The following is a 136,337-nucleotide window of genomic DNA, read 5'->3' as shown; positions in this document are numbered from 1 at the left end:
GGCACTAGAACTATACTTGCATTTTAAAATAATAAAGAACCTCAATCACTTGAGGCCTATTTTGCTTCTTTTTCTCGTGAGAGAGGGTGTCCTAAAAAGTTCAAGGGAGGCCGCAAGTCTCACCAGATACCCTCGTCCACACATGTGGATTTGGTTGTCGTTGATAGTGGCGACTTTGCCTCTGGTGTGATCATGCCACTAGTTCCTCATGCTACATTTGTTCGTGTGATCATGCGGGTCTAGAAGATGAGGCTAGTTGTTAAGTTTGTGGGTTTGACGTTTAACAGTGGGGACAATGCTACTATCCACGACCTGGAAAAGAAAATGAACAAGTGGCGCCTACCTGAGTGTCGGGGTCTCTCATGGTTTTTGATATTGGTTCTAGTATAGATATTTGGTTTTGTATGTTTTGTTTCCTTTTGGCTTTTTCTTCTGTTTGTAGGTGTAATTGATTTGTGAACATGATGTTTTGCCTGAAAAACAAGAAACTCTATTTACGTGTCGCTGTCTGGGTGAATAACTTTCACCACATCCAATGGAACGTTGAACTTCAAGCCTCCGGTGAAATTTATTGATTCCCACATGTTCTTTAAAGTAAAGCTTTTGGTTTTCTTTTAACACAAAATGAAAAGTAAAGAAATATATAGATGTAGATGCAGAGATAATTGGATTTATAGTGTCCTGGCATTTGTCAACTTGTTAAATTGTTACATTGGAACTGATGATTAGTTTTAATTTTAACTCCTTTTCCATCTATATGATAGAAATTATTATAACAGATATCCAGAATCAGAACTTTTTGCTGGTTGGAGAATTATAACTTTAGTACTTTACAACATCCGAATGTTGGTCGTACATTTATGATTTATCATAGATGAATCTTCATTTTCCTGCATTGCAAGAAGTTTTTTAGAGGTAAGTTGTAAAAGAATGAACATTAGGTTTCATGTGGAGCGTCGTTCTGCCAGTAGTTCATATAACACTCAGTTGTCATGTGAAAACATATGAGAACTTCATGATCTTTTTAGATAGAACACGAAGGAAACTCGGGGGGGAGACTTAGGAGACTATATGAAGACTTTGGAGGTGGATTCATCATCAACGGAACTGTCACATGTTTGGTTTTTCATATTTTTTCTTCTCTTTGGTGATTGTAAAGCTATCCATGAAAATGAATAGCTAATTTATCTCTTTGTGGGGATATAGATGTAGTTGTTTTGATACTTATGTATTGAATATGATTCTCTTAAATGCAAAAGCATGTTTCTTGTTTATGATTTAGTGATCTCTTGCTCTTCAAATATATCTTAGATTAATCTCATAAGATATTTTGCTTGACTCGACTTGTGAGGGAAACTACAACGTTTTGAGTCTGATCTAGAGTTAATCGCCTAATAATCCTAATTTCTAGACATATAGTTAGGTTTTTTAGTCACTTAAACATCTAAACTTTATGATAACACTATTTCTTAATCATGTGAGACATCAATGTTTAGGATTAGAGAGTTATTGTTATCCACTCATGCGAGACATTGATGATGCAGGGTTGAACTGATCTAAATTAATCATATGCTTGAAGATTTTTATGTGTTTGAATCACTAGAGTGCACAAGGCCATTCAATGAAGTCTAATCCTAGTAAATTCTCATACTTGTTGTTTCTCCATCAATTTAGCTGTTTTCATTTATTTTCATGTTCTTAAACAAAAAAACAATTAATCTCTTGTGAATTCATCATTTGAGTTTGTTATCTATTGAGCGACATAAATATTACACCTTTCAGAGGATGACAAAATATGTATCCACTTACTACGATTGAATCTTAAGGATTTAGTTCCAAAGCAGTACAAACCAGGAAAAAACTTTTATCATGTCTTTAAAATCTTTTTCAAAACGAGATTAGTTATGTATAATGTATTGAAACATTTCCCTTTGTTAGTAGAAACAATAAAGATACATAGTAAATAATAGAGTAAATAAAAGAGAAAAAACATAGAGATTTATACTTATTGCATTTAAACAAATGGTCTACATCTAGTCTTGGTATCCACCAAGAATTTCCACATAACAACTAAGTATCAATGACTTCTCCTTCATAAGTATTCTCAAGGACTTCTCATTATCAAGTGTTCTCAATGAATTATCATTACCAAGTATTCTCAAGGACTTCTCCTTATCAAGTTTTCTCAAGGAATCTCCTTAAACATATTTTCAAGGAATCCTCCTTATTTCTTTCTTTGAAGGAAGGGTTTTTCTTCTAATTTAATTCACATATGAGGAGAGATGTATAAAAATTTAGCTCAATTTTCTCTCTTGTACTTGAATAAGATTTGAATTCTTTTGAATGTACTGGGAGGCTTTTACAAAGATAGGATAATACTTGAAGATGAAGGAAGTAAGTTATTTGACTTTGAAGCTCATGACACTTAAATTTCGTTGAAGATGAAGGAAGTAAGTTATTTATTCTTCTGATCTTCAAGAGTTCCTTTTATATGAGCTCTTAAGAGATTGCTTACTTTGACATAGCTTCTTCAACGGTTGTTTTCTTTACTGATGCCAACGTCTCCTTGTTTGTTCAACAATTCTTTTTTCACTCATGCCGATATTTTGTTGTGCATTAATGCATTTGATAGCTCACGACAAGGGACCTTCCAATAAGGTGATGTGAGCAGTAGCCTATAAAATTGTAACAGTTCTTCTTTGGTAAAAAGTGTTGTGTTGACAAGAATTCTGACGCGATGAATTGCTTTCCTTATTGTTACATTGTATTGGAACGTTGTAGAGCGTGTGCCTGGAGGAAAGATGATTTTTTATTGTCAACATACTAAAGAAGTCTTCACTTTGCCTCTGAATGTTCTGCTTATATGGTGTACCTTGCTTTCAGTAGACTCTATGTTTTCAATGGATTATACCTTTAGCATACGAGACAGTTTGTGTACCACGTTTTCGTTGTAACATGATTTTGACTTTCACATATGATGCATGTTTTGACTTTATGTATATAGGATGACTTTGTGAATGTTGGGTAGTTTTCTTGTTTGGGTTTCTTTTTATCTAGGGTTGGGTGGTTTTCTTGCTTGGTTTTCTCTTTGCAGATTGCGCTCTCTTGCTTATTATGAATAAATTACTTTTCGTTATGTGGAAAAAAGGTTACTTTTGACATGAAGGCTTCGTTGTGACTTGTCAGAAGGTGGAGGAGATGGTTGGGTTTCCGAAGGGACCCAATCAGTCATGGGAGCTAAGACAAGATTGAAGTTTTCAACTTCATTAAAGTCACCAAAGTTGTAAAAGTTTACTTCCATTTGAGCAGGAAATTTAATAGTGACCCAGCATTGTCGATGTGTATTTTTCACTAGCCACTTACATTTCATCCTTTTCAGAAATTTTATTCCATTTGTGAATATTAGAATTCAATCCCAAAAAGAACGTAAGATAATTGCATTATATTTTTCACTCAAGACATAATCATCAATAAGGAAAGAATAAAAACACCATAATCAGTAAACCCTAACTTGATGGAGGAGATTTAAAAAAAAAACTTGATGGAGGATGAAATTCTGGTTCTCGCACAGGACAGATGTCGAACGCGATGCTGGGACAACCGGTTCGACAACTGACTAACAGTAACAACTGATGTGCAGCACAATATTAAATCAACAAAAACAATAAAGAACACAGAGAATTGTTAACCCAGTTCGGTGCAACATCACCTACATATGGAGGGCTTCGCCCAAAGAAAGGAAATCCACTATATCAAGATTTAGGAACTACAGACACTCATGAACACCTCTGTTCATAGTTCTTTTCCTAATCTATCCAGTGTTTTTCTACTTAGTATATCGACCTAAGTATGAGAGCCCCTCTCACTTTCTCTCAATCACTGCCACAGTGATTGGTAACAACAATCAACAGATGTTTGAAGAGATTACAAGTCAACTAAAACAAACCAACTCTATGCCATATGAAGATCAATGGAGGCAGTAGAGTGGTGTACAAAATAACAGAACAAGGACTCACAAAATACAATCCTAAAACCCAATCCTTGGGTGCCCAAGGCACACTTTGCAACTAGGGTTAAGCCTCCTTAAATATTCGTTCTTCTGGTCTTGATCTTCAATGGGCTTGCACGAAAATAGAGTCCATAAAACAGATCTGGAACAAATCTTTTAAACCAGTAACAAATCTTATCAAATAAGATTTGAACAAAAGATAACATCTTTCACAATTTAAACCAAATCAAATCTTCTTCAACAGATTTGTTTCCACTATATTATATTCCAGATAAAAAATAGAAGCTTCTTCAATAACCCTAACTTGATTATCACGAAATCAATCCAAAGCTTCTAGAAAAACCAGTCAAACACACAGCAGATCCGCAGGGACAAATGTCACAGCACGATGTTACAACATCTGCTTCGACATCAGGTTGTTTTTGAAAAAGTGCAGACAACCAAAAGTAACAACAGAGGAGATTGATGGAAGGTGAAATTGGAAAAAAAGGAACACATTTGCAATGGTGAGTCAATATTAAATTTCCTGCTCAAATGGAAGTAAATTTTGACGAAAATGGTTGGTTATCTGGTTTACCCTAAGCATCATTTGTTGAAATAAAGTCGATTGTCTACACTTACTATTATCTATCTTAGTCAGACAACACACTTGTAAGACAATCTATCTCCTAAGAAGAAGCTACAAGTGATTGGTCTAAAGTTATCGTCTAGTCCTAAATGACCAAAAGAAAGAAGGAAAGAAGAATGAGTGAAGCAGATAGACTGTATAAGACCGAGGAAGAATGACTGAAGCAGAAAGATCATATGAAGAAAAGAAGAATGATGAAAGCAAATTGTCTGGAAGAAACAACGTCTATCATGGAAAGAAAAGCTGAAATGTCTGAAGATCGAATATTACACTCAAGTTAGAAAGTTTCTCAGAATAGCTTCTTAAAGAAGTCTTGAAAGACAAGATCACATGTTCTGACAAAGTACAGTGCACAAAGTGAAAGTACGATGATGTCACTATCAAATTGCTATTTTTTCACACAAACAGATAGAAGCTCAAACCTATGTTACCTGCTAGCTGACAGACCACATCCTTTCAGCAAAAGGTCTTCATCAAACAGTTTTATGCATTTATTGCATCTGACACAAGTACATAAAGTACCGTTTGATCCAACAAATAGAAGCTCTGTGAAGAACACACTCCAACAACTATCTTTCATCTCACAGAAGATTCAGAGGTATAAAGGGAAGATCTGAAGATATTGAAGCTAAGCTTTCGGCTCACAATTCAGAAAAGATCATCATCATCGTCTGCTTCAACATGAAGAGAAGATTTTTCTAAGAGTCAAATTTTTCATTTAAATCTCTCATGTGATAGAACATAAAGTATAGTCTTATAGTCAAACTTCATCCCCAAATACTTTATGATTCATGGATTGAAATCTTTCTACCATCACTCTTAGAAGAAGAGAAATTTGTAGAAGTAAACGACCTTGTGAATGGTTGTTTAAGGAGAAGTCATAAGAATACTTGTAAATGCCTGAAGAGGCAGTGGAAAAAGAATACTTGATAATGCATGAAGAGGCAGTGACAAAAGAATACTTGGTTTGCCTGGAGAGGCATTGGTGAAAGAATACTCAACAGTGTCTGAAGAGGCATGGACAATAATACTTGCAAGGAGAAGTCATTGATACTGGTATAGTGAAATCTTAGTATAACCAAGGACTGAATGTAGCCCTATTGTTCTGGGGGTGAACTAGGATACAAACGATGGTGTTTGTTCCTCCTCTACTATGACTTATCCGCTGCGCCAAACGACAACAACTCAAGTTACAATGTTTCAATCGTTTGGAAATCCAAGTTTTTGGGTGACACAATTCAAACCTCCCCTTTCTTGTGCTACTTCTGATCATCTCACCCTTAGCCATAAAATCAATATCAAGTACACGACTTTAATTTTAGCTAATTAAATAATGATTTTAACACATTTAATTGTTTCATTTGTAACCCAAAATTTTAATAATCTCCTACTAGTCTCATTGATTTGAGATGATACATCACATATATCTTATAAAATTTTACTCTTACATCATCAGAAAGGGATGTGCAAGCAAATAGTATAATTATATTATACCAGTTTCTTAGAAGAGATTAAAAATTATGCGCATAAGTCATGCATGTGTTATAAATTAAAATATAAATATATATATATATGTAAAGCACACTTGAACTTTTACATTGATTAGTTTACCTTTACATTAAATACATTAAATAATTAAATACAAAACTAAAAAAAGCAACATTTACTTTATTATTTATTATATTAATAAATAATTGTTAAACTTTTCAATTTCCCATATTTTAAAATAATTTTGAATATTGATTAAATTTTAATTATTAATTATAACTTGAGGAAATTTTTTTAATAATAATAATTTAAATTGACTACCTTTACATTAATAAAAATATATAGTAAAAATAACTTTTATATTTATAACTAATTGAAAAAAATCAAATTCTTATATTTTAAAATTAAAATAATTATTATTATTTTAATTTTAATTACTAATCATAAGTTGATGAATAGCACAAAGTAATATCTTTTAAATAAAATAAACATGTTAGATATTGAAATTAATTAATGGTTGAATGCTTTTTGTAAATATATATTTCGGAATTTACTTTTAAATATGAAATGATTTTGTATGTTGTTTAAATTAACTATAATGTAGTTGTGTGTTATTTTTTATATTGGATTGGGATTGGCGGAGACTGCTGAGCAGTCCCGCCCACCTCAATGAGGATTCTATCTTGGAACTGTCGGGGGCTTGGGAACCGACCGACAGTTCGAGTTCTGCAAGAACTCATTCATTCCAAAGGTCCTGAGGTGGTGTTTTTGTCAGAAACTAAACTTTATTCTTCAGAAATGTTGAGTCACAGAGGGATGGGTGATCTCTCAAACATTTTTCCTGTTCATTGTGCCGGTCAGGGGAAATCCCGATCTGGCGGACTTTGCCTTCTCTGGAATAGAGATGTCACAGTCGAGGTTGAGAACTCTTCTCTTAATCATATTTTGTTTACTATTACTCACCCTGATCATGGTTTACCAATGCAGGTTCTTGCGGTATATGGCTTCCCTGATGATCGGAATAAACACCGTACTTGGGGATTGATCAGACGTTTTCGGCCAGGAGATGACAACCCTTGGCTGTGTATTGGCGACTTTAATGATATTTTGTCCCCAGCTTATAAGCTTGGTGGTGATTTGCCCGATATGGGCCGCATGCAGGTGGCAACACGTGCATGCAGTGACTGTGCTTTACATGTTGTTGATTTTACAGGTAGAAGATTTACATGGACTAATAATCGACCAAAGCCTGGTACTGTAGAGGAACGGTTGGATTATGCATTAGTTAATGATGCGTGGGAATCACTTTGGCCTTCTAATAAGGTGTGCCATGTCCATAGACATTGCTCCGATCATAGCCCGATCCTTCTTATGTGCGATGATCGCAGAAAGAGGAAACAATCTAAGAGGGAGTATATGTTCAGGTTTGAGGAATTATGGCTCCAGAAAAATGAAGAGTGCAAAGAGGTGATTGCAGAAACTTGGGGTCGATCTCTCACAAAAGTTCCTGACAGGTTATCTGATGTGAGTGGCTTGCTGGGGAGATGGGGGAAGGAACAATTTGGTGACCTACCCAGGAAAATTTCATATGGCCAAGCTCTCTTACAAGAATTGCAACGGAAAGATCAAACCAAGGAGGTGCTTATGGCGATTAATGTGGCGGAAAGAGATCTAGATTCCTTGTTGGAACAAGAGGAGGTATGGTGGAAGCAGCGGTCCAGAGCCTCTTGGCTCAAACATGGTGACAGAAACACTAGGTTTTTCCACCAGAAGGCAAATCAGAGGAGGAAATAGAATCTCATTGAGGTTCTAAAGGATGATAATGGGAGGGAGGTGGAGGATGATGTAGATATTGCTCGGGTTCTTGGTGATTATTTTGGAGGTTTGTTCACATCTTCAAATCCTGAGGAGATTGAGGAGACAACAAACCTGGTGGCAGGAAGAGTTTCAGAATCCCATTTGACAGTGTTGGGGGAGCCGTTTAGTAGGGAGGAGGTGGAAGATGCTCTCTTCCAGATGCATCCTACTAAAGCTTCGGGTTTGGATGGTTTTCCGGCTTTGTTTTATCAGAAATATTGGGATATCATAGGTGATATTGAGTTAGTATGAGCGAACTCGACTTTGACCAATCCAACATGTTGATGAGCCGAGTTGGTTGGGTTGGCTCGTGAGTCACAGACCAAATTGACAACTCTATAAAGCACCAAATGGGGTCAGGGAGAACCCTCTTGCTCTAAACATCTAAAACTTCCCTGTCTCGTGGAACTTGGCATTAAGCAACTACAACAGGGGTTTCTAGATGAGGATGCAGGTCCCAAGTTTGATGGAAGCGAGCCCCCTGTAAATGACAGTGTTACGTCGAGTAATATAGTGAGACCACTTGCGATAGCAGAAGTCTCGAGCTCAATGGAGAGAAGGTCCCTATGACCAACAACGTGGTTGAGCAATGTGGCGTTGAACAATGTCCCCATCATTGAAGCACGCAAATGATGACGCAAATATCGAGCTTGATGGTGAGCAAGCACTTATGATAGCTGACATGGAAAATCGCTTCAGGGATTACAATTGCTTCGGGGATTACAAACGAGGACGCATGCCTCCGATGGAAAGCAAGCCCATCAAATAATAGTCTTACATTGAGCAATAGCGGTCGAGGTCATGGACGAGGACACAAATCACAAGCTCGATGAGGACAACGGCTAGATAATGAAAGCCCCTCTTGAGTGTTCCTTCCTTCAATCAATTTTTTTCTGTAGAATCCTCAGGCATGGGTAGGGGTGTCAAAGTGGGCAACCCGCCCCGCACCGCCCCGCCCCGCGCTAAGCCCGCATAAAAGCGGGGTGGGGCGGGCTAGCCCGCATGAGACGCGGGTTAGAAAAGTTCACCCCGCCCCGCGTAATGGCGGGTATGCGGGCTCGCAGGCTAGCCCGCACAAAGGAGAAAATTAGTTTTTTTATAAATAAAATGGTTATTTTTTCCTAAAAAAAACAAAATTCGACCCAAATCACCCAATAATAAATAAAAACAAAAGCTTGCACTGTGATCTCTTTTTAGCACACAACACAATAACAAAACTTGCGTACATGAGCTGTAACAAAGCATGCTATCAAGAGGTGCAAGCACTTTGAGATTGGCGGTGACAAGAAGGGAAAAGGAACCTCTCTGTTCTAGGTGTTCAACTACTACCATTTTGCAGTTTTCCGATTTGTTTTTCGCCCATTTTGCTTTCCATTTGGCTGGCTTTTTAGTCTTGCAGAAATACTGTGTTTGAGAAATGTTTTAAATATCAATGGATGATTTCTCCTTTTTGTCATAGTTGTTTTAATTTAAAAAAAAAACAAAACTTGCTATTATATTTGAATAGTCAAGCATGGTAAATTATATCTGTATAGCAAGTTGCAGCAAAACTTGCAAGCAACATAGGACAATAGCATTAACGGTCCCTTATGTGGTTTTACATGAGTCTCAAAGTGCATAAAGGAAATACAAATGCATGAACATACTTCAGCTCTGTTAAAATGATTGGGTAAATAATTGTAAAAATTTGCTACTCACCTTGTGCCATATCCATATCCCACGATCCTCAACTGTATTCAAAGATAAATGCCCTTTTGCACCATAATTAACTATGAAGTTTAAAAAAAAAGGGAAACCGCGGGTTGGCCCGCCCCTCTGCGGGTTGACCCGCAATATTTGCGGGGTGGGGCGGGGCGGGTTGCATGGTTCGCGGGCTCATTTTATGTGGCCCGCCCCGCCCCTTTTTTGCGGGCTTGCGGGTTGAGCCCGCGGGCCAAGCCCGCTTTGACACTCCTAGGCATGGGTAAAGAAAATAGCGTAAGATTTTTGAGATATGAATGTTAGGATGACTTATTGCATTTGAGGACAAGGAAGAGTAGCAGGAATTCATCTTGGTTGTTTCACTTTCACCATCAACATAGTTGACAAGTATGGTCATTCAATGGCTTGTGCTGGGTTGGGAGGTGGCGCAGGTGGAAGGTGACAGTGGTAGGTTGTGGCCGGAAGTTGTGGCATGGGTGGTGAAAAGTGGAGGAGGGGTGACGAGATACATTCTCATTGCTTCAAGTAGAGAGACTTTTATGGAATTCTCAAGGAATATAAATATCTCAGAAGTTAAAAAATAACCTAAAGCACTGCACTCTATTAAGACTACCCTTACTTTCAAGAAATTAAAAATGTAAGAGCATAGAAACATGTACCTTAAATTGGACAGATAACTTCTAAGAGCATCTCCAATGCTAGTTCTTATTTCTTAGTTCTTAGCACTATTCATGTGAGTCTGTATTGTCACATGTGTTTAAGCAACTCTCAAGCAATTTTGCTCCAACCATGAGTTCTTAGTTCTTAGTTCTTACCACTATTTATTTGGTCCCACCAACCACATTATTTATACTTTTTATTTTCATAAAGTAATATAACAAAACTCATAAAGTAATAAAGTAATTTGGATGAGAGAGAAATAATTAATATTTTAAACTAAGAACTCAAAAAGCAAAACTTCTTATATAAGAAGTGAGTTCTTATTTTTTAAGAACTAAGGAGTTCATGTCAGCGCATCCAATAGTAAAGTTCTTAGTTCTTAACTCTAAAATAAGAACTAAGAACCTTGCATTGGAGATGCTCTAATTGCCGCTAGATAATTAAAATAACAATTATAACATTAATTAAATATTCCATAATTAAGTAAAAAATTGTGCCCAGAGGACAATTGAAGGTACATAGAAGTAAAAACCAAAAACAACACTCCCATCGATTTCTAGGGAGAGCTGTAGACAGAGGTTCTCATGTGCCCTGCATCGACTCCTATGAGCTATGACATCCGAAAGAAACCAACTATTATGCTAATTTTTTCTTCCTATCATTCACATAATTCTTATATCACCACCATCTTTCTCACTTCTCTCTTCTATTCCTATCATCTTGAGGTGAAATTAAGGTATGAATGTTTTTTTTCCGAAAGAAACATAGTAATCAGGACATAAACCAACATATAGGATAAGATCCTAACAAAAGAGATAACAGCAATTTTGGTTTAGTCATGGTTTAGCTCAAATTTCAGCAAAAGAGATGACATAAACTGACATTCTCAGGACTTCCCCACCTGAACACAGGAGCAACAGGTTTACCCTTTTATGGTTTAGGCCTAATTTCGATTCCTTGAACAACAAGGCCACCCTTCCAGTCACCACCCTTGACCTCACAAACAGCCATCTCCACCTCCCTGTCCTCTCCTCCTTCACAAAAGAACTCTCCCAATTCCATCTCCAACCACCCATCTGCCCTCTCCTTTGGATACTCACGTTCATCAACAATCACTTGTGGTGGTGGCGGCGGGGGCGGTTCCATGGCGACTCTGGTGAATCTGTTGAAAATCCCGGCAGGGGCACGGCCAGCAACAATCTGGTATCTCAGCCTTCGTTCCCTTTCAGCATCGAAGTACACATCGCGCCTCTGCGCATTACCTCCAGCAAATCCAACAGACACTTCAACTGACTGGAACTCAAACCCATAGGCTCCACCACTCGGCTTAAACACAAGGTACGCCCCGTACATAGTCTCTGGTGACAGCATCTTAGTGTTGATCCAGCCCCGGATTTCCAACCAACACACGCTCACAAGTTCAGCCACCTCAGAGAACCTGCATTTCAATTCAATTTTCAGTTACCATGATACCATCCAAAATCAATTTTAGAAAAACACTTATGTTAGAATTGATTCTGAGAAAACTAAAACCAATCCAAACATGCTACAAATACGACCAAATAACCAATTATCTCAAAAACTTTAGCAGACACATGAATGATTATATTTCTAACCCACCATACGAGGGTAGACAATGCACATACTCATCTACATCCGCTGATTTTAACTATTTTAAATAACGAGAATCAATTATCCCAAAAAGTTTTTAGGTCTAAAGCTTAAGACGCACATGAATGATTATATTTCTAACACGATCGATCGATAAACAATAATCAATTAAAAGTAGTTGCATTGTTGTTGGCATGAATTACCTAGCCTCTGGAAGAGAAATCCACCTCCAATACCTAGGAGTATCTCCCCATACAATGGACAGAGCCCTAGCTGATAGCATGTAGCATTTCTTCCCATTCACCAGCTGAAAACTCTGCAAAATTCAACACCAATTTCAACGATCAGAACAGAACATCCATCAGATTTCTCATACAGAATCAGAAATTCAATAAAATTCAAATCAACAAAAACTACCAAAATTAAATTACCTTCTTCCCGTCGCCGATGATGAGGGGATTGTGCGAGAGCGAGAGGTAGAGGTCCTTCTTCGATTTGAAAGAGGAGCTGGAATCGGCGGCGGCGGTGGAGGAAGAATGAGAAATGATGGAGTTGAAATCATCGGGCAAAAACCGATCCCAAACGGCGTCGGAATCAGCGGCGGATCTGAAAGCGGAGGAAACCAGAGCCAATCTGCCGACATCGAGAGGAGAAGTGAGGGAGAGAATGTTAGCGATGCAACCTTCAGGAAGGTTCTCAAACACCACCATGGTGCCGAGTTTGAGAAAACGGTGGGGGTGAGTGTGTATTTATAGTGTGGGATGTGAAATGAAATTGAAAGCTTAGGGGTTAAGTTTGGATGGATAGCTTAGTATAGAGTATCAGATTTTCTGTGATGCAATTTGGTGTTGGTGGTATAAAATAAAAGTTGTATGTAGAAAAAGATGGTTTTTAAAGGATCTTTATCTTTTTAGAATCCTACATGTGTCCACGTCGTGTCAATCAACCTTTCCATCTTATTTATCATTATCATCCATCTTTCATCAGTTTCATGTTCCACCTCTTCAACTTAATTAGAATAAAAAAAAAATGGTGTTAATTGTGTATAGATAACTATGAAACTAATCTTTCAATTTGTTTCAAAAGATAACTCAAGTGGTCAGAGTTAGAAAACAGTTTGGATTGAGAGGTCCAAGAATTAATTCATGGAAAGAACAATTTATCTTTTCGATGTATAAAAAAATCTCTCAATTTATTTGATTAAAAATAATCTCTAACTCCACTGGCAATATATTATGCGGTAAGAGGATTAGGAATCCAACTTGATTAGAATATGAGTTTATATTGAGTATAGCCCAACTGTTGTTGGAGGTGACTAGGGTGTGGGGGTGCGAGTGTCATAGCTCCCGCAGTATGGTTTAAGAGTATTATTGTAATCAGGATGATTAGTATTTACTCCAGCGAGGGACTAAAGTCATATTTATGACAAAGGTTAGGGACCAAAAACTGGATTAAGCCTAATTTTTTTACAAGATCGAGGAAGACCTATTAGCTCTTTCATGTTAGTCCCCACCATAATAGCATATTAAGTATTATATTGTCCCCATCTATATATATATTAAAACAGTAACATTCTAAGCATGCCATTATCAAAAATCTCAGCTCATGAATATTTTGCAATATTTTATTCCCTTCCCTTTGCACCAACCCTCGACACGTGTCCCATTTGGATTATTATATTCAGATTTATTCCTCCATCTTTCATTCTCCCTCTTCACCCACTATCTCCATCATATTTTCTCTCCCCACTATCTTAGTCTCATCATATAATTATACTGAGGATTTAATGGTGGTCAAATTTCTATGTGCAATTTACATTAATTTCCATTCCTTTTCTCTCTCTTTTTCCTCCCTTTTCTCATATTATTAAACCGTTTATGTATTTGGTCCCTTCTTCATTATTATATGAAAATTTTCAAATTATTTAGCCTCCATTGATTGGATTTCTCCATTCTATTTTTATTTATCACGCCTCATTAAGGAATTAATTCTATCTATTTTCTATGTGCATTTAACTTTAATTTCATTCCTTTTCTCTCTCTTTTTTTATTCCCTTTCTCACATTATTTTTTCACGTTTATATATATGAACCATACTTCCTTATTATCAGAAAAAATTTCAAATTCTTAAGCCTCCATTGATTGGCTTAACATCCCCTTCTCCATTCTCTATTTTATTTTTCACGCCCCATTAATGGATATTGAGACTTTGTGTTTTGTTTTTCTCTATTTGTGCCCAATTATCACCCCTCATTAAATCCGTTCTCTATCGTCCTTCCACCTTCTCCCTTCAGAAACCCTTGCTGAATACTCTTCTTCCCTACCACCCAAATGCACCAATCATAAAAGAGCATGCACACGTTCCACGAGTATTTTACAATAGTAGCCAATGAAATGATTCCATCCCCACTAATACTTCTATTGTATGTTTGAAAACGCCAACCTTCCATTAATAAATCTGCAATACCCAGAATCCCAATTACTAATGTCTACTTATTTTTATTTCAAATTCAAAATTAAGACACTCTTTCTCATAGTTATAGACGAATGAACATGATTAAATCCCACCTCCCATACTCTCTTATCAGTGTTTCTCTCACTGGGCTCCCTCACTTCTTCAGGTCGTCTCTGTTATTGCAAAAGTGAATAGTGCAGAAAGTTAACAGATAGGAAAATAGCAGATAGGGGAAAATTGATATCTTTTTTATTCATAACAGTACCTATCTATTTATAGTGTATAGGCTAACACTTCACATCAATTAACTTGAGTCTCACAACTAACTCAAGTCACAGGTTAGGTGACCATACTACAACTAACCACACACAACTCTAGTTTGAATTAACCACAACACTTCCCCTTAATTCAAACTATCAAAACTTACAACACCTAACTCTCCCCTCAGTTTTACAAACTGATCTGGTTTCACAGCTTTAGTTAGAATATCTGCAATCTGCTCTTCAGTGCTGCAGTGTGCCAAATGCAGTTTCCCCTTTCCCACTTGTTCTCTAATATAGTGAAACCGTGTCTCAATATGCTTACTTCTGCCATGAGACACTGGATTTTTTGCAAGATTGATGGCTGACTTGTTGTCTATCATCAGCTTGATTGGTCTTTGAATGTTCACACCCAGTTCATTCAATAAGGAATCGATCCAAACAGCTTGACAGACAGCATAGCAACCAGCTATATACACTGCTTCACAGGATGAAAGAGCTACTACTGGTTGTTTCTTAGAAATCCAAGAGATTGGAGCTCCTTGAAACTGAAACACATAACCAGTTGTGCTCCTTCTATCCAACTTATCTCCACACCAATCAGAGTCAGAGAAACCTTTTAGCTCATCCTTATTTCTTCCTGTATCAGCTGGAAACCAAATACCAAAGTTCACAGTTCACAGTTCCCTTAACATACCTCAACACTCTCTTTGCAGCCAGCAAGTGAGACCTCTTCGGTTCATTCATGAATTTACTAAGCATACCAACAGCAAAACTCAGATCAGGCCTACTATTACACAAGTACCTTAATGAGCCAATCAATTGCTTGTACTCAGTAGGATCAACACCCTTTTCACTGACTAAACCTTCAAGCTTCAGATTAGTTTCTGCTGGTGTTCTTGCCTCATTGCACTGCATCATATTAAACTTGAGCATAACCTCTTTTGCATACTTAGTTTGATGCAAAATTATGCCCTGTGTAGTGTACAAAAACTCCATTCCCAAGAAATAAGCTAGTTTTCCCAGATCTGTCATTTCAAACTCTGATTCTAAGAGATGCTTCAGCTTATCAATTTCTGACTTAGAGCTTCCAGTAATCAATAAGTCATCAACATACAGGCAGATCAACAAATCAACATTATCACCTGTCTTCCTCACATACACACCATGTTCTACAGAACATTTCTTGAAGCCATGCACCTGAAAGAAAGAATCAATCCTCCTATTCCAAGCCCTTGGAGCTTGCTTAAGGCCATACAATGCCTTATGCAACCTATACACCTTTCGTTCCTTGTGCTTTACTTCAAACCCTGGTGGCTGTGTGACATACACCTCCTCCTCAAGAGGACCGTTTAGAAATGCTGACTTAACATCAAGATGGGACAAAAACCAGTTCCTTCCACAGGCTAGAGCCACCACAAGTCTAATAGTTTCATGTCTGGCCACAGGAGCAAATACTTCAGAATAGTCCAAGCCAGGTTTTTGAAGAAAACCCCTGGCCACAAGTCTTGCTTTATGCTTGACAATTGACCCTTTTGGGCTCAACTTGACCTTGAAGATCCACTTTACATCAATTGGCTTCTTATTGAGAGGCAAGTCAGTTAGCTCCCAAGTATTATTCCTTTCGATTGCTCTTAGCTCTTCAAGCATTGCATCCTTCCAAACTTTCTGTTTTAGTGCATCTTGGAAGTTTAATGGTTCTGCATCTGCAAGCATAGCAAAATGGACAAGATCACCTTCTTCATTGACACCACTATCCGAGACCAGTTCAAAATCTTGTAGTCTTCTTGGTATCTGCCTTTGCCTCTGTGGTCTAGAAGCTTGCTGAGATTGCATTGGATTGTCTATGTATGTTTCTGTCACAACCTCACCACCAGAAACCACAGAGTCATTATCATTGATCCCTCCATTCAGTTCTTGTCCCTCATTCTGGTTTGGCTCCACCTCAAGTTGTCCCTCATTCTGGTTTGACTCCACCTCAAATTGTTCATCAATGACTGGGAAAACAGTACCGCTCACTGCCCCTTTTTCCCAGTTCCACTCCTCAAGTTCTTTTATAAGGACATCTCTGCTGATGACCACTTTATCAAGGACAGGATCATAGAGCCTATAGGCCCCTGTTGGATGGTAACCAATCAAAATCATGGGCTTGCTTTTATCCTGCAACTTTGTCCTTGTTGCATCTGGTATGTGTTTGAAACATAGGGACCCAAATACCTTTAAATGACTTACACTAGGCTTGGATCCTGACCACACTTCCTCGGGAACTTTTCCTTTAAGGCTTTTGGTTGGACACCTATTTAGGACATAAGTGGCAGTAGCAATAGCTTCCCCCCAGAACTTGTGTGGAAGGTGCTTTTGCTTTAGCATGCTTCTTGTCATCTCCACCAAGCTTCTATTTCTACGTTCTGCCATGCCATTGTGTTGGGGGTGTATGGTGGAGTGATCTCATGGATTATACCATAAGTCTCACAGAAATCCCGGAACTGATGAGAAGTATACTCACCCCCCCCCCCCATATGTCCTCAAAATCTTAAGTGCTTGTCCACTTTGTGTTTCAGCCATAGCTTTGAATTTTCTGAACTCAGTCAATGCTTCACCTTTTGTTTTGATTAAAGAAGTCCACAATTTCCTACTAAACTCATCCACGAAAGATATGAAATATCTACTCCCTCCTATGGAATTTACTTCAAATGGACCACATATATCAGAAGAAACAACATGAAGAATGTGCTTTGCCCTCATAGGTAAATTGCTGACAAAAGAGACCCGAGTTTGTTTCCCTACTAAGCATACTGAACATGTGCTATCTGGAGCTACTATTTTAGGAACACCTAGCACTAGATCTTTAGACTTTAAATCAGACAAGCTTCGAAAATTTAGGTGACAATACCCTTGATGCCAAAGCCATGCTTCCTGGTCTGGTGTAGTGGCAGCAAAGCATTGTGCTGCAGACTCACTGATACTAGCCTTGAATGTTCTATTCTTAGCCAAAGTGGAAGTCAAGACCAAATTATCATGTTTGTCATACAACTTCAGCAAACGATCTTTCACAGTTACTGAAAAACCCTTTTCTACCAGTTGCCCAACACTTAAGAGGTTACAATCCATTCCTGGCACAAAGAATACTTCCTCAATCACTGCTACCTTCTTCTCATTTCTGTGTATAGCAACCTTGCCCATACCTTCTGCCATGAGGTTTCTACTATCAGCCAACCTGATTTTGTTCTTTTTTGAGGAATCAAACTCAGTTAGCCAGGTTTTATGTCCAGTCATATGATTTGAACAAGCTGTGTCCAAATACCAAACATCTGAGACTAGACTTCCTTCACATGTAGTGACCATTAGCATAATTGGGTCTGAATCAGAATCGTCTTGTGCCACCATATTGGCCTCTTCCTCAGCCTTCTTGTGAACTTTCTGATGCCCATAACCTCCTTTGCCTCGACCACATTCATAGGCAAAATGTCCATACTTTTCACAATTAAAACACTGGATTTTGCTCTTGTCAAAGCCTTTATTTTTACCTTGATTCTTACCAAACCCTCCTTCTTTCTTGTTTGAGGATTCAGGTTTATCATCAGGCTTGAATCTCTCCTTTTGTGAAGCTTCTTTCTGGGATTTCCACTTCCCTTTCTTCCACTTCTTTTTCTTTTCTTCAAAATCATTCTTCTTGGACTAGGCCATTAGTGCTTGATGTGATTCATTCTCAGCATCCCTATCTTTTACCCTCAATTCTCTGGCCTCAAGTGTCCCTTGGAGATCTTCAAGCTTCAATTTGCTCAGATCCTTGGTTTCCTCTATAGCCACAACAATCATATCGAATTTTGGGGTCAGAGTACGCAGTACCTTCTCAACTATAGCTTGCTCTGAAAGTGTTTCTCCATTATTCTTCATCTGATTTGTAAGAGTCACCAATCTGGAGAAGTATTCTGCAATTGACTCATTGTTCTTCATCTGGAGCAATTCATACTGTCTCCTCAAAGATTGAAGACGTACTTTCTTGACCTTCTCATCACCACCATACAGCTTCACCAACACATCCCATGCTTGCTTCGAGGTGGTTGCATCTGAGATTTTCTCAAACACCACGGCATTCACACACTGATGTATGAAGAACAACGCTTTCTGATCCCTCTTCTTTGTTTCCTTATGAGTTTCACGCTGAGCATTGGTTGGATTTTCACCCAGTGGTTCATAGCCACCATCCACCACCTCGTTGCACTCTTGAAAATTGAAGATGACCCTCATCTTCGCACACCAGTGATCCCAATTCTTGCCATCAAAAATCGGTAAATTTGGTGGAATATTTCCATTGTTCCCCATCTCTTCTGATCTCTGGTGTCCCTTGGTAAAATCCCCTATTTCACACACAAGAAACCTAGAATTTCACCCACTAGACACCCAATCTGTACCCGGGTAGAGAAACCCCTTTCTCTCGCAGAGAAAAGCTCAAGCTTGTTCCTCTCTCACCAAGAACTCGATCACACAAAGAAGAAAGAAGGAGAAGAAAATCTCAATGACGAAGGAAAGGAAAGAAGAACTCAACTCACAGTGTCGATTCTCTCACACACTATGTTGATTTTCTTGGCTGTTTTCTCACCCTTCTCTGGAACGCAACAATAGCTCTAGATACCTGTTCTGTACTAGGGCAAGCTTACGTAAGAGAAAGACAAAAAGTAAACCCTAGCAGAGCACTAAAATAGAAAAACTACCATAAAAGGAATATTCTCATTAATGCTGAAAAGTTGGTTTCGTACAAGTGGATGACCTCCCCTTTTATAGAGGGGGTGGTCATGATATGGACCTTTCCTATATTTGGGCCTGACAATCAGGGCCCAAATCCCTGTACATATAAGACAAATCCAAAGGAATCTTCCAGCTGGCTTGTGGGTTCATCATCTAAGGGGGGGCAATGAAGCTCGTTGTGTCGCACTTCCCGCCATGGCTGTCTTCAATGGTTTATTGTTCATTTTGGGCAGGACATAATCTTCTTTATGTCCCGCCCAATCCACATGCCCCCAAGACATGAGACTCGAGTAATGAGTCGAAATGTCTTCATCATGTTACCTAGTAGCTCGCCTCTATTGTTTATTCGTTCATCGCCATTTTACTTTCGTTGTTACATCGCCATTTTCACGCTTCGCCACCTTTGTTGCCGTTTCAAGGATATGTCGCCATTAATCATAACCGTCAATCACGTCTTTTCAACTGACGCACGTATCCTTGTTTTCCGGGATTTCGTCATCATTTGTTATAAATGCAATTTTCAGTTGTGCGTCTCGAGGAGTAATGTATTTTCGCTTCCTACCTTTTCGAATTTCAAATCCCACAAACCCACGATCTTCCCCCACTCATTCTCTCTCCTCCTTTCTCTCTATAAAAACCCCTTTTCACTTTTCATTTTTCACTTTCTTAAAACTTTTCGTTCTGAAAACCTTTTCACCGCAGCTTTCATTCTCTTCTTTGAACTCCGGTGAACCTTTTCTTCCTCCGGCCGTCGTCATTGCGCGGTGCTCCCCTATCGCCGACGTTCTCCTTTCTCAAACCCACAGTTCTTCCCCTGGTTAGTTTTTCTCTTTCTTGAGATTCTTCGTTTACTTTTTTTTTCTCTGACTCTGTTCATCTTCTTTCTTCTTTTGACTCTGTTCATCTTCTTTTTACTTTTAGTTTGTTCATCTTCTTTCTTCTATTTATGAAACTGCATCGCATGTCTTTACCAAACGCTAGCCTTTCTTCCCTAGAACTTTCTTCACCCTCTACGGAGGAGGAAGTTGTCGCCCCCTCTATAATTGAAATTCACTCCTCGCCTTCTACCCATGATGATTCCGGTCCCGCCGGTTCTGTAGACTCAATTCTCTCCTCTAATGGAGATTTGTCTTCACCTGAATGGCGCTCTGACGTGCATTTAGTTGAAGATAAATGTCTGTTGCGTTCTATCTGGAGCAGCGTTGGGAGCATTAATTCGCTTCGAATATCTGCTCAAGGTTTCACGAAGATAAATCCCGCCACCTCGAATAATGAAGATCATCTGTTGAATGTCCTCCCATGTGGCGAAGATGACTGTGTTCTGTTGCGCAAAGAACCAGTCGATGAATCGCCCGATTTCTTCTTTGTTTATGGCTATTTCTTCTTAGACTTGAACATCAAACTTCCTTTCTCGCCGTTTATATGTCACGTTCTTTCTTTTCTGAATGTGGCGCCTTGCCAACTCCAGCCCAACGCCTGGGGTTTTCTCCGCTGCTTTGAAATTCTTTGTGAACACTTGAGTTTCACTCCAACCTATCCTTTGTTCTTCCTTTTCTATAAATCAGTCACCACTAAACCTACTTCTGTGAAATGGGTTCCACTTTTAGCCCGTAAGAACATGAGTCGGTTCACCGCCCTTAAAAGCCATTACAAAGTATGGTAGAAAAAATACTTTAAAGTTATGGAGTCGCCCGAAATAAAGAACTTGTTCCGAGATTCCGACAATAACCCTCTCTTCCCTTTTTACTGGACAAAGAATCCTCGCCGAAAGATATCCGTTTCATACGACGCCTTGGATGAATCTGAACAAGGCGTCGCCGATTACCTCCGCACACTACCAGTAATTTCTGGTCACGACTTGATTGAGGCGTCGAAATCCGGCACTTTAAATCAATTTTTTAGTAAGTTTATAATCTTTGCACGTAACTTGTTTTTCTTTTTGTTCATGTATCTCGTCTAATTGGTGTTTTCCATACAGCTACGATGGGAAAAAGCAAGGTTGACGCGAACCCACTCAAGATGAAGGAATACCTCGCCCAGTCTGCTGCGGCGGCGAAGAAGAGGGCCGCCGAAACTGAGCAAAAGAAGAAGAATGAAGGTACTTCGGGCTCTGACAACGTCAGGGACCCTAAACGTCAAAAAACTTCAGGTGCTGCTGGTGGTAAGCCTCTCCACCAATCGACTCTCGATCCAAAAAGTCATCCGGCTGAGAAAAAGAAGGGACATGACAATGTCCCGCCCCCTCAACAAGATTCAAGCGCGCTAATCAATCGTCCGCCAACTCCATTTGGCCAGGCTGGCCCTAGTTCAGCCATTGGTGGCGAGGCTCCTCCCCCTTTGCTAAGTTTGAATGATCCTCACTTCAACGGGCTGGATTTTATGACCCGTACCTTTGACAACCGGATCCACAAGGATGTTTCGGGTCAAGGTCCCCCCAACATTGCTTCTTTGGCGATCCATCACGCCCTTTCTGCCGCCAGCACTGTGGCGGGAATGGCTCAGTGTATAAAGGAGATGATCTCAGCCAAGAACCGTTTTGAGAAGAAGGCAGCTGATTAAAAGACAGCCTATGAGCGGGCTAAAACTGATGCTGAGACTGCCAACAAAAAGCTGAAATCTGCTGAGGAGAAGTGTGCTAAGTTAACTGAAGACTTGGCTGCTTCGGACCTGCTTCTTCGAAAGACCAAGTCTCTTAAAGAAGCCATAAATGACAAGCACACTGCCATTCAAGCCAAATATCAAAAGTTGGAAAAGAAATATGATCGCCTGAATGCTTCCATCATAGGGCGTGCTTCTCTCCAATATGCTCAAGGCTTTCTGGCGGCCAAAGAGCAGATCAGTGTAGTTGAGCCGGGCTTTGATCTTTCCCGCATTGGGTGGCTGAAGGAGATCAAGGATGGTCAAGTAGTTGGTGATGATGACATTAGCCTCGACCTCCTTCCCCAATTCGATGATGAGAGTGAGCCTGAAGAAGATGGCGAGGATGGGAATGAGCAGCACAGGAATGAGGACCAAGAGAAGGAAGATCCTCAAGCCGGGACAAGCCAGGGCAACAACGCCAACAACGAGAACCTAGCTTGAATTTGTTTTTATTTTATGAAGTTGAAATTTTTCTTTGGGCATTGCCCTGTCTTTTATTTTCATTCCAAATCATGTATGGGCGTCGCCCCCTTTTCCCTACTTTAAATGGATATCATTTTAAGTTCATTCGTTGTTTTAGTTGTTTCCAACTTTTGTTGTTACTTTGGTTTACATACCTTAGCCGATTTTTCGACGAGGCTTGGTTTCTAGTGGCCACTAGAATTGCCAAGGCTTTTAACTTTTGAAGGTGATACTCTCTTATTCCGAAAGGTTTACTCGCGGTATTGCATACCTTGATACGATTTGCATTGCATGAACTCGTAATATAAATTAAAAAATATATGCGATTCTGTTGAAATGATCTTTTCATTAATTTTCTTTCGTATGAGAACAATTGTCCCTTCATTACAAATGTCGCCTCATTAAAAACCTTTCCAAAGAAAGGGAAAAAGAGTGCGACTTCATTTACATTTGTTGTTTCCATTAACTAAAATACTGCTTTAGATGAGAGGCGTTCCATGTTCGTGGAACCTTTTGACCATTTAGTTGTTCCAACTTATAAGCTCCTCCTCCAACATCGCCAATAATCCTGTAAGGCCCGCCCCAGTTGGGTGAAAGTTTGTTGTGTTTATCGGGTATTGTATTTTTTCGGAGCACTAAGTCTCCTACCCTCATTTTTCTTGGCACTACTTTCGTTGAGAACTTTCTTACCACCTTCACTTTTCCCGCCTCATTTCTTATGTGAGCCTCTCGTTGTTCCTCGGGCAGCATGATTAGATTTGCTATTAAGTTTTCTCCGTTGTCATTCTCATTAAACCGAGCCACTCGCCAACTTTGGTTTTCAATTTCCACTGGGAGCATGGCGTCAGTTCCATAAGTTAGACGATACGGGGTTTCCTTTGTGCTTGACTGTTCCGTGGTGTTGTATGCCCAAAGGACGCCTGGTAGTTCCTCCGCCCAAAGCCCTTTTGCTTCATCCAGTTTCTTTTTTAAACCTTTCAGGATAACCTTGTTAGCCGACTCAGCCTGCCCATTGGTTTGTGGATGTTCTACAGAGGCAAATCGCATCTCGATTCCCATTTCTGCACAAAATTCCTGGGTAACACTACTTGTGAATTGGGTTCCATTATCCATTACTAACGCCATGGGGACCCCAAATCTACAAACAATCCTTCGCCACAGGAAGTTCCTGACCTTGGCGGCTGTGATAGTCGCCACCACCTCGGCTTCTATCCACTTAGTGAAGTAATCAACCGCCACGATGATGTACTTCATTTGTGCCTTCGCTACAGGGAATGGTCCTAAGATATCAGTCCCCCACATGGCGAACGGCCAAGGCGCCATCATGGTTGTTAATTCTTCTGGTGGATCCTTGTGCAAATCAGAAAAGACTTGACATTTTTCACATTTCTTAACATACTCCAAACAATCCTTCTTCATGGTTGGCCAATAGAATCCTGCTCTTATCACTTTTATTGCCAAGGATCGCCGCCGATATGACTAGAACACACACCTTCGTGGACTTCCGCCATTATTCCGAGGGCGTCCTTGGTATCGACACATTTGAGCATGGGAGACATGATTCCCCGCCGATATAACTCACCATCCACCAGTGTGTAGAAACTGGCTTCCCTGCGTTTTGTTCTCGTGTTCAAATCATCCTCCTTTGGTGGATTCTGTAGAAACCCCTTTCTCTCGCAGAGAAAAGCTCAAGCTTGTTCCTCTCTCACCAAGAACTCGATCACACAAAGAAGAAAGAAGGAGAAGAAAATCTCAATGACGAAGGAAAGGAAAGAAGAACTCAACTCACAGTGTCGATTCTCTCACACACTATGTTGATTTTCTTGGTTGTTTTCTCACCCTTCTCTGGAACGCAACAATAGCTCTAGATACCAATTTGTTATTGCAAAAGTGAATAGTGCAGAAAGTTAACAGATAGGAAAATAGGAGATAGGGGAAAATTGATCTCTTTTTTATTCATAACAGTACCTATCTATTTATAGTGAATAGGCTAACACTTCACATCAATTAACTTGAGTCTCACAACTAACTCAAGCCACAGGTTAGGTGACCATACTACAACTAAACACACACAACTCTAGTTTGAATTAACCACAACAGTCTCCTTCACCGTCAAAGACGCAGCCACCGTTAATCTGCGCCGTCGTCGTCTTTGACCGAAGCAACCCTTTCTTACTCTCATTACGCAAACATATCTTCTTCCTACGCTGATCTAAACCTGAAACCTTCATTGGATCGAACTCTAAATCTCGCGCGACGTCTTCGGTTTTGGTTCGTGGAGCTCTGTTTCGTGCTTCCACCCTTTTCATGTTCGGTTCTGCAGTGAAATTGAGCTGCTGATTCCGGGCTACAAGTAGTGTCCTCCTTCCCAACTTCAGCGACGTCAAGCTCAGGCTTCAAAAGAGATGGATCCATAAGAGAGATGATACGCCCAAAGCAGTAATCATCTTCCTTTTTCCTAGCAAATTTATTGCATTTTTTGCTTTGTAATAATCATGTTTGGTTTTCATTTTGTGGGCATGCAGAAAAATGAACAAGACCTGTGCATCGACCCATCACAGAGGTAAGGATGGTGACCCTTTTACTTATTTGAAAAAATTGGATCCTTTTTAATCTACTACTATTTCAGGAGATTTTCTTGCAATAGTAATATTAAATCTATTTTCATTCATGGTCTTCATGGAGACATTGTTGGGCCTTTACTCACTGGAATTGCTGCATGAAGTAAGATTCTATATTTTGAGAAATTAATTGATCAATTTTTAAGTAATACACCTGACATGTTATGATGTAGCACATTTCCAGTTGAAGTATTGTCCTTAGGATTCAAGTTCTCTGAATTTATTGTCTCTAAAGTGAGTATTGAAGTTGAAGTATTTTCCTTAGGATTCATTCAGTTTCGTAATAGCTGTTTTAAAAAGATTCTTATGGAAGTCCTTTGATTTCCTTTTTATTCTCCTTATATTAAGTCTTTCTAATCTCCTTAGATTGTTTCTTGATTTGATACTCAAAGAAAAGTGCATGTTTAACAACATCATAAAATGATTATACCAATTCTGGGATTTATGCCATACTACTTCTAGCTTCATGTTCCTGTTTTCTTTGCACTAAACTCAGCACCAACTAGCTAATTAAAAAATGATTACAGATCGGTAAACTGGTATTTTACTCGAGATAAATGGATTATGGATTAATGCTATGCATGTTATTAAGGTATAAATTGTTGTCTTAAATCGATACCAGTTGGCATAAGCACTTTACCAGAAGCTGTTTGCTCTGACAGATATTGATTTTTTAAATCTCAAGGGTTATAGCTTCAATTCTTTTCCTGATTATATTCTTAAAAGGATTGGGGGACTAATAGACATGTGTTGGTTGAGATTTTTTGTGATGTGAAACAATTTTCCCAAAATATTCAAGCATATGGACAGTTATTAGTAATCTCAGTTAATTTTGCTCTACTTTAGCAGATTTAATTTGATCCTTCTTCATTATTGGATCGCTTCCACCGGTGTGCCTTCACACTTCTTCTTGGTTCAATTTCAGGTATGATTAGTCATTCAAATGATTATGTTCTACTGCACCATGAATGAACTTCACTTTTCTTTCTCACATAGGAAGCTATGGATGGTTATTCTGTGTGATGCTGATATTCCAGTTATCATTGTCTCTTATTGAAGGAAACTGTTCGAAATCTTGGGTTATGGGCATGTATTGTCTTTGTGTTTTCTGTTTTTGATTATGTTGCATATCAATGTAGTTTTAATATATTGCTCTTGATATGTGTTAACAGGTTGAAGGGTCATCTTTTTAATGTGTTCAAGGAATTTACTCGAATTTATTATAGTGCAAGCAGGCTGATTGTTCTTTAATGTTCACTGCTTTGTTTAGTGACCAGGTCTGTGATTGCAATTATCCTTCCCTTAGATATTTAGATGATTTGTCTAAATTGCACTGCAATTTCTATGAGTGTATTTTTGTTTGTTTTAGAGTTTCTTTGGTTGTTGCTAATCTTTATTTTAAATTTTTGTGCCTACTATCTAAATATGGTTTTTTGGGTTGACATATTTTAAGTATTGGTTAGTATCCTAATTTTTTTTCAGATTCATTTTGTACCCTGCTGTCATGTTTATAAGCTGTGTTGCACATTATAAATTTTAAAGCGAAATTTTTTTGATGCAACTCCTAACTATAGTTAGCTTTGTCTTATGCTAATTCTCTTGCATTTGGTTGTTCAAAGAAGATAACTATCACAAAAAATATATTTGGTTGTTCTATGAGTCCTCATTCATAAGTACAACTGTAGTGTGCCTTGACTAGCAATGTGGTTCTAATTATTTTTTCTTCTCTTGCTTTTCTTAATTATTTGGTTTTTTTATTACTGCTACATTTGCTTATGATCCTCTTATGTGTATCAGTTATTGCATGGTGGAGCTGATTGTGGTGTGGAGAGTGACAATATTGATTGGACCACGAAAGATGAACTTCATATTGAAATCTTTCTGTTTTCATCTTTATGTTAAATAATTTCTAATGGAGAAACTATTACTGGGCGTGGAGAGGCAAGCTTTTAGGTATTTTTCTTTATTTTGGTGGTTATCTTAATTAGTATTTCTCTACCAGGTACTTACACACCTTCTAATCAGTTTTGTTGGGGCTGATGCAGGTAGTATAGAGAGATAGGAAATTGCAGGGCATGCCAATATGATATTGAGCAATACCGCAACAAGAAAAACTGGAATTACAATGGTGTTTTTGTAGATCGAAAACCAACACTGTGGGGTGTTTATGAAACCACAATTGCTGAGCAGATGTATTAAATTATAAACTCAATTTTGAATATCAGTTGTTTTAAGTTATGTTCAAATCCATAGAGTTCGTTTGAATGCTTTATCAAGTTAATCATTGTTTTGCTAAAAGTTTGAATTCTTTTTGGATTAATTTGATTCTGTTTGGCGGTATCAAGTTTGTTGTGAAAATTCCAGTGGGACTTGGAGGAGGATTAGATAAGCATTTGTCATGGAAATAGATTTATGTTAATTAATAGAAAAATATAATTTAATATACTTTGGGAATTGAAAAATATAAAATTATAAAAATATGATTATAAAAATATGTCGTATGGGAATTGAAAACATTAATAAATATGTGTTTTATATGAGATCTGCAAAAAAACTCTCACTGAATTTATATAACTACACTAATTTGGTTGATTTAAAAATAAAAGTCATTGATTCATTTACATTTCAGTAGTTTGGAAATTTTATAATTGTAAAGTTTAGATTTTTATAATTTTCAATTTCCTCCCCCTTCATTTTCTCTCTCCCACTATCTTTGTCATTAAATCCGCACCGGTTTGTTTTTTTGATATTCTCTCTCTAGAAATTTTGAATTTGATATTCAAAATATTTTTATTTGCCATGTTGCAGACCATTAATGCTTCAACCATGCATAACATTCATTGGGAACCTGCACCACTTTCAAGTTTCAATAATTCCAACAATCTTTTATCGGATTCTCATTGTGAGTTGAAACTCCTAAATGAAACCTTCCACATGACCCTCCCTTCTCCTCATCTATTTCCCCTGAACCCTCTCTTGCTCTTTGACTCTCTTCACCGTTTCGCTGTCTCACTGTGTTCTTTCCCAAAATTCGCCCCCCTACAACTTTACTAAATTTATTTTATTAGTAAAACAATTTTAAAAAAATTATAAAGAGTGAAAACATGTTGTGCGGGTATTAAATTTTTTAAAATAATTATATGTAACTCAGGATGCAAAATTGTGTAATAAAAATACAAAGCACAAGAATGAACATTTTACAATAGATTACATTAAATAATTTTGTGAATAAATATATACAATTATAACTAATGTTAAGTAAAATGACGTCATATAAGAATAAAAGATCTTATTAATATCTAAATTAATATGATTAGATTATAATAGTTATTAAAAAACATAAATATATTCACATTTTTAATGTTTGAACTACACGGTAAAAAGTTCACACAGGAGAAATATTTTACATGAATACAAATTCATGTCAAAATTATTTTAAAAATAAATTCCGATATAATTTAGTACTTTTTTATGATTTTATAATTTTATATAAAAATGATAATAAAGTGATGAAAATATGTCGTGGTGAGATTATAAGATTTTTTTAAAACCGAGATTAGAAGACATTAATGCATATACGATCTATAAGATTTTTCTTTGGGAACCGTGGTTCACTGTGGGTGATTAGCTTTTTGATGTTACTAATCACCATTGTCTGTTTTGTCTCCTTTTCAGCTTTGAATTTTCAAAGCTATAATTAATATATTCTCTTTCTTTCTAAAAAATTATTTATATTTAAGTTACAAGGTTAATGGCCCCCCTAAACATTTTGAAAGAAAATACTTCACATCAAAGTTAATATACAAATAAATTTTAATAAGTTTTCATTGAGTTACAATATAATTTCATGTTAAATTTGTACAACATAATAATTTAGTCTACTTTCATTTTTAATGTAAATTCATTTTTAATATAAATTGCAAGGGTAAAATTGTCCTACTAGATGAAAATTTTAACAAGAAAATACTATCATGTTAAACCTAATAGAAAAAAAAATTCATATAATCAAATTATATTGTTCATAATTTTTAAAATAATTTTAGGATTAAATATATAGATAAATGTTGTGTGAAATTTTACGGGTTGTGTGATAATCGTTGTGGTTTTGTATTGTTGAATGCTCAATCTTTTTTAGTCTCATAATTCTAGCAGCTAAAAAAATTGGCAGATATTAATTTTGGTATATCAATTTAGTTTTGAATTGTTGTATGGGTAGATGTTAAAATAATAAGAGCAAAATCCACTGTGCACTGGTAATAATATTTTACTTGAAAACACTTTCATGTTAAAGCTAATATAAAAATTGATTTTCAAATAATCTAAGTGCACCATTGATAATTTTAAAATAAATTTAGGAGAAATTATAAATCTATGTATTTTGGTTTCACTTTGTAAGTCCTGATCCTAATAGATTGAGATATATGTATTTACATCTTCAAGGAAAAATTATTAATACCTCACATGTGAAGAATTGAAGATTTTGGCTAACTAATTGTTTTTTTCAATATCTTTATATTGGTTAAATCGATGTATCAGTATAAAACACTATAAGTATTCGAATTTACGTTTTTGTGAATATCTACATCTTTATTATGATTTTTCTTTCATTTTTAGTATCTTAAATTGTTTATAATCAAAATATTTATTGATGTGTCAAATATAATAGTAAACTTCGCCGTGCAGCGCACGGGGAAAAACACTAGTCAATTAACAAATGTCACATAACCTACACCCAATATACGCATGAAAATAGAAGATAAAAATGAAAGATATGATTTGTAAAAAAGTAATAAAAAAAAGGCTTAATTGCACTTTTGGTCTCCCACTTTATTCAATCGTGTGATTTTGGTCCTTAACAAAAATAATTAGCACTTTGCGTCCCCCACGTTAACTTCTGTTTGCACTTTTAGTTTTCCGTCCACTTCCATCCAAAAACTAACAGAATATTCCTTAAAAAATTAAGGCTTAATTACAACTTTGGTCCCCGACGTTTACCAATGCCACGATTTTGGTCCCTCACCTAATTTAATTACATGGATGGTCCCCGACGTTGTAGGTTGCGTGCAACGTTAGTCCTACCGTTTATTTCTTAATGGAGGAGGCTTACGTGGACGTCTAGTTGGAGAGAAAAAGGAGATCTGAGGAGAGAGGGGAGCACGTGAGTATCACGTGAACTCACGTGAACCTTATATGAACCCATTATACCCAAATCTGAAACCCTAGGGATCTAAATCACGTTACCTTCTTCGTTCCAGGGAGGTCAGGGGTTTGAGTATAATGGGTTCAGATAAGGGTCACGTGATACTCACGTGCTTCCCTCTCTCCTCATACCTCATTTCTCTCTCCAATTGGACGTCCACGTAAGCCTCCTTCATTAAGAAATAAACAGTAGGACTAACGTTGCACACGGCCTACAACGTCGGGGACCATCCATGTAATTAAATTAGGTGGGGGACCAAAATCGTGGCATTGGTAAACGTCGGGGACCAAAGTTGCAATTAAGCCAAAAATTAATTTAAAAACTTTTCCTAATCTTCATCTTCTTTCTTCATCCAAAGAAAACAAACCCAGATTCTCCACACCTTTCTCCAGAAAATAAAAGCCAAACCTTTATCCTTTCAATTTTCCATACATTATCATCTTCTCATTCTCATTCTCTTTACTCTCGATGCCACCACCCTTTCCTCTCTCCACGTTGGTGCCAAGATTCTGCTTGTCTGATCATGGAGAATGGAAGATCTGGGGTTATGGGTTTTTTGCTTCTCCAATCCTTCTCCGATCTGGATTCATGGAGAAGGGACAATCTGGATCGTAGATCCAACCATACCCTTCGAAACCCTTCAATCTGGATCGCAGAGCCAACCAAAGCCTCCTCCTTCAATCTGGATCGCAGAGCCAACCAAAGCCTCCTCCACCGCATCTTTTTCAAGCTCGACAAGCTCCTGATGTGAAATGGATGGAGATGAGAAAGAGATGGAAGAGAAATGTTTCATTTTTAAGGTTAATATAAGGGTGATGACGGATTAACAGAGAGAAGAGAGATTTATGGTTGAAGATATGGGTTTGCCGGATTTATGGTTGTGTTGTGGGTTATTGGGGTTTGAAGATATGGGTTTGCTGGAATTGTAAGTGTGTTATGTTCTTATGATTTGAAGATGATGGGGTTGTGTTGGAATGAACCTTAATTTGGGGCTGAAGGTCAATGAATTTCGGAATGAGTTTTAGAAAGAACACATGGTTTGTTGGATTTGAATCATAATCATGGCTGCTCATCTTGCAATACAGATGACTACATATTAGAATGATAGTAAGTAGGATCTTGTGCATAGGTAGGGGTGGGAGAATTCGTGGTGGGATTTGGATGATGATAAGGTTGTTGGTCATTCAAGGCTTCTGATTGGAAATTAGAGATAAAAGATTTATTTTTTGAATTTTTCTGGATTTTGGGTTTGAAGATGATAGAGGAAGAAGATGAAGATCATATTTTTATTAGATTTTTACTTTTAATTAATTTTTTAAAGATTAAAAGTTAGTTTTTAAACAGAAGTTGGACGGAAAACCAAAAGTGCAACCGAAAGTTAACGTGGGGGACGTAAAGTGTTAATTATTTTTGTTAAGGACCAAAATCACACAATTGAATAAAGTGGGGGACCAAAAGTGGAATTAAGCCTAAAAAAAAAGAAGAACATTGCCCCCACAAACACAAAGTTTCTAGATTCTTCCATGCCTTAAATATATATACCCTCATACATTTCGAATGTCTGTTCAGGGAGACAAAATCCATGCTGCTGCAAGGAAAATGATGGTCATGTAAATTTGAACGAGTCATCACTGAAGAATAATATATCTGATGCATTTACAAAGAGAGCAACGGATTGGCACAAGAATAAGAACACAACACATGGAAACTTACTGAAATTTGCAACAAGTATCCAAGACATGTTGAGTGATTCAATAAATTTGATTGCTAATTATGTTTCTTAGGTCTAACTTCTATTCCTTCAAGAATGAGACCGCTCTTATAACCTTGTATTTCTGTAACACTCATATGGAACTCTTCACCTTCTAGGTCTGAAGTGAAGAACTCTCCCATCTCAATCTCCAACCAACCATCGCTTCTCACACTCGATCATTCCAATCCCTCCACTCTGGAGTCAGTGGCAGAGGTAGGGGGACTGGCTCATGTTATAGTCACCCCCTGATTTTAAATTTTGTTTACTTATATATACTATGTAAAAATTTACCTGGCACCACCCAAAAATTATATAACTATTATATGTAATGAAAAGTATTTTAACTTCACAAGTCTCTTCTTTCCGTGCATTTAATTCGTAGGCTTTTTAAATGTCATCTTTCATCTTTTAATTTATTTTGGTGATACACACTTCCACCATATTCTAGATAAATTTTAAATAATTTAGTTTAGATATTCCTTTGGCATTTAGATTGAACAATAATATGCTCACACCCCGTTTTCTCTTTCATTCCTATTTTTTTTTCTCGATGCAACGACGCTCATATACGGGTTAATATTTATTTTACTCATTCTTGTATATTTCTTATTCTTATAAAGATGTTTGTTATATATCAAATTTGCTGCACAACTGTGAAAATTTAAATTTTCTTAGAAGTCAAATGCCATTTAATCTTGGTCCCCGAAATTAAAATCCTGCCTCCGCCACTGTCTGGAGTGCTGCCGCCTAGCGTCCAAGTATGGATCCCACGAACAAACATCTTTGGTAATGCTTTGGCCACTACCTACATTCTTTACTGATAACTCCACAGGATAATCACGAAATTCATCGAAATAATGTTTAATCTTGAACACAAGAAAAGCTCCATACTGAGTATTTAGAGACAAGAAAAGGGTGTTTATCGTCCCAATAATTTCAAGCCACCACACATACCAAAGCTTGGCAACTTCAGAAAACCTGCTCATCAAAATTTAAAATTTTTGCAAAAGTTGCAAAGATATATAAGAATATATATATATACTTGCACAAGTAATCATTCCAAGAAGCAATGAATCACTTTGGACATGACTACTTGTTCACGTGTATAAATAATCAAGTGTGGTCTACCTACTTCTTAAAAAACTAAAATAAAGCAAAACAAATCCAAACTTAAGAGTTAAGACTTAGTTAACCTGGGTTCTTCGGTACCAATAACGCTCATCGTCACCCAAATCAATGAGCTCTTGCACCAAGCATGTAACCCTTCTTTCCACTCAAATATGTATAAGGTGGTGTTTTAAATCTACGATGATGTGTGGAATGGGGGCCATAACCTGAATATCTTCAATGGAGGGGATGGTTATAATCTTTACAACCTTCCAACTTATTGACTAATCTAGTAATTGGGGGTGGGGTATTGTCCTGTTGTGTGCTGTGATTTAGCTTTAGAAACAGAGCTACTTTTGCTCTGCCCTTAATCTTATCAGCTTTGTGTTTCTGCTTATTAAAAAAATACATTTTTACGGTGGTCGATGATGATAGGGTGTTCAGAGAGAGCTAGATAAATACTTTCTTTAAAGGAGTATTGGCAAGAGAAGGAGATTGGGAAACGATGGAATTGTATTCGCAAGGAAGAAAGTGTTCCCAAACGACATCAGAATCAGCGGCAGAACATAAGATTTTTGAAACGATTGTGACTCTGGCGGCATCCCATCATAGTGGTACGAGACAATATGACAGCAAAGCATTCTTCTGGCAAAAACTCCATTCTTTTTTTTCCTCCACTCTCAACTCTGATGGATTTCTTCCCCTGCAATCAAAGCTATAACTAAATCCGCAATTATGAATATATAGGGCGTAATCAATGCCCACTGCCTTGAAATCAATTCATTAATCAATTAAGTCTTGACACTCCGTGCAATGTTCCATTCTCTTTAACCTGAATTGATCGAGATATAATCGATTAACAGAGTAGTCATGAAAAAAATATCTACCAAATATACTTCATTCACTTTTTCAATATATTATCTAACTTTCCCTTATTTAAATTAAATATTTTCCAATAAAAGATATACCTCAGTTCATACACTTCAATTATAGGATCACGATTTCAGCCACAAAACATCAAAGAAATACTTGCCCCACGTAGAATCATAGGATTTCAATAGTCCCCAACTCATTTTTTTTTTTCAAGCGGTGTTCCAACTCCCACATCGTATAAGTGTATAATAGTGTCTATTCTCATTACTGGACCATTTATTTACATGTGTGCCGTTAATGTAAAGTTGTTTCAATTGTTTCCAAAATAAAAAAAATAAAAACAACTTTTTTCTGTTTTAAAAATTTAAAAATAGGAAACTGTTTTTAAATCAATTATGAGAAAACAGTTCTATCAAAAAAGTTTTTTGTTTTTAAATTTTATAAAACAGAAAACTTTTTTTAAAAACAGACCCTATGATTCAATTCCAAAATAGGCGGTGTTGTATTCTAAACGATAATTTTTTTTTGGATATGATAAATTTGGAAAGACGAAAGAAAGATGGAAGGTTGTGGAGTTTTTGGTTTTGAAGAACTTGGATTTTCTAGAAAAAAAAAATTTGAAGAAGATGAAGAATATGATGAAAATGATGTAAGGATGTATGAAGAAGATGAAGAAGTGGATTGTTTTTTCTGAAAAATCCAGAAAACATTAGTTTTTGGATGAAAAATTGTGGAGGGACCAAAAGTGTTAACGGAGGTCAACATCAGGGATGTATGATGAGATTTTTTAAGTTTAAGGACTCCGATGACACATATAGCTTTCATGGGTGAGACATTAAAAATATATAGTAAAAATAACTTTTATATTTATAACTAATTGAAAAAAAATCAAATTCTTATATTTTAAAATTAATTACTAATCATAAGTTGATGAATAGCACAAAGTAATATCTTTTAAATAAAATAAACATGTTAGATATACGATTGAGTTTGTCTTACTCTTGCTCTGATGATGAGGCTCTCCAAAGCATAGCAGCTAATATCAGCTCTCGTAGGCTTAGTTAGTGGTTTTTAGAGGTTTCTTGGTGGATTGCCCGTGGCTCCTTTTGATTGTGCTGTTTTCCCTGGTTTAGGTATTTTTTTGGGCTTTTCTTGGTGTTTCTCTTTGGGGGTTGAGTTTAGTGAAAGGTGATTAGCTTTTTGATCTACTAATCATCAGTTTCCCCTGTTTTTCTTGAGCTTTGGCCTCAGTTCTTTTGATATATTATATTTCTCCTTTTGCTTTCAAAAAAAATATTGAAATTAATTAATGGTTGAATGCTTTTTGTAAATATATATTTCGAAATTTACTTTTAAATATGAAATGATTTTGTATGTTGTTTAAATTAACTATAATGTAGTTGCGTGTTATTTTAAAAATAATTTTAAATTTATTTGTTATTTGTCTTAATAATGATAATAATAAATTATTGATGAATATTTTATGTTATTAACTTTATTAACTATTAATTGTCAACTTTTCAGTTTCTTATAAAAAAAAATCTATATATATTAGTAAAGCTCACTTGAGCTAAGTATTAAGTACAAATACACATATGTATTAAACTATAAAAGCTCACATACCTTTATATTAAATACATTAAAAAAATAAAAAAATTAATAAACTAAAAACTGAAAAAATTGTATTATAAAAACCTATTCAACTACTTATATTAAATAACAACATTCATAGACTTAAAATTGACTTTAGCAAAATAATATTTATTAATAAATAATTTAGATAAAATACTTTTAAAATAAAAAAATTTCTATCAATATATATCTATCTATATTGTACTTGGGGCTCTTATTTCCCAAAGTAATTATTTATATATATATATATATATATATTTGATTTTTGCAAAAAACAAAAATCTATCTATATCTATATATATTAGTAAAGCTCACTTGAGCTAAGTATTAAGTACAAATACACATATGTATTAAACCATAAAAGCTCACATACCTTTATATTAAATACATTAAAAAATAAAAAATTTAATAAACTAAAAACTGAAAACAATTGTATTATAAAAACCTATTCAACTACTTATATTAAATAACAACATTCATAGACTTAAAATTAACTTGAGCTTTGCATATGACAAATTTAAAAAATCAAAATAAAAAACAAAATAATGTTTATTAATAAATAATTTAGATAAAATACTTTTAAAATAAAAAATTTCTATCAATATATATCTATCTATATTGTACTTGGGCCTCTTATTTCCCAAAGTAATTATTTTTTGAAAATGCCAAAGTAATTACTTTTATATATATATATATATATATATTTGGTTTTTCTAAAAAAAAAATCTATCTATCTATCTATATATATTAGTAAAGCTCACTTGAGCTAAGTATTTTTTTTTTTGAAAGCAAAATGGATATTATTTATAGAAAGACCTGAACCAGAAATGACTCAAGGTAGAACAATACAAGTGTAAGATCTGTCTAAAAACAAATTGGCCCAAAAAACAACCAGAGAAATAAAGAAACCCACCACCAACCCACAAAATGACTATGAGCATCACCCAAGACAAGGCCTCATTAAAACCTTGTTAGGAAAAACCCAGTGGGATAAAAACCTACCAAGGAAAAATAGTACCACTATTTTGGGTGAGTCATTCTGCAACTGAACAAAAAACAGTACATTTGCTGCCCATAAAAATGAGACGTATCAAACACAGCCACAGTCCTCCTCTGGTCGAAACCCTCTATCTGAGAGCAAAACAACAAACTGAAAAATACCAGCACCAACGTACAAATACACATGAGAACCTACATACATTAGTAAAAAAACTGGTGTTTTAATGAGATAACTTAGTGAGTGAATGAACGGGTAGTGGAAACTTGTGCACTAATGATTTCAGTTTTAAACTTAATAAATATCAAATGTATAAGCAAAAGAGTAACATCGATGCCAAAAGTGTAACAGACCACAAAGTTATATCTGCAAATGGTTTTAGCACAGTACCTTAAATTAAAATCCAATTTAATGTTAATTTTAAACTAATATCAATTAAGTCCAAGAAAAAAAAAACTATTAACAATAAAGCATACTTCCGCCAAAATTAATCTTGATATGCAATGGTCTTAGTTTGCTGTCCAATTTTCTGCAGGAATATATGTCTATTTTTCTTAAACTCACAAACTCTTAGAATTTTTTAACATAGTAACTCCGAAGAAAAACTAACTTTAAATTAAAAATAGAGGCATGATGGCAATACCAGTGTTAAAAAATGAATAAAATTGTTAATGTCGGGAGGCTATTCAACTATCTACATTAAATAAATAAAAAATGAAATGTATTATATTGAACCATGCATCTATTATATCTCTATATAAACAAACCAGTGAAATCACTCACAAACTCAAATTATTCATATTTCTTAGACTTCAGCTGCTGGTGAGAAAAAAATGACAATTGTCTCTAACTACTTCAACAAGTATGTCGTTTTTAATTATTTTAGTTAATTTCAAAATTGCTTTTTTAAATTACTCATTCTTATTTCTTTATTGCAGGAGAAAGATCATCAACAACAATAAGAAACACACATTACTTAGTGATATATCCCCGTTGCAGATGATTGGAAAATAAAATTGTGAGTTTCACATATATGATAATTTACTAAACAATTCTTCTCATTCAATTGAAATCATACAAATATATCATCATTTCTATACTTATATGACACAAATCAGTAACAAAGTGTGAGCCACATAAATTTATATACTGAACTAGAAAGATAATTGTAAAACGTAGTACTCACTATATTCTTGATAAGAAATAGGAATATTTCACTCCTCAATATTGTCATATTATGAAAAAAAATAGCAACTTAATCATTCAAAGGGAACAAATGACGTCCATTCTGCAGTTAGATAAAATCTATTTTTATGTTCGTGAAAGTGATTTTAAAAGAACTTCTATGCCACCAGCAATGGTAAACAACCACATCAATCTTGATAAAAAAAAAATTAGCACAACTGATAACATCACTGCAATGAATAAATCAATATTAGAAAAAAAATAGTAGACTACCACGTTAATTTCAATACTAATCTAATTAAGTTATTAAATTTATTTTATATAAAAAAAAAACTACTCTCATTTCAATCTCAATAGAAATCTACCTATTTTTTCTTCCGATGAAGCAAAAAAAAAAACTACCTGTTTGATCCTTTTTTTCCCTTATTAGAGAAAGAAAGTGTGAGAATATCATAACTCAATTATATTTAATAGCTTTCTTACCTTTCTGCAAATTTAAATATTACAATTAAAAAATACAAATTAAAAACGAATCCGTGCAACGCACGAGTTTAAATTCTAGTTTATTAAGTAGTTTTTAACAATAGTTAGAATATTAACTATCAATCATAAATTGAGGTAAAAATTAATAAATATATTTATATGTAGAAAATATTAATAATTTAAATTAAATAATAGTCTAGATCAAAATTTATTAAAGAACACTCTAGAAAAATATTTTAAAAATTAAATAAATGTCTCTATAAAACATTTACTATTAAATATATCGCATGCGTGTATTATTTGAAGAAAATACTTTCAAATGTGTTTTTTGACCTATTATATAGTAGTAAAAATATTTTATCAAGTTTCCTTATGTTATTAATAATGTTTTCCTTTTCAAATTTTTTTAGGGTTAATGGTCAAATTAATCCTTGAGTTTGTAAGCGAGTTTGATTTTAGTTACTATGAGGATAAATGTAGTTTAGTGGCAGTCAAAAACTGTCAGTGATTGTAAAAATGACTGCCACTAAACGTAATTTTTTTCAGATTGACTAAAATTAAACTCGCTTACAAACTCAAAGACTAATTTGATCATTAACCCAAAACTTATTAACTTACAGTAATATCATTTATTTACATAAAGAGAACTCTAATACAAGCAATTTAATGCATAGAAAAACTCTTATACTCTCTATTTAGATGTCTAAACACAATAATTTTTTGACTTAAATGCACTTTTGGACCATCATGTTTTAACTTTTTGCGATTGTCAACCCTTATCTTTTTTTTCTACGAATAGGAACCCTATTCTTTCAAAACGCTGCACCGTTTACCCTTCCGTCCAAATCCGTCAAAAACTTGACAGAACACGCTGATATGGCCTTCCACATGGATAAAAGGGGGATTTTAAAAAATGGCTTAAATGCACTTTTGGACCCTCAAGTTTACATTTTTTGCGATTGTTGACCCTGATCTTATTTTTAGTTTGAATGGAGACCCTAATCTTTCAAAACGTTGCACCGTTTACCCTTCCGTCGGAAGGCCAGGTAAGTGGGTTCCGTCAAGTTTTTGACGGATTTGGACGGAAGGGTAAGCGGTGCAACATTTTGAAAGATTAGGGTCTCCATTCGTAGAAAATTAAGATCAGGGTCAACAATCGTAAAAAATATAAACTTGGGGGTCCAAAAGTGCATTTAAGCCTAATTTTTTCTATTATATTTATATTGAAGAAATATTTTAATATTTATTTTTAGATAATTACTCTATAGTAAATTTCATATAATATTAAAAAATATTATAAATAACCACTCGTGCAACGCACGGGTATAATATCTAGTACATAGCGTAATAAGAACGTATGTAATGAAATTAAAATAAAAATACATTTTAAATTAATTTTGATTCTTAAAAAATTAATTTGCAATCGAGGTGTTTTTGGGTTTTTATGCTTGAATAACTTTTTACCGACTTGGTTTATTGTATTAGTTATTGTACTCATGTTGAGAGAAGAATAACATTTTCTACCAATATATGCGGCTGAGCATTAATTATAACATGGTTATTGTAAAAGATGAAAAACAAATTCAAAAATTATTTTTTAACCACAATTCTCTATTAAGATAATCATATTTATCCCGGTGGTATGTCCAAACGTTCATTCTTAAGAAAATTATGCTTTTGTTAATTCTGATATTGTATTTGTATTATTGTATTATATTGACTAAAACTCCACTTGTTGGTAGGTTCGAAGGATCAGTCTCATGGCAGCCAGCCGTGGGATATCTTGGAAAACAAAAAATTGTAAGAATTGATAAAGATGGTATTAAAAAACTATTCACATAAGTTGTTATAAATGTGCCAACTACGTATATGGTCAAAAAACGCGTTCCATGAAAAAAATAATACATCTTTATTCAAAACAAAAAGGATCGAAAAACATAATTTTCTCGTGGTCTCCTACTCTCCTAGCATGTTGATGCTGACTCCATGTGTGAGATTTCATAATTAAATTAAGCAGCACAGCGTATTATATAAACGAACAAGGTCGTAGCATCCACAACCACTAAGAACTAGACACATTGTTGCATTAATCTTGATCAGAAAGACATTTATTTCCCATTTCCTTGGTTGTTCGTTATGGCCTCATCATCTGATCTGGTGTTTAGAGTGCGGCGGTGTGAGCCGGAGCTGATTGGTCCAGCTGAAACGACCCCTCGTGAAGTGAAACTACTTTCTGACATAGATGACCAAGATGGCTTACGGTGCCAAATTCCTGTGGTGCAGATCTATCGTTGCAATCCATCAATGGCGGGGAAGGACCCTGTTGAGGCCATTAGGAAAGCATTGGCCAAAACACTTGTGTTTTACTATCCTTTTGCAGGTAGGCTCAGAGAAGGGCCTGGTAGGAAACTCATGGTGGATTGCACTGCTGAGGGTGTTTTATTTATTGAAGCCGATGCAGATGTCACTCTTGATCAATTTGGTGATCCTCTTCAACCTCCATTCCCATGCATGGAGGAGCTCATTCAAGATGTTCCTGGTTCTGAAGGAATCCTTAACACACCCTTGTTGCTTATACAGGTAGTCTTTTAGTTTTTTTAATTTTTTAATTAAAAAACGACTCTATTGAGTATATATGGAAATAAAGAAACATAATTAAGTATCATTTTTGCATAATAGAATGTTGGAATATTGATAGGTAACGCGACTCAATTGCGGTGGTTTCATTTGCGCTATCCGATTAAATCACACCATGAGTGATGCGGTTGGTTTGGTCCAATTTATGAGTGCTATAGGAGAAATTGCTCGGGGAATGAGTGAACCTACAATCCTACCGGTGTGGCGTAGAGATATTCTAAGTGCAAGGGACCCACCAAAAGTGACATGCACTCATCCTGAATACGAACAAGTACATAACATCAAGGAAATTATCTCCATCCCCATAGATGACATGGTCAATCGGAATTTCTTCTTTGGTTCTACTGAGCTAGCTTCAATTCGTAGTTTTCTTCCTTCCCACCAACTTCCGTGCACAAATTTTGAAATTCTCACAGCATTTTTCTGGCGTTGTCATACAATAGCTTTGCAACCAAACAGTGATGAGGAGGTTCGCATGCTCTGCCTTGTTAATGCACGTGGCAAGCTTGACTCTCCATTACCAACTGGTTACTATGGTAATGCTTTTGCACTTTCGCCTGCAATCACCACTGCTAGGAAGCTATGTGAAAATTCATTGGGATATGCATTAGAGCTAGTGAGGAAAGCAAAAGCTAATGTCACTAAGGAGTATATGCATTCATTAGCTGATTTAATGGTCATTAAAGGACGACCACTCTTCACTTTGCAAATATCGTTTATGGTGTCAGATTTAAAGCTTGCTGGGTTCAAACGGGTTGACTTTGGGTGGGGGGAGGCTGTTTATGGAGGGGTAGCCAAGGCAGGAGTTGGGCCCATACCTACGCTAGGTTACACTCCCTTTAAAAATGCTAAAGGAGAGGAAGGTTTAATGACATCTATTTATTTACCATCTAAAGCCATGGAGAAGCTCATAAAAGAGTTGAATAATGTGCTTAAGAACCATATCCAAACTACTCAGGGTGGTCCAAACTCCGGTTTTATCGTTTCTTCATTATAGTGCCATAAAATTTTGAATTTGCTTTAATACCGAATGCAAAAATATATTTGTTGTGAGTGTAACATGTTTTTTTTTTCTATTGTTCATGTGTTTAGGAACAAACTCGATATGCAAATGTGGTTGCCAAACAAGTTGTGTAATAGAAAGCTTGATAAAAAAAATTATAAAAAGAAAGAGTAAATTACTACACTTCTCTTTCATGAGAAAAGTTTAGTTACACTTCTCCCATTTATTTCTAAACTTTGTGGCAGTTTTTTATCGGGGATTTTATCAACACTTGTGGAAATTCTAGCCATCAGAAACATCAAAATACAATTAAACTTAGAACTCTAATTTGACATTTAACATACTATTATAGCAACCACTAAATCCTGCACATACACCAATCAAACACATAACAAATAGATTATGGAGATGTATGATAGGCAAAAATAGACCACTTACACATAAGAAACTCTACTTAGTTTCTTTCACATGCACAAAATCACATTTGGTGTTGACTCTCAAACGGAGAGTGTATATATATATATATATATATATATATATATATATATATGTGTGTGTGTGAGAAAGCTTATATCTTAAGTAATTGTTAATGTCATTCCCCTCTCATCTAATTTCACCTTCCTTTTTCACACGCACTTGAAAGTTCGTAGTTCACGCACTTAAGAGGGGGAGGTGAAATTAGATGAGAGGGGGTGTTAATAACAACTACCCTTATCTTATGTGAGAATAATGAGAATGATTTTCTGCCTTTTCCTAATCCTAACGTGCCCTGATGCCTGCAAGCCAAAGTTCCCTGGAAACTTCCATTGGTGAATGGATGATAAAAGCTGATATGGTAGCAAGACCATATCTACCACCAAGGATGGGAGGAAAGGAAATTGAACAATTATCGCCAGTGGTATAGGAGGAGTCGCTTCCAATTTAATCATGAACCTACAATCTTATCCTCAAATACATATAATAAAGTGCCTTTGTAGGCATTGCTTATTCATTTCCTTAATTTTGCTAAGTACGACAAACACAAACGGTCTGGCTTAGGGCCACACGTTCAGATCAAAGACAAACACATTCAGCTTCGATGATGGTTGGTTTCAATCTTCACGGATGCGCAAGAATAAAATAGCACACGACCAGGCATGGGCTTTGCGTAGCAATTGAATTAGCTCTGGCACTCTCAGTACAATTGCACCAACATAGCCTGAACGATGAGATGAGACGATTACAGAGGCAACCTGATGAATGAGGGGTGGCGATGAATCTCAAAGAACAGGGGATGTGATGGAGCGATTACGAATGTTGATGAGAAGGCAAGGGTTGGATTTCGCAAAAAAAAAATATTCACTCTTTTCTCAATAATATCTATACGACATGGTTAAATTATACCTTATGTCACTGCACACCTTATCATTCAAGGAATTATATGATACAACAAAATCAAATGAATTTCATAACTCATATATTTCTTTTTTCTAATGTGGAGGGCCTAAAAGCCCTCATATCATTTTTCAACACTTAGTTAATTACACTGTTCAGCATTGCACTTATCAACAAAAAGAATGTCAATATTCTACCAACTATATAGGTAGAAGATGAAGAAATCTTGTGTGCACCCACTGTATGTACGATTCCAGTCTTTTCATCCTTCACTTTAATGCTGGAAGAGCCTATAGAAACCAAAACACAGTGCAAAAGAAAGTTATTCTAGCATACATCAATACCAACAAATTTAAGCCTAAAAATCAATAGGAATTAACCATAAGAGTTATGTGGATTAGATAAATACAACAGATGAATATTCATTTGGCTCCGATCTCTTAAATTAATTAACCTCCCTTACTTCTCTAATAAAAAAATTGTCATTAAAACACATAAATATGAAAAACATTTCGACAAGTAGGTCTGGGGAAATGATGAAATTGAGTAAATTAAAGAGTACTCTAAGGAAATGATCTGAGGTGATATGTACTCGAAGCAAACTTGGACTCTACATTCCACATATTATGATATAATTGGAATTATATTAAACCACACAACAAACATATAACTTCATTCACATCCCAAATTTTTGATATCTATGTCTCCTCTCATGCTACAATAGTGAGGGATAACCTCACAATTTCACCCACACCTAGAGAGAGTTAGGAAAAGAAGAGATAGATTTGAGAGATATGATGGGTGATGTGATAGGAAAAGAAGAGATAGATGAAAGAAAAAATTGGTGGAAATGGGATGAAAGAGAAAGTGATGTAAATGAATCAAAACTCTGGAACAAATTAGGAGACAAAAAAAATTATGAAAGGTTATTGGTACTCACAATTGTAGTCCGTCCATCCAATGGTCATATTTTCAAGGTCATATACGACTAGTTTGTTTGAGAGCACGAAATCTGCAATTGAAAATAATTTGAAGGAAATAAATGGATTGACATTCAAGGATTCAACACAAATAGCATAATAGTTTAACCATAAGACTAACATGTATCAGTGTTACAATTGTAGGCATTCAGTTAAGAAGAAAGTAAAGAGAAAATAACAACAGTAATAATACTAAATATATTATTGATAGGATGTGAAACAATACCCAAACTTAATACTCCTATTGATACTAAAAATTAGGTCAGGTGCCAGTACAGCAAGTAAGCAACTACAAGACTGAACCCGCTAAGAATAAGACTAATAATATTTGGTTGTGTCTAGCACAGGTATCCTCCCCATGAGGCAATCCCGCTTGAACTGGGACATCCACACATCCTGGTGCGATTTTTTCCATGTATAATAAGACTTGAACCCAAGACCTTGCTTAAGGGGAATCAAGAATATAATGTACCAGTTAAATTAGCTACCTGTTGGTAGAATAATAATCTAATAACCCTAATATCTTAACGATCGGAAGCAAACTCAACTGGTGAGTTACACATATTGTACCTCCTATACGAAGTCGCAGGATTAATTTATAAGTGATTTTTCAATTCTAAATGTACCTCCAAGAAGGGTCATGTCCTTTCCATTCTTAGTTTCTGAAGCACTTTTCTGCCAGCCAATACACCAGTAACTATCCTGGAGGACAATTGAGGAAAAAAATAATATCAAGGAAGTAACAAATTTATTTAACCAAGGTATTCTAAACTGAATTCTAGAGATACATCACATATCAATCAAATTGTCCAGAAGGACCATCATTATAGTCGACAGTGAAGAAATGATAGATAATCAGACCCTTCAATTTGTAATCACATAATTTCCCTACACTACAGAGATTACATATGTCATTTAATAAGCATGCCTGATAAAAACAGATAGAAGAGAACCCAAGTATATTTCAGAGAGGGGGTAATCAGTTCAGACATCAGGTTAAACTTAAGGTTCCCTAAAAGAAAACATATTTGTCATTTGAGTACATGAGTATCTTAGCATCCACAAAGCTTCTCAGTTCAGAAGCTGAATAAGAATAAGAAAGTTCCTACCCCCTTATAATTGAACAGGTAGTCGTGAGGATAAACTGTCAGAGAAAGAGAATCCTCAAAATGAAGCTTCACAATTGGAAATCCGCTATCAACACTGCAAGATTACAAAGGTCAACAAATTAAGGGCTGCATACAATTAAAGTGCACTTGCTCCCTTGCACTGATGAAATTCAACTTTCAAAACATAATAATTGCCAACACATCATTTAATCAATTCATAAAATTAATTCTAAATGTAGCAACAACTTATGCATTTCTAGTCTATTATCATAGATGAGATTATTTGTTGATAACCATCCAACCCACTCCATAGCTTCTGTTACGAATAGAGGAAGAAGGACAAAATAATACAAAAGCCCAAAAAAAATAATGGAAAGGACGGAGAAAAGGGATTGGCATGCTATTTTTCTGTTGAACAAAGTCCTGATAGAACCCAGTACATTCACTTCTTCAAGAAGCTAATCAGTCATTAAAGTGCACAAAATAATTTTGTTAAAGTCTCGGTTATGTTAAGTGAATAGATGTTATATGAGAATATATAACTAAATTCAATATGTTGTCATCATACCTAGCAGGATGAACAACCAAGAATATAAATCTCTAGTATCTCCGAAAAATTATATGATATACTGAGTCAATTTAAAAAAAATGATAAATAAAACAAATAAGACATCACATCTCAGTATCTTACTATTAGTAAACAGAACTAATTCAATATCACAGAGAAATGCAAATTTTCAATAAAAGAATGACAGAAAGATAAGCGTCGTACTTTCCAGTATACTGAAAACAGCTATATTGTTCCTCAACAAGATATACTTTCAGTCGAGGTTGCTTGGCCAAAACCTATCATAATGAACAATCATAAGTACTCAAGCTGGAAATATTGATTGATTTAATTTCTATCGATACACTTACCTTGGACATTAGTTGGTCATAAACTATTCTAGGAAGATAAGCCAAGGTTGTCCCACTATCTATTACTGTCCCCTTCCCATTTTCAGAATCAAATGTATCTGACGGAAGCTGTAGAATATCTCCATCAACCTCAATATTCTTCAAAATCACATTGTAGTGTGCCCTATAATAGTCAACACACTACAGTTATGGCATAATTTCAATCCCAAGAGCTGAACTGGATATCAAAAACATAATGAGAATCTGAATTAAAATTTCATGGAAAGTTTTTACAGCTTAAACCATTGGCCTCAGATGAATATACCTTCTTAGAGAAAGAAGGCCTTGAAAGCAACAAAAACAGATAGACAAAAAAGTAAAGGGAACCTTCATTTTGTGGCCAATGGAACTTATTTTCCCTATTAGTGGACCGCAGAAAACAAAGTGAGTTATCATATACACATAATTACAAGCTAAAGAAATAGAGATTGAGTTTCATGTATGCCAAACTCTTTTTACAGTTCTAAAACTAAAATAAGCCTCTGACAAGATCCAATGAGGGGCGAAAAAAGAAAAGAAGAAACTTGAAAAGAATAATTATTTTATCACCTTCACACCTATGCTAATGATATTGATGTAAAGCAATAGATTTGATGGTAATATACAAATGAAAATACAGTGAAGATGATTGGTGTCAACACTCCTCTCATATCAAGCATTTACATCTTTGTCTTTAAATTTTTTTTATTGCTTAATTTTCTGAATCGTTCAAATAGTAAACAAATATATAAGATTTTGAAAAATGACACACTAATCCAAATGGCGGGATAAGGTAAGAAGATCCAATACTCCAGGGAATTTCTTTTTCTTCAACTAATATTAAGTACATCTACCTGCATTAATTGCATATAAAAACAGCCAAATAAACATAATGTGACCATGAAATGAATTTATATAGATATTTTATCATGTGATAATTTCAGTATTGCATGACTGCAGAATTTTCCCTTCGATTTATATAATAACCAATATCAAGGATTGCAACAAAAGACTAAGTTACTGTACATACATATTTGGTACCAATGGAGTTGTTTTGACTTTTGGTTCCACCACTTCCCCTATGGAAAATATTCCACCACCAACATTAGTGTCAAGGCAGTGTGAAAATATTTTTTTCACCTTTCCAGATGCAGCAAGCTGTGAAAGCACAGAAGAATTTGCTTGCCCAAATCCAATTATTCCATCAAGGGCTTCTTCAGAAGATGAAGCTAATGTCCCAGATTGTGCAGCGCCACACCTGTGAGCAAGAGAATGCCCAGAGAGAGATATAAAACAGGGAAAACAAAGTAAATATTTTTACTTAGCTCTCTATCAACCTAGGAAGCTAAATATTTCTAAGAAAAAATAACACACTGAAACTCCTCAGTTGAATGGAAAGTATTCATGTAGCAGATTAACTCTAAAGAGAATGAAAATTTTGTCCACAACCAAGATAGTTCTATCATGAGAAGCAAGAATAAGAACCTCTAACTGAAGTCAACAACAATGGCAGAATACATGATTGGCCAAGTCAACAACATACAATGTGAATTGTGAAGCATTAGCAATTAGTCTCACCCAAAAATGATGCTGCTATTTTGAGTCGCGGTATGGAGATTGCCATTGACACGGTTAAAAGTAAGATAATCCTGAACATAGTATCCAGTCGTCGCACTTCCATCTCCATAAGATATGCTGTACGGGCAGGGATTTTCAGCCTTGCAACCCAGAATCCGACCTTCATACGTCGAAGAGCAAAAATTATGCTCACAGGAAACAAACTCCGAAGTTTTGGATCGCTTTGGGTCATAGAGAGTCAAGCCAATCTGTTGCAATAAAAACGACAACACGAAATCAAATAAGGAGCAAGTCAACCTAACTTTGACTACACAACATGATCATTCATGGTTTTAAATAGCGGCCGCCGCAATTTCAAAGATTCTCCGCGCCTTCACAACAGCATCGCGACAACAATTATCTATAATTGCTTGCAACTACGCGCGCAACCCGACAACAGCCGCAATTATCTATAATTGCCTGCAACTACACACGCAACGCGACAACAGCCGCAATTTAAAACCACGAATGAATGCGGAAAAGTACAGAAACAAACATACTCCGATATCGCTTTTCCTGGGGCATCTAGTGCATTCAACACAATTCACCCATAGAATGTCACTCCCTGTATCAACTTGCACATAGTAGTCCTTTGAAGGTGAACCAAGTCCAATTTTTGTGAAATACAGCCTGAACCAAATCAAAATCAATAACATCTATAAGCTTAAGCATATCAATTATCAAATCAAAACCTGAATAACACAACAATAAACTAATTCATAATTCATAAATCACAATTCATCACTCATAGCTCAAAATTGATGAAAATTGAACTGAAATTAGGAAAACGAACCCGGTTACAGTTGGAAGACCATTGCCGCCAAGGTTGAAATCGACGGCGGAGAGAATTCGACCACGGCGGCTAGAGTCGTGAGCTTTGATTCCGGTTAAGCTAGCTTGCCGGCGCTGCACCGGGAACACCAAATTCGCATTCGCAACAACGCAGAAGATTTCAACTGCTAGTAGCAGAATCAACAGAATTCTCAGATCCATGATCAATCACGATGAAGAAGATGATGAAGATTCAGAAGGAGAAATTGAGAGAAATGGATCCACTGCACCGTTTTCAAACTCGATTCAACTGCAGTTTCCTATTTATATTTGAGTTTTGCTTTTTGGATAATTATTTAATTTAATTTGAAAGCGGTGGTGGATGATGCAACAACGGAAACAAACAACCGAGTAACTAACATACAGTGAGTGTGAGAAGGAAGCTATTTCAATGGCAAACGACACGGCTTGACTTCGTTTTACACGTCTCTACTATTTTTTCTTTCATTGTTTTTTTAAATTGAGTTCTTTGTTGTTTTTCGTTTTAAGTGAATGAAAGAATGAAAAAACAAAGCTCTTTACATGATAATGTGTAATAAAGCAAGAAAGAAAGAAATCTTGTTCTTCATTCTTCAGACTTTGGCTTCAATACGCAAGGTGAAATGATTCCTGGTCGTTGAAGCTTCTTTCAGTTGAGAAGTTCCTTCTTCTCCTAGTTGAGACTCTGATAAATGACAAAAGCGCCCGCCGGCGAAAGCTGAAGCGCAGGTTCGTAGACCTTTGTGAATCCTAAAGTCGAAAGCTGAGGGATTTACGATCAACGTTGTCTCAAAGAGCATGAGGTGGTTGACGAAATCTCTAAATTGGGGCACGAGGGTGTTACTTCAACTCTCAGTAAAGATGCCACTTGGGATGAGAGATACTGACTTGGATATTTAATGGGATATTCGGTATCACTGTCAACTTGTGTGAAAAAAAGTGTGTGTTGTGTTGGTCATTAGTCCTTGAACGGATCTGTTCGTAAATCTCGGAAAAGTAGCATGTTGTAGTGTACTGGCTCATTTTTCTCTTTTTGTACATGATTTGTAAAGATCTCTTGTGTCGTTATTCAGAGGATACTCTAACAGTAAATTGTCGTATAGTGGAACGATCTTTTTCATGTCGTTTTATGAATTTTGAATGTTTCTATTGATGAACCATAATGGTTCTTAATGATTGACAGATCAACACTCACTTTGAATAATCATCATCTTTGGTTTAAGATCTTCAGTTAAGGAAACCTTCAGCATCAGAACGCGTTCAACATGCATCGTTCATCAGCAACTTAGGTTCCTTGAGAACTTGTTTTCCACGTCGACACTTCTTCTTAACATCCTGGCTTCTTATGAAGTGTTAATATCTTCCAAGCATATCATCATTAAGAATTGGTCTTCTAATCTTGAAGCAACATTAGCACAGACATCCTTCTTTCAAAACCTCAGTATTCCAACATAAGGTGTTCTTCTGTAATCAACATCTAATTTTAAACTTTATTTCCTCTTCCGCAAAGTGCTTCTTTAAGCTTGAAGGATTTTTTCTGAAGATTTGTGATATGACTTTAGTTCTTTAGCAAGTGGCCTACATCTTTAGGAACACATTCTCTTCTTCTTTTGAATATGTGAAGATACATCTACTACACCATGGTCTTCTTTTCTTGATGTAGTTCCTACAAAATAGTTAAAAGCACCACTTTATAGATTGTTATCATCGAAACAATTGATGGAGGATTTTCCGGATGCAACAAGAGTTTCTGAATGTCGTCGGTGAATCCAATTTTCCTAGCATGGCCTCATTTGATGTTTGATGATGATTTTGTTTGTGAACTCGAGTTGATTGAGAAAATCTATGGATTTTCAATATTAGTATGAATATTGTTGGAACTCTTATGTGTAAGCACATTTCTGCTGATTTTAACATGTTCATATCGGGGTTTCCGGGGTTGGGGTTTATAGGTTACTGGGTTTATGGGGTAATGTTTGGGTGTCAATATTTTCTTTCTTTGAGATTCATGATAAGAATAAGAAGATGATAAAGTGGGCTCTGTTTATTAAAGAAACATAAATGATGAACATGATGAAGTGAAGATTGGTTGGGTAATAAAGTTTTTTTATGAAGATTAAGAACACTCAAGATTAAGGTTTTTTTTTTTAATTTTAATTTAATCAAAATTACTAATTTTATTTAAGTTTTAATTATTAAAAATACATGTGTAATTTAAATATTAATTAAAAACTACACTTGAGCGTGCCACATCAATTTTGTTGGATATATGGCAGAGTAGGCGGAGCTCTGCCACAAGCGAAGACTAAAACTGAGGTATTTCACCCTCAAGATCCCTCATTTTTGCTGGATGTATGGAAGGAAGAGAAATTCTCGTAGAATCATCTAGAAATTGGGAAAGTGAAAAGCAAGAAGGGAAAAAAAGGAAAGGGGTTTTCACCCTCGAGACCCCCTTATAAGACTCTGAGATTCTTTCCTAACTCTCTCACTAACTTAAGCGTTAGTGTTTTCTCCAGGCACACCCTGTTGTGATCATGCTCCGCCACGTTAACAAAGCCAAACCATGCCACACGCCACTACTAGAGACTAGAAGAACTCGAATCTCACTCACGGAATGACTAAAGATCCATGGAAAGTAATTAAAATTTCTTGTTTTTCTATAACGAAAAAATATTTTAGGTTTAACACATGCAAATAATTATATTTATTTTTCTAAACAATTTGTTATGAATAAAATAATAAATCCATATATTTTAGCCAATATTATCAACATCCTACACATATGAAAACAAAAATTCTTAAATCAAAATATTGATAAATTTGTTATATCTTAATCTATTGTAGCCAATATTAACAACATCCTACACATATGAAAACAAAAATTCTTAAATCAAAATGATATATATATATATATATATATTAGCTGATAAATTTGTTATATCTTAATATATCATATATTGATATGATTCTTTTGTCTCTAACTGAATAATCGTAGAAGTACACACAAAGTACGCACCACCTTCTAATCTAAATTATCATTTTTCCATTGGTTGTATTAGAAATTGAGATGCATATACTCAACCACAAAAGCTAGCTCAAGAGTTGAGGTTTGCACTACCCTTATAAAGGCTATCTATGCTTTATCTCTAGCCAATGTGAGACTTCTAACACACCCCTTTACGTCCAGGACTGAACAACCTGGAACGTGAGATCTAACAACAACGGGTGGCCCAATAATGGGAGGTCTCCACAACAAACAATAAATGGATCTAGGATATGCTCTAATACCATATTAAAAATTCGGATGCTTATACTCAACCACAAAAGCTAGCTCAAGAGTTGAGGTTTGCACTACTCTTATAAAGACTATCTATGCTCTATCTCTAGTCAATGTGAGACTTCTAACAGGTTATGTTGTCTGGTACTATCTTTGAATATGAGAAGACAGTTCCTTTCCACAGATAAGCCGATAATAATTGTTTTTATACACTTGGAAAATCGAAGAGCAATTATATAATATATTTTAAAGATTTTTCTTGCTTATAAAAAAAAATCTTTTCACATTGTAAAAGTAAATTACTTGTAAAAATGGAATCCAAAAATATTTTTTATTATCATTTCATCATATTATTAGTTTTTTTAACTGTTTTCCCTCTCTCTAGAATTTAAAGAGGTGGATGTGACAACAACGGAAACAAACAACCAAGTAACCAACTAGAAAATGAAAAGACTAAACACAGTGTGAGAGGGAAGCTATTTCAATAGCAAACGACACGGCTTGGCTTCGTTTTGCAAATTAGCACGTCTCTACTATTTATTACTAACGCTTTTCTTTTCTAAATTGAGGTTTTTGTTGTTTTTTGTTTAGAAACTTTTCTAAGTGAATGGAAAAACGAGCTCTATACATGATGATGTGCAATAAAACAAGAAAGGAAACTTGTTCTTCATTCTTAAGACTCTGGCTTCAATTCCCAAGGTGAAATTCCTTGTCCTTGAAGGTTCTTCATGTTGAGAAGCTCCATCTTACTAAGATAAAAGCATCTCCAATGGAAGGTTCTTAGTTCTTATTTTTAAGTTAAGAATTTAGAACTGAGTTCTTAACCATTGGAGGTGCTGACATAGAGTTCTTAGTTCTTAAAAATAAGAACTTAGTTCTTAGAGCATCTCCAATGTTAGTTCTTATTTATTAGTTCTTAGCACTATTCATGTGAGCCCGTATTGTCACATGTGTTTAAGCAACTCTCAAGCAATTTTGCTCAAACCATGAGTTCTTAGTTCTTATTTCTTATCTCTATTCATTTGGTCTCACCAACCACATTATTTATATTTTTTATTTTCATAAAGTAATTAAACAAAACTCATAAAGTGATAAAGTAATTTGGATGAGAGATAAATAATTAATATTTTAAGCTAATAACTCAAAAAACAAAACTTCTTATATAAGAACTGAGTTCTTATTTTTAAGAACTAAGGAGTCTATGTCAGCACCTCAAATGGTAAAGTTCTTAGTTCTTAGTTCTTAACTCCAAAATAAGAACTAAGAACCTTGCATTGGAGATGCTCTTATATATGAGTTTTACTTTTTAAGTTTTTAGCATAAAAAATTATTTTTTCTCTCTCATCCAAATTACTTTATTACTTTATGAGTTTTGTTTTATTACTTTATGAAAATAAAAAGTATAAATAATGTGGTTGGTGAGACCAAATGAATAGTAATAAGAACTAAGAACTCATGGTTGGAGCAAAATTGCTTGAGAGTTGTTTAAGCACATATGGCAATACAGGCTCACATGAATAGTGCTAAGAACTAAGAATTAAGAACTAGCATTGGAGATGCTTTAAGAGACACTGACTTGAACATTTAATGCAATATTGGGTATTGCTCATTGTAGACTTGAATGAAACAAGTGTGTGTAGCACATCGGTCCTTGAACGGATCTGTTAGTAAATCTTGGAAAAGTAGCACACAATAGTGTATTGTCGCATTTTTCGCTCTTTGTACGTGATCCGTAAAGATCTCTTATGTCGTTATCGAAAGGATAAGTTAGCAGTAAATTGTCTTTTAGTGCAACGATTTTCTTCATATCTTTTTACGAATTCGCGCTGAATGCTTATAATGACGAACCCTACATGATCCATACAAATCTCGTGTCATTATCCAAAGGATACGTTAGCAGTAAGTTGTCTTCTAGTGGAACGATCTTTTTCATATCTTTTTATGGATTCATAATGTTTCTATTGATGAACCCATAATGATTGTTAATGATTGACAAATCAGCATTCACTTAGGATATCAACATCTTTTGAATAAGATCTTGAGCGGGGGAAACCTTCAACACCAGAATGCGTTTAGCATGCATCGTTCATCAACAACTAAGGTTCTTTGAGAACTTATTTTCCTCATCGAAACTTCTTAAAATATTGACTTCATATGCATAATATCTTCATAATATATCATCATTAAGAATCAGTCTTCTAATCTTGAAGCAACATCCGAACGGACATCTTTCTTTCTGAGTGTTACAACATAAGGTGTTCCCGTGTAATCAACATCTGATTTTAATTTTGATTGTCTCTTCCACAAAGTACTTATTTAAGCTTGAAGGGTTTTGTTCTGAAGACTTGTGATATGACTTTGGTTCTTTAGAAAGTGGCTAGCGTTCTCTATAAACACATGCTCTTCTTCTTTTGAAGATTTGTAGATACATCTACTTCATGATGATATTCTTTTCTTGATGTAAATCCTACAAAATAATTAAAAGCATATTGCATCATGTACAATACAAAAACTCTAATACTTTATAGATTGTTATCATCGAAACATCAGATAGAGGATTTTCAGGACGTAACAAGAGTCTTTGAATGTCGTTGGTGAATCTATTTTTCCTTTCATAGCCTCATTTGATGTTTGATGATGATTTTGTTTGTGAACATGAGTTGCTTGATAAAACCTATAAATTTTCAATATTATTTTCTAACCTAAATTATCATTTCTCATCAGTTTTGCTTCTGACGCCCTGACCGAATACAAGAAGACGATTTCTTTCCACAAAGGAGACGAGAACAATTTTTTGTATACACTTGGAAAATCAAAGAACATTTTTCTAATATATATTTTTAAATATTTTATAAAATAATTTTTTTGACCTCGTAAAAATAAAAGTACTTGATTTCCGATATTATTATGTTTTTTTTGAACTGTTTTCCCTTTTTATGTGTTTTTTTTGGCCCAACTTTCATGCCCTCTCTCTAGAACCTGCGTTTGTATAACAAATCATCGTCGTCTCGCCATTGTAGCTCTCAGCAGAAAATAGCGTCGTCGTCGTCGGAAACGATGGCTTCTGAGAATGGCCATGGAAGCCAGCCGCAAATTTCTGGTGGGTGCCACCACCTCCGTTTTCATTTATCTTCATCCCCTTCTCAATTTTTGCTTATTTGATTGAGTTCTGTTCCTTACGCAGGTGATAATGTTACTGAATTGGGGTGGTACGTTCTTGGTCAGGATCAACAGCAGCTTGGTCCTTATGCCTTCTCTGAGTTGCGTGGTGAGTTAATTTTTTCTGAATGAATGTTTCAATGTCTCATATGGATAAAATGGAGCAAGGTTGGTTAGGGCTTGTATATTTTAATTTTGATTTTTTTTTTTCCTTTTTGCTGGACTAAAATTTGTATAAAGTGGCCGACTTGGGTTGGCACAACTGACGGCAGGTTCCGGGTTTAACTCTAACCTACCATAGGTCGAGGCCCCAGTAAAATCCTAGTTGGTGGGCCACCCTCCTTTTAGAGATCCCCTGACACTCCTACCTCGGAGTGGGCGTCTACTGAGCGGTGAAATAGGACCATTTAAAAAAAACATGAGTGTTGCATGTTCCATGATGTCATTTTTAGGAATGTTAATTTATGTATCTATTCCATCTCTTTTGGATTGTATTAAGGTTTTAGCTTGGTCTTGGTTTAGGGGTAGACTTAAAAGGATTTAGTATTTCGTTTGTTGATTGGTATCGACAGCCTTTAATTTGTTTAACAGGTTGGTCTTGTATATGAGTAAGGGCACCCTCGCACTTTTTTTATTAATTTCTTTGGCTCTAGTTAGTACGAAACGAAACACATGACTTAATAATGTTAGGTGCTGAGCGAAACTTGAAACATTATAACCATACATGTTGGGTTTCGTTTGAAAAATCAGTGTCATATATAGTTTCATTTTTCTGGTTTTAAACTTTTCGTAATTATAAGTATTTTTCTTAGCATATTTACTTGGCAATTGGTGTGAGCAGAGCATTTTTCAAATGGATACATATTCGAAAATACACTTGTGTGGTCTGAAGGAAGAAGTGAGTGGCAGCCCTTGTCCTCAATTTCGAGCTTATGGGCTGAAATTAACCAAGGGGGGCCTGATTCTTCAACTGCAGGTATAGCTTCTCTTCTCTTCGCTTTTTCTCACTGTTTTCCTGTGTGTATTTCATTGTTACTGCTATTAGTATTATTACTTGTGGAGCTTAGAGAGTGACCTGTCATGTAGTGTCTGCCCATGAGGTTGATGAGTTTGAAAGATGGCAAAGGGAGATTCAGGAGGCAGAGGCGCAGGTGGAAGGTTCAGAGTTTGGCTCCATTTCCGGCAATGTTGGCGATAGTGTAGCAGGAGAAGATTTTGAGAGACCTTCAACACCGCCTGAGGGTGAAGAAGAATTTACCGATGATGATGGGACTAAATATAAATGGGACAGGAATTTCAGGGTTTGGGTTCCCCAGGTTGGTGCATGATATGTATTTTCAGTATTATTATTATTATTATTATTATCTGTTTTCAATCTCTTACTTCCTGCAATTGTTAATGTTTTTTGTTAGATTATGATTACACAAAAATTAGCTAAAAGTTTTACCCAATTTTTGATACCTAATCCTTAGTTTTTTAGCTGTTTCTTGGAGCTTATGTGGTTCATAGGGGTGATTCTGCAATTTTCAAACTGTTCATTTGTACTCGTTTCCAGTTTTGTGCATATAATTATGGCATACTAACAACATTGATATATGTATGAGATGACTTGACAACACTGACATTGCTTTGGAAATAATTGGGTCTCTTCGTTTTACATTCTGGACAGGCCAAATAATTATAGGTGCAAGTATCATCATTTCTTTGAATTATTTTAAAGCTTTATTGTGGTAGATTGTGACTGCTGTTCATTATTCAAGAGGCTGTTTGATATGAATTTTTCATGGCTTCTGTTGGGTACTTGGGTACTAGATCCTGAAGGCAAGTTTGAGAATTCTTCTACTTTATTGGAAACTAATACTTCCTCTCTCAAAACTTCTTGTGAACAATCTCCTATACAAGCACGAATAAGTTTTTCTCAAGTTTAAATCATTTTGTTTGGTTTTTAATATATGAACAGGTTTGAAGTTTTATGAAGTGTTAAATCTAAGTATAATCTAAAGCGCTTATGTTATGGATACTCTCTAGTGATTTATTTTCTTTTATACTTGGATTGAATCATATCTCTTGTTTTGTTTCTGCTGGATGTATTTGGTCTTCTATGAATAACATGGTCTTTTACTCTTTATATTTTCCTTTCATATTATATAATGTCTTGTCTTCTCAATCTTGAGGGCTTTCATGCGTCATTGTGTTTTCTGTGTATCCTTGGAGTAATAATCTCTATTCATCTCAATGATGCTGATGTATTTCTTTTTTGGCCATTCAAGTAAAGGTTTTGATTCGTAAATTTATTTTTGATTAAGTTGTTTTTCTTTTTTTTGGGGGGGTAGGACTGATGAAGTTTTTATGTGATAGGAGCATACGTCTGGCAGCACTGAGCCTTATGGGGTTGAAGAGATGACTTTCTTAAAAGAAGATGAAGTTTTTCCATTAGCTAATTCTGATGCCCCAGAAAAGTCTGAAGATATTTCAAAAGTGAGTGTTTCTGAGAGTTCCTTAAAGGAAGAAGCAAATGAAGCAAATAATCCCAATACGGTAGCAGATGGAAAGAGGAAGCTTTCTGATAAAGATGCTGACAAGAAGGTGCCCTCTCTCTTTCCCTCTTTTTTAATATCAATGGTTTCACTCTTCTCCATTTTTTCAGAAATGAGTAACTTTTGGGAGATAAATGGCACCCCTATTGACCCTGGTCTGTTTCAGGAACCTAATAAACCTCCTGACAGTTGGTTTGAATTGAAGATCAATACACACGTTTATGTTACTGGATTACCTGAGGATGTTACCGTCGATGAAGTAAGCATTATAGCTTTTATCTCAATTTTCCTGTAAGTAGTTATTCTTGCAAGAACTAACAATTTAACATGGGTACTTTTGTAGATTGTGGAGATATTTTCCAAGTACGGAATTATAAAGGAGGTATATTTTCTATCCTATCTTATATGCTCAGTTGTAAAATCAGATATAATTCAACTATAATTCATAGGTTTAAATTAGTTTTCATGATCAGAAGTTTCTTACGAACATATTATTTTTGTGAGAGAACATTGTTGACAGTGTATAAATTCATGGTACAATGACTGCAATGCTGCAAGTATGAATTAACATTTCTAGACATTGAAGAGCAAAATAAAAGCATATCATGTTTTTCCTCTTTAATGCTTTCATGTTGTAAGCCTTTTATTTTTTATATGAATTTGGAGAGCCTTACTCTCCTTTTGCCGGGTACATGCGCTCTCCATTCCCTAACCAAAAGTTAATGATAGAAGGCTTAGCAACTCTTTTGAAATAGTTCTCACTAATAGTGCCAGTCATAAGAGGTCATTCTTTCAAAGAAGTTCATTGTGGACTGACAATATTTAAATACTCAAGATAATGGATGACTAGCTATTTGAGGTTTTCGTGGCCTATACCGGCTCCATATGAATGCATGATTTATTATGTTTATAATAGGACCCAGAAACCAAAAAGCCTCGTGTGAAGCTCTATGTTGATAAAGAGACAGGAAAGAAAAAGGGAGATGCTCTCATTACATATCTTAAGGTACTATTAACCCTTATTGTTTTACCTGTGCATATAGTGTTGGAGGTGACAGGGTTTCCATTTTGTTTGTGTATATTAGGAACCATCAGTCGCTCTGGCAATCCAACTTTTGGATGGTACACCTCTTCGCCCTGATGGCAAGATTCCTATGTCTGTCACCCCGGCTAAATTTGAGCAGAAAGGTAGCCGTTATTTTAAATACATTATGTAGCAGCTTCTGATAATTGTTCTTAGTTGTGGTAAACCCATTTATCATGCCTGCTGTTGCTTAATGAAGCTTGCTTTAAATGTGCAGGAGACAAGTTTGTATCAAAGCAAGTAGACAATAAAAAGAAAAAGAAATTGAAAAAGGTGGAAGACAAAATGCTTGGATGGGGTAAGTTTGGTCTCCCAATTTTTTCTAGTGGATGTTTCTGAAATTCGACTGATTCCCAGTTCAATCTTTATTTAAGCCTATTTTCCCAAAATTGAAGTGCCGTCATGGTCTACCTTATTTTTACAATAATTTAGTAGATGGTTTAAAAGATTGTATTTGTGTTGAGCCAATTTGGATAATCTTTTCCACAAGCACTTATATTAAGAAAAAAAAGATAAAATGATCTTGCTATAATTATATTTCTTTTAAATGATTGCTTCATACACAGGTTAAAATCAGCTTCTGCACCTCAACTTTTAAAAGCTACATCTTCTAGTTTCTCCATAAACACCTATGGACTTATAAGGACTTTTTCATGAATTGAAAATCAAATGCTTAGTTGAGAAGCTCCCATAAATTAGAAGCTAATCCTAACCTGATCGTTTTATGGTTTGCTTCTAATGGTGGTGAAGCTAGAAAGCATGCTATGCTCTTTTTGGTTGATTAAGGTTTCAGATTCATTTTTCAGGAGAAGTTAAGATTTTTTTTTGGTTGATTGAGGTTTCAGATTTCATTTTCATAGCTGGTTTACTCATTTACCATGCAGTAATTTATTCTCTCGTTGTATGGCTCAGGTGGTCGTGATGATGCAAAATTGTCAATACCGGCAACTGTTATCCTTCGTTATATGTTCTCTCCAGCTGAAATGAGGGTTGGTGTTACTTGATTTTGCCTGCATTCTAGATACAACTATTACACTGACATTGCTATGCGAGTGTCCTTAACTGCACTTCATCTTGAACATGGTCATATAGCTTATAGACATGAACTGCTCTTGAGCACTTCATCCTGAACATGGTCATAACTTCATCTTGAACATGGTCTCCAATAAACAGATTTAGGATAGACTTTGATACCATCTTATGAACCAACTATCCTTAAAGCTTAAGCTGTTGGGTGAAGATACATGAATGGTTTTGTACAATAGGTACTCATAGACTCATAGTTAGTTAATTAGTAGTTCAGTTAGTGACTTAGAGTCAGAAAGCACATGCTATAAATAAGATAGAGAGGATTAGCATCTTTGGGATCACTGTAGCTGGGAGTTAGGGTGAGACCAAATTCAATGCATTTTTTAATAAGTAGGAGAAATATATTGACTGTTTTAAAAATAGACCAATTATAGGAAGTGTGTGAGAGAGTGTGTTTAAAAGAGTGTGCTGTGAGCACTCCTCCTTTAAGTAAAATACACACTTCAATTCTTCTTCATTGCTGGTAATAATCAAATAATCAAATTTCCTGCTATTAGAATTTTGGAGACCTAACTCTACCCCAAATAGAGGTGAGGATTGTCTTCCCATATATAAGGGCTATCTTGTGTGTTAACCATATCTATATTCAATGGGAGACTTCTCAACACACCCCCTCCACACCCAGGTCTGGACATTTGGAGCGTGAAGCTTGCAGGGTTGAACATCTGCGGGTGGCCCATTTATGAGTGGTCTCCAATAAACGATCTAGGATAGACTCTGATACCATATTATAATTTGTGAGGCCTAACTCTACCCTAAAATTAGCTTAGACGGATTGCTTTCCCATATATAAGAGCTATTTTGGTCATATCTCTATTCAATGTGGGACTTCTCAATACCTGTTTTTCTCATATTAAAGTTAAATATCAATGTGCTCTGTCAGAATTCCAATTTGGTGCTGCTATTTCTCATATTAGACATTTGCTGATATTACCTATGCAGGCTGATGAAAATTTGCGCTTAGAACTAGAAGAAGATGTTAAAGAGGAATGTACAAAGCTTGGTCCTATAGACTCAGTCAAGGTAATTGATATTGTTGTTGTTGTTGTTATACCTCCATATTTGCTGAAGACTTCTGGTTCCTGTAGAATACTGTGACGCAAAAAGTTTTTGATGGCTCCCTTGAAAAAACTACACAGTACACACACACACAGACGGCCGTGCCTCTACTTTTTTGGCAATTCTTCAATACCTCTATAGTAGCTTCACTTTTACAGTTAGTTTGACAGATTTTTTCTTTTCTGTTTTTCTGGGGAAAAAAATGGAAAAAAACCAATTCACTAAACCTTTTCCTGTTCCCTGCTGGTTTTTCTACAGGTATGTGAGAATCATCCTCAGGGTGTTGTTTTGGTAAGATTCAAGGATAGGAAGGATGCTCAGACATGCATAGATACGATGAATGGAAGATGGTAACTTAATCCTCCTCATTTTATCAATTTTCTACCTGTGCAATTTTTATGTGATTTTCATGCCGTAACAAGTGGTGTCTAGGATTGTCAATTCTTTATCACCTGGAATCTAGAATACTACTAATGAACCTAGAAAACTATATTAACACTTCCCCTCCAATTGAAGCTAACAAAACATAGCTTGTTGCAAATAAAAAACATAAAGAACACGAAGACCTAACACAACTCTACCCATCTCAACCAAAGAACAGCAAGTAGTGATAAAACCTTTTGGAAATATCCTTGGCAGATTAGCCCACAGAGGTCTTCCACCTTTCTTTAGTGGCCTCATCAACCTTTCTCCTGCTTCTCTTTGGCACACATTTGAACTACCAGACATAGCTGTAGAAATCTTTGACCTTTTTTCTTAGTGGTTCTTGTCCCCTTGACTTGCTACCAGCTGGTATACCAACCCTAGGTCTCAGTCTCACCATCCAATAACAGTCCAACTCAAAACCCTTAATGTCTGAACTCTGAACTGTTATTTCAGTCGCTATGGTGTTAGAATGAATTTAGGGATTAAGAATTTGCTGAAATTATAAAACTAAAGCTTCTTTTCTTTTCTGAATTGCTTTTACTTTTCTTTTTCCCTCATAATCTCATTTATATCTTCTTTTACCTTTCCCTTATGGATATCAACTCTGGTCACACTTCCCTCACTTCTTTATCAGGTTTGGTGGTAGACAGATACATGCCAGTGAAGATGACGGTTTAGTTAACCATGCCTTGGTCCGGGATTTGGATGAAGATGCCAAGCGGCTGGAGCAGTTTGGTGCTGAACTTGAAGGTGAGTGAGTTACTGAGAATAATAAGTTCATCAGACCTGGGAATGTTTCAAGATGGCTGAAGCTTTTGGATTACATGGCTCTTTTCATGGTTTTGCAATGATATTTTTGTTTTCTCATATCATTGCCTGAGAAAAAGAAAAGTAGAGGAGGAAGAACTTACTCACATCTTATCTGGAAGAGAGTAGTATATTCAATGTAGATTATGTGACTCATGAAAGTGAAGTTAACATTTGAATTGTAGCAAGTTATTAACCGGTAGGGTAATACACCTTCGTAGATAGTAATTATTCCATTTTATCTGTTGTGGGAGATTATGCATAGAGTAACCAGAAGAGTTGTTGCATCGCCCATATGGTGTCATGCGTAATCAAGATTAGCAGCTTGCCATGCATGAGGCATTGAGACAGTTGGTGATGGTCACCCTGTGGTCTGAGAATTGTATTCATTTGATGATTGCTGTCGATATTTACAATTTATATTTTACTCTAAAAAAGACACATGCATCTTTCTGCCAAATTGCCATCTAGGATAAACAATGCCTATGAAAGTATAAACAGAGGGTCAGCCTAATTTAACAAAAGGTTATTTTCTAGAAATATATTAGATAATTTCAAAAAAAATAGAAATATATTAGATGGTATATATATGCTCCATAATATATTTTATGGATTGTTTTTTCAACTAGGATAAAATGGACAACCTATGATGTAATTCGGTAACATTTTATACACTTCATAACTACTGTTGATAAATCAATCCATACCATGACATACACAATTTTCAGGATTAAATCAAATGTTAAAATATGGATGGAGGACTAATTTATGGATATGATTATAATATTTTAAAAATATATATATTGGGGGCTGAATTCATACAATTAAAAGTATGAAAAATAGATTCGCCAATATTAAATATTATGCAACTAAAACCAAATATAAATTGGTATGCCATAGAAGGGATACAAACTTTCTCTAAACAAGCAAATGGACAATTAATATTATATTATTATTATGCTTTATTGTCAGACCTCAATATTAATATAAGATCACAAATTTGAATACTACCAAAATAGTTCTTTTTGGGCCGAATATATGGACATATTATCGTCTTTCCCACTAAAAAATATAAATCAAGAGGGGATAACAGTGAGTTGAGACTTGAGAGCATGGTGGAGTAGTGGAAATCTATGGCGGGAGGTACCTGCAAAAATCTACTTAAGGTCCGTTCAAATCAATTTTTGCTGGTTCAATGCACCGGTTTTGATCTGGTTCGATCGGTTTTCTCCAGTTCAGAGACTTGCCGATTTTTTTCCTTCAAATTGATTGGTACCAGTCGTACTAGCTAGTCCAGTCTGATTTTAACAAAAATGATAAATGTTGCTATAAAATGATTTAATATTTTTTTTTTGAACTCTATAAAATGATTTAATCAAAATTTGGTGTATGTGATATCACATAATTCAATGATTTAATTTGGTTACTTGACCAGTGGTACTTGCTAGTCTAGTCTCATCCCCTAATAAAATGAAAGGAGGTATTTCACCTTCTCACTCCCCTCCTCTTAACCAAACATGAGAAGAATCAAAACCCATCATCTTCCTTCCCTTCCCCTCCCTGCTCCTCATTAATTTCTCCCCTCTCATCCCTTCTATCGAACAAAACACACTAAGATAATTTTGTTCGAGCAGAGAAGGACAATAATGGGTGACAAAATTCTTCATATTAAGCTGTGTTGCACGGGTACGATACTCGGTACGGGTACGGTATTGGATACGCGGTACGTGATTTTTGAAAAAACAGGGGTACGGGTACTTTAGATATATGTATATTTTTTTATACATAATATTTAAATATAAATAAATTATGCAAAAAAAAAAGATAAATATAACTAATTAAGCTTGCAGAACCAGCAAATAGAAACAAGAATTGCAGGCTTGCAGAACCAGCAAAAACAGGCAGCACAAAAAACACAGTCCAGCACATGGAAACAATGCCAACATGCTAGCATTCAATCAAGCTTTAAAAACTTGCACAAAAACAGAGGCTAGAACCCAATTATGAGTACTCAATCACAAGAAGAAATGATCAGGGCATCAGCCAAATTCAACAAAGCAAGAAGAAATGAAAGGGAAAAATGGAGGAGCGGCGAAGGCCGGCGTTTACCTCGCGTCGCTGCGGTGGCCGGCGGTGAGTTGGCGGAGGAGAGCACAGCTTAGGGTTTCCTTCTTCTTGCTTTGTTTCTCAGAAGCTGCGGTTTCCTTCTGCTGGGTTTCACGACTGTCACCGTTGAGCCAGGAAAAAAAAGCCAAAACGACGTCGTTTAACCAATTTTTTTTGTTTTGGAACGGGTACGTACCGTACGCGTACCCACAGCGTATGCGTACCGGGTACGTACCCGGTACGGGTACGCGGCCAAAACAGCCGTACCCATGCATCAAAGATATTAAGTATTTGGGTTCGGTTTCTCCAACGTTAGTAAGTGGGTAAAGTAAATCATCACACCATTGATTGAGTCGTTTAAATTGACTTTTCAAATTCATCAATCACTATTAATGTTGTGATGACTTATTTTACCCTATAAAGTGAGTCAGGTCACTTTAGAAAATCCAAATCTTACATATTTAACCCTCTGCATTCATATATATGACTAGGGATGGCACCCGCGCGGGGCGGGGGCGAGGAGAGCCTTCCCGCTCCCCGTCCCCGTCCCCACATCTTTCTTCTTTCCCCGTCCCCGTCCTCATTTCCCATGACGGGGTGAATTTTCACCTCATCCTCGTTCCCTATCTCCCCACAGATCCCCACGGGGATACCCAATATCTCATTAAAATTTTAAATTTAATATATAAAATACATAAGTTAATTTAATAAATTTAAAAAATACAATTGATATTGCAACTGCATCAAATTCCATACAAATATGTAACAAAGTTAAAATAATATTAAATGAAATTCATCACATAATATGTGAAGTTTACTAAATAAATAATTTAAGACGTAAAGTACTAAATTAAACTCATTTAAAATGGGAAGTATAAAAACTCAAAATATTCTCTCAAGCATTTAACTCATCCAAAATGTGAAGTCTTCATCGTAGGTAATTCAATATTTGGAAGTACGTTATTGTATTTTTTACTTATATATACAGGGCGGGGACCCCATAGGGCAGGGAGAGTGTTCCCCATCCCCGTCCCCAAATTCTTATCGTAGACATTTTCATCCCCGTCCCCATCCCCACGGGGAAAAATTCCCCAAGTTCAGGGCCCCAAGTGGGGCAGTCCCCACAGGGATCTCCATCTTCGGATGGAAATTGTCATCCCTATATATGACTACAATCTACTTTGATAAGGTAAAACTGAGTAATGATATGCACACACCTCATTTTCTAAACATTTCATTTTCACATATTTTTATTTCTATTTCTTTCCTCTTATAATCTATCACATCTCATATTTTCTCTCTCTTACTTTTTCTTTTCTCCCTATTTATACCCTTATTCCACCTCTCTTAGAGGTGTGAAAGAAACATTATTGGGCAAAACTTGTACAAGTAAAAAATTCAATTACAAATTTTCTAAATGTCTTATTAAATTTTTAATGTAATAAATTTCCTAAATTCCGTAACTAAATGTCATATTGTGATTGGACAACACTAAAAAGTGCATCTATTAAACTAAAATTTACGTTTCGTCATATTTTGATTTATTTATTTATTATGGATGTTTCCATCCATTCAAGATACTGTAACTCTTTCTCTCAATAAATTCTCAATAAATGTTTTTCCAAAATTTAAACTTGTGTTATTACTCTTCCAATTTCGTCCTATCTAAAATTATTTTATTGGTATCCGATCACGAATTTAATCACAGTTAAAGCTCATCATCCCTCCCCTAGAGTGTATTGGATGGTGATTGAACTCGATAGCTCTTCCTACACATTCGGCCTGGAAATAACCCTGAGGCGGAAACGTTGAAATCACACCCATCCATCCGCCACAAGAACGGTAGATCCCGACTCCCTTTTTCCAATCACATCAATCAAATCCCTATTCCCTTCCTTCTTCTTCTTCTTCTTCTTCTCCCTTTTCCCTTCCCCACCACCCACCATTTCCCCCCTCTTCTCTTCTCTTCAATCCACGGTATATATATATACGCATTCTTCTCTTCTCATTTTGTCGTTTTCGCTCTCAAATTTCCATGTTTTCTTTTCATTGTTACATGTTTTGTTTTACACCCAAATTTGATTCATTCATTGATTGATTCATTCATGTTTCTGTTGAAATTTCACTTTACATTATTTGTCTCTACTGGGTTTTGCTTTCTATTTACTTCAGTTTTTGTTGTTTGTTGTCTAGCTTGTCGTGTGCACGTGTTATGTGATAGTTCCATGTTCTTGTCCATTGTTTTTGTCTTTATCTGTCACTGCTTGCTTTGGTGAATAAATAGAGTGTAGCCATTTCAGTCTTAACCCGCGCCATAAGCGCGACGAGGATCACAGTGTTTGGTTTTCATGATCAGGTGTATTATCTAATATCTAGTTTTGGCTGAAACTCTTGTCGGTTTACATGTCATGCCATTGATACTAGTGCATTTTATTTTGAATGAATATAAGAATGCTGTTATGAATGATTACCTGAATCTGTTATTTTCTTTTCATTGTTTTTGCTTTGAGTAGTGCAGTGTCACACAAGTATAAGTTTACATAGAAATCTGGCAAGTTACCTATTATGGGTGATGTTTTGGAGACCGATTTTAGAAAGATAAATGCTGATTAAAAATGTATACCCTCATTTAGTAAAGTTGATTTCTCCATCTGAGTTTATAGGCAGTTTTCCGCAATTCTCCATTTACTAATCTGTTACCAAGAAGCACCTGAGTGAATCCGATTTGGATTGTTCTGGCGTCTTTATGGTGAGGTTCCAAAGAAAGAAAGGTCCGTCCTATATGGGTTTTATCCTTGCAGATAGTAAGTTAACTCATCCTGTTACTAAATTAGGAGGGGTCTCCGCTCCGGGACGGAGTTCCTCTGGTTAGCTTCTAGGTTACCTTAATTGAACCCAATCCTGTCCTTCTCATTCGAACTGTTCTATTAAGGAATTACCATTTACCACTTTTTCCGTGGTTTCAATTCAAAATCAGTGGTTGAGGTCCTCTAGCCTTCTACTTCTAGACCGAGGAACAGGCTGGTGAGAGGGAGAATTCTATTATATTTTTTATTCCCATCCCGACGTGAAAGTCTAAAAGACTAATCCAATCCCTTTTGCATTTGGATGTATATATGGTCTATGGAAATTGTAATAATGAAAATCAGTCTATTGATTTTAACATCATGAGATGAGGACTTGTTAAGAAATGGTTATCATCATTGCTTTTTCTGAAAGTGGTGCATTTCTTTCATCAAGTGCTCAAAGATTCTAGAGAAGTTGTTGTCTGTAGTTGGTGATTTGTCTCAACATGTTATGTGTGGATCAATTTGTTTTGAAAAATATTTTAAATGATGCAAAATAAAATATTTTTGAACATCAGAGGACATTATTTGTTTTGACTGCAAAAGATAGTGGTTCCATTCATAATGTGGAATGTGGTTATTCGTGCTATCTATGTTACTTTTTGGTGTGTATGGCTTGATTAAATGCTTTCAAGAGTTTGTCTATGTCCTTAGATTTGGCGTGGGGCAATATCTATTTTGAAGCTTCTATTGTTTGGTCCAATGTTTCTTTAGTTTTAGGGTAGCCTCCCTAACTGATATATGAAGGGGCTTACTTGCTGTACTGATGACTGTTTTTCTTTTCTTTGTTGTGTCTTTGAAAAATTAGAGCTGTGGAGACAAGCCTTGAAAGCACATAGCTTTGATTTATGTAGAAGTTAAACAGGGTATATGACATGTTAGTTTCATGAGAGGCACATAAGTTTTAGCTTAGAGGTGAAAATTCAAAAACATCATATTACAAGTCTCATGGTTTACGTATCTTGAGTCCATCATACAACATGACGGGGAGATAGAGGGTGATTTCAACTGTAGGATTCAAGTAAGTTGAATGAAATGGAAGACTGCTTTTGGTGTAATTTGTGATAGAGAAGTACAACTCAAGATTAAAGGAAAATTTTACCACACAGTTATACTGTAACATAAACAGAATCTGAATCATAAAATCCTACTAGTTTATGATTTTTAGTGACCAGATCATTTCAAATCACATCTGAAATCGAAATATGGCAACTTGTTAGGAACTATGATCCAGCAGCTGGCCCAAGTGAGTCATTAGTCCATGTGGGGTCGAAGCCCAAAGAGTGGAAGGTATACTCTAGAAGGGGCAAAAGGGACAAAGGGAGTAGTAACTAACTAACAGCACAGCTGGTGAGCTGGTGAGAGAGAGGGGAGGTAGGATTGTAATCCATTCCATAATATAAGGAAGGTAGTGAGAGGTAGAGAGGGGATTCTGGAATCATTGAGCGTGTAGTAATGGGTAGGAAGCAATAGCTTCCTATAGGAGCTTGGCTCTGGTCAGTCTAGGAAAGGCTTTTCCTTCTCTGTAACGATTTCCAATTCATCAATAAACAATCCTGATTACTGTTTCATTGCTTTCAGTTCTATTTTCTGTTTTGGGTTTCCATCAAATTGGTCCGACCTGCCGGATTGATTCGCCGGAACCAGTGAATGCCACCCAGAAAATCCAAACACACGACAAACTCGATGGAAGCAAAGCTTGATGCTCTTGAAGGCGAGCTCGCTGAGATGCGAACGTCGCTGGTAGCTGTTACGACGGCGATGAAGGATCTTCCTGCATCGTTGATTGCGATGATGGAACGATCGTTAGGAAAAATGTCACACAGGGAAGATGCAAGTGCAAACCGAGACAAGGGAGAAAGCTCAAGCGCTGAGGTTCCTGAGCAACCTGAAGCGAACGGAGGAGGACCACGAACGCAACCTCTACACGGCGATGCGTTGGCGGAGTTTCGCCAGTCAGTAAAGAAGGTAGAGTTGCCGATCTTCGACGGGAGAGACCCGGCGGGCTGGATCTCACGCGCGGAGGTGTATTTCCGTGTGCAAGAGACTTCACCGGAGGTCAAGGTGAGCCTCGCTCAGCTCAGCATGGATGGACCCACCATCCATTTTTACAACTCTTTGCTCGAATCAGAAGCTCCCCTGACGTGGGAGAAGTTGCGTCAAGCTCTTCTGGAGCGTTATGGCGGTCACGGCGACGGTGACGTGTACGTGCAATTGACTGAGTTGCGTCAGAAAGGTACGGTGGAGGAGTACATTACCGAGTTCGAATATTTGACGGCCCAAATCCCAAAATTACCTGAGAAGCAATACCAGGGATACTTCTTGCATGGTCTGAAAGAAGAGATACGGGGAAAGGTGAGGAGCTTGGTGGCGATGGGCGGAGTGAACCGCTCAAGATTGCTCTTGATCGCTCGTGCGGTGGAGAAGGAAGTAAGGGGTGAAGCCGGGTCGGGTTATAACCGTAGTTCGAGGATTGGTGGAGCGGGTTTTCGGACTGGCCCAACGAGGCCGGGTCGCCCGGGAAGCACCGATTGGGTCTGGGTCAAAGGCACTAAGGATAATGGGCCCGCGACTACTACTAAACCAGTTTTTGGTGGCCCAAAAGGAGACCCCAAGGCAACAACAGAAGCTAGGAGGGCCGGTCCACGTGACAGGGGTTTCTCCCATCTCACTTATCATGAACTATTGGAGCGGAAACAAAAGGGTCAGTGCTTCAAATGTGGAGGCCCTTTCCACCCAATGCACAAGTGCCTCGATCGTCAACTCCGAGTGCTGCTCGTCGAAGACGGCGACGACGACGCCGGTGATGGGAACATTCTCGCCGTAGAGATGAACGAGATGGAAGACGAGGTCGATGGTGAGCTAAGCATAATGAGTTTGTGCAATCTCGTCGACCATGGTGAGCCGCCACAAACCATGAGGCTACAAGGAAAAGTGCGAGGGGTGCTCGTGCTCGTGTTAGTCGACAGCGGAGCCACTCATAATTTCGTTGACCACAAGGTTGTGCAACGAATGAGCTGGGAAGTGGAAGACACTCCACGGATGTCCATCAAGTTGGGAGATGGTTTCCAGACTCACACCAGAGGTAAGTGTAAGGAGCTTGACCTGGAGATTGGGGATTACAAGTTCTCGTGCACACCCCATTTGTTTGATCTGGGAGGCCCTGATATTGTGCTGGGAATTGAATGGCTCAAGACGTTGGGAGATACAATTGCTAATTGGGGAAAGCATACTATGAGTTTCTGGCACGGCACACAGTGGGTCAGGCTACAGGGTCTTAGTGCTGGCGGAAGTTCCATGGGGGCGTTGCAGAGCATCCTGAGAAGGTCTGACCTTGACAGCAAGCTAGCGTTTGGACTCTTGGAGCACCGGCATGAGGTTCCCAAAGGTCAGCATCTAGAGGCAGCGCAACAGGAAAGCTTGCAGAAGTTGTTGCAAGAGTATGACAGTGTGTTTGAAGCTCAGGAGGGGCTACCCCCGAGTCGAGGCAAAGAGCATTGTATCAACATAAAGGAAGGGCAGGGACCAGTCAACGTCAGGCCATATCGTTATCCCCATACCCATAAAAATGAAATTGAAAGGCAGGTTCAGGAGATGTTGTCAGCCGGCATCATACGACATAGCTCAAGCGCTTACTCCAGTCCAGTGCTCTTGGTCAAGAAGAAGGACCAGTCATGGCGTATGTGCGTGGATTACCGCGCACTCAATAAGGTAACAGTCCCTGACAAGTTTCCCATTCCCGTAATTGAAGAGCTGCTCGATGAGTTGAATGGTGCTAAATTTTTCTCAAAGCTTGATCTCAAGTCGGGGTATCATCAGGTTCGCGTAAGGGCAGAGGATGTGCATAAAACGGCATTTCGTACCCATGAAGGGCACTACGAATTCCTCGTAATGCCGTTCGGTCTCATGAACGCACCATCGACGTTTCAGAGTTTGATGAACGCAGTTTTTCGTCCCATGCTCCGGAAGGGAGTGCTTGTATTTTTTGATGATATTCTAGTGTATAGCAGCGACTGGGAAACGCACCTATTGCATCTTGAGAAGGTCTTACAACTCCTCCAACAGCAACACTTGACAGCAAACAAGAAGAAATGTCAATTTGCGCAAGACTCAGTTGAATACTTGGGGCACCTGATTTCAGCACAGGGAGTGGCGGTTGATCCTAGCAAGGTAGCGAGTGTCAAGAGTTGGCCCGTGCCCAAGAATGTAAAAGGGGTGAGAGGTTTTCTTGGATTAACCGGTTACTACAGGAAATTTATTCGGGATTATGGGAAAATAGCAAGGCCACTCACAGACTTGACAAAGAAAGATGCTTTTCAGTGGGGAGCTGCAGCACAAAATGCATTTGAAACTCTAAAAGGGAAGCTCACAACGGCCCCTGTTTTGGCACTTCCAGATTTTGAGAAGGAATTCCTAATTGAGTGTGATGCGTCGGGGTGTGGCCTCGGGGCGATTTTGATGCAAGACAAGAAACCCATAGCATACTATAGCAAGGCCTTAGGACCACGGAACCTCGCTAAGTCCGCCTATGAGAAAGAGCTTATGGCAGTAGCTTTGGCGATACAGCACTGGCGTCCTTACTTATTGGGACGGAAATTTCTTGTGTCTACTGATCAGAAGAGTCTTAAAGAATTGCTCCATCAAAAGATTATTACTGGGGAACAACAGAATTGGGCCGCGAAGCTATTGGGGTATGACTTTGATATCGTTTATAAACCTGGGAAGTTAAATAAGGGAGCAGATGCGCTATCGCGCGTTGGGGAATATGGTGAGATCAGGACCGTGTGCACGTACCCGCGCTGGGAAGATCACCAGTTGATAGCAACAGAGATTCAGCAGGATGCAAAACTTAAGCATGTGATCATGGAGTTACAAAATGACCCATCAACTCATCCGGAATTCAGTCTACAGCAGGGAATTCTGTTGTACAAAGGGAGGCTGGTTTTGTCACACACTTCCTCTCTAATTCCACAGATGTTAAAGGAATTTCATACCACCCCACATGGCGGGCACTCCGGATTTCTCCGCACCTATCGGCGGCTCGCGGCCAACATCTATTGGGTAGGCATGAAGAACACGGTGCAAGAGTTTGTTCGTAGCTGTGATACATGCCAAAGACAAAAGTACATGGCCTCATCGCCCGCAGGCTTGCTGCAGCCTCTACCCATCCCAAATCAGGTGTGGGAAGATCTCTCGATTGATTTCATAACTGGCCTACCTAAATCCAGGGGATACGAGGCAGTGCTAGTGGTCGTGGATCGCCTATCCAAGTTCTGTCACTTCATTCCGCTGAAGCACCCCTATACTGCGAAGAGCATCGCTGAATTGTTTGCCAAGGAAGTCATACGTTTGCATGGAGTTCCCTCATCCATTGTGAGCGACCGGGACCCAGTATTTATGAGTCATTTCTGGAAAGAGCTTTTCCGGTTGCAGGGCACACAGTTGAATATGAGTTCCGCGTACCACCCCGAATCGGATGGACAAACGGAAGTCGTAAATCGCTGTTTGGAAACGTATTTGTGTTGTTTTTCGGCTGATCAACCTAAAACGTGGGCAACTTGGATCCATTGGGCTGAGTATTGGTTCAATACATCTTACCACTCAGCCACACATATGACCCCGTTCGAGGTTGTTTATGGACGCAAACCCCCAGCAATCACATGCTGGGGACTCGGGGAGACCAGGGTTGACGCAGTGCAACGTGAATTGGTTGATCGAGATGAGGTTCTGCGCCAGTTGAAGGCACAACTCTTGCGAGCCCAGGGTCGAATGAAGTCACAAGCTGACACTAAGCGGGTTGAAAAATCATTTACTGTCGGGGAATGGGTCTTTGTGAAGCTTCGCGCACATCGTCAACAATCTGTAGTAACCCGGGTTCATGCAAAGCTGGCAGCCCGATACTATGGGCCTTATCCTATCGTGGCTCGTGTGGGTGCGGTGGCTTACAGGTTACGTTTACCAGAAGGATCGCGAGTTCATCCTGTGTTTCATGTGTCATTGCTCAAGAAGGCGATTGGGGACTACTCTGCAGAAGCAGATTTGCCAGATCAATTGGAGGGAGAGTGTGATGACAAGGACACACCCGACACTGTTTTAGCCACTCGCATGGTGAAGTTGCAGGGTGACACCATTCAGCAGCTACTAATTAAATGGCAAGGCAAAACTGCTGAGGAGGCTACCTGGGAGGATGCCCTCACCATCATGAGTTTATACCCAAACTTCAACCTTGGGGACAAGGTTGTGAGTTCAGACGGCGGCATTGTTAGGAACTATGATCCAGCAGCTGGCCCAAGTGAGTCATTAGTCCATGTGGGGTCGAAGCCCAAAGAGTGGAAGGTATACTCTAGAAGGGGCAAAAGGGACAAAGGGAGTAGTAACTAACTAACAGCACAGCTGGTGAGCTGGTGAGAGAGAGGGGAGGTAGGATTGTAATCCATTCCATAATATAAGGAAGGTAGTGAGAGGTAGAGAGGGGATTCTGGAATCATTGAGCGTGTAGTAATGGGTAGGAAGCAATAGCTTCCTATAGGAGCTTGGCTCTGGTCAGTCTAGGAAAGGCTTTTCCTTCTCTGTAACGATTTCCAATTCATCAATAAACAATCCTGATTACTGTTTCATTGCTTTCAGTTCTATTTTCTGTTTTGGGTTTCCATCACAACTCGAGGTTTTTCGTGCTGCAACCTCGTTCCTCTCCTTGTCATCGTCCCTTTCATGCTGCAATTCTGCTTTGTTCGACTTTGACCTGCTCTCTGTTGCTAGTGTTTCACAATTTCTGCTTCGTTTGACACATTAATTTTGACCTGCCCTCTACTGCTGATGTTTCACAATGTGCTTTACTGGTTGTAGGGTGTTTTAGGTTATAGGGTTTTCAATTTGACATGCTCCCCCCCCCCCCAAATAAAAAGAAAAATTGGCTATTTTTTTTAAAAGGTGATTACATTCTTTATGATCCATAAATCTAAACTTTCAGTGGGCATGTGCCATGACCATGTTTTAGGCTTAAATAGGTTGTGTGAGGTGATTGCTATATATAATAAAATCATTCATATGTGAATGACTTTTCACTCAGGATTGTAAACTTGTGTGCTAATTAGTTCATGCCAAATTAGATAGTGTTGGCTACATGGATCCATCGATACCATAAAAATCAGCTTCATTAAATCCTGAGTGTTTCTTCCTCTGGTCTTAGATATTGGTCTACTTGACACTTATTTGACACCTTTTAAGTTTTACCCTTTTTTGTGATGTAAGAAAATCACCATATTATCTCTTGGTAAGAATAATCTTAAGACATTTTTACTTATTACCAGGATTGAGATTGTAAAGACTGAGTGGAAGGGTAAGCTGGAGTTGCTGGAGCTGAGGGGAAAACGAGAAAAGGAAGTTGAGGTATTTATACATGTTGACTTTACCTCCTGCAGAACTTTCTATCTAGACATCTATAAACATACCTGTCCCAAATGATTTACCAGTAACTTACCACCCACAGTTTAGAGAACTCACCTCATTAATTATAAAACTCACATTGTCAACAATTATTTTTCAGGGGTCAAATAAGCTCCCCCTCTAAAAAACTGGTAGGTAGAATTATGCTTGGAAAGTCTGATCGTTTTCTCTTATCAATCTAACCATAGTGGGCTGTGGAGTGCCTGTTTGTGCGCCAAAATTATCTATCAAGTTATAAACCTGAATTGGACCATCTTTTCCTGTATAAATCATCTCCTGAACAGTGAACTGATTTAATACTTGATTTTTTTTATGCTAGGAGGAAAAGATTTAGCACTCTATGCTTGGTTTTCAGTATGCTAGGAAGCAAACATAGTATAAATAAAACTCTTTATCATGGTTTATCAAGGCTAAAAGAAAACTGATCGAAATCAATATTTCTGGCGAAGTTTAATGGCTTTGAAGTTTAATGACTTTAGTTGGAATGCGCACAAGGAACCCGTGGCCGCCAAGTCAGACTACAATACAACAAGGAGAATAAGGATAACAGTAAAGGAAACCATGTACCTCTCCTCTGGGACATTGCTTTTTTAGTGATTTATTGGTGTAAAAATGAAATTTGAAAATTTGTATGCTTCTTTCTGACGAACTTCTTTCATCATAGAAACTAAAAGAGCTCGAAATTTCCCGGTTCTGTTGACTTGTCTTAAATTGTGATACAGTTCAATCAGCATCATGTGTGAGTTACAATTTGGTGCTTAGGGATGAGAGTTCTGATATTGTGAACTTACCCATCCCCCCCCCCCCCCCACCCCCCCATACACTTGTTGGTTGTGTTGGTAGATCTTTAGATTATTGGCGAGAGTTGTAACAATTTATGGAGATGAATTTCATGTATTCTTGGCCAAGGTTATCATTTTGTTTTGATTCTAACTTGTACTGGCATTTCTTTTTTCTCAAGAAACGATTGGTAAAAAGAATACCAAATATTTTACTATCAGGAATACTCTCTAGCTTTGAATGAAACACAGTTATCAGAACCTTCACAAATGCTTCTTCTACTCCTCTTTCCTTTCTAGTTATAATACTTCATTTGACTGTGATGTTTATTGAAACTGACGCATTCAGGTACCCCAGAAAGTTTTCGGGTCCATTTGAGTTGAGGGGCTGGATAATGATGGTGGATGCTATTCTGTGTGCTAGAAACAGTCAATGGTTGCTTCATTAGGTAGATATATACTATGTCATGAATCTTAACATTTTTGTGGAAGTACAAATTGTGTCGCTGATGCAACCATTCTGTCTTTCAGGTTTCTTTGTTTGATCCTTGTTCTCATCTTAGGTAACATTCTAGTATTGGGAAGGGGCCAGAGACCATGATGATTATTTATTGTTGATTTGTTTCTACACACTGGCAATCCTTGGGATTTGTAGATGGCTCATTATAATGAAGATGAGAAGACTGAGGATTACCTTTTCAAGATTGTTTTGATCGGTGATTCAGCTGTTGGGAAATCAAATTTACTTGCGAGATTTGCCAGGGATGAGTTTTATCCTAATTCAAAGTCAACTATAGGAGTAGAGTTCCAAACTCAGAAGATCGATATAAATGGAAAGGAAATTAAAGCGCAGATATGGGACACAGCTGGGCAAGAGAGGTTCAGAGCTGTTACATCTGCATATTATAGGGGCGCTGTTGGAGCACTTGTAGTATATGATATTAGCAGGCGCCAAACGTTTGATAGCATTGGTCGATGGCTGAACGAACTTCACAGTAAGAATTACAATTATGTTTGAATCCTTAAGTAAACCCCAAATTTTATCCCTAACCTTGACACGCTTTTTCAACGTAGTCCTAATGCAAAATTCCCATGAAAAGTAGTCCCGGAACTATCTCCTGCCATTCATGATAGTCTTTAAACAACCTCTTCATCCTTTACATTAGTTCCCGAACTATCTCTGCCTGGAGTGATGTGGAGAATGGGGAGATAATTGAGGGACTACTTTTTGTGATAATTTTGCATGAGGACTAAGTTGAAGAATGGTATGAAGGTCAGGAGCGAGATGTTTTACACTTGAATCCTTCTTTGCCATCTTGAAGTTTTCGCATGCTTCTTTCTTCACGAGGTTACTGATTTTGGAATTTGTTAATGTATGAATTCTTTGCCATCTTGAAGTTTTTTATTTGCTCTTTTTTTTCCAAGCGGGTTCTTTGTGAGGTTGCTATTTAGGAAATTTTCAACCACTTTGGTATTGATACAATATAATTTTGCATTTGTGTTGTGGAAATTTAATGTCCTTTTGGTAATTTTGTTGCGTCTTCTAAAGTGATTCTGTTTTGTAAATTCTAAACTGCAAGCATGCGGTGTTAGTTTCTACTTTCTAGTTACTTCACTGAGAGTCAATAGTTTTTGTTTCTCTTTTCTTCTTTTGAACTTCTGAATTTTTATGCCAGTCTTCTGGGTAGTCTTTATGTATAATATGTACACACATGCATATGTATATAAGAAAATGTGTAGGTGAGTGGTTTTAGTCATACACGTATTGACAGGACACCTTTTTTTTTTCTTGCTTCAAGAACTTGTGCTCACAAGCTTTGGTTTTGATTATGATGAAACGAGGATTAAATGGACTGGTGTTTATGTAACAGCTCACTCTGACATGAACGTTGTCACCATACTTGTTGGGAACAAGTCAGATCTTAAGGATGCAAGGGAGGTGACTACTGCTGAAGGCAAGGCCTTAGCTGAAGCACAGGGTTTGTTCTTCATGGAGACATCAGCTCTTGATTCATCAAATGTAGCAGCAGCTTTTCAAACAGTTGTAAAGGAGATCTACAACATTCTAAGTCGGAAGGTTATGATGTCTCAAGAGCTCAGCAAACATGAAGTTCCGCGGATTGAAAATGGGAAGAGTGTGGTTATACAAGGAGAAAATCTAGAAGCAGATGGGCAGTCAAAAAAGGGTTGTTGTTCCTCTTAGGTTTGATACTATATATGTCAGCTCCAAAAGTAGTCAGTGTTTATTATAATTATTCAACCAGGCTTGAAAAATGCCACTCAAATATTCAAGATTTTATCTTTTATGTTCACTGAGATTTTGGAGTGGAAAGTCACAATGCATTGAAGAAGGAACAATCACAGAAATCAAAGAAAAAGAAAAGAGTAGCACAATAGAAAAAAAAAATGGAAAAAGTAGAATATTTATTCAAAGAGAAGAGATACCAAAATGTCCAATAAAAAAATTATATACTGTTTTTTTTTATTTGTAACGAGCTTAAGTGGACGAATAAAGATTACGATCCCACACCCACAACTCCTATATAATCAGCCAAAATTATGGGGAATTTTTTTTTCCAGGAAGGTTTTGAAAATGACGAAGGCTAGAGTGAACCTTTTATATTTTGGTCTACCGGTCCACTCAGCGTTATTTGGACAATCACGTTCTCTTCCACCACTCTCCCCTACCTCTAACTCTTCCTCCCGCTCCCTGCTCATCTCATCCCAACTACTACCCTTTCTCCTCCTTGAACCGCGTCCTCCTTGACAACCCCCTCACATGAGTTGTTGTAACAACTGTTTGCTTGTCCATGAGCCCTCCATTGCATTGTCGTCACAAGCTGCTATGGTCCACCATTTCGACAATCCCTCACCAGCGTTGTTGTTTTGCTTTTCACACATTTATTGTTTTGCTATCCTTCCATTTTCCTTGTGCCTGTAACAGAAAAATCTAAGGTTCAGTCAGTTGGGTTTAGAAAAATCCAAGCTTTTGTTTGTTAGGTTAATTAAAATCCAAGTTTTATCTTGGGAGCTACAATTCAAGCATGCAACAAAGCAGATTTGAAGTCATCTTCATTGTAGTGCTCCATTTGTGAAGGAAAGACTGAAGTTTTCTCTTATTTCTTGAGGAAGGAAACATCCTCCTCCTCCTTTGTCAACCCTTTTCTTTTCCATTTTTTCATGGATTTATAACATGGATTTCATGGAACATGACGATCCTGGCCATGCGGGAGCCTTTCCAGATCGTCCTTAAACTTCTCTAGCAGCATCGCTTTAGGCAGAACACGACACGACGGTGCTGCATTGATGTTGTATTCTCCATCGGGTTGCTTGGTGGCTCGTCAGAGGTTGAGACCGTAGGAGATGCTAGAACCAGGTTCATCAATGTCATTGGAGCTATCACCAATGGTTTTTCATTCTCCGTCGAGGACGAAGTCCTACTAGTGTTTTGGAAGAGAGTGAGATGTCTACATTTTTACCCTTTTTATCACTAAATGAATCATAACCACTCATCTAAAGAATATTCTTAGATTCTAAGATCCAATTACGTTTAATCATGGTCCACTCATGAACCAAGTCTAAAACGTCCACCCTAGTCTCCAGCCTGAAAATAGGTCCTTTTGAAAAAAAAAAGATCAATTTGGAATTCACCCTGAGGTGTTGTGGTGTTTGGTTCTAAGGAATGTCTTTTGTATTAGCACATTGTCGCTTGCTCCCGTAGTTTCCCTAGTAAGTGGTATTAAAGCTAGTGGTTGGTGTGACCATGGTGATGCCTTGTGTTGAAAGTTTTCTAGCAATGTGACGGAGGGGGGGCTTGTTGGTAATGCAACCGTGAGTTGTTTTTTTAAAGTAGTTAAGAAGGGGCAAAGTAAAAATAATATAAGAGTTACCAACATACCCAATATTGTAAGGTTTTGAGTAAAGATATGATGTCTAATTTTCTTGGTGGCCTTTGACGCTAGCCATGTAACTTGGTGCTTTCTAGGGATGGCATCCGCCCGGGGCGGGGGCGGGCAGGGAGTGCCTCCCCACTCCACGTCCCCGCATCTCTTCCTTGTCCCATCCTCACTTCCCATCCCCACGACGGGGTGAATTTTCGCCCCATCCCCAATCCATACCTCCCCGCGGGTTCCACGTCCCAAAGAGTACCATTAACACATCATTAAAAATCGAATAAAAACTAAATTAAGTATAAAATAACATAAATTTTTACTTGTATCACAAATAAGAATGGAACATGTCAAATTCCGTGAAAATATATAATATAGTTCAAATAACATTGATTAAAATTTATCACACTATGTGAAGTCTACAAAATAAGAAATTTGAAATAGCATAATAGTGGTAAGAAATTTAGGGTTTTTACTTTTATACTTGATAAAAAAAAATTGGTGTTATTATACTTATTATTTAATCTGATTGTATTATTTTTTTTTATATAATTGACTATGTTTATGGTTATTTATACATTTCTATTAGCTACTTGACTTTATTATTAAGGGTACTATTAAATTTTTACGTATGTATACGAGGCGGAGATTCCGCAGGGCGGGGAGGGTGATCCACGCCCCTATCTCAGATTTGTCTCAAGGGGATTTTTGTCCTCATCCCCACGGGGAAAAATTCCCCAAGATCGGCTCCCCAAATGGGGCAATCCCCACAAGGATCCCCATATGCAGGTCAAAATTGCTGGTGCTCTCCTTGTCTCCCAACACCTCCATGGTGCTGAAGTATCAAGAATGAGCTGAAAGTGCAAAAGTAATGCAAAGGGGAATATGGAATGTCGAAATCTGGAGTTTTACGGGGAGATGTGGACTTTAAGTTAAAAAATTGAAGTTAAACTATCTGTTAAAATTATATAAAAAAAATAGTGGTACTATCCCGTGTTAGATTTTAGCCATAGATGCCATAGTTTTAACATTAGACATTTTCATTAAGCTATTTCTCCGGTGGTTATTAGAATAACTACACTGTAACATAACTAATTTTAATTTTAACGGCAAATACTTGAACTTATGATACATATAAGAAAAAGTAAAAAATTCAGTAATCAAACCCATCTTTTAGTATGTTTTTGTATTTAACAAAGGCCACATACAACAGAAGTCGATAAACAAAATGGACTTTTCCATTACACAATTCCAGACAAAAAATACAAAGTTGTAACTAGAAAAGTATCAAATATTTATTGTAATGAACAAACAAAACAATGTTGCAGTAGCAACATGTCATTAGGTTTTCCCCTTCAGTTGCAGGTTGTGTTGTAAGGCACATAGTCATTTACACAATAAATTGGGGTCATTTCTGAATAAATCAAATAATCTAGAAAAAGCTGTCTCTACATTTTTTTTGCCATGTATTTGCTTTCTCTGTACAGTTCAATCAGCTTGATGATTACAAGTTGGACCCCAAGCTCCCTATGGGGGAAAAAATTAACAAACATGATCAAGATGCTTATTACAGCATGTATAAACAAGACCTTGTGCGTGTTCCAAAACCATCTACCAATCATTTGCTCTTCCACCAAAACAATAAAATAAAATAGTTACATGCACTCACATAAACTGCTGCTTTAAGGGCTTTTCAATTTCTGTAGCTGGTCAACCACATCTAAGGAACTGCTGAAACGTTGGAAATCGGATCGGTGTAGTGCACTTCCTTGGATATGCCTGGAGCCGTTTGATTGAGGGTCTATCATTTGGTTTTTCTTCGATGAATAACAGTGGTGAACACGGACACGGTGGTCTCTTGCCTGCACAGTGTAATTGCCATGCACCTTAACAACCAATATAGCTTCCTTGTCTCTGGAGTCTTCACACCAAGAGTTTTGTACAACCCCATCAACAAACTCTTCAAGAGTCTGAAATTCCTCATCATGTACTGATACCTCAACAATTTCATCTGGTCTTATAATACCAGTTGCAGGACTTACCTGAATCATAAAATGTGCAGGTAATTATCATGCGGTGCATTGCAAAGGAGATATGCTTGTCTAAAAATAAATATTAATGTTGATACACACACAAAAAAAATAAGTTCTAGGACTAACATTTATATACTTAATCCAAATATCAGAGCCAATTTTTCATAGGGGAGATTTTGATTAATTTTCACAAGGATTTAAATCGCAGACTACATCACATGATGCAATTGAACATCTCAGCTAGTGTGGCTGCTGAAAGAGCATATAACTATATATAGGGTTTTTTTGTACTTTAATATATAGGTCTTTTGCCTTGATCTACTCTCAATATGTGAATACAAATGCCATATTTTTATTACTTCTCAACATTAGAACAGATTAAATTTTGAATAATTTAGTTAGCATTTAAAGTTTTTCAAGTATCTAAGTATAATTGAAAGGGAACAAATTATACCGCTGTAGAACTTTAGTAGTCTTACACCATTCATTAACTTTTTATCATATAGCTGTCTTAGGATCCAATTGTAAGGTATGGGACTAGAGTCTAACATGAGAAGTATAAGACTCTGGTCATCTGGTGTGGGATGGGACAAGAGTCCAGCACATCCCGCCTATTCTTAGGCATGTAAGTGACCCGTTTTGCCACCTCTATCAGATTGTATTCTTAAATTCACTGCTGGATTGCAAGTTGCTATCATGTAGACCATATCTATGAATTTTTATATCAATCTAAAATAATTTAACACATCATTGAGGTACAGTAAGATTAATGTCAAACAGACATTTTAAAATATATAAAAATAGGAATCATTTGATTATGCACTTACTGTTAATTAACTTTGATGAGATTAGACACAAACAACCAATGTCAAGACTAGTTATAATTCAACGATTGAATAAATAAAACTCATTCTATCTCATGTTTCTAACGGCGTAAGACTATTAAAAGTCTTCCACCGTTGTAACTTAATCTCCCCAATGTGTGTGTGTGTGTGTGTGTGTGTGTGTGTGTGTGTAGACAAACTTGCTGTTTCCCTAAAACTTTAAACTTTCTTTAAAAAGTGGAATATGTTCATAGAAAGAAAGAATATAATAAAAAAATCCTTCTGAACCCATAAACAATTAAAGATTTTATAGAAAAAATATTTTTGTCAACAGACTGTGAAATAGAGCATTTAATGCTCTTAATTAGCAGTTATATTTTTGTTTGTATATAATTATGTTGTTTCCTGTTTGTACTTAGTTTATTTTAGGTAGTTTCTTATTTTCATTCATTCTCCCTAATTCTCTCTTTAGTCAAGGATTTCCTTCTTTGACTTTGATCAATCACATTATGTAATTCCCTCTATAAGAAGAGGAATCCCTGTACAGTTTTTCATATCAATAATATTACCAAATATTTCAACTTGGCATCAGAGCAAAGATCTCTGCGCATCTGATTTGCATCCATGGCTGACAGTTCCTCAGCCAGCGATGATCAGAATACGGAGGAGATTGTGGTTCCCAAAGTCTCGCAGCCTCCAAGGCAGGAGCAGCGAGTCCTGTTCGGCGAATCTCATTCTGTGCCTCCAAGGCAGGAGCAGCGAGTCCTGTTCGGTGAATCTCATTCTGTCCAAATCACCACTTTTCGACTCAATGGGTCGAACTATTTCCGGTGGTCCCAATCTGTCCAGTTGTATATTCGTGGCAGAGGAAAACTTGGGTATCTCACTGGTGAGAAACCCATGCCAGATATTGCTGATCCACAATATGCTGTTTGGGACGCTGAAAACTCCATGGTGATGACATGGCTGGTAAACTCCATGGAGGAGGACATTAGCAGCAATTACATGTGTTATTCCACAGCCAAAGAGCTATGGGATAGTGTCACGGAAATGTATTCAGATCTTGAGAACAAATCTCAGATCTATGAACTCACCTTGAAAGTCAGAGAAATTCGGCAGGGAGGTAATAACGTGACAAAATACTTCCACTCTTTGAAGCGAGTTTGGCATGATCTAGATCTCTTCAACACTTACAAGTGGAACTCTGCAGAGGATGCCAAACACCATCGACAAACCGTGGAAGAAGGTAGAATATTTCAGTTTCTTGCTGGTCTGAATGAAGAGCTAGATGAAGTTCGTGGCAGAATCATTGGGAGAGCAACCTTACCTTCATTGGGTGAGGTCTTTGCTGAAGTTAGAAGAGAGGAAACTCGCAGAAGTGTGATGATGGGAAAGTCCAAAACGGATGCACCTCCTTCTGAGACCAATGCTCTTGCTGTAGAAACTGTTGCCCTTAAGACTTCTACTAACCAGAAGAACTTCTCAAACCGCTGGTGTGATCACTGCAACAGACCCGGTCATACTCGGGAAAGTTGCTGGAAAATTATTGGGAGGCCAGCACATCTAAAGGGTGGCAAGTCAGGTCCTAAAAATCAAAAATCTTTCCCTACAGCTCATGAGGCAGAAAAGACTTCCTTGAAAAAGGAACAAGTTGAGGAACTCATAAGGTTGTTAAATTCTAATTTTTTATCTGGTACTCCTAGTGGTTCTGTGGCACAAACAGGTAATTTTTCTACCCCTAGCTCCCTTAATTGCACCTCAAATATTCATGCACCATGGATCATTGATTCAGGTGCTTCAGATCATATGACTAGCCTTTCTCCTTTATTTAAAACCTATTCTCCTTGTTCTGGAAATGGAAAAATTAGAATTGCAGATGGTTCTTTTTCCGCAATTGCAGGGAAGGGGAAGATTACCTTATCCAATAACATTGACTTAGGAAAAGTTTTACATGTGCCCAAACTATCTTGCAACCTTCTTTCTATTAGCAAAATCTGCAAAGATTCCAATTGCAGTGTGACATTCTTTGACACTCATTGTGTTTTTCAGGACCGGATTTCGGGGAAGATGATTGGCAGTGCTAAGATGAAGGATGGACTTTACTACTTTGAGGATACTTTCAGAAATAAAGCAGCTCAGGGTCTTTGTGGTATGAGTTGCACCTCTGTTAGGGACCAAATAATGCTCTGGCATAACAGACTAGGGCACCCGAATTTTCAATATCTTAGGCATTTGTTTCCAGATTTATTCAAAAATGTTAATTGTTCTTCTCTTGAATGTGAAAGTTGTGTTCTTGCAAAAAATCAAAGAGCTCCTTATTATTCTCAACCTTATCATGCATCTAGACCTTTTTACTTAATCCATAGTGATGTTTGGGGGCCTTCAAAAATTACAACTCAATTTGGAAAAAGGTGGTTTGTAACCTTCATAGATGATCACACCCGGTTGTGTTGGGTCTACCTTATGCATGAAAAATCTGAAGTTCCTAATATATTTAAAAGTTTTTCACAAATGGTAGAAACTCAATTTGATACAAAGATCTCCATTTTGAGGAGTGATAATGGAACTGAGTACTTCAACCAAAATCTCAATGAGTTTCTGAAAAATAAAGGCATTCAGCATCAATCGACATGTCCAAATACTCCTCAACAAAATGGCACCGCTGAAAGAAAAAATAAACATCTCCTTGAAGTAGCTCGTGCCATTATGTTTGAGAGTAATGTTCCAAAGTATTTGTGGGGAGATGCTGTCCTAACAGCAGCCTATCTTATAAATAGAATGCCCACTCGTGTATTGAATTATCGCACACCTTTGGAAAATTTCAAAACCATTTTTCCAGCATGTCGATTACATACTGATATGCCTTTAAAGGTGTTTGGTTGTACAGTTTTTATGCATAAACCTTCCACATCTCGGTCCAAACTAGACCCAAGGGCAGAAAAATGCATTTTTGTTGGTTATTCTCCAAACCAAAAAGGATATAGAGTCTTTAATCCTATCACAAAGAAGCTTTGTGTTAGCATGGATGTTACCTTTCTTGAACATCAACCTTTTTTTCAAAAAAATTCCCTTCAGGGGGAGAATAATAATGTGAGTGAAGACAATTTTTTGCATGAACCGCTGCCCATTCCTATTGTAGACACAGGGAATACAAATTTTATTGATGAATGCAACAAGGAAGAACATGTGGAAACAAGTTCTGAAATTTCTAAAGAAAATCTTATGCCAGACTTAGGTGGAGCCCAAACAGAGAAAGAAATACCACAGTCAAAAAAGGAGTTCCATGTTTATACTCGGAAGTATCCTAAAAGGACCAAAGACCAATCCATCATCTCTGCACCAAGCCAACCAGAAATCCCGGAAGAAGGCCAAGTAAGAATACCACAAGAAATTCGAGGTAACACTGACATTTTCACTTCTACTATTGAATTACCCATAGCTATTAGAAAAGGAACCAGAACCTGCACCCAAAAATCAGAAAAATCTAGCACAAACCATCCCATTTCCCAATATGTTTCCTACCAAAATCTTTCACCGAATCACAAAGCTTTTACCTCTAAAATAACAGATCTGTTTGTGCCTAGAAACATTGAGGAAGCACTAGATGATCCCAATTGGAATTTAGCAGTCTTAGAAGAGTTGAGTGCACTGAAAAAGAATGAAACTTGGGAAATAACAGACCTACCACGTGACAAAAAACAGGTGGGTTGTAAGTGGGTATTTACCATTAAGTGCAAGGCCGATGGAAGTGTAGAGAGGTACAAGGCGAGATTGGTGGCAAAAGGGTTCACTCAAACTTATGGAGTAGACTATCAAGAGACGTTTGCTCCAGTTGCTAAACTTAACTCTGTTCGGATTCTTATATCCCTTGCTGCAAGTTACAACTGGCCTTTACATCAATTGGATGTAAAGAATGCTTTCCTGAATGGGGAGTTAGAGGAAGAAGTGTTTATGAGTCTTCCCCCCGGATTTGAAGAAGAACTTGGAAGAAATAAGGTGTGTAGACTAAAGAAGTCATTATATGGGCTGAAGCAATCTCCAAGAGCATGGTTTGAGAGGTTTGGAACAGTGGTAAAAGGGCTTGGATATATCCAAAGCCAAGCTGATCACACATTGTTCTATAAACATTCAGCAGATAATAAGGTTGCTATCTTGATTGTATATGTTGATGATATTATTCTGACAGGTGATGATAGCTTGGAACTCAAAAATCTGAGGGAGAAACTTGCTAAAGTTTTTGAAATCAAGGAACTTGGCCCATTGAAATACTTCCTTGGAATTGAGTTTGCAAGATCAAAGGAAGGTATCTTTATGAACCAGCGAAAGTATATTCTGGATCTTTTAAAAGAAACAAGATTACTTGGATGCAAAGCTGTAGAAACACCCATGGAGCCCAACTTAAAGCTGCAACCAGCTGAAACAGAAAATATGGTGGACAAAGGAAGGTATCAGCGACTAGTGGGAAGGCTAATATACTTATCTCACACCCGTCCAGACATTGCCTTTGCTGTAAGCATGGTAAGCCAGTTTATGCATGCACCAGGTCATGAACACTTGGAGGCAGTTTTTAGAATCTTAAGATACTTGAAGGGATCACCTGGGAAGGGGCTTCTTTATAAAAACCGTGGGCACCTTCAGGTAGAAGCCTACACTGATGCAGACTGGGCAGGGAGTGTGACAGACCGAAGATCAACATCAGGCTATTGCACCTTTGTTGGAGGAAACTTGGTTAGTTGGAGAAGTAAAAAACAAACCGTTGTAGCAAGGAGTAGTGCAGAAGCTGAATTTAGAGCAGTTGCTCATGGAATTTGTGAGGCATTATGGGTGGAAAAGCTTCTACAGGAATTAAAGGTTTTCAATTCTCCTCCAATAAAGCTTTATTGTGACAACAAGTCTGCAATATCTATTGCACACAACCCGGTCCTACATGATAGGACCAAGCATGTCGAAGTTGATAAACACTTCATCAGAGAGAAGATAGAAAGTGGGCAGATTTGTATTACATATGTTCCCACTGCAGAGCAATCGGCAGACATCCTAACCAAAGGATTACCCAAGAAATCCTTTGACAACATAACTAGCAAGCTGTCTATGGAGGATATCTTTAGGCCAGCTTGAGGGGGAGTGTCAACAGACTGTGAAATAGAGCATTTAATGCTCTTAATTAGCAGTTATATTTTTGTTTGTATATAATTATGTTGTTTCCTGTTTGTACTTAGTTTATTTTAGGTAGTTTCTTATTTTCATTCATTCTCCCTAATTCTCTCTTTAGTCAAGGATTTCCTTCTTTGACTTTGATCAATCACATTATGTAATTCCCTCTATAAGAAGAGGAATCCCTGTACAGTTTTTCATATCAATAATATTACCAAATATTTCAACTATTTTAAATAAAGAATATCACCTCAAGCCACCTTGGCAAGCCAAAGGAACCTCTCAACTGATGGTTAGTAGCCTTCTGATGCTCCATAACAGTACACTGACCTTCACAAAGTATTTCAAACAAAGCATTGTCTTCTGCAGATTTATTTGTAATACGCAAAATCAATGTGTCCTGGTTTTGAAGAATTATGTTGTTCGTACTAATGATAGTTTCAGGAATCTTGTATAATTCTTTCAGAAGACATTTAATTTTCTCATTTGACTCAAGAATCTCCCCAAACTCCTGTCTCCGGATTGATTCATCCACTCGAGCAATATCTGTAGAAAAGATGCAGCGCACAGGTTTGTGGTCACTATCTGTTACATCCATGCAGGCTTCGTACCTATTGAAAGTGAGATGACATTAGTCAAAACAAAAATTGAAAGAAAAATGCTTCCACTCAAACTTTTATTTTTTTGAGAGTAACGCTACACAACCAAAGAAAGGCTCAAATATAATTTTGACCCTTGTACATGACACTCATTTTCATGTGTACACTCATTTTCAATGTCATCCTTGATGTCTATTTCTGTTATAACACTGTTAGATTGAATTGAAGTTTTTATGAAGCACAGGGTCCAAGTAAAGAAATGCTCAACACGTACATGAAACAAAAATATAATATTTCTTGTCCCAATTACATGATACTCACCTTCAATTTGGTCCCTATATGTTTACTGGACTATAATTCCGACAGACAATATTATAACAGCAACAGCCATTGGTGATCAAATACATATAAGGACTAAATTTTCAACTTCTTTATAAAAGGACTAAACAAAAAAAAGTGTCACGATGATGTCAACTCATTCAGCAAAATTTAAGCTATCTAGTATTTTCCTATTTTAGAAATCTGTAATTCAATTGTGACATGTTTCACATGTCTCATAATAAAGAAGTTCCCTTCTCAATAGGGGTCAGAGTCAGAGACAGCAAAGTCAGTTTAGCACAACATACCGAGTAAAATGAGACTAATCTAGGACAAGTGATAGGTAACTGGGGTTAGCTTGTTAGTAGTTAAGTGGGGTCAGTAGTTTGTTAGTTAGTTACAGGGTTAAGAGGCATGTTTTCTATAAATAAGCGTGATTAGAGAACATTAGGTTATCTTGTTATTCAGTTTAGGAATTGGGTTAGAGAGAGAAGTGGTTCTCTCTTTAGGCTTGGAAAGGGTGTTTGGTATCCCTTTCTATTGTATCTCTCCCTAGTTTCCAATTGGGAATTAGGGTTTCTATCAATAAAAATCAGGTTTCTATCATTGGTATCAGAGCCTTCCACCATGTCTCTGAGCTGCAAACGAGCGGCGCGGGTGGTGACGCCGGCATTGCAGTGTTCGCCCGGGACTAGTCGTGGGGCTAGTGCACAGCCAGCCCGCGTGGGCGCCGGGGCTGCGGAGCGTGGTGGGATGTTAGGACCCCATTGCAAGGTATGGGACTTGAGTCCCACATTGGAAGTATGGGATTCTAATGTGGGGTTTATAAGGCCTTGGGCTCTCCAACTACAACAGCTAGCTTTTGTGGTGTGGTTCTCCCAAGGTTCTTATCAATGGTATGGTGCCTGAACCACGATTTCCCTGTGCTGTGTTTGATGGAGCAGGATCGCAAAGAATTGAGGGCGAGAATGGAGTCGCTTGAAGCCAGGGCAATGACGAATGAGTTACGTCTTGCGGTGGTTACGAAGAAAATTGGGGTGCGACTTGTTGCAAATCCTGATCTTGAGAAAGAAATCTCAAGATTGGAGAACAAATTGCGAGAACTTGAAGAGAGGAGAAAACAGAGGGAACAAGAAAGGAGAGAAGCAGAGGCTGCACAGAGAGAATCGGAGGCTGCAATTGAAGCGGAGCGAACAGCGGCAGCGGCGGCGTTGCTGAGAGGAACGAAGACGATGGCGGAAGAAGAGAGATACGCTGAGGTGGGTGAGCAACCATCAGAAGCAGAGGAAGATTTGACTTCTGAGGAGACGCTGGGACCCAATGTTGAAGCGGTGGAGGAAGATCGAGTAGCGGCGGAGGCACTGCGAAAGGAATCGAAGTTCGCTTCAGATGTGGAGAAAAACCTAACTTTTGCGATGAAGGGCTTCAATCTTGCAGCAGAGGTAAGAATGCCGCAATTGGAGATGAAGAGTGGCCTGCATGTCCAAAATGGTGAGGTGTTGGGCACGATGTTTCGAGTTGCTGCGGAGGCCACGTTGACGGAAACCACCATGCAGCCACCATGGAAGCGACCACGCGCATTTCTTTGTGGGCCGGAGAAGACAGAGCGTTCGCCGGTGAAACCAAACACGCTTGTTTGCATGCCGGAGATGGTAAATCGTCCACCGGCGAAACCGCCTAATATTGGGGCTTTGTGGGCGTCGACGTCGGCGGAGTTGATCGTCACAAGTCGTGCACCAACGGCGAAGATAGATGACAGATTGAAGATGAATCTTCTCCAATGTCGCAAGGAAGATCTGCCTCCATCATTGGATCCGTCAGAGCACAGTACTCCTGCAAAGTTCGCGATTTCGCAAACGGCAAGAGAGGTGTCGACGAGAGCAATTCCACAAGCGAAGGAGATGAAGGCAGCAAGCATGCAGGTACAGTTTCTGCCACTAAATTCATCGAAATCAACTATTTGTGTGGTGAACAAAGGGAGAGTGGAAGATAAGAGACATGCTAAACTGATCACTGTAACCATGCGTGAGTGGTACTGTTTCTGGAATGATCTCAAAACAGAGACGAGGCCAGCAAGGATTGGGTTTGAGTTGAACATTTTTTCTAAGAGAATGGGACAATCCCTAAACACTAAAAGGGGGAATTGGGCCTTACAACAGAATAGTGGAGTCAAACTAATAGATTGGGCCAACCTTGGTCACACCAGAAGCCTTTTGTTGATTTGGAATGCATTAGATCCTTATATTCAGGTTGGAGGGAGACTTTTACTTTCACCAAGTCCTCAAGAGGTTGTGGCAGACATTGGGTATCATGGTGATTGGGGACATTTTAGCTTGGAGGGGTTTGCACTTTCAGATTTTTCTTGCTTGCTATTCCAATGGGTGCAGGACAGCACCATGAACTGTGCCAATTATTTGATGAACCGGCTCAACACTTCAGGCAGGGTGTATTCTTTGCAGTTCGTGCAATGGGATTATTAGGATATATGTAGTCACATGCTGACATGGCATTGCTGACATGTCAATCTGTAACAGAATTAGTTATTAGGTGTAACAGAATCAGTTACTGTGTAACTGATTCTCTCTCTCTCTCTCTCTTAGTAACAGCTTGCTACGCAAGCTTCTCTGATTCTATAAATAGCTAAATGCTATTCATTGTAACTCAACTTTTCAGAAATACAATTCAGTTTACAATTCAGTTAGAATTTCAACATGGTATCAAGAGCAGGGAACGATCCTTGATCTTTTTTCTCTGGTTTCTCTTCTTCTTCACCATGGCTGGTGAAGCTCCAGAAGCTCCTGTGCCAGTGGCTCAACCATCGTTGAGTGCTTCTTCTCTGGTTCACAAGCTCACCTTGAAGCTTGATGATACGAACTTCCTCTCATGGAAGCAACACGTAGAAGGAATTGTGAGAACTCATCGCTTGCAGAGTTTTCTCACAGCACCGCAGATTCCTCTTCGTTTTCTCACTGATGAGGATCGTGAGAATGTGGTTGAAAATCCTGCGTATCAAGCCTGGGAACAACAGGATTCAGCGTTGTTCACTTGGCTTCTATCGTCTCTTTCACCTACTGTTCTTCCTACTGTTGTGAATTGTACTCAGTCATGGCAGGTTTGGGAAGCAGTGCTTGATTTCTTCCACGCACACTCGCTTGCTCAGTCCACACAACTCAGATCTGAGTTGCGATCCATCACCAAAGGATCGAAGAGTTCTTCCGATTATCTGAAGCGTATCAAATCCATTGTGAACGCTTTGATCTCGATTGGAGATCCGGTTACGTATCGTGAGCATCTTGAAGCGATTTTCGATGGCCTTCCTGAGGAGTATAGTCATCTCATGACTATTGTGAGTAGTCGCGAGTTTCCGTGCTCGATCTCGCAAGCTGAAGCTATGGTCATCGCACACGAAGCACGTTTGGAGCGTATGCGTTCGCGTCAGACTCCTGCGACTTCTCCGTCTGCTTTCCTTGCTCAGGCAGTTGCGCCTCCGTCAGCGCCACCGCAAGCGCCACCGTCTGCGCCACTTCCTGCGCCATCACCAGCGCCGCCTCCTCCGCCTTCATCAGTCGCATCTGAGGTTCATTACGCCTCTCGCACTGATTCAGAGGATCGTGCATATGAAGATCGCGATGATGATCGTTCTCGCTCCGGTGACAATCGCGATCGCGGAGGCTACAACAACCGTGGACGCGGTGGACGTGGTGGTTACAACAACCGTGGACGCGGTGGTGATCGATCTTCAGTTCAGTGTCAGATCTGCCATAAGTATGGTCATGATGCTAGCATCTGCTATCATCGAGGCAACTCTGCTTCCCCTGCACAGAATGCTCAGCCAAACGTGTCTTCCAACACACCTATGCCTTCTCCTTATGGTTTTGGCTCATCTTATGGCATGATGCCTCAGTTTGGATACTCACCTTTTCGTGGATTTCAACCTTTTGGTGCACCTGCACAGTTTGGCATGCCTTTTGCTGGTGGATCTGGTTTTCCCCTTGCATCTGGTGCAATGTTTGCCCCTGGCTATGGATATGCTTCTCCAGCATCATCCACCTTTGGTTTTGGCTTCCATCCTCGAGCTCCACCACCACAGCCTCGTGCACCACAAGCTATGCTAACTTCTGCACCTTCCACTCTAGGAAATTGGTTTCCAGATTCAGGTGCAACTCATCATGTTACTCATGATGCTTCTGCAGTTTCCGATTGTGTGTCAGTGACTGGGAATGATCAAGTGTACATGGGAAATGGTCAAGGTTTGCCTATCACATCCATTGGTTCAGCTTCCTTTTCTTCTCCCTTTCACACACACACTACTCTTCAACTTAAAAACCTATTGTTAGTTCCTAATATTACTAAAAACCTGGTTAGTGTTAGCAAATTTGCAAAGGATAATGGTGTTTTCTTTGAGTTTCACCCTTTTCATTGCACTGTTAAATCTCAGGATACTTTTAGGACTCTTCTCCGAGGCTCTCTTGGTCCAGATGGCTTATATTCCTTTGATGGCATGCACTCTTCAACATTCAACAAGGGTTCTCCTCCAGTTTCTGCCCCATCTGCCTTCTCAGTGTCCAAGCCTGCATCTTCTGCAGTTACTTCTTCTGTTTCAGTTTCAAATAATGTACCTAGTCCCACAGCTTATGACTTGTGGCATTCTAGATTAGGGCATCCTCATCATGAGGCTCTGCAATTAGCACTATCCACTTGTAAGATACCAGTTCCTCATAAATCAAAATATAACATTTGTCAATCTTGTTGTGTTGCAAAGTCTCATAGATTGCCTTCATCTTCCTCTACTACTATATATACTGCACCTTTAGAATTAATTTTTGCTGATTTATGGGGTCCTGCCTCCATTGAGTCTTCTACTGGCTATCTTTACTTTCTCACTTGTGTTGATGCTTATTCAAGGTTTACATGGATTTATCCAATTAAGAGGAAGTCTGATACCAGTTCTGTTTTTCTTCAATTTCAAGCTATGGCTGAATTGAAGTTTAGTTTAAAAATCAAATCTGTTCAAACAGATGGTGGCACTGAATTCAAACCTTTAGTCCCATATTTTCAGAAACTAGGCATTAATCATAGGCTTACTTGTCCTCATACACACCATCAAAATGGTAGTGTTGAGAGGAAGCATCGCCATATTGTAGAAACTGGATTGTCTCTTCTAGCTTGTGCTAACATGCCTACTTCCTACTGGGACCATGCTTTTCTTACTGCTACCTTCTTAATCAATAGACTACCTACTCCTGTTTTGGATAACATCAGTCCTTACCATAAGCTTTTCAACACTCCTGCTGATTATTCTATCCTTAGAGTGTTTGGAAGTGCATGCTATCCTCATCTTAGGCCTTACAATTCCTCTAAATTGTCCTTTAGGTCTAAGGAGTGTGTGTTTCTTGGCTATTCCTCCTCTCATCAAGGTTATAAGTGCCTAGCAGCTGATGGTAGAATTTACATCTCTAAAGATGTTAAATTTAATGAGTTCAAGTTTCCATACACCACTTTATTTTCTCCTCCTTGTCCTGATTCCAATAATGCACATATTTCCTCTATTATTCCTGTTGTTACTTCTGTGCCTCATGTGCAGCAACCAGTTCTTAGTCACCAATCTTCCCAGTCTACTGGCAGCACATCTCAAGTATCTCCTGCACCACTTCAGTCTCCACAGCAGAGTCCAGCTTCTGCAGTCAACAGTTCTGCCACTCCAGCAGCTCCAGTTCCTGGTTCTGGTTCAGCAACCACTGCATCTGCACCTTCCAATTCAGTCCCTGCCACTGAGTCTTCTCAGCCTCCACCAGTGGTTAATGTGCATCCCATGCAAACCAGGGCAAAGTCTGGCATTGTTATGCCAAGGCTTTTTCCCACTTTGCTTCTAGCACAGGCAGAACCTACAACCACTAAGCATGCTCTTAAAGACCCTAAGTGGTTGGCAGCTATGAAGTCTGAATATGAAGCTCTCATGACCAACAATACTTGGACTTTGGTGCCTCTTCCCAAGGGAAGACATCCTATAGGGTGCAAGTGGGTGTTTAGAATAAAGGAAAATGCTGATGGCTCAGTTAATAGGTATAAAGCCAGACTTGTGGCTAAGGGATACCATCAAGTGAAAGGTTTTGACTATGCAGAAACTTTTTCTCCTGTAGTTAAACCTATTACAATTCGTTTGATTCTTACCTTGGCTGTGTCTAAACAGTGGCATATTCACCAGCTTGATGTGAATAATGCCTTTCTTCATGGTGCCCTCCAAGAAGAAGTATATATGCAGCAGCCTGCTGGTTTTCAAAGTTCAGACAAGACCCTAGTTTGCAAGCTGAACAAAGCTTTATATGGGCTCAAACAGGCTCCAAGAGCTTGGTTTGATAGGTTGAAGACAGCTCTAATCAAATTTGGGTTCAGGGCAAGCTGTTGTGATCCTTCCCTCTTTACTTTCCATCATAAGTCAAGTATCATCTATATTTTGGTCTATGTAGATGACATCATTATCACAGGGAATTTTCTGCCCTTTATTCAAGAGATTGTTCAAAAGCTTAATTCTGAATTTGCTTTAAAACAATTGGGTCAGTTAGACTATTTTCTTGGTGTTCAAGTCCATCACTTGCAAGATAGGTCTCTCCTACTTACTCAGACCAAATACATTGGTGATCTTCTTGAAAGAGCAGACATGGCTGAAGCTAAAGGCATCTCTACACCTATGGTCAGTGGTGCCAAACTAAGCAAGCATGGAGCAGATTATTTTGCAGATCCTACACTCTATAGGTCCATAGTTGGGGCCTTGCAATATGCCACTCTTACCAGACCTGAAATAAGCTTTTCAGTCAACAAAGTGTGTCAATTTCTCAGTCAGCCCTTGGAGGAACATTGGAAGGCAGTTAAGAGGATATTGAGGTATCTAAAGGGTACAATTCATCATGGCTTGCATATCAAGCCTTGTTCTCTGCATTCTCCAGTAGCTCTAGTGGCATACTGTGATGCTGATTGGGGATCTGATGTTGATGACAGGAGATCCACCTCAGGGTCATGTGTTTTCTTTGGTCCTAATCTTGTCTCTTGGACCTCTAAGAAGCAAACTTTGGTAGCCAGGTCTAGTACTGAAGCAGAATATAGGAGTCTTGCTAATACCTCAGCTGAGTTGCTATGGATTCAATCATTGTTACAAGAGCTGCATGTTCCCTTCACAGTTCCCAGAATTTTCTGCGATAATATGGGAGCTGTTGCATTAACTCATAATCCAGTATTGCATACCCGCACCAAACATATGGAACTTGACATTTTCTTTGTTAGAGAGAAGGTGCTGAATAAGTCTTTGTTTGTTCATCATGTTCCTTCCATTGATCAGCTTGCTGACCTCTTCACCAAAGCACTTTCTCCTACTCGTTTTGAAGACCTTAGAAGCAAACTTAATGTGACTGAGAAACTAGTTTCTCACCCACCTTCAGTTTGAGGGGGTGTATTAGGATATATGTAGTCACATGCTGACATGGCATTGCTGACATGTCAATCTGTAACAGAATTAGTTATTAGGTGTAACAGAATCAGTTACACAGTAACTGATTCTCTCTCTCTCTCTCTCTCTCTCTCTTAGTAACAGCTTGCTACGCAAGCTTCTCTGATTCTATAAATAGCTAAATGCTATTCATTGTAACTCAACTTTTCAGAAATACAATTCAGTTTACAATTCAGTTAGAATTTCAACAGGGATCCAGGAGTAAGCTCGGATTGTCACTTTTGTATCATTGGCATGGCTGTTGGAAGGGAAGTTAATATCCACAGCTTGATCTTGGGCATAGCTGTATTTTGGAGTGTTCACTGTTGTAGCTTGTATTCAGGCCTTCACCTTGAGGACAAGGTGAATTTTCAGGGGGGGAGTATTGATAGGTAACTGGGGTTAGCATGTTAGTAGTTAAGTGGGGTCAGTAGTTTGTTAGTTAGTTATAGGGTTAAGAGGCATGTTTTCTATAAATAAGCGTGATTAGAGAACATTAGGTTATCTTGTTATTCAGTTTAGGAATTGGGTTAGAGAGAGAAGTGGTTCTCTCTTTAGGCTTGGAAAGGGTGTTTGGTATCCCTTTCTATTGTATCTCTCCCTAGTTTCCAATTGGGAATAAGGGTTTCTATCAATAAAAATCAGGTTTCTATCAACAAGATATAGTTATATACAAAGTCCTTCAGTCAGGGAGTTTCAATATATACCCAAATGGCAATAAATACATAAACAAGAGCACTCACTGCAATACTGAAGAGACTACAGGACACTGTAAACTGCATTCGGCCACCGAAGAAGAGCGATTATCACGATACAAAATTCTGTCGCACCAGGCAGGTATACGTTTCTTTTCACCAGAATCATACCCTTAAGAAAACATTTCATACAAATTTGAAGTCATATCCCCAAAAAAATTGAACCAGTGCTGATAACAGAAAATTCAAATATGAAAGAGCAGTGATAACTTGAATGAATCTCCTTTCAGAGACGATTTGGATGTGTGGGCCAGTGTGTGTTGGAGGTGGGGAGGGGTAACCAACCTGCCAAACCAGCTTGGTGCCGTTCAAACTTGTATGTGGGAGGAAATGTTATAATTGCTTCACGCATTCCTTGGAAGGCATTCCCAGCTTCCATTTCTGCTCGAAGTTGATCCTTTTCTCTTAGCCAATCAAAGCATCTTTGGGAAACAAAATCTCTTGCTTCATCATATGAAATGTCATCAAGGCGATAATTAAAATCACCGAGAAATATAATCATGTCTGCCTCAGATAACTCGGGCATCCCTTCTGCGGACTGAAAACCAATCTCAAGAATCAACGCTTCATCCAACTGTCGGAGTGCATAATGCATAAAAAGAATAAAGTGGGTAGCATGTACATACATTTGTACCACGGAATATCGGAATAGAAGATAAAGTGCCAGCTGCAATAGAAAGGACCAATGGCAAGCCAGATCTATAAACAGGTCAAGATATTTACATGGATAAGGCAAGTGAGAAAAACAGGAATTGGAACAGGTAAAGTACCAGCTGTAGCATTTAAGAGGTTTGTTGGCCGGCCAAAAGACATTGTCCGGTATACATGATCAAAATCTGCATTGCGACGATTAACTGCATCTAAATGTGCAGCAAAGTGACAATTAACAAAGCACATTATCCGATCATACACTCTAATCCTCAGACCAACAGCACCCTGGTGAGAGAATCATTTCCTGTGTCAATAGTCAGAATAACAAAAAACGACAGGAAAAGATGATACCTTTAAAAGATATTGTTTTCTGGGAAAAGCACATTAGTAAGCACACTTAACATACAGAACAGAGCACCAGTGTTGTCAATAGCACTGCCATCGCATGACACTTTTGGAAGTCTCAGCCATAAAACCACCTATGGTGTGGCATTCAAGGTGGTACTACTTTAACTGTGGCATCCACGGAATGGGCATGAGCCATACCAAAGTGGTTTATAGAAAAGTGCATTATTTTCCTAAGACGGAATAGAACTTGGAATTCTTTTGAACATTTTAAGAACAGAAGACTTCACTACGAGTTTCAGAATAAACATTATGGTACCAGACCTGACCCATACTGAACTTTTCTCTTCAATGTTTTGATTTTTTGCTGTACTCACAGAAAATTGCTGTGTTATCTGTTTTCTTAGTTCCTCTTATTTCTGTCATCTCTTTTTCTCTTCTATTTGGTTATATTCAGTTTGTATAGTTCAGTTCATTTCTTCCTCTTTAAAACAAATGGATTGCACACTTCAATATGGCAGCAGACATGCCATGTACCATGGTGTTTTCTGCATTTGCTGCCATCAGCCACCATATGCAATTCAAAACAATGTATTGCTGAATGGGAATTTCAATATTTGGAGCATATTATGTAATAACTGGAAAATATCTGTGAGAAGACTTAGAGTTTATGACTCAGTTTTGTGCTGCATGAAATCCAAGCCAATGCTTGCAACTAAAATCATACTGGTTATATTTAAGTACACAGAATTGAAGACAACCGATAAGATTTCAATAATTATCTGACATGTTACTTGCAGAGGACAAGCAAAACATGCCATGGCCTTGCATTATCAAAGTAGTAGAATGGAGACCTCTGACTCAGCTTGCTTTTCCTAAAGGTTGGAATTGCAGCACACCCTAAGTTTTAGTAGAGAATCTAACAATTGCCTGATATCTAAGCATACAAAATAGACGGTTCTATGAAACCAAGGCTGACTACGATGAGATTAATGACCTACCCTAGGATTTCAAAAATCTTAAAAGAAAACCTGTCAGATCCGATCTTAATATATCCTTTATTAACAAAAACCAAGACATCACAACGCAAACAACTTAGTAAAACTAACATATAAAGCAAAACAGCAGACCAGATAGTGCAGGCCTACCTTGTTGCCAATAGCACGTCCAAAGCCACATGGAACTGCTGCCACGTCAACATCCCCAACATGGAATCTTATGTTGGTTTTAGCCCTGAAGTAGAAAAATCTAACTACTATTAGTGAAGAGACCAGCAAGGAAGAATTCAGATAACAATGAAATGAGCTCAAATTGGGTGAGGACATTAGTTGAAATTTCATTTCAGGATATAATTAGGAATTCAACTTTTGGTGATCCACGTCCATATATTTCAAGTCAATATAGAACTTATAACAAGTAGGAAGTAAAGCTGACAATAATCTGACATGATGTACAAAAGCAACTTAAAAGACCAATATAAATTCAAATTTCTAAAATTTAACAGGCATCATATTGCCTTATATAACAAACAACATGCATTATTTATGACATATTAAAGGCTTCACCAGCTCACGTGTTTTCCTACTCATAGATACTCACCACACAGCAATAACCATGCCTGCAAGTTGCCTAGATCCAATACGTTCAAATGTTGAACCTTCATCCAATGTTTTGTCTATCATATCCAGCCACCACTGTCCAACAGAACTTCCTTCCAATCCAACCTACATGCTTGTGAGAGATGGGGTTAGGAGAGGGTTATGAACACAAAAAGTTAAGCAAAACTATTAGTTATAGTGTTGTATCTAGTGAAGGCGAGATGAGAGGTATTAACCTTGACCACACAACTTTTAATGGATGGTCAAGACTCAAGATTAATTCCTCTCACCTGAGACACTCCTTCTCTGTGTGTGTGTGTGTGACTGTGTGTGTGTGTGTGACAATGACTGCCATGACAGGGTGCAAACAATGACACATGAACAATCATACCATCCATAATATTTCCATTGAGCAAATATCACCACAGAATCTGTCAGATTTTCATTAATCTAGATGTTAATAGCAAGAATGACTCGACACTAAACATTCATAATTGTTTTGGTGTAGACCTTTATCATTTATAGATAAATCCCAGAAACTTCCCAACCATTTCTAAGTGATCAGATTTAAGATCAACTAGCTGAGCTATTGAATGAAGAAAGGTACAGGAACAGGATTAGAAGTAGAAGGAGAATGGATTCGAGGATTTGAACTTAATGCAGCAGATTTGGGAAGAATCACTTTGCAGCAAATGATGATTATGGCCAAATTTGTATAAACGAGATCAGGAGGTTTAGGCTGGAAAAATCTAATTTGACAGTTTTCTGCAATTTTAACCAGGAAAGGGAGATAAATGATAAAATTTTAAAACTTGCAGAGATATATACCAACATGAATTTCATCCTTATTTTCCCCCAGAATAAGAAAAGGGGAGCCATAGCAGTATGGCACAAGAGTTAGAGTTACTGTCTTGTGCCAAGGAGGTCGCAAGTTGTTGTTATGGAATTAGGCTCTTGCAAATGCAAGGTAAGGCTGCTTACAATAGACCCAGAATAGGTTTGACCTTTCCCTAGACCTCACCACGGTCGGAGCTTTACAGTTCCAGGTTATTCATTACTAATATATAATGCAATAGCTTGTGAGTTCCTTCATGAATCCCCTTCTAAACCACTGCCTGTCATTGTCATTGTCGCTACACAATAACCTGCTGCCAGCATGCAACTCTAACGGCAATTTTCTTTTCACCCAGTCTTCTCCCTTATCCTTCTTCTCACCCAATCTCCCTTGCATCACTCTGTCTTCTCCAGTTTTTATAGTGCTGACCGTGTTGATCTTGTACTTGAGTCATCTCAAAGTATAGAATGGAATCATTGAGGTGCTCAAACTTGAAAGTATGAGGTTTTATGTTAGGTACCAAAAATTACAGGAAGAAAGCTAGGAGAAGTCATAACTTACTACATTAAGTGTATTGAGGATCCTGGAAATACCCAGATCCTAGTATAAAAGCAACTACAACTGAAAGAAGAAGAAAACAAACAATAGGCAATTTGAGAGAGCCTATACTCTCCCAATTGTATCCCAGTTCTGGCCAACCTTCCCATTCCAGCTTTCCCAGAGTTACATACCATCTATCTCTCTCTCTCTCATTCACAACCCACTTGCCACGTAAGCAATGAGTTAGACCTTCCCTCCATGTGTTGATTCGGTGCATCACTCCCCCTCCCCCATACAGAAGATGAAAATAGGAATAAAAAATGTGGTGCAATTCATTCTATTCTATTCCATTCAATTCATTTATTTTCTCAATTCCAGTCCAATTTCCATAGAAATTATCAATTAACCAAAGTGATGGTAATAGGGAAGTTAACAAGAACTACGCATGTCAGCTATCAACTACAACAGCCAACCTGATATCCTACAAGTGTTTAGTAAATTCGAAGTATTAAGAAGTTAAATTTTGTGACAAAAAAGACAATCAAATATAACTCAGCTAATAAAGTCATTATCTGATGATAAGATAGATGTACTAATTTTCTAGTATTTATATAGAAAATGATAACTTACAGTTTCTTTAGCTGCGGACATTGCAAGAAATCCAGCACCCATTTCAACCTCTTGCAACCCAACAACAACTAGGCCAACATCTGAGGCCACAGAACCTAGCCATGAAGCAAGGGAATCTTGAGATGCTTTTTCTTGTCCAACATTCCAAGTGCCAGTCAATATTTTTATATTTTCTATTTTAGTATATAAAAATTCTTTGCCGCTCAACTCTGAATGCAATACGTTGTCAAGAGGTCCTGGGGAAGTGATGTTCCATCCACGTATGCCACCATGGCTAGCCAATGCAAATACATAACCAGCTCCAACCGTCATTTTTACAATTGGACTGCTATGAGCCATCCATCCCCCAATCAGATTACCCTTCAGGTCCAATACTTGGACAGTACCAGAGACATAACCTACCCAAATTTGCATGCCAAAAGTACAAAAGCACTGAACGGCAAATGAATGGTAAAGAAACTCTTGCATGCGATTACCATTTCCATCCCATTGCACCAGTAACCCACTTGAATACCCTGTCCAAATCATTCCATCTATTGTTACAACTAGAGCTTCAGTTCTTCGATTATCATCCCCAAAGCCTCCCTTTGTTGCAACCCGACGAACAGCATCTGCTGCCCCCATTAAGGCATTACGTGAGCGTTGAAAGAACCCAATAGAACTTTGTGTTTTGTCTTTCCTAGAACTTGCAACAAGCTCAACTGGAAAGTCTTGTATTGAGGACAAGTCCGACCGATTCTCCATCTGGCCATCTGAATTCAAAACATTCAGTAACTCTCTAGAGCGAGCATCCCTGAACAAGCACTAGTTTACATTAAATTGACAGGTACGGATACACACAAACATAGACATGATTAGCAGTATCTAAGCACAATAATGCACAGGTAAAAAGAGTAAGGATCACATGACAACAAAGTCTGACTCTAGTTGTGATCTTTTATATAGGTCATGCCCATAGGGCATCATTAAGGAAGCATGCATGAAAATAAAACACAGCATCAAAGATACAGGATGAGGCACCAAATACAAATGTAAAGAATTCACCCAACCCACAAGCTCTTACATATACTTATTTTCTAAGGATTAATATCATAGAATCAATGTCTAGTTATTATCAAGAAGCAAGCCAGATCTTAGGAAATAATTGATCTGATACACACACATAAAGGGGGTATCAAAATTGACATTAGCTGTGCGCATTGAGCACTTACACTGCCTAATAACATTTTGTAGAATGTGAAATTAACCAGTTCAATAGTTATGTGATAGGAGTATCTTGGTGATAATTTATACCCAATTTTAGATAGTTCAGGCATTTTTCAGTATGTCATCTAGGAGTGTGAATTTACTTACGTCTTTGATAACATTCCAATTTACTTGACTCAATTTACCTTATGAAATTTCAATTACTTGACTGAAGTTTTGTAGAGTAGATTTACCTTGAGAACTTTCAATCCAATGGTCGGATTGATAAAAGCTAACATTTATATAAATTTATTAAAGAATATAAGAATGTGAAAATTCTATCTTATGTAAATGAATCCTATCATATAAACAACAACCCCCATGCTTTTTCCTAATAGGTGGAGTCGACTAAATGGATCAAATGATGCCACAGTTCCTTATCGTGATTGAATTCAAAGATAGACCATTTAACTCTAAATCTCTCTTAATGGTTTGATCTGTAGTTTTCCTTGGTCTCCCTCTAACAGTAACTATCAGACTATCCTCAATTTATTCAACTCTCTTTATCAGTCTTACAAAGTCTTCTCTACATATACCCAAACCACCTATGATGAGACTTTACTATCTTTTCCATAATGGGAGCTACCCCACCTTTCTCTCTAATAATTTCTTTCTAAATGACTAAATGTCATCTCTGATCTCTCTCTACCTCTCTCTCTCTCTCACACACACACATATATATAAGCTGTCAAGTGAAAGAACAATTTTTATGAGAATAAGAGTAGTAATCTTGAATACTTGGATGAATAAAATAAAAATTATATAATGGTCATATAACCACTTAAAGAAGTCATATGATTTTATGTTATAATTTTAACCATTTGTGGTTAGATCTATGTTAAGATTTAGCCCTCTTATTCTCATATAAAAATGATTCTCTCACTTGATACATACATACATCCAAATAATGAAGCACTTGACTTTCCCATGGTTTATTAAGCCCACAAGTAGTTACCCATCAACCATTCTTTGAACAATGTTAGCTTGTAATTATCCCAAAATACAACCATCCTTTCAAATTTCACATCCTTATAGGAATAATAACACAATAGTTGATATTACAGTAGAAGTCTAAAAGCATATTTATCCATAAATTAAAAAGGGATTGGAAGAGTAGTGGCACTATTCGCCATTTTTACAATAATATACTAACAATATATATTAATTATTCTTCAAATATAATAGAATGTACATTTGTGACCACAACATATACAAATTATGAATTATTTGATTAAAATTGAAAGCCTCAGCAAAAAATAATCAACCTTACTCATGTTCATCATAGTACTAATACCAGGAGATGCTAGGCTAGGACGGTTAATCTTACCACAAAGCATATGAAAAATAACCAGCACTCCACACCTTTGCCCTTGAAGTGTCCGATACTAAGTACTTTATATCTGACGTTAGCATGTTACCAAAGCCACTTGTAGACAGCTGGCTCCTCAAATCAACATAGGACCTCTCCACATGTATTGCAGCCATGGGCCTTTCCTCCTCCGACATATGAATAGATTTTTCAACAGCCTCCCAAGGCCATATTTTGATTACCCCTCCTTCCGAACCCGACCATAGATCCCCTGGATCAAGCCAATGGAAAAGAGAAAACAATGTATCACATGAATCAACCAATGACCCCACCACCCCCTCCCCCCCGCCAATTTATTAGAATTTCTTTTACACTAATGGTCATACAAACTTACTCCCATTCCAAGTAGTCCTGACTCCTGATTAGTTCATATTAGCTAAATTTGTAATAAAATAACTCAATTAACAAAATCATACTAGGGTAGCTCATATTTTTCATAAAAATTAATCTAATTTTCCAATCCAAACTCACATAAGCATAACAGCAATACTAGTTGGTAGGATTTGAGTACTAACTAAACATGGGAATGTATAACAATACATAGTGAGGTCCATGTAATTCTTTTTTCAATATATATATTCATTGTATAACTTTCATCTAGCATTTCCCTGAGTATAAATAGTAACAACAAAGCAAAGAGATGCTGATAATGAAGAATGAAGAATTTACCATAAGAAGTGATGGTAAGGGAAAGAACAGGGCCACGATGAGCTTGCCAAGACAAGCATTCCTTGAAGCGATTACTCCATTTGTGATCATCCAAACTCTGATAATCCATCTGCCAACACCGAATCTTCCCATCCTTATGCCCACTCCACACCAACCTATTCCCCTCATCCGGAACCAAACACAACGCCGGCGGAGTCCACACCGACTCCCGAAACGGCGCACTCTCCTCATCGCCACCGCTCCTCACATCCACACCACCTTCCCCGACCCCACACCACGACGCGTACAGATCCTTGAAGCTCCAAAACCGAATCCCGCACTCCGACGCAGCCCACAGCTGCGTCTCGGTAGCCACAATGTTCCTCAAAAACCGCCCAATCTGCGTCTCCCGCAGAGGATGCGGCCTCAATTCGAGACTCGGAGGGCGTGAGGGATGCACCGCCGCGCGAGCCGGTGGTCGGAAGATGCCGGCGCCTCCGCCGTTCGCGATGAACTCCGGCAGAGGTGCGGGACCGGAAAGTGAAGTCTCGTGGTGGTGGTCGGCGGAGAGTTTCCGGTCGAGGAACTGGAGCATGCAGTCGAGACGACGGTTGGTGGATTGGATGGAGGTGGAGGGTGAAACGGCGTCGTCGTCGTCGGAAGAAGAAGAGGAGTGTGAGTGTGAGTATAACGGACGCGGCGTCGTTTTGGAGGATGCGGCGTCGTTTTGGAGGAGTGACCATGGATCCATTGGAATTGAAAGAGATCGAAACGCGAGGAGAGAATCTAGCGTTGTGATGAAGCGAAGAACATGGATTTTTTCAGAGGATTAGGACAAAAACACAGTGTCACAGCTTCTGAAACAGATGAATGAACGTACGAACTAGTGAACCACCTTTCATTTTTTTTTAAGTGATTAACAGCGATTTTATGAAAAAATAATGAGATATTTTTTTACCTACATTTTTGTCTCTTTAATGTGCACAACATTCCTAAAACTGTTATTACGTGTAATGACCCATGATAAAATTTGGGTTAAATAACCCACCATCCAATCACATTGGAGATAAATGAGTTGGAAATAAATTAATAAATAAAATCTAGAAATTCCAACTCACTTATCTCTAATGTGATTGGATGGTGGGTTATTTAACCCAAATTTTATCATGGGTCATTTAGACAACCCCTTTTATTTTAGTTAAAATTTAAGATGAAAGTTACTATTTCATGTAAGTGGTATGTTGTGATTGGTCGTTAGTGTAAAACGTGCATATACATTAAATTCTATTTAATATTTATTTATCTTTATGTTACTATTTGGGATGTATGGGGGTAATGTTTCAGTATTGCATTGGATTTGACTTTTTGGGTTTGCATTTTGATTACACAAGACGTGTGTCTCGTTCATTTGACTTTCTGCTTATTTTTGTTTGAAAATATTTTGGAGAAATTTCTATTATTGTGTATCTACCCCATTTAAAATATCACATTTCATAGTTTTGTGAGTTGGAGGGTGACACATTCTCTTCGATTGCTCGAGAGGATAATGGTGTGGTGGATTGATTTGCTAAGAAAGGAGTTTGTAGCCCACCGACGACCATTAGAGTGGTTGATATATAGATCTGATGTAGAGCTTAACGATCTTGCTGAAAGACTCTCTTGTCAATTATACAGTATTTTCTTCTTTTTTGTAACCAGTTTTTTGAATGAGAAAAAAAATTCTCAAATTCATTTAATCTTTAAAATAAAGTTAAAAAAAGAAATGGTCACCTTGTGAATGGGGGATGTATTGAGTGTTGAATAATGATTCATAGACATCTAAATAGTAGAAACACCCCAAACACCCCTTTTTCCTGCGGATTTGGCCAAATAATACACTGAACTAACCACCTAAATACACATGACTAACCATAAAGCACATAACCGTGTAAACTCAGTTGAAATTCATAAATTCAATTTTACATGGTTCTGTGCTTTATGGTTAGTCATGTGTATTTAGGTGGTTAGTTCAGTGTATTATTTGGCCAATCTGTGCTTTATGGTTAGTCATGTGTATTTAGGTGGTTAGTTCAGTGTATTATTTGGCCAAATCCCTAATTTAGGAATTTCAACTTTACACGGTTATGTGCTTTATGGTTAGTCATGTGTATTTAGGTGGTTAGTTCAGTGTATTATTTGGCCAAATCCGCAGGAAAAATGAGTGTTTGGGGTGTTTCTACTATTTAGATGTCTATGAATCTTTACTCATTGAGTGTTCAATAGTCAGGAAGTATTCAAAATTGTATAATAATATATGAAGGCTGATGTGACAGGGTCTAAACATTGTCATTGAACTCCTTGACTGTGATTGTTGGTTTTAGATGCTGTGATTCAATAAGATAAGGTGGGAACTAATAGTATTTCTTTTTGTGATCTTGGGCTATCATTTGGTTTACCAAGTTGGAACTTGGAACTATCTTAAGTACAATTTGGTTTGCTGTTGTTGTACTAAATCTGTTTGTAGTTTTGGATGTGTTTTGCTTATCTAGTTGCACAACTAGTTGCACAATACCTTGGAGTGCAGTAAATGATCTACTTAGTAGGTAGCATGTTGGGGATCCTATTTGTTGCCTTCTGGTCTTTTGCCAGCTGCACCGGCTTTCTCCTATTTCCCCCTCTTTTTTCATTGATGTATTGCTTGTCTTTGACTTATAAAAAAAACATAAAGAGGTGGAGGGAGAAGATAATGACAAGATCTTCTTATGTGAAAATCTTTTCGGACATTAAATTTATGAGACTTTTTTAAATATTTATTAAGAGAGATGTGTATAATATTTCACTTAGCAACGTCATGTGATATAAAATGATCTTAATACTCAACTAAAGAAGTAAAAAATTAGACCCATGAGGTCCACCAACACTGAATATAGTGGTGTCACCCTCACATATGTAATTTGTGGCGATTAAAACCGTCACAAATTGCAACGTTGCATCAATATTACTATACGTTCTGTTTGTACTATTGCTCATTGAATAACTTACCAACAACGAGTTATTGTTTGAGAACTCACACCAACACCAACGTTTCTTGAGAGCTCAGTCGTCGACGTCATCTCCTCTTGCTCTGGTGAAGAGTGGTCCTTCTCCTTTATCAAACATCATTAACTCTCATCCACTGTTACTAGACTAGCCTATTGTAAACAATATATGTGATGGTTAATTGGGGCAATTGGTTGTTCAATTTTTGGGGCTTGGTCCTAGTCATTTATTCTAGCTTGTTATCTGTCACTTCTTTTTGTTTCTTACTTGTTTATCATTCACTTCTTTCTGTTGTGTTTTTTTCTATTTGTTACATCTCTATTGTACTATGGGTCTTTGCACCCCTTGTGCATCTTTTGAATACAATTTTTTTTACTTATAAAAAAAAAAATCAATCAATTTGTAAATAAGTTTTGTCCAAATTCATCACCAGGTTAATTTTATAAAATTTTAATATTGATACAACCACACGAGCCATTGTCTTAAAATCTAAGTAACTACCAAGTTTCAAAATAAAAAAAGTAACTACCATATTTTATTATTCCTTTTTTTAACATCAAGAGACTTTTGTTTAATAATATAGAACAACTCTCACATAAGTTAATCCACGCGTTGAGCGGAGTATTGTATTATTCTTTACCTCACATAATATTTTACATTAGTGGAAGTTAAATTATAAAATATAAAAGTCAAATTTACAAAAGCCCAAAGCTTTCATAAATCACACAATTAATACTGCAAATTAATTTACATAATCCTGATCATAAGAGTTTCACTCCTAGCAGGTAGCTAGCAATAGCAATACACACATAATAATTAACAACAAGGGGTTAATTAACTATTTACATGAGAGAGCAAGCATTAACATTATCATCATTGAACATGTTACTAACATTGTCATCTCCACGGTGAGACACATGCATGGTGCCATGCCTCTCAGGGAGATTGTAGCCATGTCTGTAGTAGTTGTAGCTTTCTTTGAACTCACTTGTGGTGTCTTTGAAGTAATTGTTAGCAGATGTGAAGTAAAGTGGTGGATTTGGGTATGGCCAGAACTCTGCTCTTTTCCCTGACCTTCTCACCGCCTTCAGCACCTTGTTCCGCTCAACGTAGCCGGTAACTGTCACCCTCTCCATCTCTAACTCCACATTCACTGAATCTATGCCTACCAAACAAAAACAGCATATTATAAACATTAATCATACATGATGACATCATTTAGGAAGAAGTGGGGGGTAACTTATTGGCAATGCAGTCGGAGTATGTGCATTTAGCGTGAGGAATGAAAAATCTTAAAGAGAAATGGTATAAAAAAAAGAATGGTAGTGGGGTTGAATTTCTAGAGATATGCGGTATCAAATTTAATAACAGGATATAATCTTCTTAGAGAGAAATGGTATAAATTTTATTATTTAAAAATTGATCGTGATGGGTTATGTGATCCACTAATCCTATTAAAAACTTGTCTTTTTCTCTTCAACAAAACCATTTTTTAATTTTACAGAACAGGGGAAAATCCAAATTCATGAATTTAATTATAGGATAAATGGGTCAATTTTTTTTGTTCGTTAGCACTAGAACAAGAAGATGTAGTAGCTTAACACACTTTATCATTAAACAAGTGGTTGAAGTTCAATTGTTAATTTCTATAAATGAAAAACAAATAGGTAAATTATGTGGTACCCTTAAATTTTTTTGAGTATGGTACCTCATTAAGTAATTCTATAGATTATTATCATTTTATTCAAGGTAAATACTACATATTTAGATTTTACTTTACTTGTCAATTAACTTTATCTCATGAAATTCATTTTTTGATGAAAAATGTACGAGTGGTGGAAATGAATAATGACAATGGAAATGCGCGTAAAATGACCATGGTTGATGGATGCAAAAAATTCAGAAAACACAACTTCCAAATCTCACGTCCCTAATAATGGAACCCTGCATTATTACGATAGGACACAATCAAAATTTTAACCAATACATGAGTATTTTTATTATTGAACCGACTCATTTTGGGTACCACATCTTAATCTGGCTTAAGGTACTACAGCAACCAAAAAAATATTTAGTTCGCTCTTTACCACTTAATGCGATAATTGTGTAGTTTCAGAAGTATCGGTTATAATGATATTTTGATTACGAAAGTAAGAAAAAAACAGAGAAGGCGAAAAAGCCTGGAAGACTAACTAAGCCTTATTTCCGACATGGCATTTAAGACTTAAAATGACATCAAACTAAGTTACAAATTAAACTCATAGGAAGACTTTTTTTTTCTTAGAGATGAACTAAAACAAAAGCAATATTGTCCTTATATACTAAAATTGTATTTATGCATGCGATAATATTAAATATAGTTAACAAATAATTTATTATGATTAAAATGCATCAATTAATATAATATAGCTTTTGGCCACCTAAAAAGATACGTATCCATGAAAGTTTATGCGTGTATGAACCAGTCAAACTCATCAAGATAAGATTCTATCTTTTTTTATATAGTTTAAGAGGGGGCGGGGATTTATGCCTAACAACCCTTTATATTGATTTATGGTCATATTAACTATGTCGGACAAATAAAAATATCGACATTTCATCACATGTGTTGGCAAATGAAAAAATGTAACAAAAATAGTGGTAGTATATAAACTTAAGGATAGATTCCATCCTACATCATTTCAATTATTTTATCCCGAATCTTCTTTAGACTCTATTAGGGTCGATCCACTTAGTAGAATGGAATAATGGGATTGATTTGAGTGAAGTGAAATATGAACACTTGTTCAATCTCATTTGAAGATGAATATTATACATAGTTTAAATAACTTCAAATAAATATGAAATAAAATTATTCTTATTTCAAGTGGCATAATAATATTTTAACACGAAAAGCTAAAACTTCCTAAAACATATATCAAAATATTACTACTTGATTACTTAAAGTGCTACAATAATTTCACCTCATATTTGTTTAGGATGATATAAAGAAGTCGAGCAAATGAGACCCACTTAGTGAGTCCTAACTCCTAAGCCAAAAAATAAAAAGTACCTTTGAGCTTGTAAATGGCGTTTTTGACAACTCTTTCGCAACCTTTGCAGCACATCCTCACTTTCAGCTCAACGGTCTGAAACAAATATGCATTATGAGATACCATTTCAGTTTGCATGAAGTTAATTTAATTTCCTCTAACAAAATATATGAGATGCATGCATCTTATGAAAATATATTTTTAAATAAATTATAACCGTTAGATTTAATCATGAATGGTCGTAATTAAAAGGTAACAAATGATCAAAATATATATTGGCTTACCTATATTTTGTTTAACAAATAGTTAAAATAATATTGGCCAGGAAAAAAATTGGCTTGCTAACTCTCAAAAGAAAACAAAAATCCTTCATTATATTGATGGTTTTTTTTTGAACGAAATGATTTTTATATATTATCATGGAAAATTGTAGTTATATATGGACATTGCATCGATCTAAACCCAATAAAAAAATTATATTCTCATGTGTACTCACCTGAAAAGTTACTTTTTCACTCTTCTATTCCGTGTTTAACAAGATTACTTTTATCTATCTTTCTATAAAATTCCATTGTCTGTTGCTAATAATATCAGGAAGTTGCAGCGAAGATTTTTGTGGGGGGGGGGGAAGTGAGGATGTGAGGAAAATTCCATGGGTAAGTTGGGATAGGGTGTGTAGGCCAAAGGATCAGGGAGGTTTAGGGGTGAGAGACATTGTAGCGTTTAATAGGGCCTTGTTGGGTAAGTGGAGGTGGAGGTTGCTGAGTGAGAGAGATAGTTTGTGGGGAAGGGTCATCGGGTCGAAATATGGGGCTAAAGTATGGATTGGCGAAGAGTCATGTTTTGGGAAAGGGTCAAATTGGTGGAAGGATCTAGGGATTATAGGGGAGTGCAGTGAGAGGGGGGGTTGGATACAAGAAAATATAAAGAGGGTAGTGGGGGACGGAAGTTCAGTGGGGTTTTGGGGAGAGTGTTGGGTTGGGGATGAGTGTCTAAAACAGAAATTTAATAGGCTGTACAATGTGTCTGTGCAAAAGGATTCAACAGTGGCTGAGATGGGGGAATGGGGGGTGGCTGGGTGGGATTGGAAGCTGCGGTGGAGGAGAAATCTGTTCGTGCATGAGCAGCATATTTTTGACAGTTTACTGCAGGTGTTATCTTCAGTTCAGATTCAGAGGAACGTGAAGGACTCATGGCTCTGGAAGTGTGAACTAGAGGGGAGATATTCAGTGAAATCAGCATACTTGGCTCAATTCCCTCATGTTGACAGCAACATTTTTTTCAAGGAGCTGTGGAAGGGTTTGGCTCCTTCCAAGGTTATTTGCCTTGTGTGGAGAGTTGCTCTCAGAAGGCTGCCAACGTTGGATAATTTACTCAGGAGAGGAGTGGCTGTGGACAGCAATAGAAATGGTGCATGCTTCTTTTGTTCTCAGCAGTTGGAGAGTGCTGGACATCTTTTCTTTGGATGCAATGTCTCATATAGGATATGGATGAGCTGTTATGCATGGTTAAGGGTGGAAACAGTATTACCAATTGACCATAACATTCATCTTGCGCATCATGAAATTTGGGGAAGAAACAAAAAACAAAGGTTGTGCTGGAAAACAATTTGGCTTGCTGTTATTTGGAGCATTTGGATTCACAGGAATGCAGTGGCTTTCAAAGGCGAACAAGTAAATTTGGAAGAGGTAGTGGATATGGTGAAATTGAGGTCTTGGTTGTGGCTCAAATCTTTGATGCAAAGTTTCAAATCATCTTTCTACGAGTGGGACAAGGAGCCTCTGATCTGTATGATGGGGAGCTAAGATTTACAATAATTATATCTTCCTTGGCCTTAAGGGATGTCCTACAAATGGGCTGGTGCTATTGTATAGTGATGAGCTATTAGTATAGCTCACTGCAAACCTTCTGCATGCTATGTCTGTTATGTTTTTCGTTTTTTCCTTGGCTGCCTGTGGTTCTTAATGCTATTAGAACATGGGGGTCATGAACATTGTAAACTTTCTTCTTGCACACCTTGTGCTGTTTTATGCATCTTTTCTTTGGCTTGTCAAAAAAAAAAAAAAAAAAAAAGATTATTGGCTTGTCGTTTTATTTTTATTTTCTTCACCATTTATTTATTTTTATCAAAATCAAAGGAGATATTAATATATGGGGACCAAATTAATGCATTTATTTTTTTCAGATTATATTAAAAGAAAAATTTAATTTAATTTTAAAAAAATTCTAATAAACTGCTATTTTTTTTTCAAATAAAGCTGAATCATGGCAAAGAAAAATCAAACAATAAATAACATAGGAGAAAATTAACATTAGAGAAAAACAACCATGCATATATATACTAAAAGCAAATTAACCTGCAAGGAAAGTGGTCTACTCTTCTTCCCCATGTTGAAGTTCTTTTTGAGGCTCTTATTGTTATGATGATGATGGTGATGGTCTTGATAGATAAAACAACAGCGGTATATAAAGGAAGAGATTTCAGAGCCCAAAGTTTTCTCTAGCAGGGAAGTCATGGTAGATATATAATTTAATTAAGAAGCAAAGAAGGAAGTACACCTATGGAAGAAACCAACCATCATGGAATATATTCCCTTCTTCCATTTGCATATCTCGAATGAATGAATGATAATGTTTTGTAATGATCAATCTGGAGTTATATACCACTCTTTCACATATATAGGCAAAACCAACACATGTACGAAAAAGAGTATAAATTCGGTTTTATATATGTATGGATATTTATTTATACTTATAGCATCAACTAAACCAAGTGATGTTACAACCTTTCAGACAGGAATGGTATCTAGATCGTTGATGAAGACATGAGAATAACAAGTCTCGTGCGATATGGATGAGCTCAAAACAAGAAAAAGCAAAGATTTGTTTTGTCTAACCCAAATATATTATTCATGAGAGACAATCATATTTCAATAGAAATATCTATATTTTGGTAAAGCTAACTCTTCCGGCCGATCTTAAAAACTCAAACTTAAAATAGTGTTTAAGAAAAATTTCAAGCATGTAGCACTTAAACCAACTATTTGTCGGAATTGAAAAGTATAGTTTTGGATGCAAAGGAAAAATATATTCTGATAATCTCCTCTTTACACACCATCTATGACAATTGTTAGACAATGTGACCCAATTGTATAGAAGGTAATATTCCCATGCAGATATTGCAACATATAATTAGTCATTCAGTGCAACGCCCATAGATTTTTCCCATATTTAACGGAGTTGAGAATAAAAGAATCTTACAATTCAAGACAACACGTCCTTCAAAATATAACTGGGCGTTAGTCATTTATATTTTGGATTAATGTATGGTAGATGCTCATGCTGATTAGGACAACTCGTAAGAGCATTATTCCCTTTGCTAGCTCATTCAGAGCCATAAAAGCATGCATCAACGTTTTAGAGAGTCTTATGTCATACACATGAGGATGTATGATATGGGAATTATATTGTCTCCTTGTACAAGAATGTTAAGAATAACTCATCACATTTAATCTAATATTGAATGGTTAAGATCAAAATATTAAGTCATTTAGCTTTTTAAGAAGTCATATGACATTTTTAAATGATTACTTAATTATTAATAATTTTTAATCTTATATATTCATGATTAAATTACACGGTCATAATTGATGTACTTACATCTTGTTACCTGGCAGGAAAGAAATTTACGTGGTATCAACCAAATGGCCAAGCACAAAGTAGGATAGACAGATTCATCATATCTCTGGGTTGGCTAGCAAACTCGCATAACTGTACACAATTGGGTCTCAATAGAGACATATCAGACCATTGCCCATTACTGTTGCGGAACAAATTTCTTGACTGGGGACCTAAACCATTATGTGTGATGAATTGCTGGCTCAAGGACCCAAGGTTAGTGGGGTTCGTGGAGAAAGCTTGGGAAGAAAATCAGATTAGAGGTTCGGGAGCCTATGTACTCAAGGAAAAATTGAAGAACCTAAAAGTGAAGTTGAAGGATTGTAATAAAGATGTGTTTGGGGACTTGAGAAGCAGAAGGAATGATGTGGTACATAAGATGAACGAATTGGATAAGAAGGAATTAAAGAAGAAGAATGGTTGTCCATGGAGGAGGGAAATGAACGAAAGGTGCTACTTGGCGGGTTTTGGACAGTTCTAAATCTCCATGAATCAATGTTTTACCAAAAGTCAAGATCGCAATGGTTGAAGGATAGGGATCAGAACACAAAATACTTCCATTCGCTAATAAATTGGTGAAGATGCACAAACTCTATTGTGGGCTTGATGATTGATGGCACATGGGAGGAGGATCCGCAAAAGGTGAAAAGTGAAGTTAAGAAGTACTTTGACCAGAGGTTTACCGCAAATCAGGGGTGGGATTAAATCTGGATGGGGTCCCCTTTGGAGCACTAAACGACTCAGATAATGAGTTTTTGACGAGGCAGTTTGGGGTGGAGGAAATAAGGAGGCAGTATGGGAGTGCGGGGGTGATAAGAGTTCAAGACCTGATGGATTTAATTTTAAATTCATTCAGAAGTTATGAGACTTGCTCAAAGACGACTTTCATAAAGTGATGGAGGATTTATGGAGAAGAGGGTGTTGGACCAAGGGTAGCAATGCATCATTTATCGCCTTGATTCCAAAGGTTAGCTTCCCTTTGGCTTTGAATGATTCTAGGCCCATTTCACTCATCGGATGTGTGTACAAGGTTGTATCCAAAGTGCTGGCACTACAAAAAAACTGTCATTTAGCGGGGGGTTTTTAACGGGGGTTTCCGAAACCCCCGCAAATGTCGTTAACTTTTTAAAGTTAAGGGGGGTTTTACTAAACCCCGTAATTAACTCGCGGATTTTTTCTAATTTTCCCTCGTTTATTTCAGATCCCTTTCCTAATTACCTCTCTCACGACTCACACCTCTCATCTCTCTGCAACTCTCACCATGAAACCCTAGATCTAGCAACCGATCGTTGTTTCTCCACTCTCTTCTCTCACCGATCGTTCTCTCTCTTCTCTCACGGATTTTTGTTTTCGAGCGCAGAATCAGTTCTTGAAGAGCGATTGAGTTCGATTCACTGCTCAACTGTTTCATGGCTTCGCTGCTCAAAGGTTGGTTCATTCTTCTTCAACCCTCTTTCTTCGTCAATCGTTCCTTCAATTTCAGCATTTTCTGTTCTCTGATTTGGTTTCGCTGCATGCGTTTTCGATTCTCTCTGCAACCTTCGCTGTTGCTGTTGTAACAGTTTCGAATCATTTGAAAATTGTTTGATACTATCTATGGAATTTTTAGTTTGCGTTGGGAGTAGATACCTAATTTTCTTGGTATTTTTATCCTGGTTTCTGAGGCATACACACTGTTCGGTTAATTGATTGCCTGAATTTATAAGCATATTACCATTGAAGTTTTAATGCCTATAAACTGTTCGACAAAATTCCTGACTGGTTTTCTCTCTTTCCCTTCATGTCTCCGTTGAGTTTTTTGATGCGAATCAAGTCAGTATGATGCTTGCTGATGGTGTTCCGAGAACGCTGAGAAGCTGGATTGAAATGGGACTCCGGGTTTGAACAATCTAACTTTCCTTTATGCTATGTCGATTTGATGGTTTTTGTCACTCGTAATGGAACATGAAAATCTGAATATGCTATGTCGATTTGTCGCTTGAATGATTGTCAAATCTTAAATAGCTGAAATATTAGACTTGTGAGTTAACATGTTAGCTTTGATGAAATCTGACATATCCTATTAATACTATTACTCAAAAAATAATGAGTACTGAAACTTCCACATGGTGGATAAACAGGTTCTAAGCTATGACTTTGTCTATTGGAAGCTTGGGTACATCCATTGTTTCTTCATGATATAGTTTCTACTTAAATTTCATTGAGTTGATTTGTCTTTCAAAGCCAATAGCTTATCGTTGTGACCACCAGTGCATATGGCACCATACATGAATTTCCATGATTCCGTAGTTTCTTTTATAGCATTAGTAAAAAATGTTTTAATGTTGCTTACTTGGATTCAGGTTATGTACACTTAACCCTTGACATGCAATTATTAGTAAAAAATGTGAAACTGAGGCTGCGAGTCAGGTTAACTTCATTACCTTCATAAAACCTAGAGCATAAATTTCATAAACCTGTTACATGGATGATATCACTTTGCATTTTCCATGTAACAACTATGCAATATACACTATTATAATGAGATTCCTGATGATGGAACCACTTTAAGCTTAGTGGGACAAATTTAACTTTATCCTCATACTTGCCTAAAAAATGACAAACAAATCAGCACATATTTTTTTGAAGAATCCATTACATGCCTATGCTTTGATAGTAGCTTTTAGATGTTAGAGTATATATGATTTGGCTTCTTTTCCTAATATTCTCTCAGTTCTCATTGCTTTGTGATAGTATGTGTGACTGCTTGGACTTGTTAACAAATAAGTTGGATGAACACAGCCAGGATGAGGAGACGAATGGAAGATTGTCTGGTATTAGTATATTCTCTTCCAGTAATGAACCAGCCTATATGGATACTGTGTATCCTGTTTTCAGGTGCTACTTCACTTTGTTCCAGTTTGCAATTGCCAGTCTTCTATTCCACATCCTAAGTTCCTAACTCTGACCAAAGTACTACATGTCATTTATAAAAGTGTTCTGCAATTTAAAAACTGTTTTTAGTTCAAATCGATAAATTAAAAAATAAGTTTAAAATGAACTCTTACTAATTTTTCAGATTATAGATGCCCTGAAAGTATTGCTCATGTGCCTAGTTAAAAAATGAGATAGACACTTTTCATCAGCAAATTATAAAATCTTACCTTATACTAATGTCTTAGTCTAGTGTGTATGGATTTCTATGTAACTGAATGATGACATCACCATAAATTTTTGTTATGCTGAGTTATCAATTTGTTAGAGGCAGTTAGATGGTTAGCTACTGTTGAAAACTTTATATATGTTGTAAATCACAGTGTTAATTCAAGAGAAGAGTTCATTCAGTTCACTCTAAACTTCTCTCTCTCTCTCTCTCTCTCTCTCTCTCTATATATTTACTATCTCACTATCTAATTCATCTTGGAAGGAATTGGATGAGGGGCTCATGAAGGTTAAGGAGATGGAGATGAAAGACTTTGAGATGTTAGCCGATAAGTTCAACGACCTACTACTTTCCTTGATACAACAGACCAACGATCTTAGTGGGATATGCCGCAAACACCGGTGAAGTCACTGGTTTTCCAAGTATGGTTTTTACAACTAGTTTTCACATATCAGTTTCTGAAGAATTAATTAATGGGTTAATAACTCATTCAATATTTCTTTTTCATGTATCTAGGGGTCGTGAATGAATGGAGATATGCTTAAGCTAGATGGATCGAAAGAGGAAACGAAATGAAGTATTCAAACTGCTGCTGCTGTATTTTGGAAGAAACTCTCAGCAAAGTATTTATCTAACTCTAGTCTATTCTGTCAATATATGTAGGTATTTATTGGTTAACTTAGATGAACTTGGTTTGCACATGGTAGTATAACAAAGAAATGCTCTCTTACTGAGGTTCTGTACTTTTGCACATTTAGTTGATTTTGAGTATTATTACTATCACCAATTAGTTAAGTTGGTTGTCTATCATGAAGCTTGCAGACTTTTCCTAGAAGTAAGTAAGTAGACTTCTAGACCATTCTATGTTTCAATTTTCATGAGGGATGATAAGTTATCTAGACATGCTAGAGGTCCCTAATGACATAGAAACAGTGTAAATAATCTCTTGCATTTAAGGGAGGTTGAAAACTCCCGTTAAAAAATGCTTGCAGATAAGGGAGGTTTAAAACCCCAGCTAAATTTATATGCATGTACTAGGGTTTGCTGAAAAACCCCGTTAATGATTTGTGGGGAGTGTAACTTCGGGATTTTTCAAAACCCCCGCTAAGTAACTCGCGGGGGTTGAAAACCCCCACTAAAGGCAAAAAAAAACCCCGCTAAATAACGTTTTTTTTTGTAGTGTGGAAATAAGAATAAAGAAGGTCCTGCCTAAGGTTATCTATGAGAATCAGTTTGCATTTTTAGGAGGGCGTAACATGTTGGACAACGTGGTTATGATTAATGAGGTCATCAATGCAGCAAAAAAGAAGAAGTAATCTTCAAAGTTGATTACGAAAAATCCTACGATTCAGTAAGTTGGGAGTTTTTATCATATATGATGAGAAGGTTGAAGTTTAGCGATAAATGGATCCATTGGATTATGAATTGTGTTGAATCTACATCGGTGTCTGTATTAGTAAACGAGAGCCCTTGTGAAGAGTTCAGAATAGGCAAGGGGTTGCGTCAAGGTGACCTTCTCGCTCCGTTTTTGTTTCTGATCGTGGCGGAAGACTTGAATGGCCTATTAAGCAGAGATGTAAACACAGGAAAATTTGAGAAATTCACATTTGGGGGAAATCATGAGCTAATGATATCAATGTTTCAGTTCGCAGACGACACCATTTTTGTTGGAAATGCAGCAGGCCAAAACGTATCAGTATTGAAGTGTGTTTTGAGGTGATTTCAGACCTCAAAGTCGATTTCCATAAGAGCAAACTTTCCGGTGTAGCGGTGGAAAGGAATCTTCGAAGGTATGCCTCAGTATTGCTCTGTAAACTGATCGATGTTCCCTTCATTTATCTAGGTATTCCAGTGGGTGGGAGACTAAATTCTTCAGCATTGTGGGAGCCAGTCATTGCTAAATTAAGAGGGAAACTCTCGGCTTGGAAACATAAACCTATTTCTTTTTGAGGTCGTATATGTCTCATCCAAAGTGTTCAATCTTCAATACCATCATTTTATCTTTCATTCTTTAAAATTCCGGATGGACTTCTCAAAATTTGTATACGCATAATGCGTAATTTCTTGTGGGGAGGTGTTGGGAATGAAAATAAAAGTTCCTGGGTGAAATGGGGAACGGTTTGTAAATCAAAGGAACATGGCGTGCTATGCATAAAGGATTAGCATGTCTTCAATATGGCCTTGCTTGGGAAGCGGAAGTGGTGGTTCTTGAATGAACCTGATTGCCTCAGGAGTAGGGTGATAAAAGCTAAGTGTGTTGAGCAAAGCAGTTCTCCTTGGTGGAAGGGCATTAATTCAACATGTGTTATGGAGGGATGGAACTGGTTTGATGTTGCGATCCAAAAAACTGTATTGGAGGGCAATGATACACAGTTTTGGGGAGAGAATTGGGTAGGAAATGGTCCCTTGGAATTATGATTCCAAAGACTGTACAATTTATCAAACCAAAAGATGGAACATGTGAAGAATATGGGCTACTGGAGTAATGGTGTGCGTCATTAGGAGTTTAGGTGACAGAGGAATCCTAGGGGAGAGAGGCGCGGTGGATAGCTGAGCTGTTGGATGTGCTGAGAACAGCGCTGGAAAATAAACCAGATAAATGGGTGTGGAAGTTGAAGGGGAGATAGAGTATTCAGTTAACTCATTTTATTTGTTAAGGGAAATAGCTTCTTCGAGTTGTTTTATGATGGAAGGCTAGAAGTGGTGTGTGGGTCAAGCGGCTGTGGTGAATGGGAGAAGGGATTGTTGGTTTATTGGAAAGGAATTTTGGCTTGTAAACTGATTCTGTTTGTTTCTAATATTTCTTTTTCTCGAATGGATGTAGGGGGCTGAACGCTGTAACTTAAAGGCTCCTTAGGGTATGTTGTACTATTTTTCCTTCACTAGACTTTTATTCCAAATGAGGTTTTCCTAGTAAGGTCTTAATGAGACATATACTATGGGTTTAAGAGCTTGGGTTGGGGTTTTAAGGTGTTCCTTATATGCATGTGGGTGTTGTTCACATGAAGAACAGTTATCAATAAAATATCCTTTTTTTCAAAATGAAAATTGTTTTAAATGTATTTTAAAAAATATATATTCTTCCTTTTACTTTTTAACTTTGAAAGTTTTGTGGCTGGGATTGGTTCGGTTTTAAGGAGAAAATTCATTCCATCCAATCACTTCGATTTTGTCACTTTTTGTTTTTTTGTCAATTGAAGTTGTTTCATTGTAAAGGGCCCTTAGGCCCAAAAGATACAAACAGACAATGAAAGAAGGCTAAACAACCCAAAGCTACTCTTAACGCTAGTGAGGGATGAGCAATAAAGAAACTAGCAAGTAGCTGGGGAAGAGAAGCACAAGGTCTGGTTCCTAGGTTACCAAAAAAAGCTAGACAGACTAGCAAAAGAGTCCTAGGAATAATCTATCGGTTCGCTGCTTCTTCCTCCCTCATCCTCCGTGCATGCAAGTCGCAACTAAATCGTGAGCCTCCTTGTTAGCTAACCTCGGAATCCAACGGAAGGTGCAACGCATGAAGGCCCGACTGAGGTATTGGATGTCCTTCAGGATATTATCAATGTCCCAATTGGTTCTATGGTCCTTGATCAAGCTGATGAGAGGCTGGCAATCTGACTCAAACATGGGAGAATCTTTTTGCATGTTCCCGGCTAGGATTAGAGCTTCTCTGATTTCACTTCATCGATCAATTTTTATTAGATTGGATTGGATTTTCAATTTTTCAAAAACGTTGTATTTATTTTTTCTATTTACGATTGTATCATCATTATTATATAGTTTTAATTTCTCAATATTAATTATAAGACATTTTGAAGATGAAATAAATATTTTTTATAATGTTCAAAAATCCATAAAATAAATATTTAAAAGGTTTAGGGTTCACCTAAAGAATATTTAAATTTTTTAAGAGAGTCATTCATAGTTAGTTAAAAGATTTATTTGAAATAAAATATAATGTATTTATCTCTCCGAAGAAGGAGTGTAAGTTTTAAAATAAGAAAATAGGAAAATGTAATTTAATCTTCTTTTACAGAGGAATGTGTAAGTTTTGAAATTAAAAAGGATGAAAGTGTAATATAAGCATCATCATTTAGGGTAAGAGAGAGACAGAAACAACCGTCACAGCGAAAAAGGATTTGCCGCCAAAAAGCATTAACTTTTCCAGGTTTCTATTCACTTCTCTTTCTCTCTGTAACTTTTTTTTTCCGAAACCCTAATCCTAATTTTCAATTTCATCAACGCTTTCAGCTTAGGGTTTGTGATTAATTAATTAACTCTTTGCATTGTTCGATGATTGGTTCAGTCAATGGTAACAAGTGTTCAATCTTTCTATCAAATTCTTGAATTCTTCTTGTTTGAATTATTGAATGTGAGTCTTTCTTGATAAAGGGGGCATTTAACGTTAATGACCGATGCCCAGAAATTTTAAAGAATCTATGTTTTATTTCAAATGTTAGGGTCATTTGGAACAGTGAAATAGTAGTACTTCATTAAACTAGTAGTTCATCAATGGCTAGGTTGTTGTCTGAAATCAAATACTAGGATGTTCTGTCATTGCTTCCATCATTGTCAAAATTAATGCCTAGTAAGGTTTATGAATCAAGATACGAATCCTTATTCGAATCTTGAATCGGAAAATCTCGTGAATGGATTCTTTTTTATGCATTGTTATAAGTTATAACTTATAAGATACATGATACAAACCCCAATATTGTATAAATGCACTTTTGTGATTACTTCCTATGTTTCAATATTGAATAAATGCACTTTTGGTTTTGATTATGCAGAGAGTTTTTTTTTTACTGGTTTTGGCATCCCTTTATGTTAGAATTATATTTATTTTCAATGATGTAATGTTTACCAATTTGATTGACTACTTTGGCAGTGGAGATGGATCTTTACTATAATGGAAACTGTTGGGGAAGTGTCCAGAAAAATGAGCCTTGGGATTTCCATACTGCTGCAATGGGGATATCCCTCCAATCTGAATCTTCAAATTTCATGTTCTCTCAACATGTCTCAAGGGTAAATTCTCAAGTTTCCAATCTTTTTCCTGGCTGGAACTCTAACTCAATCCTTGGAGATATAAGGCAATGTCAACCCCAGCTGATGCATTTACAACAAAGTTTCGAACAATTTATCCAGCCAAATGAGCTTTGTGGTAAATCTACTACTTTCCAGACTTGTTCACGCTTTCTAGATCGGAATGAAAATTGCGGGCAAATGTCAGGGAAGAAAACACTGAAGCGACCCTGGCTAGATTCATGCTATGACTCTGGAGGCATGCTACGACCTGACAAAATACTAAAAATGATGTCTGATTTTGATGTCTCTTCCATTAATGATGCAATCTCTGATCAATGGACTCCCAAGACGTCTCAACCTTATTCTTTTGAAGAAGCACTTCCAGAATTGCAGCAACAGCGAGAAAATTCCATTTCTTCTATCTATTCTGATGTTGCAAATTGCCATGTGGAACGTTTTGCATATCCACGGCATGATTCTATGAGCATATGTGGTCAAATATTAGAGGAGTCAGACCTCAGAAGCCATGATCCAAGAGATAGCAGTAACTTAATGGAAACTGACAATAGATTGAATTCTAGTATGCATACTCTCTGGAGTGATCCTATTGCTACCGATATAGAGGACATACATGGCAAAACTGGAGTTTCGGAACAATCGGAAAATCCCAGACATGATTCTATGCCAATCAGTGAGACGGTGAACCATGTGATTGATGAAATGCTTCCGCAAACTTTCAAGAGTGATACAATTCATTATAAAGTCTTAGAAGCTGTAATGGAGGAGCCAGACCCCATTCTTGATTCTATGAGCATTGACGATACGTTTGGGAAGACTTTCAAGAGTACAACAGTTCACTCTAAAGGCTTAGAGGATGATCATATATCAGAGGACTCGGACCCCGAAAACCATGTTCCTGCCAACAGCAATAACTCGAAGGAGACTAAAGTTATTTTGAGTTCCAGTATGCGTTCCCTCAGCGATGTTTATATTGCTGCAGATGTAGAGGACTCAGATCCCGAAAACCTTGTTCCCGCAAACAGCAATAACTCGAAGGATACTGAAATTAGTTTGAGTCCCAGTATGCGTTCCCTCAGCGATGTTTATATTGCTGCAGATGTAGAGGACATAAGTGGAAGAATTGGATTCAACCTGGCTCGGATAAATGCTGAAAATAAAGTCAGTGAGGAAAAAGTTGATGAAAAGAAGGAAACCAAGTTCTCAAAAATGACAGCTAATATTGTTTCCTTAACTGATTTTTTCACAAGTAATCAAATCAGAGAACACATTAGAAGTCTGAGAAAGCAGCCTGTCCAGGTTAGTACACTATCTTATATCTTAAGAATATTATTATTTATTTCATTATCTGCTTTTTTCAACTTGATACGAAAACTGCACAAAGTTATTACTGAAAAGAATCTGAACAAGGATTTAAGCATTTCGGAACATATTTTATACTGATGTGCAGCCTATCCAAATCAGTTTTTTCTCTGTATAATTATGAAATTTCAAGATTTATACTATTTTCACCTAAATTTTTCTTTATGCTTCCTTTAACCATTGATGTCATATATACATTTGTTTTTATGATAATTTACATGCATGTATGTTAAGCTCTATAGGGATTGTATGTACGTTGGTTATGTTTCTGCAATTTATATTGAACTTCTTTTGTCTTTTTTGATTTCTTCTCTTCCTTATAATTATTAAGGTTGCATATACTCCGTTTGGATATAGAGTTAAGAGCAGTTATTGCAGCTTATCTACAAGAAGAAATACTAAATAAGCTTCAACAACTGCTCTTTAACCGCATCCAAGCGGGCTCATAGCGAGTTTAAATTTCAACATATGTTAAGTTGGCCTGTACATTGTTTGTCCATGCTTCAATTCCAGAAGGCTCTTGTATGAGGGACATATTAAAGATACAAAAATGTTTGTGTCCCTCTACCTGACACTTATGATTTTTAGATAGTTGTTAGTTGGGACTTGACATGTTATGATTGCCTCTTTGATCAAGTAATCAAGAGTTTGATCCTTACTACCAGCATTTTTCATTATTCAATTTAATGATGTCTGTGAGCAACTGTGGTGACACTTGATGGGTTTATTATACATTTAATAATTGAATTTCTAAATTTTATGAGACTGCTTTTGAATTTTCTGAGCATAACAAGTTAATGCTTCTTTTAACAGAGTATGCCTGCGGAAGAAGCGGGAATTGATGCTAATACATGCCAATTATGTGCAATGCAAAAGCTCTATTTTGCACCAGTGCCAATATATTGCTCATGTTGCAGTAAGCCGATCAAGCTAAACACAGACTACTACCATAAAAAAGCTGAAGAATCTGATTCACAAAATTTCTTTTGCACCGTGTGTTATAAGAAGTCTCGAGGTGAGCACATCACATACAACGCAATATCTGTTCCGAAGGAACTTCTTGATAGAAAGACAAATGATGAAGTACTTGTAGAAGGGGTAAGTTTCAATCTCTCTGTAGTAATTTCAGTTGCATATGGAGAACTATAAACTTACTCTTTATAACTGTTTTTCCTTGTAGTGGGTTGAATGTAAAAAATGCGAAAGATGGCAACATCAAATATGCGCACTCTTTAACGGAATGAGAGATCTGGTCATCTGTGCTGACTATATATGTCCTATATGCCGCTTGAAGGAAATTAACGAAGGAATTCATATATCCTCACCAAGGACAGCTATTTTCGGTGCCAAGGACTTGCCAAGAACCATGCTTGGTGACCACATAGAGAAAAGACTTTTTAAGCGTCTCATGCAAGAGAGAGTAGGCAGGGAAAAAGTCGAAGGGACTAAGAATCTTGATGAGGTGAGATGGAGAAAATTGATCAGTTAAAATTGTTGAATATTCATAATTTAGCGTTATCCTTTTTGTACATAAACTTATATCTCTTAAAATTTTATTATTTATATGCAAGCAAGTAAATTGGAAACTGTAGCAAACTACTACTCTATCTTAAAGAACTCGGATTCTAAGAAACAAGTTTTTATTAAAGTATTTATGCTTCAGCCAGAATTAAAGGTTGCAATTTAGGTATTTTGACACACAAGACATAATTACTTGCTTTTTCCTATATATTATTTATTTTTTTCAAAACTAGATATTGGTACACAAATTCATATTTTCTGATTTGCCATGTATCACTCCCATTTACTAGGTTTTACCAGCAGACAGTCTTTCTGTTAAAGTAGTGTTATCTGCTGACAAACAATTGGAAGTGAAGAAGCAGTTTCTAAACATCTTTCCGGAGAAAAATTACCCTGCTGAGTTCCCTTATACATCAAAAGTAAGTTCAGAAGTTAATTGATGAATTAAATACTCCATTTTGTCGGTATAATGCAGAAGTGACAGCAATTTCTTCCATTTCAGGTTATTCTTCTGTTTCAGCAGATTGACGGAGCAGATGTTTGCCTTTTTGCAATGTATGTCCAGGAGTTTGGCTCAGAATGTGGCAATCCCAATAAGCGTTGTGTATATATTTCATATCTTGATTCTGTCAAGTATTTTAGGCCTGAAAGAGAGACTATAAGGGGAGAAGCTCTTCGCACCCTCGTTTACCATGAGATATTGGTAATTGAATATAAATTCTGTTGCTAATTAGTTTTTCCGTGTTTTTGTTAGATCACATTTCACCTAGGGTTCATGTACTAAGTCAATTAAACTAACACGATGAACTCCATCCACTCGTTTTATTCATTTTTTTGTTACCTTTTTCAATTATCAGATTGGATACCTTGATTTTTGCAAGAAGCGAGGTTTCACAACATGCTATATATGGGCCTGTCCTCCTACAAAGGGGGAAGATTACATACTATATTGCCATCCTGACACTCAGAAGACCCCGAAGAATGATAAACTACGGCACTGGTTTGTCTTCCTTTCCTTCTTCCATATGTGTTTGTTTGTTGAATTTTCATGTGCTTGTGTAGTATCATGTTATAGAGTATGTTGCTTCTTTTTTATCATTATTCTTGCTATGAAAGTTACCACTAGCACGTAACAAACGAGTATTCATATTGTTTGTTCAATTTATCCAGGTATCTTTCAATGCTAAGGAAGGCTGCTGAAGAAAATATTGTTCTTGGTTTAAGTAACATATATGATCATTTCTTTGTTCCTACTGGGAAATGGGACTCCAAGGTGACAGCTTCCCGTTTGCCATACTTTGATGGAGACTACTGGTCTAGTCGTGCTATGGGTCTAGCCGGCGACATTGATAAAGACAGTGGGTATGAAAAGACATTGAAGAAACTTGTGAAAAACAAAAGAGCTTTAAAGGCCTTGGGGCATGTTAACCCTTCAATAGACACTGCCAAAGACATTCTAGTGATGCAGAGGGTATGTCTACTTTTCATTCATTTAATTTGTTATATTAGCTCTTCATAGTTGAATCTGATTAGGAAGCTTCAAGTTCATCATGTTATATGACTGATCTACCTTATGAGTTTGAAATGGTTATTAAATGAGATTGTGAATAACTTTTAGGATAGATGTAGTTTTTACTATAGTTTGGTTTTTCACGGTTTACGAGGACCAAAGTTAGGCTATTATTTGGTCCTTGAACCATCAAATGTTAAATTTGAAGAGGTAAAGTTAAATTTTCATTCATTATGAAATAAAAGTTCTATTTGAGTACTCATTGGAAACTATTCCACTCAGTTTTGTAAGTATGTAGTTAATTGGATAATGTCAGTTTATAATTTTTCATGAGTTCCTCAAACAAAGATACGCACGCACACCTTTAGTTTTTAAGTCATTTAAATTGATTCTTTATGTTTTTTGGGTGTTATCTGATCTTTCTTCCTTTTCTTTTTACCACCCTGTAACTGTTAGCTGGGCAAAGAAATTCTGCCATACAAGGAAGACTTCATCATAGTTCACCTTCAGCATTCATGCGTGCACTGCCAGGAAGTGATAGTTTCTGGGAAGCGGTGGTTTTGCACTGAATGCAAGAAATTTCAAGAGTGTGAAAGGTATTATAACTTGAAAAGCACATATTTTGGTTATGCTTATGTTGGTTTTGCTTACTTTAAACAGTCTTGCAGAAATGTTGATTCTTTAAAAGCGATTTTGTAATTACCTTTTTCATTTGAATGTTTCAGATGCCATACTGCTGACTCACACACTTCAACTAGTGGCGAGAAACATACACTCTGTCAGGTAAACTACCTAAACTTGATGCCAACTTCATACTATTTTCTAATCTTCAGTGATTTCAAGCAGAATGAAGCAACATAACAATAACATATTTGAATCTTGTGCGCTTTTTTAGGTCCTCGTGGAAGATGTCCCTTTAGATACTAAACAGAATGATATCATCCTTGACAATCAATTATTCGAGAATAGGCATAACTTCCTGAGCTTCTGCCAGAAGAATCAGCTACAGTTTGACACCCTCCGCCGCGCGAAGCACTCCTCAATGATGATCCTCTATCACCTAAAGTATTCCTCAATATGTAGCATTTGCGGCGGTGAACGCAACGAATTCCAACATAGCTGTAGATGTGAGTGTTGTCCTGAGTTCTCTGCATGCAAGGAGAGAGGTGCTGAATGCCATGCACAGGAGTTGAGTCAAACTCATTCAACATCACTATCTACCTCAGGGAATGAAGAGTCAAAGCTGAAATCGACATGCCATGAACAGAAGTTGAGTCAAACTCATTCAAAATCACTATCTGTCTCAGGGAAGGAAGAGTCAAAGCTGAAATCAACAGGCCAAGAACACAATTTGAGTCAAACTTCAACATCACTATCTGTTTCAGCTGGGAATGGAGAGCCAAAGAAGAAATCAACACTCGCTCCCACGCAGGTGAAGAAACTGCTAGAAGTTCTGCAGCATGCATCTCAATGCAATAACTCAAACGAAACACAGCCATGCCCTTATACATACTGTCTTAAAATGAAAATTCTGTTATCTCATGCCAGAGAGTGCATTACTCGTGCTTCGGGGCGCTGTCGACCTTGTTACAAGGCATTGATGTTACTAGATGCTCACTCGAAGACATGTGAAGTCTCAGAATGTCGCATCCCATGTTGCATGTATGTCACTTTTCCATTCGATGAGATTTATAGTCCGTTTGGATGCAGACCATAGAACACTTATGAAGCTTATTCAGTGCACTTTTTACTAGAGAAGCTCCAATAAGTGCTTTTTTATCTGTATCCAAATGGGCTTCAATTTTTTGTTAAATTGTGCATAATCGATATTTATTCCTTGATATTCATTTCAAATTTACAGGAATCTGAAGAAGCGTCGAGAATCTCGGGATAGAGCTGCTGTTGTGAAAAGCAAACAGAGAACTTTCTGATCCTTGAAATCTATGTGTATATATTAAAGGATTTGAGTCTTTCAAAGTATGAAAAGTAATGAGAAAAATCTCAACCTCACATTGGAAAGAAAAAGAAATCTCGATCAACAATGTAAGATCCATTGCTTTACATACATGTACAGGCATAATAAACTACAAGAAAGTGTACAAAATTTTGTTGAAGTTTCTATTAGTAAAGGCAGCTAGTATAAGCAGAGTAGCTTGCTTCCTGTGTTTATTAGCATGTTTAGAAGTGAGCAAGGGATCCTTGTACTGTACCAAATTGCGTAAATAATAATATAATAATCTCATGTTTTGTTCTGTATGTGTTTTGTGAGCTTAGTAGCATTACTATTACTTTGTGATGTTCTTCACTTTCCTTTGATCAATCTATCTATTATCATATCATATACTATAAAAAGTATAAACTAATTTCGAACCCAACAATGGGCACCCCTGACACATGTCACCCTCTCATCAACTCCTTACTTGACCCTTCATTTTTTTTCATACTATTCTTAGAACCCTATTTATGTCATATTTAATCAAATATAATAATTTTGTCTCTTAATTAATTTTGAATTTTGAAAACAATTTTCTAAAATCATATCATATCATATACTATAAGCTAATTTTGAACCTAACAATGGGCAACTCCTGACACATGTCACCCTCTCATCAACTCCTTACTTGACCCTTCATTTTTTCCATACTATTCTTAGAAACATGTTTATTTATTTTTTTGGTACAACGGAAAATATAGAAACATGTTTATGTTATAGTTAATTAAAAATAATATTTTTGTCTCATAATTAATTTTGAATTTTGAAACTAATTTCCTAAAGTAATGGTATAAATTGATACAATTACAAAATAATTGATATAATTCTTTACGAAGATAGAAAATTAATAATTTTTTCCCCAAAAATTTGGACATTTTAATTATTAACTTTAAAATGGCGGTTACCACCATAATTCACATAAGTTAAGAAAAATATTATATGGTAGCGGTTGAAACCGCTGCTATATAGATAACTTAGCTTAGCTTGAAGTGTCGTAAAGGTGCTTGAAACCGCAACCACATACCAAACATTACGGTGAAAAGATATTTGAATACTATATCGTGGCGTTTTAAACCGTCTTGTTTACTAATTTAAACATTATTTAATGTAATTATAATATGGCAGTTCCATGTAAATCGTCGTTTTATACCAAATGGCAGAAGAAATTACGATGATTCCCCGAATTTTCATTCACGTAATTTAGAACAGTTGAATCCTCCGTCATATGCAAAAATTGACCGTCACAGATTTTTTTTGAGTGTTGCTTCAGTATCCCATTGTTGAAAGGTTTTTACCACACGTACTCTTGAATACCTTTCAAGATTCAATTGTATTACAACAAAGGGTTATATCGTATCCACAAGGAATTGGAAATACAATGTCGTTCTTGAGCTAAATCACGTAAGTAATGAGAGTTTCAAAATGATTGATTGTTTTGGTAACCAAAAGAACATGTAAGTTAAACAAAACGATATAAAAGAGGATTGAAATGAAGATGAGACAATTGTTGGAATTAGAATTCACCGATTGACTTTAAGCACTCTAATACTTCACACATAAACCTTGTGCTATGATTGATTCCATCACATCATATGTTTTCTCACTACACGGTCTCTCTGTGCGAAGATTATCGTCCTACTATATTAAACCCTCAATCTCTTGATTGATTAGTTAGCAAGAAGCATGAAGGATGGATGTAGTTTGACTAATGATCTAATTCTATCTCTAGATCATAGATTCATTAGGTGATAATAACCTAGATCAAATTCAAATGGCTAGTTTTCACTATACTATCAAATCCAAAATCATATCTTAGGGGATCAAGCTAAAACAAGCACATTAAACACAAGGTAAATCATTGAAACCATCGTAGAAACACTGATTGATATATATATATATATATATATATATATATATATATATATATATATATATATATATAAAGATCAAAGTGAGTGCATAAAGGTCAAAATGCTACAACCAATCCCAACAAAAGGAACTTAACTATCCATTTTCATATATATATATATATATATATATATATATATATATATATATATATATATATATATAAAGATCAAAGTGAGTGCATAAAGGTCAAAATGCTACAACCAATCCCAACAAAAGGAACTTAACTATCCATTTTCATGAATGCTCTAAAGCTTACAAAGAAAAACGAAGAAGACGATGATCGGCGGCGTCCTCGGCGTGTCTCCAGCTCAACGGACGATCAACTAGACTAAAAAATCCTTCCTTTTCTCCTTGGGTCGAGCTCTGGTTGTTCTCCTTTGTTTTTTCCTTTCTATTTCATACCCTCTGTCTCTGATTTCCTTCCTTTCACCTAAAACCAACCTATATGTAGTGCTTTCACAAACAGGGCGCTCAGCCCCCTAAACTTGGTTCTCAGCCCCTTGGTATGATTATGTGTTTATTGGGATACCCTCACTGAGTTCATAGACTCAACCCCTTTTATTTCATTTTTATTAGACATTGGTAGATATTATTATGGATCATCACGGGAACCGACACTGAAGTGCTGAAGTTTATTAAAAGTCGATTTAGAAGTATTTTGCTGTCATATAAAAGGAAGTTGAATATTTTGAAATGCTCTCATTTTGTACATAGCTTGGGAGAAATGAATGTTCTGAGCAATATGCATGTACGCACGTGTTATATTTTGATATGTTTCATTTCAATTATTTTTACTTTATGCTTTGAAGTTAGAGAAACATTTCTAATTCTATCCAATTAGGAAGAAATTTTTTTGGTTAGTGACACTTAGTAACATTAGCTTCAAATTATAAGCTTGTTATTCATTAAATAGATGGAAAAATAATTTTTCTAAATGATAATTTAGAAGAAGAAAATTACATTACTCAACTAAAGCGAAACTCGTTTGATATGTATATAGCTTAAAATAAGAGCAAAAGCAATAGCATGAAAGATTTGACCATTAAATGGTTTAGCTTAGAGATGACTTTAGTTCGAATAGATCATTAAAATGTTTTTTTATAAGCTAATAATGAATCATTAAATGGTTTCTTTTATAAGCCAATAATAACCCTAGATGTTTCTTGCATCCATATTTGATATGAAAGACACGAGTGAAGCAAGTGAAATGTTGGGTTTTAAAATCAAAACTAAGGGTGATAATATAAAACTATTTCATTTCAAAAAAAAAAATGATATAAAACTATTCCACAACATAATGTTGAAAAACATTTTAAGAAGTTTGAACATATAGATGTGAATATCGTGAGAACGCAATAACACTCAAATATAGAAAGAGTATCACGGGATTGAGACTAACTAAACTTTACTTTATATATGCAATTTTACATTTGAGTGTTCATTATGAGGGTCATTTGATATTGCAACTACTCATGGATTGGAGCTACTTAAAAATGTTGCTTCAAAGGTTTGTTTTCTGAACACGAGAGATTTTTATTTGCTAATAAGGTGGTAAGAGGATTAAATGCAATTTTTGTCCAGATCTTGTTAATTCAGAATCGTAGTTGTTTATTGATGATTTTAATTTCTACATATTGTGCAGGAGTATATAAACAAGAGACATTTTTACAAGATGTGCAAATTCAACTCAATATGTGCATGACAAGAAGCAGTAACAAGTTGACAGCCCCATCTCCTATAAGGAAGTGTCTTCTGAATTTATGAATGCTTGCTATAATGGGACTTTTCCGTAACCTGTTTTTCAAGAACTGTACAACCCTATTGATAATGTCACATATCATTGTGCATTGGCTGCAAACAATAAACATTTCCAAATGGAACACTACACCATTCTACTGTAAACAACCAAGTTTTCCCACTTGATGACCGAGTAGCAAGTATTGCATATACTGGTATGGATGAGCTTTCACAAATCTTTGGTTCTCACGGTAGAAGCAATCTGCAATACGACCTTTGTTGAGGGTATGCACACTTGAACTCAATCTAATTACAAATTTCTTTGAGTTGTTGTTGTCTGTGTGATCATGGTTTTTTTGGTGTGACCCCTCTAATGCCTTTTGAAAGTCTTCCCAAACATATTATCGATCAAACTGTTCTTTATCTCAATATGCAAAATCTGTCACTCCAGTTCTACCACTTATGTCCTCTACATCTGCAGCAATTGGATCTTTGGAGAGAACACTTTTCTACAAGTTGTTGTTGTCTAGATTATCATGGTTTTTGGGGTTTGACTCCCCTTACATATGACTACCTCCTAAGCCTTTGGCGTAAATTTTTTCACTCATGGAAGTCTGCTGCAACGTATCATCAATCACATTGTTTATAAACCAATGTCCATGACACGTGGTATATTTACTCTTGAACTCTTTTGGTATGTTCTGCAAATCAGATAAAAACAATCAGTAGTTCTAACATTGCCCACAACATAGAACTAATTCATGAAAAAGGAAACATATATTTGTGCATTAACAATATTTTGCGTGATTCCTATTACTGGGTAAATTGATTTTACCGTAATCTCAAATTTATTTGGTTCCATGTTAAAACTTCCTGAATCTGCATATATAAACACAAAAGGAAGATATTTGTTTTTAAGCTCCAGTTCAAGATTAAACATTAAAAAAAAACACAATGTAACAATGAGTTGAATTTAAAAAAATACCTTTGAAGCAGCAAGTTTAAGTAGCTCCAATCCAAGAATATCTGCAATATCAGTTTAAGTAGCTTTGTCGGGATGAACACTCGAACATAAAATTGGAGATTTGAAGTTAAGTTTAGTTAGTCTCAATCCCATGACAATCTTATGTTAAAAGTAAATGCCAAAAGTATTAATTTCAGAATCTTTATATCTTTACAAGGATAAAAGTTAAACAAGTTCAGGTTAAGGTCAGTTAAACAATTTCAGAATCTTTATATCACATACTAGGATGTTTACCTCAATCTGTGGAGAATCCTACTTAACATCTTACATATTGTCCCTTAAATCAAAACTTTCCCGTTTAGGAAAAGTTAGGACAAAAAATGAAAAATTTCTTGGTGTTTGTATGCGGTACTCCCAAGATTAGAACCCTTGGCAGACATTTTGCTTCAACATCTTTATACCCTTATAGGGATAAAAGCTATGCAAGTTCAAGTTAAGGTCACATACATCTTAGTTCCATCGAAATGATACAAATATCTCAAACTAGGATGCTTACCTCAATATATGGAGAATCCTACTTGACTTCTTACATATTGTTGGCTCAAATCCAAACTTCCCGTTTGGGAAGGTTCGAGAAAAAAAATGAAGAACTTCTTGGTATTTGTATGCACATACTCCCAAGATTAGAACCCTTGGCAGACATCTTGCGACACTATTCATTCTGCATGCACTATACTCCATTAGAAATAAATAACAAAAATCAACCACATCAATGTTCTTGATATATATCAAAACTTATTTCCCGTCAAAAAAAGTATCATAACTTATAAGAGAGAAAACAAAGTTATCAGAAAGTTAAAACTTAAATTTAAATGTCACATAAACAAAGAGAGTTGCAATATGAAATAGTTTAAAACCATAATTTAACAAACAAGCTCTCTCATCTTGAAATGAAACCACAACCAATTGGTATAAAAATGGATCATCTAAATTCAAATATTAAAAAAAAATGATAGGTTCAGTTGAAACTACAACCAAATATACTTGTAAATGCCAAAACTCTTGCAGAGCAATGTGCTTCCTTTTTCATGAACTAATTCTATGGTTGGGCAATGTTAGAACTAATAATTCTCTTTATAATTTGAAGAACATACCAAGAGTTCAAGAGAGATAGCAGGTGTCATGGACATTGGTTGATGAACAATGTGATTGATGATTCGTTTCAGCACACTTTCAAGAGTGAAATAATTCACTCTAAAGACTTAGAAGCTGGTCATAAGTCAGAGGAGTCGGAGTGAGACTCAAAAACTATGATAATGTAGACAACACGGAATTAGGGTGTCAGATTGCATAGTGGAACACTTTAAAAATATCATGCTTGATTCTATGAACATTAGTGAGATAAAGATCAATGTAATTGATGATATGTGTGGGAAGACTTTCAAGAGTGAAACAGTTCACTCTAAAGACATTAAAGGAGCCAGACCCCAAAAATTATGATCCTAGAGACAACAATAACTCAAAAGAATTTGTAATTAGATTGAGTTCAAGTGTGCATACCCTCAACAAAGGTCGTATTGCAGATTGCTTCTACCATGAGAACCAAAGATTTGTGAAAGCTCATCCATACCAGTATATGCAATACTTGCTACTCGGTCATCAAGTGGAAAAACTTGGTTGTTTACAATAGAATGGTTTAGTACTCCATTTGGAAAGTCATGTTTATTGTTTGCAGCCAATGCACAATGATATGTGACATTACCAATAGGGTTGTACACTTCTTGAAAAACAGGTTACGAGAAAGTTTCATTACAGCAAGCATTCATAAATTCAGAAGGCATTGTCTTATAGGAGATAGAGTTGTCAACTTGTTACTGCTTATTGCCATGCACATATTGAGTTGAATTTGCACATGTTGTAACAATGTCTCTTGTTTATATACTCCTGCACAATATGTAGAAATTAAAATCATCAATAAACAACTACGATTCTGAATTAACAAGATCTGGACAAAAATTGCATTTGATACTCTTACTACCTTATTAGCAAATAAAAATAAAAAAAATTATGATCCCAGAGACAACAACAACTCAAAGGAATATGAAATTAGATTGAGTTCCAGAATGCATACTCTCAGCAAAGGTCCTATTGCAGATTGCTTCCACCACGAGAACCAAAGATTTGAGAAAGCTCATCCATACCAGTACATGCAATATTTGCTTAACCGTCATCGGTGGAAAAAATTTCTTGTGTACAATAGAAGGGTTAAATATTTCATTTGGAAAGTCATGTTTATTGTTTGCGGCCACTGCACAATGATTAGTGGCATCAACAATGGGGCTGTGCACTTCTTAAAGAACAGGTCCCAGTAAAGTTCAATTACAATAAGCATTCTGAAACCCATAAGACACCATCTTATATGAGATAGAGTTGTCAACTTGTTGATGACCTCTTGTCCTGCACATATTGAGTTGTGTTTGCACCCACCGTAACAATGTCTCTTGGTTTATTTACTTCTGCACAATATTTGAAAAAAAAAGTCATCAATAAATCGTCATGATTGTCATTAACAAGATTTGAACAAAACTTGCATTTGATCCATGGTAGTCAGAATTGAGATTTGAAGCACTAAGATTCACCATAGCTGGGCGATTTAATCGAAAGCTATTTCACAATTACCTCTAAATCATACTTGAATCAGATCAAAATCACAAAATCAAATCAAAATATCGATCTAGGTTGATTGCGATTTAGTTGAATCAAATAAAAACCCTAATTTTCAAGGACTATTGCATCGTACCTGTAGATTTGACCCAAAAACCTTTGATAGAAACTATGGTTATTGCCGGAAGCTGTCATCGTATCCATGACCTATGTTTTTGTGAAGCACCATAAGAAAAATGAAAGGAGTCAGATCTGGTAACGGAAGAAGAAGAGTTGAGGCGCTGTGAACGTGCGTTGTTGGTGACGAAATGGAACTAAATAAAGGAAGGGATTAGGGTTTGGGGAGTTAAATGGGCTTAAAAATGATATGCTTTACAAAGTTCATAAAAAAGGCCAGCGT

At 37.0% G+C, this 136,337-nt stretch overlaps 10 protein-coding genes and 1 long non-coding RNA gene across 43 annotated transcripts; 6 read left to right on the top strand and 5 right to left on the bottom strand.

Annotated features, from left to right (window-relative positions):
- Window positions 1–10,795: 10,795 nt before the first annotated feature.
- On the bottom strand, window positions 10,796–12,807 carry LOC130717863 (F-box protein PP2-B10-like). The gene is made up of 3 exons (XM_057568242.1): window positions 12,386–12,807; window positions 12,158–12,270; window positions 10,796–11,781 (listed from the first exon to the last, which is right to left on the bottom strand). The coding sequence occupies exons 1-3, from the start codon at window positions 12,662–12,664 to the stop codon at window positions 11,274–11,276; spliced, it is 900 nt and encodes a 299-aa protein (XP_057424225.1). The 5' UTR covers window positions 12,665–12,807; the 3' UTR covers window positions 10,796–11,273.
- Window positions 12,808–24,519: 11,712 nt separating this feature from the next.
- Window positions 24,520–27,416, top strand: LOC130718827 (uncharacterized). 29 transcript variants are annotated; one of them, XR_009012831.1, is made up of 9 exons: window positions 24,520–24,958; window positions 25,045–25,082; window positions 25,149–25,243; window positions 25,325–25,374; window positions 25,990–26,065; window positions 26,137–26,230; window positions 26,313–26,417; window positions 26,938–27,093; window positions 27,186–27,416. It is a non-coding gene; the product is annotated as an uncharacterized LOC130718827 (long non-coding RNA). The 29 variants fall into 29 exon arrangements; XR_009012832.1 differs by having other exon boundaries at window positions 25,987–26,065; XR_009012825.1 differs by lacking the exon at window positions 25,325–25,374 and having other exon boundaries at window positions 24,521–24,958; window positions 25,205–25,243.
- Window positions 27,417–32,107: 4,691 nt separating this feature from the next.
- LOC130719722 (F-box protein PP2-B13-like) lies at window positions 32,108–34,349 on the bottom strand. Its single transcript, XM_057570333.1, has 5 exons — window positions 34,342–34,349; window positions 33,663–33,792; window positions 33,226–33,236; window positions 32,814–33,071; window positions 32,108–32,258 (listed from the first exon to the last, which is right to left on the bottom strand). Exons 1-5 carry the CDS (start codon window positions 34,347–34,349, stop codon window positions 32,108–32,110), a joined length of 558 nt encoding a protein of 185 aa, XP_057426316.1.
- Window positions 34,350–40,421: 6,072 nt separating this feature from the next.
- On the top strand, window positions 40,422–42,060 carry LOC130718435 (benzyl alcohol O-benzoyltransferase-like). The gene is made up of 2 exons (XM_057569024.1): window positions 40,422–40,950; window positions 41,069–42,060. Exons 1-2 carry the CDS (start codon window positions 40,507–40,509, stop codon window positions 42,002–42,004), a joined length of 1,380 nt encoding a protein of 459 aa, XP_057425007.1. The 5' UTR covers window positions 40,422–40,506; the 3' UTR covers window positions 42,005–42,060.
- A 1,374-nt stretch (window positions 42,061–43,434) lies between these two features.
- On the bottom strand, window positions 43,435–49,343 carry LOC130718023 (aspartic proteinase 36-like). The gene is made up of 10 exons (XM_057568453.1): window positions 48,820–49,343; window positions 48,527–48,656; window positions 47,988–48,235; window positions 47,440–47,667; window positions 46,392–46,554; window positions 46,246–46,319; window positions 45,474–45,567; window positions 44,991–45,066; window positions 44,325–44,396; window positions 43,435–43,674 (listed from the first exon to the last, which is right to left on the bottom strand). The coding sequence occupies exons 1-10, from the start codon at window positions 49,017–49,019 to the stop codon at window positions 43,523–43,525; spliced, it is 1,437 nt and encodes a 478-aa protein (XP_057424436.1). The 5' UTR covers window positions 49,020–49,343; the 3' UTR covers window positions 43,435–43,522.
- A 5,704-nt stretch (window positions 49,344–55,047) lies between these two features.
- On the top strand, window positions 55,048–62,734 carry LOC130718397 (uncharacterized). The gene is made up of 14 exons (XM_057568981.1): window positions 55,048–55,213; window positions 55,298–55,381; window positions 56,114–56,248; window positions 56,359–56,588; window positions 57,631–57,858; window positions 57,976–58,068; window positions 58,153–58,191; window positions 58,726–58,815; window positions 58,895–58,997; window positions 59,111–59,191; window positions 59,806–59,882; window positions 60,925–61,005; window positions 61,300–61,391; window positions 62,102–62,734. Exons 1-14 carry the CDS (start codon window positions 55,171–55,173, stop codon window positions 62,223–62,225), a joined length of 1,500 nt encoding a protein of 499 aa, XP_057424964.1. The 5' UTR covers window positions 55,048–55,170; the 3' UTR covers window positions 62,226–62,734.
- Window positions 62,735–66,090: 3,356 nt separating this feature from the next.
- On the top strand, window positions 66,091–77,763 carry LOC130716656 (ras-related protein RABA5a). 4 transcript variants are annotated; one of them, XM_057566654.1, is made up of 5 exons: window positions 66,091–66,222; window positions 74,537–74,615; window positions 75,801–75,900; window positions 75,983–76,446; window positions 77,323–77,763. In XM_057566654.1, the coding sequence occupies exons 4-5, from the start codon at window positions 76,107–76,109 to the stop codon at window positions 77,652–77,654; spliced, it is 672 nt and encodes a 223-aa protein (XP_057422637.1). In that variant the 5' UTR covers window positions 66,091–66,222; window positions 74,537–74,615; window positions 75,801–75,900; window positions 75,983–76,106; the 3' UTR covers window positions 77,655–77,763. The 4 variants fall into 4 exon arrangements, with proteins under 4 accessions (XP_057422637.1, XP_057422636.1, XP_057422638.1 ...); XM_057566653.1 differs by having other exon boundaries at window positions 66,216–66,357; XM_057566655.1 differs by lacking the exon at window positions 74,537–74,615 and having other exon boundaries at window positions 66,222–66,357.
- Window positions 77,764–80,557: 2,794 nt separating this feature from the next.
- Window positions 80,558–105,270, bottom strand: LOC130716693 (type II inositol polyphosphate 5-phosphatase 15-like). 2 transcript variants are annotated; one of them, XM_057566697.1, is made up of 12 exons: window positions 104,387–105,270; window positions 103,676–103,928; window positions 101,104–101,896; window positions 99,100–99,224; window positions 98,649–98,733; window positions 97,275–97,440; window positions 97,131–97,171; window positions 96,790–97,042; window positions 96,493–96,616; window positions 87,603–87,963; window positions 81,011–81,383; window positions 80,558–80,868 (listed from the first exon to the last, which is right to left on the bottom strand). In XM_057566697.1, exons 1-11 carry the CDS (start codon window positions 105,114–105,116, stop codon window positions 81,024–81,026), a joined length of 3,291 nt encoding a protein of 1,096 aa, XP_057422680.1. In that variant the 5' UTR covers window positions 105,117–105,270; the 3' UTR covers window positions 80,558–80,868; window positions 81,011–81,023. The 2 variants fall into 2 exon arrangements, with proteins under 2 accessions (XP_057422680.1, XP_057422679.1); XM_057566696.1 differs by having other exon boundaries at window positions 80,558–81,383.
- A 2,796-nt stretch (window positions 105,271–108,066) lies between these two features.
- On the bottom strand, window positions 108,067–113,075 carry LOC130720989 (heavy metal-associated isoprenylated plant protein 30-like). Its single transcript, XM_057571712.1, has 3 exons — window positions 112,773–113,075; window positions 110,436–110,511; window positions 108,067–108,548 (listed from the first exon to the last, which is right to left on the bottom strand). Exons 1-3 carry the CDS (start codon window positions 112,929–112,931, stop codon window positions 108,226–108,228), a joined length of 558 nt encoding a protein of 185 aa, XP_057427695.1. The 5' UTR covers window positions 112,932–113,075; the 3' UTR covers window positions 108,067–108,225.
- A 9,047-nt stretch (window positions 113,076–122,122) lies between these two features.
- Window positions 122,123–124,324, top strand: LOC130719720 (uncharacterized). The gene is made up of 2 exons (XM_057570332.1): window positions 122,123–123,574; window positions 124,226–124,324. Exons 1-2 carry the CDS (start codon window positions 122,123–122,125, stop codon window positions 124,322–124,324), a joined length of 1,551 nt encoding a protein of 516 aa, XP_057426315.1.
- Window positions 124,325–124,453: 129 nt separating this feature from the next.
- On the top strand, window positions 124,454–128,903 carry LOC130719719 (histone acetyltransferase HAC1-like). Its single transcript, XM_057570331.1, has 10 exons — window positions 124,454–124,735; window positions 124,818–125,099; window positions 125,449–125,577; window positions 125,661–125,861; window positions 126,016–126,158; window positions 126,329–126,629; window positions 127,125–127,264; window positions 127,394–127,451; window positions 127,564–128,330; window positions 128,530–128,903. Exons 1-10 carry the CDS (start codon window positions 124,454–124,456, stop codon window positions 128,597–128,599), a joined length of 2,373 nt encoding a protein of 790 aa, XP_057426314.1. The 3' UTR covers window positions 128,600–128,903.
- The last annotated feature ends 7,434 nt before the right edge of the window (window positions 128,904–136,337 follow it).

This window comes from Lotus japonicus, chromosome 5 (assembly GCF_012489685.1).
Source record: "Lotus japonicus ecotype B-129 chromosome 5, LjGifu_v1.2".
Classification (NCBI taxonomy): Eukaryota; Viridiplantae; Streptophyta; class Magnoliopsida; order Fabales; family Fabaceae; genus Lotus; species Lotus japonicus.
Note: the sequence above shows the minus strand (reverse complement) of the source record. Positions and strands in the feature narration are given on the sequence as shown.

Coding starts and splice junctions, on each gene's coding strand:
- LOC130717863 (XM_057568242.1), bottom strand. CDS start 12,664: ATGGTGGTGTTTGAGAACCTTCCTGAAGGTTGCATCGCTAACATTCTC. Junction 12,271..12,385: donor TCATCGGCGACGGGAAGAAG/GTAATTTAATTT, acceptor TGAATTTTGCAG/AGTTTTCAGCTGGTGAATGG. Junction 11,782..12,157: donor ATTTCTCTTCCAGAGGCTAG/GTAATTCATGCC, acceptor ATTGAAATGCAG/GTTCTCTGAGGTGGCTGAAC.
- LOC130719722 (XM_057570333.1), bottom strand. Junction 32,259..32,813: donor CACTCCAGACAGTGGCGGAG/GCAGGATTTTAA, acceptor ATCGAGTGTGAG/AAGCGATGGTTGGTTGGAGA.
- LOC130718435 (XM_057569024.1), top strand. CDS start 40,507: ATGGCCTCATCATCTGATCTGGTGTTTAGAGTGCGGCGGTGTGAGCCG. Junction 40,951..41,068: donor CACCCTTGTTGCTTATACAG/GTAGTCTTTTAG, acceptor GAATATTGATAG/GTAACGCGACTCAATTGCGG.
- LOC130718023 (XM_057568453.1), bottom strand. CDS start 49,019: ATGGATCTGAGAATTCTGTTGATTCTGCTACTAGCAGTTGAAATCTTC. Junction 48,657..48,819: donor GGTCTTCCAACTGTAACCGG/GTTCGTTTTCCT, acceptor GATTTGGTTCAG/GCTGTATTTCACAAAAATTG. Junction 47,668..47,987: donor AATAGCAGCATCATTTTTGG/GTGAGACTAATT, acceptor TCTTGCTCACAG/GTGTGGCGCTGCACAATCTG.
- LOC130718397 (XM_057568981.1), top strand. CDS start 55,171: ATGGCTTCTGAGAATGGCCATGGAAGCCAGCCGCAAATTTCTG. Junction 56,589..57,630: donor TCAGGGTTTGGGTTCCCCAG/GTTGGTGCATGA, acceptor TTTATGTGATAG/GAGCATACGTCTGGCAGCAC. Junction 58,069..58,152: donor AGGATGTTACCGTCGATGAA/GTAAGCATTATA, acceptor GTACTTTTGTAG/ATTGTGGAGATATTTTCCAA.
- LOC130716656 (XM_057566654.1), top strand. CDS start 76,107: ATGGCTCATTATAATGAAGATGAGAAGACTGAGGATTACCTTTTCAAG. Junction 76,447..77,322: donor ATGGCTGAACGAACTTCACA/GTAAGAATTACA, acceptor TTTATGTAACAG/CTCACTCTGACATGAACGTT.
- LOC130716693 (XM_057566696.1), bottom strand. CDS start 105,116: ATGGATCCATGGTCACTCCTCCAAAACGACGCCGCATCCTCCAAAACG. Junction 101,897..103,675: donor TATTTTTCATATGCTTTGTG/GTAAGATTAACC, acceptor GTGCTTGTTCAG/GGATGCTCGCTCTAGAGAGT. Junction 99,225..101,103: donor TGTCCGCAGCTAAAGAAACT/GTAAGTTATCAT, acceptor ACAAGCATGTAG/GTTGGATTGGAAGGAAGTTC.
- LOC130720989 (XM_057571712.1), bottom strand. CDS start 112,931: ATGACTTCCCTGCTAGAGAAAACTTTGGGCTCTGAAATCTCTTCCTTT. Junction 110,512..112,772: donor GTAGACCACTTTCCTTGCAG/GTTAATTTGCTT, acceptor TATTTGTTTCAG/ACCGTTGAGCTGAAAGTGAG. Junction 108,549..110,435: donor CGCCATTTACAAGCTCAAAG/GTACTTTTTATT, acceptor TTTGTTTGGTAG/GCATAGATTCAGTGAATGTG.
- LOC130719720 (XM_057570332.1), top strand. CDS start 122,123: ATGGATCTTTACTATAATGGAAACTGTTGGGGAAGTGTCCAGAAAAAT. Junction 123,575..124,225: donor TGAGAAAGCAGCCTGTCCAG/GTTAGTACACTA, acceptor TATGATTTTTAG/ATAGTTGTTAGTTGGGACTT.
- LOC130719719 (XM_057570331.1), top strand. CDS start 124,454: ATGCCTGCGGAAGAAGCGGGAATTGATGCTAATACATGCCAATTATGT. Junction 126,159..126,328: donor AATGATAAACTACGGCACTG/GTTTGTCTTCCT, acceptor CAATTTATCCAG/GTATCTTTCAATGCTAAGGA. Junction 128,331..128,529: donor TGTCGCATCCCATGTTGCAT/GTATGTCACTTT, acceptor TCAAATTTACAG/GAATCTGAAGAAGCGTCGAG.